Here is a 121,667-nt window from a genome sequence, read left to right on the forward strand (position 1 = left end):
AAACCAATTGCCACAAGATTAGCAGACATTCGTGTTCATCACAGATATGAATGAAGCAGAAATGTGGATCATGGAAATCATGGAAGGGACCTATTAGATTTAGTTCACCACCCCACCCCAACACTATTTTGCAGATGTGTCCCAGAGTCCAACTATATTTCATAGAACATAGGTAAACATAATTACAATAATTTTCACTTGATTTTTATTGTTCAGAAGAGATTAAAATCAGCAGTGATTTTGCTTAAAAAAAAAAATCTCAACACATTTGGGTGATTTGCACTCAGTTCTTAATGAGTCACTGTGGTCCAATGCTCAAGGTTCGCCCCCGAGGGTCATGCAAGGATTTCAGTCAAGACTTGAATCAAGACTTCTAACCTACCCCGAAAAGGGGAAGGCAGTTCTAGTCCTTTTCCAGTCTTCCTGACCCTTTGGAATACAGAAGCGTGCTAAACAAAACAAGCCAAAAAAAAAAAAAAAATATACCAACCAAACCAAAAAACCCCCGAAACAAAACAATACAATCCTAGGTGTTACACAAGAGGCACTGATCCTGGCTTTATTCACTCAAAGTTACATCCAACATTTGTTACAGCTCTTTCTTCAAATTCCAAAATGCTTTTAGAATCTCAAACCTGAATTCGAACTGTTGATTTCAAATTGCAATCAAGAACTCCAAATAAAAAAATGATTTGCTAGTATAATTGGAAACTGTTAGTGCAGATACAAAAAAAGTAAAATCCAAATAGAAACTTGTTGAGTTCAAAAATCAGTATAGTCAGCAGCTGTCATATTAGGCTACCGAGGGTCTAGACACTGTGGGTACATGCCCAACGAACCATCCACCCACTCTTAGCCAAGCTTCCTTCCCTCTTGGCTTATACTTTAAAATGAAGGGTCACAGTGATTTAAAAATAACATAGCTAAGTCATTTGAGAGCCAACCCAGCCTTATACAGAACACATGCTCAGTAACTTACTTAGATGGGTTTCCAAAACCCTTGGTCATGAAAAGTAGAGTGTGCCCTTCTAAATTAGCTTGTGTCAGACCGATATAAATATGGCCAATGAGAACAGATACACATGTTACATTTTAATTATTCCTTTTGGTTCCTAGAGGTAGAATAATTACTTCATAATCAAATCCACTGGAGGTGGCATGGCACATTCATTTTCTACTGCTAGAAACCTGGAATACTAGTTACTGGCTTGCTGGCAACAGTCTCTCTCCTTTGAAGGGCACTCTACTTTCAAAATATACAAAAACAATTGTTCACATTGGGATGTTTTGGAACACAGGCTATAAGCTGAAGGGAAAAAATGCTTTCTCAACATCACCATCCAGATACTGTTCAATCACTTTTATATTGACCTAGTGTCCCATGGATGCCAGGTTGAGTTTAGAGTTAAAGTAATAGCAAAAAGTTCAATATTGCTAAGACAACCCCAAGTTGCAGGGAAGAGAGAGCTCTAAATAGTCAGGGTATTAACCAGCTTATCCTTCCATTTTCCACATGATCATAGTTAGAGGACACATGCATGAGGTGGAAGTGAGGTAGAAAGTAAACAATTCTCACATCTTAAAAAATATAGTTCAAACTAACATGATCATCCCACAAAAATTGGGAATGTCTTGCTAAGTAAATAGCTTCTCCTGGATTTACCACTCTTCCTATCCCTTTAATGTACTTCTTTGCCCATATGAATCAGTGCTTCTTATTATGTTTCATGAGGAGCTGAGAAGCTATATCTCCAAAGTATACACTAAAAAGCTCCAGTCCTCAACACTAGGAATGGACAGATATTCAGAGTCTGCACATAATCACAGTAAAACTGTTTTCATTGCATTTGTCAGTTATGGGTTGGGTTTTTTTTTTGTTTTTGTTTATATATGTTTATAAAAAGGAAACTGAAGGACAAGCCGGCATGAAAGAGTCACTGTTAGAATAACTTTAATTTATCTTGCATTTTACAGAAGTCTAGGAACGGTTTTTAAAAAGCACCTCCTCCTTTCCCCATCATGTTTCTCTGACAGTTGTTAAAATATCAATGAGCATCAAACAGCTTGAGGATCTGCATCTTGCAAGGATTTCACAGACCAACCAACCCAATGCCAAATGAGAACTTGGCAGCTTTTATATCTTGCTTTTAATACAATGGTAAATCCATTCTGATTGTAAACCTGTCCAGCCACATCTCCAAAACACTTTGCAAAATCCAGTGTCGATTAGCAAATTAGTTAGCTTTGGCACGGAGCTGTGCTCGCTTGCCTGTGACGGCCTGGAACCCAGTTTTGATGCTGGCAACGGAGCAGCGAGAATGGCAGGTCTCACACTGTAAGAAATAGAGTCGTGTGTCCTTCTGCAGGATTGTGTCTGGTGACCGACATGTATGGCAGGTGACATACTCCTCTGTGAAAAAACAACACAGTGTCAATAGTGTACTGCTCAAAAGAGACATAAAGAAAGTGACTTGAGCTTTGAGTCAATCACAGGTACGTTTGGGCAAATTTATAAACTACTAATACAAAGGCACAAAACAGCCAAGCCTGTTGGTCTAGCACCAGAAAACACAATCTGTCTCTTCTAAAGCTTTGGGCATCTGAGCACCAAAAAAAGCTGTTGTTGAGAAAAGGTCAGACCTCTCCAAAACGTATAATGGTCATGTTCCCCAGAGATAACCTCTCCAAGTGCCAATTACCATCTGTAAAGAGTTCATACTGTTTGTGTCCAGGTGAAGGGACAATCATCTGACACTTTATCTAACTTGGTAAAAATGACAAGCCACCATATGCTTTATTATGTAAAAGTGAGTCTTTAGTAAGACAGTTAAATCAGCCACATGTTACTCTGTTCAGTTGACCTCTGGAATCAAATACTAGCTTTTGATTGTCAGCTACCATTTTTATACATGAGAATGAAGGCAGAGTTAAATGATTGCCTGTGATCTCATATCTAATATGTTTATGGGCAATATTTGAACTCCTATTTTCCTTATTTCAAACCTACACTCTATATCTTTCCATAAGGCCAACTGGAGCAGCAATCCTTTAAATACTTCTATTTCCCATGGTCCCAAATTTTAAGTCCATTCCTACTCTGTTTTATGATGAGTTACAGTATAAAATCAAATGCTGTACTTACTGATATATCTTCTCAAAACGTTTTCTATCTGTTTCTGTTGGAATCTTCCTTTGATTACAAGTTGGTTATTACCATCTATGGAACCACTATTGAAGAAAAAAAAAATCCATTATGAAAAACATTAATAAAGACAAATCACAATGCCTAGCACATCAAAGTTAACTGATGTCTAGAATAAAAGGTTTTCTAAGATCATACTGTTTCATTCGTGTTAGGAGGGAAGTAACTCTGGTAGAACAGAGAGAACAACTAGGCTAGAAAACTAAGATTTAGCATTCAACATTACTCTTTCCTGTGACCTCAGGCAAATTACTTAAACCAATTTCCTCATCAGCAAAATCAGGATGGTAATATTTGCACTGCCTACTTCAAAGAGTCAGAAATAAGCTATGAGTTATATACATATATGTATAAAAGTCGTATTGCAAACTATGAAGTCAGTTAATCTTATTTCAAACAATTTTTTGGTAACAGGGAACTTTATTGGTTTCAAGTTCAAAATAAATAACCTTTGGGGAAAATAGTATGTTATTTTAAGAGAATGAAAGGAAGGCCTCCACTGCATTAAGTTGATCCTTCTTGGAGGTTCAATGGAAAGGCTCATGAACACCACTGTACAGGAGAATAAAAACAAAACTGCAGACTACTCTGCCCTTAGGTGATCAAATCAGATTATCCACTGATTTGCCAAAGAAGACATCTTAACTTTACTGTCCACATACATTTAGTGAGTCTTTAATGTTTATGGGGAACAGTGCTAGATACTATGGAAGGCAAAATAATGCCTAACACTAGACACTGCTGCAGCAGAAATTGCCTCTCATGCCGAGACACTGTTGGTTAACGGTGACTTCATTCTGAATGCAACCCAACTCCCCAGACTTCACAGAGATGGGGCACGATGGGTACAGAAGACTACATAGAATAAGATTCACTTGGTGGTTAGTTTTGATGATCTTTCACCCCTTTCCCTTCCCTGCCCCCCCCCGCTTAAATGTTTTTGTTAAAAGTTATGGCTGTCTGGAAGGAGAAAAAAAAATAAGTGATATTAAAAGAAGAAAATGTTTTTTTTTAAAAAAAATCTGTAGAAGCCTCCCTAAGTTAACTTCTATAATATACTAATTGGCTATTTTATTAGGTAGAAATTTAAAAGTAGCTGAAGGGGCTTGGAGGAAGGAACATGCTATATTTAACTATTTGTCCCAAAAGGATAAACCCAATGTGGTTAAACTCTAATGCGAGGCACTTGGGAATGCACCAAGATCACTTTAAACCTTTTGTTTGAAAGCCTGGGCTCTCTTTAAATGAGGTACTTTTTTCAGAGTAAACTAGTTTCATATTTAATGAAGTCATATTGTTCTTAACATTTTTTTCTCTGGTAATATTTTACCAGTGTTTCCAAAATGTATTTCAAGTTTTTAAAGTTAAGTTCTAACTAAACTTTTTCAATTGTCCATAAATGCAAACGAATAAAACAAAATGTTCATTTACCTTGTACCCAATTCAGCCAATAAAAATGCCAGGAGATGTTTGGGTTGACGATGTAATCTAAAAAGAAAATACCATATTCAACATTCAATAACTTATCCATACGTCTCCCCGCAAAAATTCTAACTATAAAAAATGCAAAATACTATATATATGTAGATAGATAGTTTTAATATTCTGGTTTTATTAATTAGACCCTAATTATTGTTAGGAAGCAACACTTCTAACTAGTCTAAAAACAAAAAGACAAAACTTTTTAGAAACGTTTAAATTGTTCAGTTGGTGACTACAGATAGAGTCACAAGAAAAAATATATATGTAAGAACTCACTTGGAGATGGAAATGTGGGTGAAGAAACCAGAGAAACAAAAACACTAATATTTGCTGACTACTGATCAAAATGGAGAATAGTCTTATAGTTCAACATTCATAAAGAAATAATTGAGCTTAGATGACAAAAGTTACTAAATACCTTTTTTTTAAAGGTCCATGACAGAAAAAATTGGCCCGATTTATGGAATGAGATGCTGCATGACACTGTCTAGCTGTCCAACTCTACTATTTATAGAAGGAATGTTTTTTCAGAAAAACATTTCCAACCTTACTAAGCTATGCCAAATTCAATAGTATTACGAGTGAAGGATGTGTTTTAACAAACTATATTCAAATTCAAACTCAGAAGTTTCTCAAGCAGTACTTACAGTTTACAGATATCTGTGAAGTTGACAAAAGAAGTTTTCTTGGTTCCTACTCTAACAACTTGTGGAGGTTTCATGACAAATTTCCTTTTTTCTCCAGCAACCATATCTGGATTCTTTTCCCGCATTATATTGAATACTCGATTCAGCAACTACAAAGGTAACAGGCAATTAGTGTACCCATTTAGTAAGACAAGTTCTTATTCTTTAGTTTCACAGATTAGAGGTAACATTTAACAGTTGCCCACTGTGTATGGAGTACTGGGTGTTGAATGTCACAAGATTCATTTGGGGGTATAAAAATTGACAAAATCTTCAATCAGAAGGGTCCAAGTGTTAATATAAATCCTAGTGGGAACTAATCTTCAGGTCCTCTTAACAAACTCCTAATAACAACATGTCAATGAGAACATGAGCTGACTCAACTCAGTATGGATCAGATCAGATTTTCTCAAGGTGCTGGCAATGAAAAAAAACACTGGAATTTTATAGAATTTATAATGTAAGTAAAGAGACTACAGTAAGTGTTGGCAGGGGAAAGGCTGAACATGACTGCCTGATGAAGCAGCATTTGAGTACCGTTTATATAGCTGAATAACAGATGTTCAGGTATTTTTAAAACAAAAAGAAATATTTTACCTCATCATAAGTATAATCTCTTTCTGAGCCTGCCCATGCGGGGCCAGTCTGATTGCTGAAGGAGATTCCATCATCCTTTTTGCTGTCTTCATCTTCTAAAGCTAGAGATAAAACCAAAATAGATTCCCAAGAGAATTAAAGGTTCTTATACCCATTATAATTTAATTCACACATTAAGGCAGCTTAAAGCACATAGACTGCTTGAAATAACTTCCACATAACTGTTTAAAAAAAAAATCTGAACTGTATCTAATCAATACTTAGAACAATCCTTAAGATAATATCATTGTAGGAATACCATATGTAATAATGAGCCAGTCATTAATATGCTAATATAAAACCTATCCTATAATGTCGTTTAGTTCATTTGCAACAAAGTATTTCTAGAACAAAAGATATGTCTATAATGCTATTCCACCTAACTTCAAGTTTTCCTAAAATCAGTTCTGGATCACATGACTGTGTTCTGGGATGACAGAGTTTTGAAACTTCAAACTAGGTATCTTATCTGAGGTCACACATGATTAGTGAAGACTAATGACATAAGGACACAAATGCTCCCTTAGCTAGACCAGATGTGGATAGAAAGCCTTGAGGGTATGAAATGTCTGTCAACAGAATTAGGGCAGTAGATGGTCAATATAGATTTTATCCTATTAAATACCCCTTAGAATAGAAGGAAATGATAAGGAAGAGACAGAGGCAGGAGGGAGTGTCATAAGAGTATCTGAAAAATGGCAATAAAGGCAGATGAAGGAATCATTTTTATGAACGAAACCAAATTAATAAAGTTTTGGACACAAAACACTTTTTCACACAAAACTAAAGAATATCAAGAAAAATAACTCAGTAACTGACAGGCTAATTGATCTACCTATCAACCAGAAATTCCAAATTGATTTCTAATTAATGAAAGGACAAAATTCTGGGGATACTGTTAGAGAAGTACAAGCTACTTTTTACTAAAAAATGTGATCAAAAGCTTTAACTCTGTTTATAACAACTTAACTCTAAGTCCTGTTCTCAATCAAATCCAAAACAAAAAAACAAACCAACCAGAGGGTGAACATGACATAAAGGTATCTGTTTCAAAAACTATACCAAGGATAAACTTGTTGGTTAACTAGAAATTAGTCTCAAAAGCCTTATTAATTTTATTGACAATATTCTGATACCCATTCAACTTCATGATAAAGGCAGTTCTTACTTGCCATACACAGTCCATCCACCAGGGAATTGAAATAAAACAAACTTACATAAAGTGAGAACTGTCTCTACTAAAAAATTTCACATTAAATAGTTTAAATGAAAAATCCATCTCTTTTTTTCAATTTCTTATTTGCACACATAGGTTAAACTTGAGAATTTATTTCCTTTCATTCTTATTGAGGGCACAGGAAAGTTGACTGAAAGACAATGGAGGATCAAACAGACTGAGGATTCTTGCATTATATAATGCTGCCTCTTTATGGCATCCAAAGTAAGGCAAATCCTCCCATTCTCTGAAGCAGGAGCTAACTTTACAAAAGATTAAAGAAAAATTTCTAATTTATCAGGCCATAAAGTTCTTCAGGCATACCCAAGAATCCAGGCAATTTAGTTAGCAAAAAACAAACAAAAAAAACCCGGATGTACTTTTCTCGTATTTAAATATACTTCTGAAGTATGTTGTCAAATGGTGTGTGTGTGTGTGTGTGTGTGTGTGTGTGTATACACACATGTAGGAGTCCACAAATTGCACATGAGCTCTCAGAAAAAGACAAAATATTGAAACTTAATACCTTATTTAATTTCACATAAAAATAAATCTTTTACGTTCTTCTATGGAACATTGGCCATTTAAGAAATAAGCAACTTGCTATTTAAAATTCATATTTGATTATGGTAAATGAATGATAATACAGTGTGTAGAAAAAACTCTAATAGGAATATTAAGACAAAGCTGAATTGATTTTTTTCATTGTTTGGCCAAGGCCCTCATCAATAATGCAAATTAATAGTGATAATAAATTTGCAGGAAAGTATTCATACTATTTGATTTGAAGTAAAAAAACTATACTTCTTTACTTTCTAATTTGGAATGACCCTATGATAATTCAGATTTAGCCAGTAATTCCCAAATCTCACTTTAGAGAAAACCAGCAATTCATTCCCCTATCATATCAAGTCAAATCTGTCTTTCTTTCTCGTTCCTTTGCTTTCCTTTGTCCAGCTTATGGTAGAAGGACCAATGAACAAAGAACTGCTTTAAGAGGAAATGATAGATGGAAGTCAATAGTCAAAGAAGTTGCACTCTAAACAAACAGGTTTTAAACACTTACCTTCATCTTTCTCTAGGATTTCATCCTCATCTGGGAACTTTACATTCTTCTTTTTCTTCTTTTTATTGCCAAGCATGATATCAAGGTCATCTTCTGGTTCTGCTGGTTCTTGTACATCACTTTCAATCTTTAGATCCTTAAAAAAAAAAAAAAATTGAGGCCCATTTACAATATTTAATTTTAAAAAATCATTCTAAAAGATTACACTAGATCACCTTTTTATCTGGCTTGCATGTTTTGAAGGAAAAAGAGCCAATGTCAAAAATAAGTACATATATACATGATTATTAATTACTTCTTCTCAGTCTTAGCCTAGTTAAAATATTACCTCCTTCCACAAAGCCTTTTCCCCAAATTAGAAATAATCTCTCCCTTCTCAAAAAAAGCATTTTGTTTGTACTTTTTGCTTCACTTTAAAATTTTACTTTGCATTATATAGCTGTACATGTCTTATCTTACTACTTATACAGTATAGTGAAACTAGTAATCTTGATTCATTCAGGAATACTCCACAGAACTTACTGGGACAAAGCACCAAAATAGTCACATATTTGTTGAAGATGTGAATTTTAGAAAATAGACCACAGTCAGAACACCCTATGGTCCAGTAGCCAAATCATAACTTATGGATCATAAATTAAATTTTCAGCCTACAGTCATTTTGCTTCATTCTTCTTTCCATGTCCAGTTTTCCCAAAACTTAACTTGGAGAGATGTAACAATTATATTGGTTGGCTTTTCTTACTCCTCAATTTTTTGTTAACAATTCTTTGTTAGAAGAGATGACTTTTTGGGAGGAGGTAAGGGAAAGATAGAGAGGGAAATGCAGATGATACAAAAACAAGACAGTAATATCAGTAGCTACCTGAGTAGAAAGGTATGATGAAAGAAGAATAAGGCAATTTTAAAAAATGAATTAAGATCAGAACAGAGTCAGTTTATTCTTTTAATGCCTTCTGGAAACATGAAAATAACTCTCTTAAAGTTGTTTTCCCACACATAAAACAAGCTTAATACTGAGTGATTAGTCATGAGACCACAAAACATGATGGAACTCAATCTTGTCATAACTTCTGCTCACTAGTTTTCCTGGATTACTTTCCATTCTAGCTCCCTGTTCCTACCAATCCCAGAAGCCTAAGACTAATAAAGCACTTGTGGTAACCTTGGCAACTTTAATTTCAGAGGTGTACTTATCTATTAAAGATAAGAATGTCAATGAAAAGATACACACACACAATTTATGTATACACATATATGTATATGTATGTGTATATCATGTATTCATAGTAGAACATGTCTGGAAGCTACTTAACACCATACATCACTATCAGGATCAAGTTTGGTCATCCCTGATTTATCTGTTCATGCCATTGGCTAAATACCATAGTATAAACATAGTCCCAGATAGAACCTGACCTTCAGAGAAGACACTGGTCATTCATGTTAAACTTAGCAAAGAACAGTGTGATCTTTTATTCCTATACTAGTTTTAAGTTTCAAGAACAAAAAACTTTGATTCATTTGTTCTACATTGAAGGTATTAGCTTTCAAACTATGGCCAATCTATGGCCATAGAGTAGAAGTGAAGAGAGGACAAGGATCAATGGGAAATAAGAGGAGGAAGATAGGAGAAAAGCCAGAGGAGGGTTAGTAGTCATAGAAGAAATCTACCAGCCATTATTTAAATCTCTACAAAAACTTTTCCAAGTCTAAAAAATTCAGCTAGAGAGAAAATATAACTCTCAGTCTCTTAATAGAGGTCTAAGCCAAAGTCTCTAGAGTCTCAATATAAAATCAACTTAGAAGCTCAAGTCCAATTTAGGTCAAAAATATATGGTAAGGAGCAACAGCCTAAGGCCTTAACCCACATACTTTAGCCTAGTTTTTGCTTAAAAGATATTAAAACCAGTCTCAAAAATTGCTGGATCACCAGAATCAAGTCTGGTCATTCATGTAACTTCCTAGTAGTCCAAGTACAAAAAGCTAGTGCCTGGATGGCCTAAGCAGTGACTAACAAGTATGTCCAACAAACTAAGCTTAACTGAATCAATGCTATATCCTTATTGAGTATCCTTTCCCTGTTTTGACTATAAATAAACCTATTTGTATTAACACTTACATGTTTTACAATTGTCTCATTTTGATCCAGTCTTATAACTACAACACTGTGATACTTGTAACAACACCTTCTTAAGCTAGATACAACTAGCCTACCATGTAAAAAAAAAAATTTCCAAACATTTACCCTCAGCGGAAACAGTTAAAAATGGATATTGATAGCAGATACAAACAAACTGTAATTTTACATACTGTCTTAAGCTATAGAAGATTATTGTTTTCAGATATTATGCAATAAGCTTAAACTCTTTCACCCATTTATCCAATATTTAAATATTATTACTATGACTATAGGCTGTGAGTACATCGCTCTTTCTTACTATACTATATTTATACTTACTATAAATGTATTTCTCCCTAATTTCCCTGTAATAACAATATAATGATAAAACAGCACTTTCCCATACTTAGTGAATTAATAATAATAACATGAATACAGGCAAAAATACATTATATCAAATCTCTCTAAGTAAGACAACTTTTTGGAATATATAAAAACCAACAGTTGTGTTTTTGGTGATGGTACAAAACAAATATTAGCTACACACTGCCAGGAAAAAAGAAAATGGAAAGAGATGTAAAATGAGCTGTATATAGTTTCCAAAGTTTGATGATCATTTTATGAGCTGAGACATTTTCCCTGTTTGGTTGTAGGTGCTTTCTGGAGATGGAAAGAGATTATAAACCACCTTATGAAAGTTAAGCAATATAAGTTATTTTGTGAGTTAACAAGTTAATTCAGTTCACTAATTCTGCAAAATCAACCAAGGGCTTTTAAATTTGTCTTTCTGTAATGTGGGTGACACAGAGTTAGACCATTCTACAGTTTGTAAGCCCAAGCTCCTCACCAAAACTCTACTGTTCATCAACACAAGACCATTTCTGAGAACTGGATAAATTTTATTAATATTTATCATCACAGCTATTCAAATAGATTCATCTTATTTAAAACAATTATTATACAGAAATACTTTAGCAAAAGTTAAGTAAATAGAAGTATGACAGTATAAAACAATGCCTGCAAATCTGTTATATTGAAGTAGACATCATGATAAATCCCACTAACATGAAATTCTACCTATATTCTTCAAACCCTTTTTCACACACCCTATATTCACAACTCCTTTAAGATGCCTATTTCGATACATTGCTAATAAGCTCTCCAAAAGGATAGTTACTATTAGAAAGTAGGAGATACAAATTTCCATTTTTTTCTTTACCTATCAATAAAGGACGTTATTTGTAGAAAGGAATATTAGCAACTTGACTTCCAGAGAGCAAATTTTATTTTCAACATATCACATGAGATATATGAATACTAACCTTTACACCTTCTTCAGCTTCATCAATATCAAATATCTTTTTTGTTTTTTTCTTCTTTTTCTTTTGATTGAAAAAGTTTAAGTCATCCAGGTCATCAGAAGCATCTGAAAAGGACAGCACAGGGAATTACCAATCAATGAATAAGCAACAGTCAATGTTACTATTTTATCCAAGCACTAAGTAGCTAATAAGCTCCCTCTTGAAATCTGGGAATGGTTATGCCAAGGTCCAGTTAGAATAATTAACATCACAGTTCAATTAAGTCAACCAAAAAGGATGGGATAAATATTATTCCTAGCAAATTTCTGCTTTGCAGTGAACTGCACAGGAACAAAGAGATTCCCCTTTCTAAAACCAATCTATCAAAATCTTTTAGTCAAAGCTTTTAGTCAAGTCAAACCTTTTCTCTCCGATATGTTAAAAAGAAAAAGCAACTATTTCCAATCTGTCTTTCAGGACTGATCAAATGTTATTCCCACATTCAAACATTAGGCCCATCCAAACTGGCCTATTTGTTGTTTTGCAATATTCTGTCTCCAAGACTTAATTTTCACAAGAAATACATTCTCTCTACAAATACATCTAGATATCCCAATCTTCCAGGATAAGTTCAAGTACCACCTCCTATGAGGTGATTAAATTGTTAGTTCTTCCTAGATCTTTTTTACCCAAATTTAACTTGTACATATTTTGCATTTACTTATCTATATATTTCCCACCAGCACAATGTAAATTACTTAAAAAACAGGACTGTGTTATTTTTACCTATATATTTTTGGTGCTCTGCACATAATAAGCATTTAATAAATACTCAGTGAAATGAATTGAATTTTTCCACTTTTTTTCTGTTCACTACAATTGCTACTATAAAAAGAAGAGGCTGCCTAAATAATCTATCAACTGAAAAACCAAGAGTTAACTATAGTTTCCATGTGATTCCATACAGTTTCATCAACTGTATGGCACACCAATTAATTGCTTATTAACATAATTTAGCTTGAATAAGAACATAATAAATCTGGCAAGTGCAAATGAGAACAAACTCTTAATGACTATTTCTGTAGGAACATTACCCAATCAAATTGAGAAATGCCAAAACATGACACCCACAAAATCCAAATATTTAAAAAAATCAATGACCATTAAATTTTAAAGTTTTACAATGATTTTTTTCATGAAATTCTTTTACCTTTCTTTCTACCATCCTCTTCATCAGCTTCTACATCTCTGTCCTCTGCTGGTTCTGGTTCAGTTTCTTTTGTTTCTGAGGGTTGTGCTTCTTCTGTCTGTGTATCTCCTTCTTCATCCAGCATAAAAGGCTTCTTCTTCTTCTTCTTCTTCTTGCTCATAGTAGGATCGAAAATCATCTGTTTGCAAAAGGGAAAAAAAAAATCATAACTTTGGGTTCATTTTATGACAAAAAGATATCAAACTCCAGTGATAACAATAGTTTGCTATAATAACATCTTTAAAGTACAAGAGAAATTGCAAGAATACATCTGAAATTTGAGAAACCCTAAACATATGGTAAGCAATATGGTATAGTGGAAAGAACCCTGAATTTAAAACTCAAAATAAGTCCTGAGTTCTAGTCTTAGCTCTCACTTAGGTATTTCCTCCTCTCTGGCTTTTATCAGTTTCCTGGAGGTGATTGGGCTAGGTAAATCTTTGAAATTCTGTGATTATTTTATTTCTGAAGGTTATTTAATCATATCCCATCATCTTATATAAGGGTAAAAAAAAAAAAAATCAACTACCAAATAAAGTCCTATTCTGATACTTCAATGTGGAATGGAGGTAACCTATTCTCTTACAGATTCTGCCAAACTGACATTAGCGTCAACTCTTTATTCCAGATCAGCCAGCTATGATTGGTAAAGCTCACCATGATACTGACCACCAGTTGATTTTTTTGGAGGGTAGGGAGTGGGACAGGATTGGCAGGAGACAAAGCAATTCAAACCATTAGTTAAGGTGTTGAAAGGTTGAAATCTATAGGAAATACACTTATCTATGAAGCCAAGGATCATTTGGAATAGGATTAAACGATAGTTAAAACAATAGAAATAGAGTGATTTCCTTTTATGAAATCAACTCTAAAAATTAACTTGTTTCTAAATTTGAGCACTAAGTTCACAATGTTTTGATCTTTACAATTAAGGTCAGACTGTATTCCTTCTTGACTTTCTAAGTCTTAGAACTACTTTTTACCAAAGGCGTTGAGTGATATTATGAAATGACTGTTGAACAAGGGGATAATGCTGAAAGAGTCTGCTTTCTTGAAGATTTCTTTTTCAGTATTAGAAACTCTGAGAGTTTATTTTCCCAAGCCAGGAGAATAATTCTTTCTTCTGGCCTTAAGAGATTTTTTACCTTTCATTTTCAACTCAAAGGCTATACACTTCCCTGTTCACCTTTTGTTAAGCCTTATTTAAAGCACTGGATTTTCATTAAATTAGTATACATCATCTCCTTCACCCCCCCCAAGAAGTAGTCTAAAATTCTAAAAAACTTTTCAATGTGAAATTAACTTTTAATACATTTAATTTTTTAAAAATACAGCACTTCAGTTAGGGTAGGCAAATCATGAGATTAAACAGTGAAATTACCAACTCCAAAAGGGTTAGGAATTACTATCCTGATGCTACCTAGTCAACCAAGAAGCACAGTAACAGAACTGCACACAACGCAACAAACAACTACGTAAATAGATAAATGTGTAAAATTCTGTGAAATGATATATACTTCATTGAAAAAAGCAATTAATATTTTCACATACATTAACTCATTTGAGCTTAAAACAATTCTGAGATAGATAATGGGTGTTATCAGGTACAGATTTGTCCCAAGTTTTATAACATAGTACGTACTTGGATACTATTGAGACTCCAAACTCCTGATTCCACTATACCATCCTTGCCTTACTGTGGTTAACTATACTAATCTATAACCAATAGAGAGCAGTAAGAGAAACCAATCATGCACAGAAAGTACTTCTATAATCTCTTCAAGAGATTACAAGAGACTAAAGATTTTCATAATAAACCTAGTTTATCTAGAAATTAACATAAAAATCTCCTTCCTATATATTTGATACTTAGTAAAATTTGAACCAAGATGGGACCATTACAAGCCTGATGATTTTTATCCAAAAAGAATTTGAAGTACCATGTATTAGAAAAGTTGTTGAAAGATAATTCTTATTTTGTCAGAAATTACTTTAAAACAAACCTGAAACATTAATACAACTGGCCATCTCCTATAACAAGGAGTTTATTTGTCCAAAAAAATTAAAATTTTCTCAACTTGTTATTTTAGCTGATATAAGAAATTTCCCATGAACATTTTCTCCTGACAAATGCATACCAGTGGTAGCTCTGCAACCTGGGTTCAAATCAAGCTTCAAATATATAGTGGCTATATGACAACAAACAAGTCAAAACAAGAATTTAATTGTATAAAACAAATATTTCTGAATGGCATTCTTCATTCGAATGATAACCATTAGCCAATTTAAAGTAGCATTCGAGTAAACCCAGGCAAATAAATTGTTCTCATCAGTCTGCTCTTTAAAAAAGTAGTCTTGATCTAGCAAAGAGTAATATATAAGAGGCAAAATTTTCTGGAATGACTTTTGATAAATATTATTGTATCTCTGAAGTATAAAACTCTCTAGAATATTACTAGCCTTTTAATCATTACATAAGACATTAAAGATGTTAGGAATCCAAAACTACTCAAATTCTCAATTTTACACACTGGGGGAAAAATACTGTTCATTTTACAGGAAAATAGGATAGCTGGAGTTTAACAAAAAGGGGACTAAATTATTACACTTGATCTTAGCCAAAAGGCAGAGAAGCGATTGGGGGACTAAATTATTAAGAAGTAATCTAATCATTTGCATATATCCCTGCTATGCAACTTTCAGGGATAAATCTAGAGCAATCTTCAGCAAGCTTAGCAAATACTTATTGAACAGTATATGTATAAATTTAAAGTTTTTCAAACAGCTCAGATATAATTAAAATGATGAACTGTTCCTGTAAAATTCTAGGTCAAATTCAGGAAGTTTTAAATTCATTAAGTTTTTCACTCAGTTTCTTAACCATTAAGAGTAGTTACTGTATAAAAATTTTTTAAATGAGGTTCACTTTTATTTAAAACTATTTTATGTTAATTTTGTTTCTATTTAGTTTTACTCTTCCTAAACAGGGAACTCAAAATTTAATTTGCCTACACGGTTTAAGTCTAATGTCACGATTAATAACATGATGACTGACTCAAACAGAATTTCAAAAGTCTTCTCCAAGTTTCATTTTACTACATTTTTATTTTGTCTTCAAAGAAATAATCTGGATTTAAGAAGCTAATATTTGTGGAATATTAATATGAATGTTAATTTGTCCTACATAAAAATAAAAAACAGGAATAAAGCAATTTTAACTTTATTAGGAAATAAAGCTAACACGGGAAGAGACAGTTCAAAGCCCACTACCACATTACCTTCCCCAAAAGACAATACTGTACTTCTTAAAAAAAAAAAACAAACACCAATCTATTCTGTGGTTAAGCATCATAGGTATTGAAACTATGTTGTGTTGTTTTAAGAACTAATACACAGAAGACATGGTACTCATTTAAAACCTTTTTTACAAGGTATCCATGTCAGAGATCAACATTGGAGAATGCCTTTGTTGTGATTGAAGACCAAAGCATTATACTTTGTGAATGAGGTCCAAGTTACAGAAAAAACTAGTCTAAAAACTGATTATTTTTTCAAATAAAAGCATACTGGTTAACTTCTGACAACTCTGGAACTTCTGATACATTTAGACCCCACATAAAATTCTAGATAAGGCAAGAAAAAAGGCCTTCTGAAGTTCCAGCGATAGGACTCTAAATAACTATGTATATGTAGTATATTCATTAATTTAAATATTGATTTTAAAAAATTTTTATTTGAAGTAGTTAAGATCTTTTTCCTTAAAACAATAAAAAACCCCACCAAAAAATCCTCCCTGTTATCTCTTAAATTCTAATCTCCTAAACTATACCATTCCCACCTAAATTTTATGTCTACTTTCTTCTCTATGGATTTCCTTGCTGATTTGGGGAGTGGAGTAATAGAATTGAAACTGTTAGTCAATTGGTATAAGGAATTCCAAGGTAATCAACTCTCTCTTCTAATGCAAACCAGCACTTGCACTCCAACTTATAGTTTTAGAGAGTGCTTGGGACAGTGAGAGGTTGAGTGACTTGCCAGGGTCACAAAGTCAGTACAGTCAAGAGCCTTAAACCCATGTCCTTCCTTAGACTGGGGGCCAGATGTCTTCTATTCAAATTATTCTCTGGACCCTTTCCATGCTTCAATCAAGACAGAAATAATCACTTTGGGAACTCTTCTTGTGCTTTCTTATGCTCTTCCTTAATTTTGAAATGTCCCTACCTTCCCCTCTCTATCCTATAAGACCCAAGTCACATGCCACCTCCCAAGGAAGCTAGTTTGCCAGTACTTCTTTTTGAAATGTTACAATCTCTTATCTGTGGCAATTATTAGTGTGCATGTCTCATTTCTTTTACTAGTTTACTGTCTTGTTCACTTTAACATTTTTGGATCATTAATTGTCTTTAATGGTAAAATGAAAAGAGACTGAGAAAAATTCAGAGCTACCAGGAAGCAGTAGTACAATTAACTTGCTGACCTACTCAAAAACACTACTCTTCATTTCCCAGAAAAACATGGTAGTTGTGACAACAAAAGATCTGTAAACCTGTAATAACTAATTTTAATATTTGCATGCCCCAAATATCATTGGGATTTCCACTAAAAAAGTATTCAATAAACTTTTTGCAAAATAGTGAAAAATCAGCTGAAAACAAAACAGCATTACTACTCTTTCCCTTTCAAGAGCTGACAAATAGAACGCAAGTGTCTACCTGGTTCTTCATAAGATGAAATTCTTCTCTACCTAAGAATATATCCATAATGTTATTTTTAATTTTACACTAGTTTTAGCCTTTGCTTAAAGTACTTTTAAAAACTATTAAAATTCCAGGAAATGTGTGTTCTCAAATTTCGCGCAATTTCTTCCTAAATCAGATTAAATTCCTCGAGGGCTGGATCTCTATTGTTTTTCATCTACTTACCTAGCACATAAGTCACTGCTGAACACCTAGTAGATGCTTTAAAATGAATTTCATTGATAACAAGTCATATGGCAGTGTGTTATGGATAAATATGTTATGGATAATTCACTTTACTGTAAAAGTGCAAAAACCACATATTTAAGAAAAAAAATTTTAAGTCATCTACTTAACTTTGGACCGATCATCTGAGAAGGCTCGGGAGTGCAGAGAGAAGCCCTCCTGGTAAGTTTCAGGACTCGTTCCTCTCCTTAGGGCTGGTACTACTTTCTCTGGCATCTCAACCCTCACACTCCCAGGCCTCTCATAACCACGCACCCCGCCCAGCCCCTCCCAGGGACAGCGGGGGCAAGTCTGGGGCTGGGTAATGGACAGACTTGAGACCACCCGGACAAGTTCCCTCCCTTCCGGTCTGTTTCCCAAGGGCCATGCCGGACCTGCCCTCCTGCCCCCACTCCCACCCCCACCCCCACCCCTCTACTGAGGCCTCGCTTTCCCCCACGACCCTTTCTTTAGCTCTAGCTCCAAGCAACCCCCTAAAGCTGCGTGACCCCGGCCCCGATCTCCCCCCGACCCAGATGTGGGGGGCGGGTCAGAGTCCAGGGTTCTAACCAGAGGAACAAGGAAACAGAGGGCAATTGGGCGGCTGCGATGCCGGGCAGGGATCCCCCGAACCTAGGCCCGGTCCCCACCCCCGGCTGGCCCCACGTTCGCTCTCACATGGCGGCCGCGGGTAGGCCGCAAGCCCAGCCTGGCCGGCCCCTCACACTGAGACGGCCTCTTCCCACCCTCCGACGCCGGGATCGAGCGCTCACCTCGTCCCCGGACATGGTTGCGGCTCGAGAAGATTCGGTGCAGACGAAGTCAGAGGGCCCAGTCGCCGTTTCAGGTCCCGGTCCGGTAGCGCAGCTCCTACTACCGCCGCTCCCAGCACCGCACTCGCCTCTTGCATCAGCGAAAGGGGGTGGGAGTTTCCCCTTCGACCTCCCGGCGCCCGACTTGCGCCTGCGCTGAATCCGCCCCCTTCTACACGCGCGCGAGAAGCAGGATCCTACCGCCGCTCTTCTTCAGTCTTCCTGCTGCACGACGCCCTGTCTGTCATGCTGGGAGTTGTAGTTTGGACCAGGAAAAGGCCGTTGGAGAGAGGCGGGGAAAGGAAGCGGTCTGCTTGCGCATGCGTTCTAAGGATCCATGGAAACGTCCAAGTGGTACTTCTAGAAGGGTTGGGATGGAAAGTTCTATGCGGCTGGGGTAAGGGGATTGTTGAAACAGAACGGGGAAGTGAATGCCTCAGGGAGGTTACCTAGTCTCATCTGGAATGCTGGCCTGAGATCTGTCCCTCCTTAAAACTAAAGTTTCCTTCCTGGAAAGTGTCCCGGCAGCGTCCCCTCCCCACGAGTCTTTCACACGTGTTTGTAGGGAAGTTTGAGCCGACCCTAAGCACTGTCACGCGGGGATCCAAGTAGGAGCTCACGTTAGAAGTCATCTAGCTCAACTAGTGCCCAGAGAGGCTCCGAGATGGGAAGCTCCCTGCCCGAGGGCGCACGGCGAGACCGAGATGACCGCCAAAGTTGAGATGACCATCGGAGTCTTCTTACCATAGCAAGCTTTTAGTTTAGGGATTCTTAACTCTGTGTGTGCACTATGTATGCAGAACTATTTACAGAATAAAGTTTTTAAATCATTGAAAGAAATGCTAAACTTCAGTTAGAAGTTAATGGAAATAAAGATGTATTCCCATTCCCCCCAATACACCTATCCAAGTTCCTGACCCTCTGAATTCTATAAGGTCGACCCCAGGTGAAGGAAGTCACATTTTCCATGTCCCGCCCCGCCAAAAAAAAAAAAAAAAAACTGCCACATTTTACCCAAAATATTGGATTGTAGAGCAACGATTGGAAGAAGCCTGTGTAGTATATACAAATGTGGGCTCCAACTGAGGAAGACCTGGCTTTCAAACCAGCCTCAAAATTTAGTAACCGTGATTCTCTTCTCCCAATCTCAGTTGCTTCACCCAAGCGATGAAGTTCCCTGAGCAGGTTTTGAAGTCTGGAAAGTCGGGAGGAGACCTGGGAGGAGAATGAAGGTAAGCCGGACTGGGCTTCTCCATAAAATGGAGGCTCCAAGAGGAATTCACATACAGGAGAAATGGGATAGTTCAGCACGGGGCTATTCCAGGGTGCGACTACCTTAGGGATGATAGGATGTTCCAGAGTAAGGAAACCCCAGACCCTGAAGGAATTTCCAGGAAAGAAAAGCTGCTGAGGCGTAAAGTTTTAAAGACCCCAAAAATCATCCTCAGTTCACATTTTTATAAAGCGTTAACTCTTAAGACAAAGTTCTTAACTCACAACTCAGAAAGTTAGTCCAAATATTGTCTACATTTTGCATGCCAGAAAACTAAGTCTCAAAAAGTCAAATGAAACACCACCTGGCAGCCCTGCTTAAGTTCCCAGGCTCTAGGAAATAGGGGGACTCCTTGGAGCAGCAATGATTTTGAGTCTGGTGCAGGAGGGGGAGACCTAGTTGAGATCCCAGGATTGTTGATGCCGTCTAGATTGTCTTTGCTCCTACAAGATTCAGCATGATCAATCAGCAAAAGTCAATGTTAAGATACCTAATGGGATCCCTTCTTTATCACCCAAGGTGTTTATTAACTACCCACTGTAGGTGATAAGATATTAAATTTTCCACAGAAGTCTTCTTCTGATACCTTGTTATAGCTTGAAGATGACAGTCTCTGAAAGACAATGCCATCTAAGAGCAAGCTTTGACAGGTTCCCCTGGAAAGCTTTTGAGTGCACCTTGGGCATGGATCTTCCAGAGACCAATCTAAGCCTTCTCAGAAAGACTCATCTTCAGAAGATTGGCAGTGATTTTGTTAAAGTTCTTATCCTCAGGATCTGAATGAGGATAGATAGTAGCTAAAGATATGGTGATTCAGCTCTCCTGGTACCCCTTGTCTCTCCCTCAGGATGTCTTATTACTTCAGCGGGACTGGCAGAATTAAATACTTTAGCCCTTTGGTGTTCATAAGCTTACAAGAGAGAATATTTGAAAATGACTCAAATGACTCTATCTTGGCTTAAATCCAACTGGGCCTTTACAGACTTCTTTGTATCTTATTAATTCACTCAATTCCAGTCTAAATCTAAACCCCGCTATCACCGTACACACACTCCTACCTCATCCCTGGTTTATACTTATACTGGAGTGTAAGTTCTAGAAATTCTTTTAATAGCTTTTGGGAACTCTTCTGAGAGCCCCCAATGTAGATTTACTCAGGACACATGCAGAGTCATGAACAATCACCCTTTCTTCATAAACCAGAATTCATCTTCATGGTGCCAATTCTAAATAGATTTTCTTCTCCAGGGCAAGAACTGCATTTCTACTTGCTTCTGGTACTGTATTTCTTTGTACTCATTCAAGTCATCAGATTTTCACTTATAGAATTTATGCTATTATGTTGCTTGGTAGTTTTTCTTTCTTTTTTTTCTTTTCCCCTCTTAGTGACTCTATTTGAGGTTTTCTTGGCAGAGATACTGGAGTGGTTTGCCATTTCCTTCTCCTGCTCATTTTACACATGAGAAAATTGAGGTCCTCTACCATTATACTGGGGCTTCTTAAACTTTTCACTCATGATCACTTTTTGCCTGAGATACCTTTACACAAATCTGGGTATATGGGTTTGTAAAATAAGTATACAAATCAAACATTTGCTGATAGCAAATCATAATTTCATGATCCCTACATTCAGTTATATGACCTTATATGGAGTTATGCCCCATAGTTTAAGAAACTTTGCACTAGCAAGGAACTGGAAACTGAGTGAATGTCTATCAGTTGGGGAATGGCTGAATAAGTTATGGTATATGAATGGGAAGTAATATTATTGTTCTATAAGAAACAATCAGCAGAATGGTTTCAGAGAGTCTTGGAGAGCCTTACATGAACTGATGCTAAATGAAGTAAATAGAACCAAGAGAACATCATACACAGCAATAACAAGATTATTTGATGAGTAACTGATGGATTTGGCTCTTTTCAACAATGAAGTAATTCAGGCCAATTCCAATGGACTTATAGTGGAGAGAACCATCTTTATCAGAGAGAGGACTGCAGGAACTGATGTGGATCACAGCATAGTATTTTCACCTTTTTGTTGTTGTTATTTGCTTGCTTGTTTTTTTTCTTTCTTATTATTTTTCCTCCTTTTGATCTGATTTTTCTTGTGCAGTATGATAAATATGAAAATATGTTCTGAAGAATTTCATATATTTAGTCTATATTAGATTACTTGCTATCTAGGGAAGGGGAGATGGAGGGAAAAAAATCTGGAAAACAAGGTTTTGCAAGACTGAATGTTGAAAACTATCTTTGCATGTATTTTGAAAAATAAAAAGCTAATATTATTATAAAAATTTTTTAAAAAACTTTATACTACACTACTAGCTTCTCTAAAGGGAGACAAACAGAAAAGAAACAACATAAGATGGGGAAGAGAAAGCTGTCAGTAATTTCTTGAAAGAAAGGGAGAAGGAAGTAGAAGGCAGGCTTTTTGATGTTGAGTTTTAAGAGCTTGGAAGCCATCTAGTACAGCCCTCTCATCTTATAGATGAGATTGTCATCCAAGGACTCACCTAAGACACACAAGTGGTAGGTGGCAAAGCTGGCTAATGACACCAAGATCCCAAAATCTTAACATTTTGTACCATGTTGTTTTTCTATTGTATTGATGACAAGAAGAGGGGAAAAAGATATAAATGAAAAGAAGGAAACCCTTCTTAAATTCCTCCTTTAGACATTCCAATCAGACCTTCACTGAGATACATCAGAATGTTTCTGGTCACTCTTCTGGAAATGCTGTTCTCTCTACATAGAAAGGTCTCTGGATAGGTCAATTTTCTAGCTCTAGTGCCTTTTATTACAATGTGAATAGGACTTACTTTGAAGTTGTAAGATCTGAGTTCTAATCCCAACTATGTAATTTATTACCTATATATCTCTGAGCGAGTTACTTCACCTCTGTGGTCCTCATTTTCTTCATCTATAAAATGAGTGAGTCGAACTGCAGCAAAGCTTCTTAAACTGACTCCATGTGGGATTATGTAACTGAGTATAAGGGTCACAGAATTATTTTGTTGCTAGCAAGTGTTTGAATTGTATACCTTTTTAATATAACTACATATCTGGGGTTGTGTAAAAATTTCTCAGGTGAAAAGGAATCACAAATGGAAAAAGTTTAAGAAACCCTCCAGTTTAACTGGAGGACCTCTTAAGGCCTAGATATTTTGATCTGGTACTAAGTGTCTCTATCTAGGACTCCTTGGCTAAGGCAACGAGAATGTATGAATCCCACACTATGCATAATCATTCATCATAGTAACTCATTTTAGAGGAAATCTCAAGTTTCAATGAAAATTTCAAAACTCAAAGAATGATGATGTTGAGGTAGGCTGTACTTTCCCATGTATCTCAGAAAATGGAAGCCCATTTAGACTAAACTAATAATAGTCTCGACCCAAATAGTCACCTGTGTTTTTTATAACCCCTTTCATCTAAGAATCTCTCCACATCTCATAAAGATTAATTAGTGTTCTCCTCATACTAGTAAAGGAAGTCATTGTCATTTTCCTGTTTTATAGGCTTACATGTTGTGTTGTGATACAACAACAACAAAGTAATGTTCCAAAAATCTTAGTTCAGTTCTCAGTTTTAATAACTAAAGAAGAATGTGTGACATTTACATAAAAAACCTATCATTTAAAAGTGTATTCATTTAAATTTTTTGCATTTATTTAATTTTATAAATTGTGACTGATAAATTTAAAATTTTAATTTTAATAAGATGAACCACCTTGTGCATTGCCCTGTGTGACAATTTCTGGATGATACTTTCTCAGGCCAGGGTCCTTTTGCTTGGTCACCTCAGTTACCTGATCTATATCCACACTTTTTCTTGTGTGATCATATCACATTGTCTTGTATGCATCAAAATCTCTCTTTGAATGATCTTAAGGTTAGCATTACAGATGCTATCCTTTCAATCACTTGAGTAACAACTGATGAAAGTTTTTGCAAGGTTCATCTAGAGTGATGGATAGCTAAAGAGTGTGGTTATATTAAATTTTAATAATTAACATTTCACATGTCATTTTTGTATATTTGTAGCTCTTATGTTTTTGAGTTTACTAAAAATAAAAACTGTACTAAAATTTCTGGGACACACTGTATAGTGAGAAATTCAGAAAATGAACTCCTAGAACCTTGTAATAATGAGGTAAAACTTAGAAAGGCAGTAAATTGAAGACACACTATGAAGTGCCCAAGGAATTTGGATTTAATCCTTCCCTAATGGGGAACCATGGTAGGTTTTTGAGGAGAGTAATAATGTGATCAGGATAGTATATTAGAAGAGTAATCTGATATGAATTATGATATTGCAGAGGGGAAAGTCTCAGAGTTCATCTAGCCCAAATCCTAGCTAAAAAGACATCCTTTATACAGTATAGCTATCAGATCATTATTGGCTTTAGCTAGAAATCCCTTTCACTCTCTTAAGGCAGTTCAACCAACTAGTAGAAACTTGGCTGCAATGTCTTTCCTTATATTGACCTGAAAGCTGTCACTCTGTCATTATCCCTTTTCCTTTGATCCTGATTTCTCCCCACTGAGGTCATCCAAAACAAGCCTAAACTAGTATCCAAAGGCCTTCCTGTCACAGACTGGGATTTTCTTTCAGATTCTCAGGTCCTACTGTCATGAATTGGAGGTGAGAGATAATGTGAGGGAGTAGAGGCAGACTAAAGCCTCAGGAGGTCATCTGTTACATCTGTAATTTCAGAATCTTCACACTTCTAAGGCAATCTAGGATTCCAGTGTCTCTGATCTTCTTTACACTTCATATAGATTTACTTCTGTCACCATAAATGGTCCTTAAAGATAATGTGTGGCTACAATATGACCGGCTCCATTAAGAAATTAGTTCAGTGAGGCTGGGTATGCTGGCCTCGCCCTTCTAGTCTGAGTTGTGAGGTATCAATTAGCCTTTTAATTTTTTTTAAAGGTAAACTATAGAACAAACTTGTATGAGAGCTACTGAAGAACCAAGGGGATGATTATGGCACTTTGATGCCTCTGGCGCTGACTCAATATGGAAACTAGCTGTGTAGAAGGAAGAAGTAGATCCCAAACTCAGGTAGAATTCCATTCCCGTGAGCTGTTTGATGTTGACATATTCTCTGAGGACCAAGGAGCGCCCACTTCATATCACTTTCTGATTAATGAATATTTTTTGTTGTTCATTCATTCTTGTGACCCTATATATAGTTTTCTTGGCAAAGATAGCAGAGTGGTTTGCCATTTCCTTCACCAGCTTATTTACAGATGAGGAAGCTGAGTTAAGTGACTTACTCAGCAAATGTCTGAAGTCAGATTTGAACTCAGGACAATGAGTTTTCTGACTCCAGGCCCCACTCTATTTACTGTGCTACTCAGCTGAGATTTAATAAATCTTTTTTTCTGGAGGATCCCAGAAAGAAAAGAGGTAGCCCTTACTGTGGCAATCTTCAAGAAAAATAAAACCTAAATGATTAAGGTCTGCCTACCTCACCCCAAGAGAAAGAGAATAGGCACATAGACTACTTTATTAAGAAATACCAGAACTAGAACAGGTGCCTTAGACTTTAGAATATCAAGAACAAATGGGGATTTGTAGTCAGAGGACCTGGCTTATTCCCATTCTGACTTTTATTATCTGTGTGATTCTGGTCAGGTTGCAAACAAAAATCAAAAACCTTTTTCAGTTCCCCTTTCCTCATTTGTAAATGGAGATAATAATGCTTTTATTATGATTTTGAATAATCTTGCTAACTTTGGTTTTTATCTATGTAAAATTAAAGCAGAGGTATAGGAATCATGAAGCCACAGCAAAGTAGCATCTATAGGCTCAGGCTCTATAACAAACTTTGCTGTTGTTGTTTGTCCTTTATTCTTGAAGAGGACTATGACATCAGGGAGGTGATGCCATGACAGGTAGATGAATCAGATTTAAATGAGGGAGAGATGTTCAAGGTCCCCTGCATCACTTTCCCCTTCAGAGCTATCTGGGTCTAGTGGCCAGATATAGATCAAAATGACTGGAAATGGCCCTGGATGAAATGGGAGATCTTGGCCTTTTTAAGCTAAGGCCTTCAATAGCACTCAGTTTGATTGAGGCTGCACCCATTCAGTGATTAAGGCTAGGTAGCAATTGAGGCAAAGAATCTCCTCTTTAGCCTCGTTTCCCCAAAATCTAAGTAGACATATGAATAAATCTGGGAGGGGAAGACCTTCAGGATTTACCACTACTAGTTCTATACTCCAAAGAGATTAAAGAAGGAAGAAAAGGATCTGTGTGGACAATATTTTCTGCAATATTTTTTTATAAAAAAAAGCAAATGTCCATAAATTGGGAGATGACTAAACAGATAAATGAATGGAATGGAATAGAATTATGTGGTTAAAAAATGAAGGTGATAGTTTCAGAGAAACCTGAGAGGACCTATTGGACTGATGCAGAGTAAAGTAGACCAAACCAGGAGAACAATTTATATAGTAATAATAACATTATAGGCAAATAACTTAAAAATTTTTGAAAACCAGGCTCAATGCAAACCAATCATGATTCTAAAGCACTTATAGTGAAACCTGATACCCACCGCTAGATAGAAGTGATGGATTTAGAGTACAGATTGAGACAATTTTTAAGACATGATTAATGTGGGAACTTTTTTTTTTTTTGGTTGACTATGAACATTTGTTAGAAGGGTTTTGTTTTTCTTTCCATTTTCATTGGGGGGAGATTTGGGGGAAATAAAATATATTTCTGTTAACTGAAAATTTTTTAATTTTAAAAATTTGTATTCTTCCAAGGCACATTATCAGGTATCATCTTATTCTCCTTCTTGAGGAGTTTCCTGATTCCTTAAGTTGATAGTGTTATCTCCTCTCAAAATTACTTTGTATAAAATTGTTATTATTTTGTTTTTTCTTATCTACTGGATGTCCCCAAAGTTCTAAAACAAACCTAAGGCTTTTGGGATACGCATGTACACGTTGTATCCTCTCTGGCAAATATAAACTCCTTGTGGTCAGAACTGTTACTGTTTTGGCTTTTGGCTTGTATCCCCACCAAAGTGATTTGCATATAGTTGGTATTTAATTGGTGTTTGCTGAATTCCATCCTGCCAACTGCATAGTAATGGTGGAATCCAAATCTCCAGCATCAAAATAATACCCCTCAAACCAGCCATCTCAGTTTTCAGTTGTTGAGATTTTTATTCATAATTCAGGCTCTGGTCACTTCATAGTTCTGCGGGGCTGTTAACATTTTGTGAAATTTCAATGTTTCACTTTGGCAACATATAATCTGCTAAGTATTTTTTATAAAATATTATTGCCTAAATTTATTTTCTGTCACTCTTGCATTTCTAAAGTTACAAAAAGACCAAAGATTCATTGCTCAATGGGTTTCTGTATTCTCCCAGGAGCTTCTCACTTTCAGGAAACCAATCTTTCACTTTAAGAATATTGGTATTACTGCGACATATTTAACTTATATAGGACTGCTTGCCATCTGGGGGAGGGGGTGAAGGGAGGGAGGGGAAAAGTCGGAATAGAAGTGAGTGCAAGGGATAATGTTGTAAAAAAAAAAAAGAAGAAGAAGAAGAAGAAAAGAAGAAGAAGAAGAAGAAGAAGAAGAAGAAGAAGAAGAAGAAGAAGAAAAGAGAAGAAGAAGAAGAAGAAGAAGAAGAAGAAGAAGAAGAAGAAGAAGAAGAAGAAGAAGAAGAAGAAGAAGAAGAAGAAGAAGAAGAAGAAGAAGAAGAAGAAGAAGAAGAAGAAGAGAAGAAGAGAAGAAGAGAAGAAGAAGAAGAAGAAGAAGAAGAAGAGAAGAAGAAGAAGAAGAAGAAGAAAGAAAAGAAGAAGAAGAAGAAGAAGAAGAAGAAGAAAAGAAGAAGAAGAAGAAGAAGAAGAAGAAAAGAAAAGAAGAAGAAGAAGAAAAGAAGAAAAGAAGAAGAAGAGAAGAAGAAGAAGAAGAAGAAGAAGAAGAAGAAGAAGAAGAAGAAGAAGAAGAAGAAGAAGAAGAAGAAGAAAAGAAGAAGAAGAAGAAGAAGAAGAAGAAGAAAAGAAGAAGAAGAAGAAGAAGAAGAAGAAGAAGAAGAAGAAGAAGAAGAAGAAGAAGAAGAAGAAGAAGAAGAAGAAGAAGAAGAAGAAGAAGAAGAAGAAAAGAAGAAGAAGAAGAAGAAGAAGAAGAGAAGAAGAAGAAAAGAAAGAAGAAGAAGAAGAAGAAGAAGAAGAAGAAGAAGAAGAAGAAGAAGAATAAGAAGAAGAAGAAGAAGAAGAAGAAAAGAAGAAAAGAAGAAGAAGAAGAAGAAGAAGAAGAAGAAGAAGAAGAGAAGAAGAAGAAGAAGAAGAAGAAGAAGAAGAAGAAGAAGAAGAAGAAGAAGAAGAAGAAGAAGAAGAAGAAGAAGAAGAAGAAGAAGAAGAAGAAGAAGAAGAAGAAGAGAAGAAGAAGAAGAAGAAGAAAAGAAAGAAGAAGAAGAAGAAGAAGAAGAAGAAGAAGAAAAGAAGAAGAAGAAGAAGAAGAAGAAGAAGAAGAAGAAGAAGAAGAAGAAGAAGAAGAAGAAGAAGAAGAAGAAGAAGAAGAAGAAGAAGAAGAAGAAGAAGAAGAAGAAGAAGAAGAAGAAGAAGAAGAAGAAGAAAAGAAGAAGAAAAGAAGAAGAGAAGAAGAAGAAGAAGAAGAAGAAGAAGAAGAAGAAGAAGAGAAGAAGAAGAAGAAGAAGAAGAAGAAGAAGAAGAAGAAAAGAAAAGAAGAAGAAGAAGAAGAAGAAAAGAGAAGAAGAAGAAGAAGAAGAAGAAGAAGAAGAAGAAGAAGAAGAAGAAGAAGAAGAAGAAGAAGAAACTACCCAGGCATGGGCTCTGTCAATAAAAAGTTATAATTAAAAAAAAAAAAAGAATATTGGTATTAAAAGGATTGGACATCATCACCAGGAGACATCTGAGGTCACACAGTTCTGTATAATTTCCCAAGAATTAGTTGAGTGTCACCAAAAGGGCAGTGGGGAGACCTGATTAGGGCATTCCACATTACCAACCAAGATCTATTGAAGAGAAAAAGCATATAGGAAGTCTCATAGATCTAAAAGAGACTTCAGAGTCCATCCTCTAAGGCCAAACCCTCTCATTTTTCAAATGGGAAAACTGAGGCCCAGGAAGTTTAAGTGACTTGCCCAAGTAGTAAACAATAGAGATTCAAACCCAGTCTTTTGACTCCAGAATAATTTCCTTTCCATTATACTATACTGTATAACCTAAAAAGAAGGTAAGTTAGTCACTTAGGAAGAGTGAGGGATAACTTTTAGATCACATCATGTTGTATGATTGAGATCCTTTGGAGAGCCCCTTCTTGGAGGTTATATGGGAGGACACCATTTAGATTACAGAGCCATGAAGTATATTAATCATTCATTCTAATGCCCTAGGTCATATTGACAACACTCCTTGCAAATCACTCTCACCAGTAATCTAATCTAGTGGGGAGATAGCATACAAAGAAAATAGTTCAGGAGCAGAGAACCAGTGTTGTTTCTTCCCAGTGGATTATAAGATCTTTGAAAGTAGGATCTCTGCCATTTTTTTTTTCATTTCTATTTCTCCATCCTAACACATGGCCTTCATGTTGTAGGCATTTAATAAATATTTGGTGAATTGCCTTGACACAGACCTTCATCCTTCTATTTGGACATGATCTTTCCTCATCTAATCTCATAAAATTTGGTACTCCTTTTAGGTATGTTAGTGTATTTTCATGTGTATACTACTAATATTTGTGTACATCACTTACCTCCTTTAGTAGACTGTAAAATGCTTGAATACAAAGGCTATCTTATGTCTTCTTTATCTTCATATGGCAGTACTTTAGACATGTGTAATAAATGTTGTTATTTGTCCTTCATTCTCAAAGAGGATCATGACATGCAAGTGAGTTGGATTTAAGTGAGGGAGGGTTTTGCACCTGTAGGCATTTATTAACAACAAATATAGATTATATGAATAAATAAATGAATGCTTATTTATACATGTTTCTTTTAATTGGAGCAAAGCTTTTCATTCCACAGTATGAAGTGAGAAGTAAAATGCAAATAATCTTTGGGGAGATAATGTGTTTTATATGAATTATATATCCATCTTCTCCATAGCTGCCAAAGTGATATTCCTTGGGGTACAAACCTAAATATTTTGTGTACAGTCATTGAGGGAATTTGTTTTGCTTGATTAAGCATATCTCTTTCTTACACAAAATTTGTGGATTTATTTTTTTTAATAATAGGATCAGGAGGAAAAGAAAATAAATTTCTATTATTTTTTTAATACAAGAGGTGCTACAGATGTGAAATATTATTTTCAAAGGTCATGTATTAATTTTATATAACTGTTTTACTTTGTTGCAAGAGGCCTGTCATAATCTATTAATGCTTGTAATATAAAAAAAAAATCAATGAAACTGAAAGTGTAAAAATGAAAGGAAAAAAAAAACCACTGGCAGGTAGTAATGCAAGACAATTCTCTCTGACCTGTGAAGAAGACTCAACTATTCAAGAAGTAAAGTATCATCAGCTTTTTTGGTAGCTCCTGATGTTCAAGTTGCTGTTCTGACTCAGGGTCAGCTCTTTACATGATGAGACTGACTCACAGTAAATTACAAAGATTTGGTATCTCCCACCACATGAATTCAGAGGGTTAGAAGAGGGAAGGAAGGAAGGGAGGGAGGAAAGGAAGGAAGGAAGAAAGTAAGGAAGGAAAGGGAGGGAGGGAGGAGAGGAAGGAAGGAAGGAAGGAAGGAAGGAAGGAAGGAAGGAAGGAAGGAAGGAAGGAAGGAAGGAAGGAAGGAAGGAAGGAAGGAAGAAGGAAGAAGGAAGGGGAGGGAGGAAGGAAGGAAGGAGGAAGGAAGGAAGGAAGGAAGGAAAGGGAGGAAGGAAGGAAGGAAAGGGAGGGAGGAAGGAAGAAAGGAAGGGAGGAAGGGAGGGAGGGAGGAAGGAAGAAAGGAAGGAAGGAAAGGGAGGGAGGGAGGGAGGAAGGAAGGAAGGAAAAGGAGGGAGGAAGGAAGAAGGAAGGAAGGAAGAAAGGAAGGGAGGAAGGAAGAAAGAAAGGAAGGGAGGAAGGGAGGGAAGGAAGGAAAGGGAGGGAGGGAGGGAGGAAGGAAGGGAAGAAGGGAGGAAGGAAGGAAGAAGGAAGGGGAGGGAGGAAGGTTGGTTGGCTGGTTCAGGATGTTGACAGCATGTGCTACTCACCTGAATATAAAATAATTATGGGGAGCCCTATAGGCAATCATATGCTTGGCTGTAGATCCACAATGAATTCAGACAAGGGAAGTTCTCTCATTCAACTAAGTGGGTCCTCAAAGAATATCCTTGTTGAATAACTTCTTCCAGCTTCATCTAAGTAAATCTCCTTTAGTTAAATGACCAAGTCTTTTAAATCTCCCTTTGTTTTCTCTATAGGTGTCTCATTTTGACAGTCAGACAAATTACCAGAGGACTTGCCTGACTTTTATCCAACATAGAACAATTGATATGACTACATCATTCCCAAGGACAAGGCATGGTATATAAATTGCCAGGCTGGAGATGGGAAGACCTAAGTTCGAATTTGACCCCGAACACTAATTGTGTGACTCTGGACAGGGCATTTAAATTTTTTGCCCAGTAAGAGGAACTGGAGAAAACTATACCAAACTACTCTAGTATCTCTATCAAGAAAACCCCAAAAAGAATCACAAAAAGTCCGAAACAACTGAAAAATAACTAAAATGTCAATTCCCTGCTCAAACTCCTATCATCTCTAGGATTAAATTGATTTTACAGCCCTTTACCACCTGACCACAACTAGTCTTTCTGGGCTTATTATATGTGTAGCCTATGTAAATTTAAAGGACCCTCATTTCAATCCCTACTCTTTTAAATAAGTTGACTTCTAAAGGTAGGCTGGTTCCATCTTTCCCTCAGGGTTCCAGGAGTACCCATGAGGGATCAGAGGGTGATTTTCTAATGCCTTTAGCTTAAACTCTCATCAGTGTGTAATTTCAAATTACAAGTGTAATTGCAGCAAGATGATACAGTCAATAGAGCACTAGCCCTGAATTCAGGAAGACTTGAGTTCAAATCTGACCTCAGATAATTAATATTTACTAGCTGTGTGACCTTGCTAATCACTTAACCCCAACTGCCTCAAAGAGAGGGGCGGGGGTTGGTTTCATTTCTGATCCTTATAAACTACCTTTCATCTCCCACCTTTGAATCTTTGCACACTGCTGTCCCCATTGCCTAATATGCACCCTTTCTTCACCTCTGTTCTTAGAATCCTAAGTTTCCTTCACTGCCTTTAAAATTTAGCTCAAATGTGACCACCTGAGATTTTTCCTAATCCTAACCACCTGTGCAAGTTATTTATGGGTGTACATGTTATTTCCCCCTACAGAATGCAAAGTCCTTAGGGTATAAACTGTTTCATTTTTTTTTTTTTTCTTTTTAACTCCAGTGTGTAGCACAGTGTCTGGCACAGATTAAGCATTGAAATGCTTAACAACCAGTTTTGACAAACCATTGTTTGACTAAATGATATATCAGGGCAGGGGGAAAGTGCGGGTAAAAGCATATAGTTGAGTCCTGAAGGGTTTAGGAGGAGGTTATGGGCAAAGAATGAAGAAAAGGAAGATTGAAGTTGCTTGACTCTCATGGTGTAATAAAGGTTTTCTCACCCTTTTTGTATTACAAACCAGTGAAGTATTTTATTCCTTTACAAAGGACTGCTCTCTCCAGCCTCAGTTCTGAGGCTCTAGGCATCTCTTTATGGAGAAAGCAGAAGGAAAGGTATAGGATTCAGAAGAAGAAGGAGAAGGTGCTATTTTAAAAAGCTATATATGTAACAATGTTCTGAACTTGCTCTTCCAGAATGAGGAATTTTGGCTGTATCTCCTCTTTAAGGTTCTAGGAGTTCCCTTAGGAACTAATAGGGTAATTTCCTCTAATGCTATTCATTTCTAAGCCCCATTTTGGTGTCCCATTACTTTTATAGTAATAATAATAGTAATAAACCCTCATTTAAACAATAATCATGGAGCAGCTAGGTGGCACGATGGATAGAGCACCAGCCCTGAAGTCAGGGGGACCTGAGTTCAAATGTGGCCTCAGATACTTAATACTTAATACTTCCTAGTTGTATGACCCTGGGCAAGTCACTTAAACACAATTGCCAATAATCATGGATTCAACTTTATAAGAGAATTTACTCAGGAAATATAGCAAGGTAGAATGACAGGGAAAGATAATGTGGAATGTTGGAGGGGATGTGGGAAAACAGGGACACTAATACATTGTGAATATATCCAACCATTCTGGAGAACAATTTGGAACTAGGCTCAAAAAGTTATCAAACTGTGCATACCTTTTGATCCAGCAGTGTTACTATTGGGCTTATATCCAAAAGAGATCTTAAAGAAGGGAAAGGGACCTGTATGTACAAGAATATTTGTGGCAGCCCTCTTTGTAGTGGTCAGAAACTGGAAACTGAGTAGATGCCCATCAATTGGAGAATGGCTGAATAAATTGTGGTATATGAATATTATGGATTATTGTTCTTTAAGAAATGACCAGCAGGATGATTTCAGAAAGGCCTGGAGAGACTCACACGAACTGATGCTGAGTGAAATGAGCAGGACCAGGAGATCATTATATACTTCAACAACAATACTATATGATGATCAATGCTGATGAACTTGGCCATCTTCAGCAATGAGATGAACCAAATCAGTTCCAATGGAGCAGTAATGAACTGAACCAGCTACACCCAGCGAAAGAACTCTGAGAGATGACTAAGAACCACTACATTGAATTCCTAATCCCTATATTTTTGCCTGCCTGCATTTTTTATTTATTTTTAAAATTTTCTTCACAGGCTAATTGTACAATATTTCAGAGTCCAATTCTTTTTGTACAGCAAAATAACGGTTTGGACATGTATACTTATTTTGTATTTAATGTATACTTTAACATATTTAACATGTATTGGCCATCCTGCCATCTAGGGGAGGGGGTAGGGTAAGGAAGGGAAGAATTGGAACAAAAGATTTGGCAATTGTCAATGCTGTAAAATTACCCATGGATATAACTTGTAAATAAAAAGCTATTAAAAATTAAAAAAAAAAAGAAAATATAGCAAGGACAAAAGTACAAATATTTCCCCTCCAGATTATAGACACACTCCCCTATAACTTCTCCGAACCTAGAGAAAGTGGGCTCAGACTTAATGGAGTTTCTAGATAGCATTTGCCCCTACCCAAGTTCACTTTCAGATGCAGCATGTCCAGTGATTGGATGAGTCTGCATGTCTCCTAGACTGAACCAGAAAGATTACACAAAACCTTGCTCCTTACCATCTGGCTTCTAGCAAATCCTGGCATGAACTCCATCTCTTGGATTTCTGATGGTTTACTCTCCTGAGGCCACAAAGTCAATTCTGACCTCTTCGATCTAAACACAAGTAACCCTGATCATATGCAAGTACATAAAGAGCATGGGAAAATAAAATTTTATGGGAAGCAGAAGGGTTTAGATATCAAGAAACAACAGAAGGTGAAGATAAGAATATCTGCATTGTGAAGGCTTGGACTGTAATTTGTGACTCAAACTCAATTTCTGCAGACTTCAGCAGAGGATATGACATGCTTGCTTCAAGTAAACAGTGTCAGGAAGCTGGTACTCCCAAAGTATAGGGCAGACTTTTTCTTAGCACATTGATAACAAGATCTATCAGCTAGAAATTCTTGTCACATTTATAAACCCAAGTTGCATGGAATAGAGATTAATTGTGTCAGATGCAATCTTTTTTTCTGCATGTCTTTTTATAAGGAAATGTTCATGTTCACTGATATTCATTATAACAATAAAAAGTTTTGTTTAAAAAGATAAGTCTTGCTTTTGAAATTCCAAGGCTAACTAGTAGTTAAAACTCACAGTTTCTTTCTTTTTTTTTTTTTTAGAAATAATTGTATATTTTTAAATATTTTCATTGTAAATGCCTTATTAGTTTACTTAGTAAGCTATGTTAATAAAACATTAATTTCCCTTCTTTTTATAATAATAACTTTTTATTTTTCAAAATACATGCAAAGTATTTTAACATGTTTAACATATATTGAGTTGCTTGCAATTGGAGAGAGGGCAGGGGGAAGAAAGAGAAAATCTGAAACACAAGGCTATGCAAGGATCAATGTTGTCAAATTATCCATGCATGTTTTGAAAATAAAAATGCTTTATAAAAAATTAAAAAACAAAAACAAAATACAAGCAAAGAGAGTTTTCAACACTTACTCTTGCAAAACCTTGTGTTCCAAATTTTTCTCCCTCTCTCTCCACTTCCCCTGTCCCCTAGAAACAAGTAATTCAATGTAGATTAAACATGTAAGATTGTTTTAAACATATTTCCACACTTATCATGCTGCCCAAGAAAAATCAGATCAAAAGCGGAAAAAAAAAAAAGAAAGGAAAAAACAAACAAGCAAACAACAACAACAAAAAGGTGAAAATGTTGTGATTCACATTCAGCCCCCATTGTCCCTTGTTTGGGTGCAGATGGCTCTCCATCACAAGTCTATTAGAATTGGCCTGAATCACCATGTTGAAAATGTCCATTAGAATTGATCATTGCCCTGGCATGGGTTCTATCAATAAAAAGTTATTAAAAAAAAAAAAGAATTGATCATTGTATAATCTTGTTGCCATGTATAATGATCTCCTGGTTCTGCTCACTTCATTTAGCATCACTTCATGTAAGTCTTTTCAGGCCTTTCTGAAATCACCCTGCTGATCATTTTTTAATAGAACAATAACATTCCATTGCATTCATTTACCATAACTTATTCAACCATTCCTCAACTTATGAACATCCACTCAGTTTTCAGTTCTTTGACACTACAAAAAGAGCTGCTACAAACATTTTTGCACATGTGAGTTCTTTTCCCTTTTTTTACAATCTTCTTGGGATATAGACCTAGTAGACATACTGCTGGATCAAAGGGTATGAACAGTTTGATAGCTTTTTGGGCCTAGTTTAAGATCATTATATTTCTGAGAATAGCTAAGTCTATCAAAGTTGATCATTGTACAATGTTGCTTTTACTGTTATAGTGTTCTGGTTCTGCTCCCTTCACTCAGCATCAGTTCATGAAATGCAAAACGGATAACTTTGATTACATTAAATTAAAAATATTCTGGCAAAAAAAAAAAAAACTTACCCTGCTTTATAAAGGTAATTTATTCCTTAAAAATTCCTCATAGAGATAATTTTATTTGACTTAGCATTAATCAATATCCAAACTATTTCTGCTTTAAAGAGAAATGTTTAAAATGACATAATTTCTGCATGTTCTCTAAAACTACTCTGTCCTCAAGATCATTTTAGATAACACTTTTTGGGATCCTAAACAAGAAAAATATCATAACGTTAAAATATCATACCATTATAAAATGCTCCTTCATTTCTGAACCAATCTCTTTAAGAACAAAATGAAAAGAATCCTTTTTCAGAGGAGAAGGATCAATAGAGCTATGGAATAGATTAAGAGATAATTGACTTAGAGAGATCACTTGTCCTTTTATTTCAGGAGTGAGAATTTTATAATCTAAAAGACAAAAGTTATTTTTTCATTCAATGATTAGCCCTTTCCTAAATCCCTTCCCTTCATCTTGGCCTAACCAATTTTCAAATAGGGAAGTTTGAAAAAAGTTTGGAGCAGAGAAATATTATTTATTAATATTTCTAGAGAAACAAAAAAAAATTTAATTATGGTTCCATACTATGTAGGTTATTATGTCCATAATAACTATCAAAATGTACTTTATAAGGAGGTTTGAAGAAAATTTTGCTAGTCCCTCTACAAAGAAGACTAGGATTCTTGTCTGGAGGGAAGCAGTAAAAGAGGCTATGAGGTTGGCTGCTCTTTTCTCCTCTGACAGAGGAGAGTATCTTAAATTATATCTATCTGTTCCTCTAAAAAATTTCTGATTTAGAAACTACTTCCTTGGCCATAGTCTTTTAAAAGATTGAGGTAACTCAAGCTTACACATAACCTCAGGGCTCGACTCCTTGCCACTGTGTGCTAATTTTTAAAAAAAGACTATCAAAAATCATGATTAGCGATAAAATAATTTAACCAAGAAAATAGTGACCAAATTAGACTATACAAGAATATACATAAGAGTAAATGAGTATTTTAAATGAGAATAGGGTAAAATATTGCTTAAATAAGAAACAAGTTCAAATTTTATCCAAGAGGAAATTCCTAAAAGTATAGAGAAAAGTTGGAACTGAGAGACACTTTGAAGAGCCAGCTGCCTCTTCATGTTTGCCACTTCTGTCTCGCTGTATCTCTTACAATGTTTGCCACCAAGAGAGTCTGGAATCATATGTATCCTCTCTTCAATGGAGGAATGAATATTAATTCTCTTCTCCAAAGCACTAAAATTAAACTTACCCTAAGCATTCTTGCCACCAGTCCAGAAACACAGGACAGAGCAGAACCTCCTTTGTCCAGATTTAGCTGGAAGTCAGGTTACATAGAGTATCTTACCTAAGTATCTGATCTAAGAGCAGATCAAAAAAAGATAATTTAAGAATTATTGGACTACCTGAAAGCTATAACTATAATGTGTTCTAAATATCATATTTCAAGAAACAATGAAAGAAATGAAAGAAGGCTGTCTATATCCCTTAGAACCATATGACAAAATCCACTAACTACTTCTTGAAAGAAACCCCAAAGAGAAAACTTTCAGGAACATCATAGCCAAAATCTAGAGTTTCCAGATCAAAGAAGACAAATTTCAAATATTCTGGGAGTAGGGGGTGGGGAATAGTTCAAATACTGAGAAACCATAGTCAGGATCATACAACATTTAATAACTATTACTATAAAGTAGTAGATGATTTTGAAGACAATATTCCAAAAGCCAAGAAATAATAGGCTTACAAACATTCCCTTTCTTCCACCACACCCCAAAAAAGAACTGAGCAAAATCCTGTAAAGAAGAAAATGGATTTTTAGTAAAAAAAATAAATAACTTCTAAGCATTCCTAATGAAAAGAGCAGAGTTAAGTAGAAATTCTGAAATTTAAACTTAGGAGTCAAATGATACATAAAAAGATAAATATGAATGAGCAATCTTAAGGGAATGATAGGAATGCTGATTATATTCTAACGGGGCAAATGATACAAAGTGTCCTCTTGTAATTCTTAATGGAAAATACATTTTACTGAATGGTTCCACAGGTAATGAATTACAATAGTTAACATATATGGACTGAATAACATGATATCTAAATATTTAAAGTAAAAGTCAAATGCATTACAAGAGGAAATAAAATTGTAGAACTATAATAGGGAAGGACATCAATGTATTCCTTTATAACCAAGAAAAATCTAACAAAATTTAAGCAAGAAAGAGATTCAAAATCTTCCTAGAATTTTACAAAACTTAGATATATGATGGGTCTCTGGCCATTATGAAATGGGAATAGCAAAATTTCAGAAAATTAGAAATAATAAATATATTTTTATACATTATAATGAGACCAAGATGTTATTAAATAAGGAGCTGTTGAAGAAATGATCAAAAAATAATTGAGAACTAACTAACTTACTTCTAAAGAATGGGAGGGTCAAAGAAAAATCACAGAAATAATAGATAATTAAATTAGTGATAATTACAACAGTTAGACATCATGGCAACATTTTTAGAATGTAACTAAAGCATTCTTTAGAGGAAAATTTATATCTCTAAGTAAACACTTTCATTAATAAGAGAGAAATAAACTAATGAATTTACCATGTAACATTAAAAAACCCTAGAAAACAAAATTTAAAACACTAAATTTTTTATAACTATTACTAAAGAGGAGTCAATGATTTTGAATACAGTATTCCAAAAGCCAAGAAATATAGGCTTACAAACATTTCCTTTCCTTCAAAAAACCCCTGTCCTTCCCCCCAAAAAAGAACTGAGTAAACTCATGGAAGGAGGAAAATATATCTTTAATAAAAATAACTTCTAAGCACTCTTAATGAAAAGACCAGAGCTAAGTATCAATTCTGAAATACAAATATAGGAATCAAGTAATACATAGAAAGATAAATATGAATAAACAATCTTTAGGGAATTACAGGAATAATGATTTTATTCTAATGGGGCAGATGATACAAACTGTCCTCTTATAATGTGTTCTTTCCCCCCCAGTTTTTTAGAAATATTTTTATTTAAAGTGTTGCTCCAAATTCTATCCATCATGCCTTCTTTTCCCCTTTCCCTAAGACAGTAAACAGATATAAGTTATACATATGCAATTATGTAAAACATTTTCATGGTGATCATTTTGTACAAGAAGACTTGAATAAAAGAAAAAATGAAAGAAAACAGTGAAAAATAGCATGCTTCTGTCTGTATTCAATTAATATCAATTCCTTCTCTGGAGGTAGAATAGCATTTTTCATCATGAGTCTTTTGGGATCATCGTGCATCTTTGTATTGCTGAGAATGGCTAAGCCATTCACAATTCTTCATTGAACAATGCCATTATTGTGTACAAAGTTCTCCTAGTTCTTACTTAACTCTGCATTACTTCATGTAGGTCTGCCCAGGTTTTTCTGGAACCATCCTGCTTATCATTTCATTTTATTTTGTTTTATTTTTTCAAAGTTTTATGCATAGATCATTTTCAACATTCATTCTTGCAAAAACCTTGTGTTCCAGATTTTTTTTCTTTCTCCCTTTCCCTCATCCCCTCCCTTTGATGGCAAGTAATCCAATATATGTTAAACATGTGCAATTCTTCTATACATATTTTCACAATGATCATGCTATACGAGAAAAGTTAGATCAAAAAGGGAAAAAATGAGAAAGAAAACAAAAAGCACTGTTTGTCATTTCTTATAGTACAATAATTACAATTACATACTATACTATATATTGCATACTATAGCTTGTTTAGCCATTCCGCAACTGATAAGCATCTCTTTAATTTCCAATCTTATCCACCACAAAAAGGCCTGCTATAAGTATTTTTGTATAAATAGATCCTTCCCCCCTTTTTTGGATGTCTTTGGGGTAGTATAGATTTAGCAGTGGTATTGCTTGATCAAAGGGTATACACAGTTTGATAGTCCTTTGGCTATAATTCCAAATTGCTCTTCAAGATGATTTGATCAGTTCACAATCCCAACAACAGTGTACTAGTGTCCCAGTTTTCCCCCAACCTCTCCAACATCCAACATTTTCCTTTTTTGTCATGTCATTAACCACTCTGTTGGTGTGAGGTGGTACCTCAGAGTTGTTTAAATTCTGCATTTCTCTGATCAATAATTAAAGTGTTTTTTCATATGACTATGGATAGTTTGATGAGTCTGCATCTTAGCTAATGGGGATAAATTAGAGGCCTTTCCAATAAGCTCAGAAGAAAATCAAGGATGTCCATTAAAACCACTGCTACTTGATATACTGCTAAGAGTGCTATCTATAGCAGTAAAACAAGAAAAAAAGAAAATGATGGGATAAGCTTAGGCAAAGCAGGAAAAAAAAATTATTGTTTTTTGCAGATGATATAAGTTTATCTAGAATTTTTGAAAACCATGTAAAAATTAATTGAAGCTACAATTTCATTCAATTTTTATAAAATAAAATAAAGCCACATAAAGCATCAGCATTTCTATATATTGTCAACAAAACCCAACAGGAAGAAAAGGAAAAATTCCTTTTAAAAATAATTGCCATTGTGTAGTTGTTTCAGTTGTGTCTGATTATTTGTGATGTCATTTTGGGGATTATCTTGGCTAAGATACTGCTTTGCCATTTTCTTTTCCAGTTCATTTTGCAGACGAGGTAATTGAAGCAAATAGGGTTAAATGATTTGTACAGAGTCACATAGCTAAGTGTCTGAAGCTAGAGATGAGTCTTCCTGAATCTAGACCCATCACTCTATCACTGAACTACCTAGCTGCTTAAAATGCCCTAAAATAACTACAAAATGCATAGAATTTTTGATTATTTGCCTATTAAGACACACATAGGAATGATAGGAATAGAATTACAAAACACTTTATGGAAATACAGACCTAAATAATTGGAGAAGTACTAATTGCTCATGGGAAGGCTAAGCCAATATTAAAAAGATGGCAATATTTAACTTACTTGATATGTGTTATACAATACCATTACAAAAGAATTATTTTAAAGTAATAAATATGAAAAAACTGAAGTTCATCTGGAGGGGCAAAATGTAAAAAATTTTACAAGAAAATTTTAAATGTAAAGCAATACCAGATTTAAAAAAAAAAACTATGCTACATAGCTCTCTTTGTGGTGGCAAAAAATTGGAAAATGAGTAGATATCCATCATTTGGGGAATGGCTGAATAAGTTATGGAATATTATTGTTCTATAAAAAATGATGAACACACTGATTTTAGAAAAAGCCTGGAAAGACTTATGTGAACTGAAACTGTGAAATTGTAGAAAACTAGTGTCTTGATATTGGTAGAGTTGTAATTTGGTTAAGACCTTTTGAAAAATGATTTGTAGCTCTATGATACAGATTTGTAGAAAAAGGAAAAGGAAAAATATTTATAGCATCTCTTTTTTGTGATGGCAGAGCACTCAAAGCTAAGAGGGTACTTATCAATAGCTGAATAAACTATGGAATAGGAATGTAATAGAATTCTAGTGTGTTGTAAAAAATGATGACAGGGATAATTTTAAAGAATCCTGAAAAGACTTGTATGACCTAATAAAAAATGAGGGGAGCAGAACCTGGAGAATAATTTATGTAATAATAAAATAACACATTTTAAATTTTTTATTTTAATGGTATATTTTTTATTTACAAGTAAAGTTGGTTTTCACCATTTTTTTTAACAATTTGAGTTAACAATTTTTTTTCTTTCTCCCTTACCTCTCCTGTCCCAAAGAGAGCAAGCAATCTGATAAAAATTGATTGTACATGTAAAATCTGTATCATGTTTCCATATGAGTCATGTTGGAAAAGAAAAATCAGAACAAAAGGGAAAAACCATGAGAAAGGAAAAAACAAAACAATAATATCATCAAAAAGGTGAAAATATATTCTTTGATTCACATTCAGTCTCCATAATTCCTTCTCTCATTCTCTTAGTAGCTGTGTGAAACGGGGCAAATCATTTAACTCTATGTGCCTTAGTTTCCTAATCTGTAAAATGAACTAGAGAAGGAAATAAAAGCCACTCCAGTACTTTGCCAAGAAAATCCCAAATGGGGTCACAGAGTCAGACAGGATTGAAAATGACTCAATGATAAAAAGAATTTTGATCAACACAATGACCAGCACAATCCCCATGTTTTCTGCTCATGACAGAGCAAGTTTCTCTGACAGAGAGGTGATGGACTCAAAGTGCATAATGAGACACATGCACTGTGTTCCAAAAGTCTTAGTGCTATTTAAAACTTTTAATAGCTCTGAGCTTCATTAGCACTATATTTTTGGATATGGCTATTACCTTAAGAATTTGCTTTGATTGATTATACATATTACATTTTATAAGAGGTAAGCATCTTACCAAGAACTCTATAGACCTGCTGATGAAGCCAGGGAAAGATTTTCATTCAGGTCTTGCAAGACCTGGTGTCCAGAAACAACCACATCTTAGAAACAGCCTTTTTATACCCTGTTTCCCCACCCCCCACTTAAGTCTCTCCCCGATTCCTCATTGGCTGGTGTGTTTCTTAGTCTAATTTATGGCTTCCCTCTATAAATTTTGTTTCCTTTGTTCCAGTTTGTTCAGCCTAATCTTTAGGTTTCAGTTTTATTTCTCTGATTTGTTGTATTTCTCTGTACTTCTCTAGTTTAGGTTTCGTAACTGTGGAAATTAAATCTACATCCAATTCTCACATATATTTATTCTAAGAGTTTTCTTTTTCATTGTGAAATGACATGGGACAAAAAGAAAAAAAAATAAATTTTTGTTAAATGAATTTTTTTTTAAATGAACCAGTCCTTGCTCTCAAGGTACACACATTCTACCATTGTACCCAACACATAAGTAAGTACAGAAGTAGTGTCCAAAATGAAGGAGGCAGTGATGTCAATGTCTTCTGCCTTTGCTAGTCCGTATTTGGTACATTGTTTGGGGGGTTACATTTTAGAAAGGACAATGGCAAACTAGAGCTTGTCTAGAGAAGGGCAGTCAGGATCAGGAAGTTATAGGAAACTATGTCATATAAGGGTCAAAGAAGGAATTAGATTCACTTTGAATAGAGATAACTGAGGGTGGCTTGGGGAAAACAGGGTCAGGACTAGTAACTATCTTTAAGTACTTGAAAGATTATTATGTGGAAGATTTTGTCCCCAGAAGGACTGGGATGAAAACTACAAGAGACAGGTAATTAAAGCTGCCTCTGGAGCTAAACAGTTTCTGTCCTTAAAGGTTTTAAAGCAGAAGTTGGTTGACCACTTAGGAATATTTTAAAGCTGATTCCCATTCAGGTCCCAATTGAACTGGAGACCTCTGAGACTTCTTATAGTTCTAAGATTCTGTAATTCTGTGACCCTCTGATCACTTTTTGAAGGTCAGACCTTTCTTTAACAGGCCTCTAATATAGATTGGCTTAACTGACTTCAATTTGTACAGTGGGACTACTATCTGGAGAGAGCAGGGTTTGGGATCATCCGGAGAGATGAATGATCTCTCTCCTAAATGTTTCAATGGGATATTATTGGCAAGGGCTTCCAGTGACCTTTTCTCAAGACCTTATATGCCTCTAGCTATATACATTCAAAGGCCAATTTGAAACATCAGTGAGCTTGGGCTTTAATGAATCACTACAAGAATCCCAGGTCCTTGTATAGAGTAGGGAGAAAGAACTGCCTCTCTTCCAGGACTTTGCATTGACAATCTCGGGGTAATAAGACTCATTTTTTTTTTTTTTTGGTTTTATGGTTTGTTTGGTCTTTGGTGTGTGTGTGTGGGGGGAGGGGTGAGAGGAAGATACATAGCCTTTTTTGAAGGCAACGGCACATAAAATTCCATGGCTTCTCCACCAATCAAAGTTATGCAAAGGCCAGTTTGCATTTGTACTCACATGTGTATGTGTTTATTTGTAGAATCTTTTCTCTATCCTTACTGTATAATAGAATTACTTTATGTTATTAAATTTTGTGATCCTGAGTCTTTGCATTAGGAATTGATAGCCATTATTGGGGAACAGCCAGATACTGTAGTTGTGCCTGGGTGGGAACTATAAGCCAGAGAAGTGAGAGATCCCTGATATCAACCCCATCTGTAATGCCAAAGAGAAATTAATATGCCCACATCATTTTAGTGGGCAGAGTTGAACATGGACATCAGGTGTCCTGGCACATATTTCTCTTGTTTATCTAAAAATTTATACCTTTCACTTTGTCTTATCTCTGTACAAGTCTTTGGAAAGAAAGGCATAACAAAAAGATAGGGTTCCTTAGAATAATTGTCAAATTGTAGTCTGAAAAGTGGGCTGGCAAAAGATATTTTCCCCCATTCAGATCCTGCTTAATCCTGGAGGATTCCACTGACATTTGGCTTTGTTTAGTTCTCACCCACACTCTCTTTTTTCAGAAAAGAACTTTATGGGGTTCCCATGGCTTCTTGAACATCAAATAACCCTTAAAAGCTACAATGTGATGGATCGAGTGTGAGTGAATCACACAAGGATTAAATTTCCCTTGAAACACACATGGCTTTAATAATTAGCAGAAAAAGGCCTTGGCAGCACAAAACTCTGGCTTCAGAAAAATGTCAGAGCCATTATGAAAAAAGCTAAATGTAGTAGCTCAGTCCTTTCTGTGAGGATGTATCCCCAAGAAAAGTTTGTATTCCAGTCAAGTTAGAAATGTCCAAAAGATAGTTATTGATATAAGAATGAAGTACAGGGAGGGGAAATATTAGCTATGTAGAGTTGGGGTGAACTGTATAGAAATGATTATTAAACTCATGGGATATGATAAGATTACAGAGAGACAGAGAAAGATAGAGAAGAGGAAAGAAAGAAAGTGAGAGAAAGAGAGAGACAAAGACAGTGGTATAGAGACAGAGAGAACAAGATAGAGACAAAGAGATTAGGAGGTAGGAGAGGGAATACACAGAGATGGAAAGAGAAATACAGAGAAAAGAGAAAAAAGAGACAGAGAAAGAGAGGGGGAAAGAGAAGAGAGGAGAGGAAAAAAAGAAAAGAGGGAAAGGGAAGAAAAAGGAAAGAAAGGAAAAGGTAGAGCAGGGAAGGAAAGGGAAGAGAAAGGAGATGAGAAGGGAGAAGAGAAAAGGGAAGAGAAGAGGAGAAGAGAAGAAATGAAAGGAGAGGAGAGGAAAGGAGAAGAAAGAAGAGGAGAGGAAAGGAGAGGAGAGAAGAAATCTTAGAACTTTTGTAATCACTAGCATATAGAAAGCATGATTTGGATGATGGGTAACACAAAAATCTAGAGAGGAGATATGTAAAGGAAGAATGCACCAGATAGGATAAGAAGGATTTAGGACTTAAGTAAAGACTATCAGATCCAATGATCAGGAGAAAAAATAAATGTGATTTGATTTCAATAAATTCTAGAATTTTGTTCAAATGATTCATATTGAGACAAAAGAGGAGCTTGGAGGATGGGTAATGACAACAGAATAAAAGGGACAAAGTTACAAGATGGAAAATAAAGACAAAACTAGACAAAAGACTAGAAAAAGGCAAACACAAAAGCTTTCCCTAAATATCTCTTATTTCAATCTGCATTCCAGTCCCATCTCTCTAAGTATAGGGACCTCCAGGGCAAGAAGCAGGGCTGGGTCTTTTCACTGTCATTTATGACTGGGTCTGGTCAATGTCAGCCCTTTGTGAACAATGATACTTCTGCTAGGAGATTCCAGGAAACTTTGGCTCCATTATTACTCCATACCAAAGGCAGAAATCCTGGGAACATCAGACCCCTCTTATCCAGGATAAGCATAGACTACCCATATCATTTATCCCAAGTAACTCCTGCTTCTGAAAAATCCCCTAAGTCCTAAGGAGATGGGCAGGTTGGGGAGAGAAGGAAAGCCTGGCATATTTTCACTTGAGGCTGAAACAAATTTAGTCTTCAATGGGCCTCTATGGCAGTCCTCCCAAAGTCTCTTCTAGGAACCAGAGGAACTAAGCCAGAATAAGCTCCATATTGTGACTGGGAAGCCCAAAGTTCACCAGACCAGATATCTGCAGCAACTCTCTGGAACTGGGGTACAAGCATGCACTGGAAGGTGACTGCCTGACAATACCCTGTCTCTGGTTTCTCACCACTTCCTGGCTGATCATCACTTCATGTGATCTGGGTCAAGTGAGAAGATCACCATTAATTGGAATGTGTCTCCATCATGAAGACCAGAGCAGGAACCACATCTGGCCCTGATCAGGCTGGGACATTCAGGGAAGGAATCTGAGGCTGGAGCCAAGATGCCTGTTCATTTTCAATGTATCCTTTTCAAAGATGGATTCATTTAAAGCCAAGTGAAACATTTTCTTTGAGCATAATAATCATTGTATCTCATGTTCACATTATATTTTATGGTTAGCAAGTATAAAGGAGTTAGTTTCTTACCAGTCTGCCAAATAAGGAAAGCCAGAATGTAATCACAGAAAGTAAAGAATAGATAATGAGGTATTAAATTGACCATATGGGCCTCATACACAATAATTTTAGGAGTGCAGTTTTGTAAAGTACCCCTAGAAGCCAAAGTAGCAGTTGTCCTCTGGAGACCCATCCCATGAATGCCAGTGCAAGTTCAGGATCAATGTTACACAAAGCTCTTCCTAGTAATCCTGTGTGATAAGAGTAAAATTATTCTTATTCCCATTTTACAGATGAGAAAACTGAGCCTCTGAGAAGTTAAGTGACTTGCTGTTTGGGGCTTAGCCTGACTTAGGGAAGTTACTTGATAACCTAGATCCAATATTTGAAAAAAAATGAGTTGTTCATAAGTCATTCAGCAGTTAATAAATGGAGATTTATTAGCCATAGCAGGAGAGTACCCTAAAATTATTCAGCAGGCTAAAACTCCCTTGCCTAAATTGACCTCATGGTCTGCCAAAAATCAGCTAGCTTCTGGAGTTTTTCGTGTTTGTTTTGTTTTCAATCAACTAAATGTGATGTCTCATCCTAAACCTTTAGTCCCCTTAAGCAGCCACCTCTTGAGAATGGTCTCAGGGCCTTTAAAGGATAAACTTTGGGTAGTTGTTCAGTAGTATCTGATTCTTTGCAATCCTCTGAGGGATTTCCTTGGCCAAGATATTGTAATAATTTGCATTTCTTTCTCCAGATCATTTCACAGATGAGGAAATTGAGGCAAACAGGGTTAAGTAACTTGTCCAGAGTCATAAAACTAGAAGGTGTTTGAGATTCTTCTTGACTGACCCTAGGTCTTACACTCTATCCAGTGTACCACCTAGATCCTCAAGGTAAATGTTGCAAAATTGTAATGAATGAGCATAACTCCAAAGAGAAATGATAAAGCATAATACTTGCTCCCCACCTCCACCATCTCCAAGTCCTTTGCAAAGTATGGGGATCCAAAGATATGAATCATTGCATGCAGACTTTTTTGTGTATCAGTCAATTTTGCTCATTTTTTTGTCTGCCTCTTTTTTCTCTAAAAATATTATTTATTTTTAAAATGCTTGTCATGTGGGATAGCTCTCCAGAAGGTCATAGCAGGATGAATATTGGGAGAAATTCTGGTGATGTAAAAAAAAAATTATCAAGAATATTTTTAAAAATAGCTAATTACCAATCATTCTATATAGTAATTGATTATTTGTTGGGACACTAAAAATGTCATAGTATACATGTACCATAGAGAAGGAGAGAAGGAAGAAAGAATAAAACTACCCTAAGTTGCATGAGGGGCAGGGGTTAATTGCTTTTACTGTAATAGTCCACAGTCAAACATACAACTATGAAGAAAATTTAAGTTTTCTGATTACAAGTCCAGTAACTGATGTTCCTGACCCTATCTTTGTCTGTGTCCCCGAAATATCTAGTACCATGCCTTGCCTATTGTGGGCTTCAGATACTATTTTAAAGGTACCTCTCAAATTCTTTTGGACTTGTGCCCTGGTCCACGGAAACTACAGACACTTAACTGATTTTTAACTTCCCTGGAAATACTCAGGCTAACAAGGATGTTAAACATATGAAAGTTTTTATTTACAAAACAAATTACAGAAGAGACATATACCTGAGTTTATGAACACTCAAGAGAATTCTTCATCCACATCTCCAAAAGGTTTTATACAATCCTTTCCAATTAATGTGTGCCTCACACATTCCTTTCTTATCCAGACCTGCCTTGTCCATAGTACTCACAGTACTAGGGAAGGGAAAGATTTCATCCCTCCACATTTGTGATTCTCTTTCTTGGGGCTGAGTGACTGGAAACAAAATATTCAACACATGCCTCTCTTCAGGTCCATGGATATATCCTGGCATCTGTTTCACACTATCTCTGTTTCAAGAGTGCATATATAATTCAGTTTTTTTCTAGTTTCACATGCAGCTTAGGATCTTTACCTCCATCATTTTTTGCCTGCCCTTCAGCAGCCACCTCTTGAGAATGGTCTCAGGGCCTTTAAAGGATAAACTTTGGGTAGTTGTTCAGTAGTATCTGATTCTTTGCAATCCTCTGAGGGATTTCCTTGGCCAAGATATTGTAATAATTTGCATTTCTTTCTCCAGATCATTTCACAGATGAGGAAATTGAGGCAAACAGGGTTAAGTAACTTGTCCAGAGTCATAAAACTAGAAGGTGTTTGAGATTCTTCTTGACTGACCCTAGGTCTTACACTCTATGCAGTGTACCACCTAGATCCTCAAGGTAAATGTTGCAAAATTGTAATGAATGAGCATAGCTCCAAAGAGAAATGATAAAGCATAATACTTGCTCCCCACCTCCACCATCTCCAAGTCCTTTGCAAAGTATGGGGATCCAAAGATATGAATCATTGCATGCAGACTTTTTTGTGTATCAGTCAATTTTGCTCATTTTTTTGTCTGCCTCTTTTTTCTCTAAAAATATTATTTATTTTTAAAATGCTTGTCATGTGGGATAGCTCTCCAGAAGGTCATAGCAGGATGAATATTGGGAGAAATTCTGGTGATGTAAAAAAAAAATTATCAAGAATATTTTTAAAAATAGCTAATTACCAATCATTCTATATAGTAATTGATTATTTGTTGGGACACTAAAAATGTCATAGTATACATGTACCATAGAGAAGGAGAGAAGGAAGAAAGAATAAAACTACCCTAAGTTGCATGAGGGGCAGGGGTTAATTGCTTTTACTGTAATAGTCCACAGTCAAACATACAACTATGAAGAAAATTTAAGTTTTCTGATTACAAGTCCAGTAACTGATGTTCCTGACCCTATCTTTGTCTGTGTCCCCGAAATATCTAGTACCATGCCTTGCCTATTGTGGGCTTCAGATACTATTTTAAAGGTACCTCTCAAATTCTTTTGGACTTGTGCCCTGGTCCACGGAAACTACAGACACTTAACTGATTTTTAACTTCCCTGGAAATACTCAGGCTAACAAGGATGTTAAACATATGAAAGTTTTTATTTACAAAACAAATTACAGAAGAGACATATACCTGAGTTTATGAACACTCAAGAGAATTCTTCATCCACATCTCCAAAAGGTTTTATACAATCCTTTCCAATTAATGTGTGCCTCACACATTCCTTTCTTATCCAGACCTGCCTTGTCCATAGTACTCACAGTACTAGGGAAGGGAAAGATTTCATCCCTCCACATTTGTGATTCTCTTTCTTGGGGCTGAGTGACTGGAAACAAAATATTCAACACATGCCTCTCTTCAGGTCCATGGATATATCCTGGCATCTGTTTCACACTATCTCTGTTTCAAGAGTGCATATATAATTCAGTTTTTTTCTAGTTTCACATGCAGCTTAGGATCTTTACCTCCATCATTTTTTGCCTGCCCTTCACTGAGTCTCTCCTCTTTGGCCCATATGCTCAGGTTGCTAGCCTGGGAGTCCTATTGTATAAGAATATTCTTCCATTTCTCTCTATTAATATTCCTGATCATTCTGTGAAACTTGGAGCTAGATCACAGGACTTAGAACTGGAAGTTCAACTCCTTTATTTTTCAGGAGCAAACTATGGATCAGAGAGGCTGAGGGTATTATTCAAGTTTCCATAGTCAGGACATAGAAGAGCTGCTGATGTCCAGGTCATTCTCCTCTGACTCCAAATTCAGTGCTTTTCTCTGTATGCATACTGATTCGTGTTACTCCAAGAAAACACAGAGATAAGAATGTTTAAAAACTGGCACAGACATACCTTATTTTGTTATGTTTTGCAAATAGTGAATTATTTTTAAAGCAAATTAGTTTGTGGCAACCCTACATCAAGCCTGTCTGTGAGCACCATTTTTCCAACATCATGTGCTTACATTATATCACTAGATCACATTTTGACAATTCTCACATTATTTCAAATTTTTTCATTATTCTTATCTCTGTTATGGTGAACAGTGATTCGTGATCTTTGACGTTCCTATTGTAATTGTTTTGGGATGCTACAAACTACACCCATATAACATTTCAATAAATCAATAAATGTTGCATATATTCTGACTGAAATGAAGAACCCTTTCATCTCATTTCTCTCCCTCTCCTCAGGTCTCCCTATTCAAGATACAACAATATTGAAATTAAGCCAATGAATAACCCTACACTGGCCTCCAAGGGCTCAAGTAAAAGAATGAGTCAGCTTTTCTATTATAAGAAATTGCTCCACACTTTAGCTGTAGCTCAACCTTCAGCAACCACTACCTAATCAGTTAATAATCATCAACACTGAAGCAAGATCTTCCACCAGCAAAAAGATTACTACTTGCTAAAAGCTCAGATGATAATATTTTACTAATAAAGTTGCTACCTTGCTGTTTATCCTTCTTTCCTGAAGAGAACCAGTGACATCACAAGGCTTAGACTAACATTTCACCCTATATTCCAAATGCCCTCTACATGGATATGTGGCCTTAATATAAAAGATAATACTATTAAAAAATTAAAAGAAAAACAAAGCATGGATCTCTCATTGCTATAAGTAAGAGATGAAAAACCATGCAAGAGATAGAGCCTATTTAAAAAGATAAAATGGATAACCTAAATTACTTCAAACTGAATGCACAAATTAATATATTAATATATCTAAGATAGGAAAGGACTACTTGAATGGTAGAAAAACTTTGTATCAAATTTCTCTGATAAAGGCTTGGTATACAAGATATACAAACAATTGACATATATACATATATAATAAATAAGCATTCCTAATAAAAAAACAAGTGAAAGGATATGAAGAACAGTTCTCAAAAGAACTGAAAAGTATTCAAAACTACATGAAAGAATGCTCCAAATCACTAGTAATAATAGAAATTTAAAACAACTTTCACCTTATACCCACAAATTGGGAAAAATGACAAAAAAATGGCAATTGTCATTGTTGGAGGAGGTATGGAAAGATAAACATACAGATACATTATTGATAGAACTATAAAATAGTATAGCCATTTTGGAATTATGCAAACAAAGTGACTAAAATGTTCATATTCTTTAAAACAGATTGCTAAGAAAGCCATCAATATGCATTGTTGGTGGAATTATGAATGCAATTCTGGAGAGCAATTTGGAACTATGCTCAAAAAGTTATCAAACTGTGCATACCCTTTGATCCAGCAGTGTTACTACTGAACTTATATTCCAAAGAGATCTTAAAGAAGGGAAAGGGATTAATATGGGCAAAAATGTTTGTGGCAGCTCTCCTTGTAGTGGCAAGAAGCTGGAAACTGAATGTATGCCTGTCAGTTGGAGAATGGCTGAATAAGTTGGGGTATATGAATGTTATGGAATATTATTGTTCTGTAAGAAATGACCAGCAGGATGATTTCAGAAGGGCCTGGAGAAACTTACATGAACTGATGCTGAGTGAAATGAGCAGGACCAGATCATTATATACTTCAACAACAGTACTATATGATGATCAATTCTGATAGACATGGCTCTTTTCAACAATGAGATGAACCAAATCAGTTCCATTTGTTCAATAATGAATAAAACCAGCTACACCCAAAGAGAAAACTGTGGGAACTGAGTGTGGATCACAACATAGCATTTCCATTCCTTCTGTTATTGTTTGCTTGCATTTTTTATTTCCTTCTCAGGTTATTTTTACTTTATTTCTAAGTCCGATTTTTCTTGTGCAGCAAAATAACTATATGGATATGTATCCTTGTATTGTATTTAACATATACTTTAACATATTTAACATGTATTGGTCTACCTGCCATCTAGGGGAGGGGGTGGGGGGAAGGAGGGGAAAAGTTGGAACAGAAGGTTTTGCAAGGGTCAATGCTGAAAAATTACCCATGCATATATCTTGTAAATAAAATACTATAATAAAAAATAATAATAAAAAGAAAGCCATCAATACGAAAAATATCTTCATATCTCCCAAAATATATATATTTATTGTGATAACTAAGAATTAGAAACAAAGCAGGTGCCCATCAACTAAAATTGAAAAACAAATTTTAGTACATGAATGCAACAGAATACGACTGCCTTGTAAGAAATGATGTGTGATAACTACAGAAAAGCATGGAAAAATCTATATAAATTGATTCAAAGTGAAGTAAGCAGATCCAAGAAAACAATACACAGTGACAACAATTTAAATGGAAAAAACAATGACATCCTAAAAAATTAAAAGTAAAAGTAACAAAATTATAAAGCTCAAATGGGACTCAAATGAAGAGGTATAAGATGATATCCTCAAACAACTGCTTTAAGGAGGTGAGAGGTCCACAAGTGTTACTCATTACATATGTTTTCATATTTTCTTCATGATTAGTTATGTGGATTTTTTTCCTTTCTAAAAATAAAATACGATTTATTTTATGAGATAGGTCTCAGGAAAGGGGAGAGGGAGATGAAGGAATACATGAGATGCCATAGTAATGTAAGAAACAGAAGGTATCAATAAAAAAATTTAAGTTATTCTTGAAACTCTAAGGAAACAAGGAATTGTAAGAGGTAGAGATAGAGAGGGAGTGGATTCCAGGCATTGGAAGGTAAGGGAGTAGGAGAATGGGGAAAATGATAGCCAGAACACAGGTACAGAGATGGAAGCTAAAGTGTTTTGTATGAGAAATAGAAGGCAAGCCAATTTGGCTGCATCATAAACTATGGGAAGCAGAACAATCAGTCAATTAACATGCATTTATTAAGTGCTTGCTAAGAACCTAATAAATGGGTATGAATAGTTCATACCTAAGTGGGTTGTTAAATTTTCAGTGTGAATATTTATACCTTTGAAATCAGCAAGCACTACAAATTAGGGTTTGATTTATTGTTTTCTTGATTGGCTAGACTTAAGAAAATGATAGAGAAAATAGTAATAATGCAGATTAAACTTTAAAAAGTTTGTCTTGAGAACATTTCTTCTTAGAGAGCCAGTTGCAACACGTTTCTGCTATCGTGTTAGGCATTATGATATAATGCATAATCTGGTACCAGATTAAGAAAGGTTTTACATGCCCCAAAGAGGGATTTTATAGATTATATAAAATCCATATTTGATTCTTTTTGGAGTTTTCTGAGTGGCATAGTGATACGACTAGACTATGCTTAAGGAAAATCACATTAACACTATCAAAATATTAGGAGACATTTTATTTTCCATAGCTCCAATCCTTCTTAGTAGGGGCAGGAAATACCCTTAACTTGAGTAATTATGTCTTCACAGCAAGCAAATTGTGCCCTGAGCTTAGCATAACAACAATTCTTTGTGCTGAGCTTCTGGATGATCTCACCCTCTGACTAAATCATATAATTTTTGTATTGAACTTCCCTATTTCCCAGGGACCTAAGGGCTGGTACCACAGAAGACACATTGCACAGAAAGCAATCAATCATATCTCATGACACTCTGAACAATTCCTGTGCTTGTAACTGCTAAGGAAACAGAACTAGAAATTGCACTCCTGTTCCTACTACACGAATCTGATTCTGTATCCAGCTGAATGATCACAAGGCTCAATAACCCTTAAGATATGAGATAATATTCTAGGGGAAACAACAAACTGGGGGAAAAAATTTTACATCCAAGACTTCTGACAAAGGTCTCATTTCTAAAATAAGTAATTGACTCAAATTTGTAAGAATTCAAACCATTCTCCAATGGATAAATGATCAAAGGATACAAACAATTTTCAGATGAAGAAATTAAAAGCATTTATAGTCATATAAAAATGCTCTAAATCATTATTGATCAGAGAAATGCAAATTAAGACAATTCTGAGGTACTACTACATACCTCTCAGTTTGGCTAAGATGACAGGAAAAGATAATGATGAATGTTGGAGAGGATGTAGGAAAACTGAAACATCAATACATTGTTGGTGGAGTTGTGAACTGATCCAACCATTCTGGAGAACGATTTGTAACTATGCTCAAAGCACTATCAAACTCTGCATATCCTTTGACCCAGCAGTGTCTCTACTGGGCCTGTATCCCAAAAAGATCATAAAAAAGGGAAAAGGACCCACATGTGCAAACATGTTTGTAAGCAGCCTTTTTAATAGTGTTAAGTAACTAGAAATGAATGGCTGCCTATCAATTGAAGAATGGCTGGATGTTAAGATACATGAATGTTATGGAATATTATTTTTCTATAAAAACAATTAGCAGGCTCATTTCAGAGAGACTTACACAAACTGATGCTAAGTGAAATAAGTAGAACCAGGAGAACATTACACAGTGACAGCAAAATTATATGATCAATTCTGATGGACATGACTTTTTTCAAAAGTGAAGTAATTCAGGCCATTTCCAATGGTCTTGTAATGGAGAGAGCCATCTATACCCAGAGAGAGAAGTATGGGGACTGAGTGTGAATCACAACATGGTATTTTCATCTTTTTTATTGTTGTTTGCTTGTATTTTGTTTTCTTTCTCATTATTTCCTTTTTGATCTGATTTTTCTTGTGCAGCATGATAATTGTGGAAATATGTATAGAAAAATTGTCCATGTTTAACATATATTGGACTATTTGCTGTCTAGGGGAAGGCGTGGAGAGAAGGGAAGAGAAAAAAAAATTGGAACTCCAGATTTTGCAAAGGTGAATGTTGAAAATAATCTATACATATGTTTAAAGAGCTTAACTTATTAAAAAAAAAAAAAGATGAGATAATCACAAAGCTCAATGATTCTAATAATATAGAGACTGTTCCTACAGGACCCAAGAACACCTGTTTTGTCTCAAGAAATTGCAGCTATCAAAACTGTTTACTCAAGACCTAAGAATGACTGGGTTGTCATCCTGCCTTTTTGTGGTTTTCATATTTAAAAGCCCTGCCCCTGCCACAAACCTCAATCTCCTTCTCAGTAGGACTTTGATTTGCAAACTTATTTTCCTCATTCTGAAATGAAATTTCTTTTTGATTCCTTACTCTCCTATTTCTAGCCTGCTTTGTTTGGCTCTGACCACCCATAAGTTAGAGGCCAGTTCGAATCTGGTTGACAAATCTATGCTTAAGGTAAAGTGAAGAGGGGACACTTGAGTCAAGAAGGTCAATTAAGAATTTATTTCAGTTGTCCCCTATGACAGATTATGAGCCTAAATTAATGCAATAGCCACACAGCAGTGAGAAAAGGTAACATTCCAAAAGAAGATGACAATAAAATAGAAGAATAGTAGCCAGTGTCCCTGGGACAGAGATTGGAATTATAAAGTCCTTCCCAGGAATAGAAGTGTTGATTTTATTAGTTTTCAGAGCTAGATTTAAAAAAAAAAAGAGGGGAACAGAAAGAGGTATCCATGAGCATTATGGTGTGAAGATTCCTAGGGAATTGTGCTGAGGTAGGGTTAGGTCAAGCTAGTTATGAAGAATGCCATGGGCTGAGGGGTGAGGAGAAGTTGGAGTGTTTGGGTAGGATGTGGAAGCCAGAGAGCAAGAATATGATAAAAAGATGCCAGGGATAACAGAAAGAAATATTCTATAGGCACAAAAATCTGCATAGCAGCATTTTTTGTGATAGCAAAGAAAATGGTAACAAAGCAGAAATCCATTGACTAAGGAATTACTAAATAAAATGTGGTACATGAATGTAATGAATTATTATTGCCCAGTAAAAAATGATGAATATGAAGGAGTCAGAGAAAAATAAGAAGACATTTAAGCTGATTATAGGATCATAGCTTTAGAGTTGAAAGCTACCTTAAAGTTCAAGGAAACAACTAAAGTAATATGAAATAATCAGAAACAAGGAAACACTATATATGATGACTACAACAATGTAAATGGAAGGTACCAAAAAAAAAAAAAATTGAAACTGATACTATGCATTACAATGACCAAGCTTAGCCTCAGAAAAGAGATGAAAAAATACACCTCCTTCCATTCTCTGCAGAATTAAGAGACTATGGTCAAGGAACATGGACTATACAGTCAGATGTGATTGATCTGTGGGTTAATTTGGCTCCCCTGATGGAGGGGATGGGCTAAGCTGCAGATTGACATGTATTTTTGGATTGGACAATGCAGGGATTTATTTTCCTTTTCTATTAATGTTCAGAATATATCATAGGGAGAAAAATAACGTTAAAATTAACTTATTCACATTATGATTTTTCTCCACAAATACACATATATCCTATCTCCCTATTGGGTTCTTATTTGAAGGCTTGGGTCCTATCTTTCTTCCTCCAGTATAATTTCTACCTTTGATAATGGGATAGAGAAGTAAGCTATTGAAAAACATCCTCTTCATTACTATTTTATAGACTAGTAATTATATGCGTGCATTCTCATTATTTACTTAAACTTGAAAGAGTTCACACATACCTTAGACCTTTAAAGTCTTTTCACAATCTATTTCCTTGTTTTACAACATTATTTTATTTTACAACATTCATTCTGACTTCCATCTCCTTTGCCAACTAGAATTCTCCTTTCTAGCTCTCCTGGTCACTGAGGAAAAGGTGAAATAAGGACTAGAAGTGAAAACTCCCTATTGAATAAAAATGTTGGGAAAACTAGAAAGCAGTCTGGCAGAAATTAGTATTAAACCATGATCTTCTTCCAAACTCCATAATATATTCTGTGTGGAATCATGACCTTAATATAAAAGATCATATTATTTTAAAAATTAGAAGAGAAACAGATCATGTGCCTCTCACAGTCATGGATAAGAGATGTATTTTTAATTAAACAAAGGATAGAGACAATTATAAAAGAGAGATAACTGATTACTTGGAACCAAAAACCTTCTGCACAGGCAATATTAATAAATTTAGGATAAGAAGCAAAGTGATTGAATGTGGGGAAAATCTTTGCCTCAGATTTCTATGATAAGTATTTAGTAACTAAGATATGTAACATATAATTAGCTGTAGTGTTCTGGTTAGCTTTCTGGAGGCCTTTGGACCAGCCTTAGTTTCAGTAGAATAATCACCACAAGAATAGTCAGGAATTAAGTCCAAAGTCTTTATTATCTCCTTCACAGTCTGTCTCCTTCGCCTGGAACCCAGCCAGCTTTCTGGAGGTTCTCCAGAATAGGTCTTGGTTTCAGTGGAGAAGTGAAGGAGACAGTACAGCCACCTCGAGGATCTTTATCTTTGAGTCTGTCTCCCTCCCAGATTTCTTAGCTCTCATATACTCTATTGATAAGTATATCATCATAGGGGTCAATCTTATAGAATAGGTGTCAACTTATGGAATTATACTAAGTACATATAAACTAGAGAATCTTAATTTCACTGAGTTAACACCTTGTTGTAAGATTAAATCAATCATACTGAACTAGAGAATTAATTACCTTGCTAAACTCGATAACCATCATCTTATCAATTCTATTGAGTTAACACCTTGTCTCACGTATAATTCTCCAGAGATCTAGCTCCTTACAATTAGCAATTATACCTATATGACTAATAGTCATTCCCCAATTTAAAAAATGGCCAAAAAACATGAACAAACAGTTCTCAAAAAATCCTGCAAATTATTCACAACCAAATGAGGAGGGAAAGTGCATTCAAGAAATGGAGGCCAAATTTATCCAAAGATCCATAAGTGGAATATGGAATATCTCATGGGAGAAAGAGTAAGATGACTAGTTGGGTTATGGGACTGCAGAGAATATGAAAAGGAAAACACTTAGAATAATCCAATAAAGATAAATTTAAGACAGGTAGAGAAGGATTTTAAATGCCCCAAAGAGACATTTGTATTTGATCCTAGAAGAAATATCAAACCACTGGTGCTTACTAAATAGAGGAGCAACTAGTCAGACCTGTGTTGTTTTTTTAAAATTTTTATTGCAAAATCATCAATCATTAACAATCACAAACTTCTCAAGATACAAAGCAAAGCATGAGAGAAGAGCATATAAGACAATGTAAATGTCTATCACATACAGTGGGTATTCTTTGTTTTTATTCAATATGTATGTATATGTATACACACACATACAGGATGCTTATGTGTATATATGCATGTATATGTATATATGATATATAGATATATGCATGTGTATATATGTGAATTGCAGTACAGTTTCTGTGTATATGTGCACATACACATACATGTATTATGCATTTACACAGGTGTCTATTGTGTATATGTATGCATTATATGTAGTACGGCTATTTGTCCATATGTGTGGATGTGTATGGATAAATAAATAAATATATATATATATATGCATGTACACTTAATAAAATAGTAAAACAAATTCCTCTTTTTGCTCACTTCATTTAATGTTCAAATGTTCTGGGATGAACATTTTCCCTCCTGTTTTCCCCCATTTCTTAATTAGCATTCAAGTACTTTTTTTTAAAGGCGATAATGGCTTTAAAAATTTAGGTAACAGAAATCTCTCATCCAAGAAAATCTAGTTGTATAACAGTTCTCTCAGGAGATTTGAATTAAGAGTTTATTTATTCTTTTGTTTCCGGGATAGATTTCTGTGTTTAGAGTGTAAGTCTGGACTCCCACACACACTGAGAGAAAAGGAGAGGGCTGACATCTATGTTCAGGGTCTATTTAATCTTGTGTTTTGCAATTTGTGTTTTGCACTCCTCTACTGACACCTTATCTGTTGGGAGTTGCTCTTTCTTGTGAGATGATACTTTTCTTGCTTTTTTTTTATCTCAAGACTCTCTGATTTTTAATTTGGGTAAGGGTCACTGTCCCACACAGCAGCAAGATAGAATATTGAAGAACAACCATAATTATGGGACATGATGTATATGATGAGTCCACAAAGGATACAGAAGGAAAAATAATAAAGAGCAATCTTGTGAAAACCCTAAAGGAAACAAAAGTGTAAAATGTTTCAGAGAGATCAAGAAGAATACGGATAGAAAAAAGTGTATCTAATTGTTGAGGTTGTGGGGTGTAGTCAGACTTTCCTTGTACTAAGCCAACAAAATGATGAGGTTGCCAACCAAAATAATGAGGTATAGAATGATACCCCCAAAGTATGTTGGGGTTATGGGTTGACGTGGTAGGTTGTCTCAAAAGAATTTGTAGGCTTAGACATCCTCCAAATCAAGGAACAAAGATTTTATTATGCTGCTGCGAACTAAATCCATAAGACTTTTTAGCAAGGAAAAGAGATTCCCTAGCAGAACTCACAATTAATCAAGAGAAAAATGCTATTAAGGTGAAAGATACCATGAGGTAGATTATACCATTAACTGGCAGACTAAATTCCAAGGGAAGGTAGCTATTGTGATACTTAGTAAATGGACTAATCACAAAAAGGAGTTAGCAGGGAAGTGGGATTATGCCATTGAGTGGTGGGCTAAACCTAAAAGGAATTTAGCATTCTAAAAAGAATTAGCTAGGTAATTATATTAGAGGAGATCTTTTATAGGGGGTTTGGCATCATAATTGGCTTTCTCATTGGATACAGTAACTTGTGGAATTATGAATTCAGCTAAGAATTCTACCAGCGATCTCCACTTGGGGTAGGGCTGTAATAAAGATAAAGAACAAAAAGCCTCATCAAAATCAAAAAGGTTTACTTATAATTCTATCAGTGCTAGCATTTGTATATTGTAATTCAGGCTCTCTCTGTCATTGCCCATCTAGCTACTCAGGTTCCCATCACAACTTCATAATTACAAGTTCACTGATAACTTTAGAAAAAGCAGTTTCAATTGAGTGAGGAACTTGGAAGCCAAATCATGAAAGGCTGAGGAAGAAGTTAGTGAAGTGAAAATGTGGTTACTGAGTGTTGCTAGCTTTTCCTAGGAGGTTTGCTAAGAAAAGAGAAGGGAAATACAGAATGAGAATTGGAAGAATGGGAAAGTTTAATGAGAAGATTTTTTTGTTGTTGTTTTCAAAGATGTGGGAAAGCTGGGCATGTCTGTAGATGGTAGTGTGTGGGGCAAAGACCACCAGCTCAAATAAATCAGAGATTTCTCAAGGTAAAAGCAGAAAGAAATTTTATTACAATCTCGACAGAAAGGGCATCTTCCTGTTATATCTTGGTCTAGACTAACACTCCCTATAGGCTGGACCTTTGCTCTGATTAATGAGGACAAATGATCTCATATTCAAAGTCATAAATGAGGAAAAACTTCTAACCAACCACATCTTTAGGATTACTAAATTAACTTGTATGGGAGTTTAATGCCAGGTGGCCCTAACTTAATCTCGCAAAGAAAATTGCTATATGATCCCATTCTTTGCAACACTCTGATCTCTGGAGAAAGAGACTTGGGCCTGGGGCACAGCTAACCTTCTACCTTCAATCAATTCTTAGAACACTGTCTCTATTTTGTGAAATAGCTTTCACAGTTCACTTCATTCATTTGGAAAGAAACTAGTAGATTGGGAGAGAAAGAGATTTTATACAGGAAAAGGGGGAGATTATAGAAAGTGTGGAACTCAATTAAAGATGGTTAAAGAAATAATTAAAGATCTCAGTTAAAGAGTTAAGATTAAGAACAATAATATAACCCTCGTGCCTCCATGGTCCTCATTGTCTTAATTTCTTGTCTTAGTTATCTTAGTTTCAGCATCAACAGAAACATATATCCTATATGCCTCAATTACATTTTGATTACTACCCAGTAGGGAATTCAAAATAAGAAATTGTTCTTTCTCTTTTTCATCAATAGTAGCCACCTTTGGCAAGTTTCCCACATTGGAGAACATCGTTTCTTTGGCAGATGACTTTTCAGGAATGCAAGAACAATCCTTTCCTAAGGAATCATGTTTTGAAGCAAATAGGAAATGGGGGCAAGACTGCTAGTATAGAAAGGCAAAATGTGAACTGAAATTCCTCTGTACAAAAGGAATTTTGAAGGGTCATCAGCCTAACATGTAGGAAATAACTTTGAATATGGGAATTTTCAATATTAACAAAAGGAGGCAGATGGATAAGATTAATTTAGAGGGTTTAGGGAACCCACTATAAATTGATTTTTGTCTTTTATATTATTCCTTCCAGAGTGTTGTATCACTCTTAGAGTCCCATTGCTTGAGACCAGACTCATATGACGTATGATAACAAGATTCAACCAAAGATGACATTTATAAATTCAGTCATTGACATCACCTATATTCTTGCTCAGTTGTGTTCCTCTGCACTCTCCCCTTTCTCACTGTCTCTTTGTTTTTTTAAAATAATAGCTTTTTATTTTCAAAATATATTTTTTTCAACATTCACCTTTGCAAAATCCTTGTGTTCCAAATTTTTCTCCTTCCCTTCCCTCCATCTCCTCTCTAGACAGGAAGTAATCCAATACATGTTAAATATGTGCAATTCTTCTACATATATTTCCATATTTATTATTCTGTACAAGAAAAATTAGATCAAAAAGGAAAAAAATTAGAAAACAAAAAGCAAACAACAATAAAGAGGTGAAAATACTGTGTTGTGATCCATATTCAGTCTCCATCTTCCATTCTTTGGATGCAAATGGCTCTCTCCATCACAAGTCCATTGGAATTGGCCTGAATCCTCTCATTGTTGAAGAGATCCACGTGCATCAGAATTGATCATCATTGTGTACAATGTTCTTTTGGTTCTACTCACTTCACTTAGCATCAGTTTATGCAAGTCTCTCCAGGCCTTTCTGAAATTAGCCTGATGATCATTTCCTATAGAATAATAAAATTTCATAACATTCATATACCATATAACTTATTCAGCCATTTTCCAACTGATGGGCATCCTCTCAGTTTCTAGTTTCTTGCCACTTCAAAAAGAGCTGCTACAAACATTCTTGCACATGTGGGTCCTTTTCCCTTTTTTATGATCTCTTTGGGATACAGATCTAGTAGTAACACTGCTGAATCAAAGGGTATGCATAGTTTGATAACCCTTTGAGTATAGTTCCAAATTGCTCTCCAGAATGCTTGGATCATAACACAACTCCACCAACAATGTATTAGTGTCCCAGTTTTCCTACATCCCCTCCAACATTTATCATTATTTTTTCTTGTCATCTTAGCCAATCTGAGAGGCCTCACTATCTCTTTAAATCACCTTTTAAGGATCACCTACAATTCTGTCACTTTGCATGATACCGTAAAGGGAGTGACAACCTATAAATCAAGAAACTTCGAATCTATTACTGATTTTGTCATTTACTTTTCTTTTGTGGCCCACAATAAAATAAGGTTACCTCTTCTATGATTGTGAGGGTAAGGTTTCTTCTGTTTTTTCCATGTTTGTATAGAAAATGTGAAGCCAAAAAATGTGAAGACTTTCCCCAGTGGAATAGATGGATAAGAACAATATGTTCCAATGGCCATGAAGGCAGCTGAAGCAGTGGAATGCTTGGAGTTTGGTCAAATATCAAAGACGCCAAGATCCTCTACTGTATCCCAAGCCAGTTGTTTTGGCTTCTATCCTATCACTGGACTTTAATGGAAGAGATAATGAGAATGATGACTTTGTGCATCTCTGCTTCACTTATATATATAATTATATATATATTATACATATAATTCACACATGTCAAGACACCACCTGTGACATCACTGATCTTTTTCAAAAATGAAGAACCAACAATAATATGTTTGCATAGTTAATGTCAGTATTCAGGGCACTCTCTCCCAGAGCCAAGCCAGCCACATCTACCCCTCAGAACTCAAAGGTTCCTTGAAGGAATTGGGGTGTTTATTCTCTAATACCATCAATTTCAGCTCCAACTGATTGTCTTCTCCCTACTGTGACTAGCCTAGTTCCATTGACCATTAAATATGATATTTTCTTTAAAGATAACCAAGGACAAGTGTACAAACATCTCCCTTTAACAGTTTGGAGGCTTATTTTTTCTCCTCTTTTCTTCTTCTTGATTTCCAGGGAGAATGAGTTCAAACTTATCGCATTTCTTCCATAGTATTGGTCCTACCAAATTTACATCTATATATGCATGATGACTCTGTCTCAGCTATCAGTGGCCTGGATCTCAGAGGTCACTTCTAGGGCATCTATTTTCTGTGCTGGCTGCAAAACTCAGGGCGACTTTGGGATATGGAAATATATATATAATCTATACTCAAAAGACTATTGTCTCTAATCTTTTTTTAAATAGTATTTTATTTTTCCATGCAAAGGAGTTTCCAATATTCACCTCTGCAAAACCTTGCATTCCAAATTTTTCTCCTCTCTTCCCTCTTCCCCTTCTCCAAGTCAGTAAGCAATCCAAGATAGGTTAAACATATTTCTATATTCAGCATTCTGTTCAAGAAGAATCAGATCAAAGGGGGAAAAATACAAGAAAGAAAAAAAATTTATATATAATATAATAATAGAAAAAAAAGCAAGCAATCAACAATAACAACGAATGTGAAAATACTGTTGTAATCCACATTCAGTTTCTATAGTTCTCTCTCTGGATGTCACAAGTCTATCTAATCTCTTTCTCTAATAGCTAAATTGCACAGTGAGTGGAACTTAGGCCTGGAATCAAGAAGACATGAGTTCAAATTTAGCCTCAGATAGTTACCAGCTGTATGAACCTGGGCAAGTCATTTAGTTCAGTTTGCCTCAGTTTCCTCTTTTGTAAGATGAGCTAGAGAAGGAAATAGCAAACTACTCCAGATCTTTGACAGAATCCCACATGGTGTCACAGAGAGTTGGACACAACTGAAATGCTTAACAACACCAGAAATAAAGGAACAAACACTGAGACAAGCAAACAACCCAGCTGTATTCACAAGCCATATGTTAGCATCAGTTGGGAGAGATTCTCCCTCCCAACATTGTCTCTTACCACACACTGTCAGCGAAAGAATTCAACCAAAGCATGTGCCAAACAGCAGAGAGGCTTTCTCATTGTTCGTGCCTTTTGAAGATACTTCTAGAGCTAGACAGTCAATCAAAAAGGCCTTTCCTAGCTAAGTGGTTAGAAGACTGGAACCAGTTATGTATGTAATGTCTATTCATGCTCAAGTCTCTCTAAGTCACTTTCATTGTACATCATCAGGCCTCTTCCAAAGACAAACCCCACAGGCTCTTCCACCTGGGGTGGGGTCCACACCAGAGGTGGTCTGCACATGTGACAGACCTACCATTATACTTGTCATTAGCCTATAGGTCTAGAAATAAAAAAAGAATTGTGAAGTAGAAAAAGAACCAGAGCTGTAATTAGGGGAAGATGATTTCATTCTAGTACACTGAAATTTAGTGGGGTAGATATAGTAAAAGAAAAACATCTTCATTTAGCAATGAGATAGCAGCAATTAGTTAAATTAGGTGTTAAGGAAATAGCCAATGACAGGAATTGCTGGCAGTCCTACTTATCAATTACAGAAACATTTTAAAACCAGTTTATCATATGCTTAGCATAAACCCAGAGTTCTTAATTAACTCTTAGTTATGGACAGAGATTTTTTCTAAAGCTTACAGAGTTTCTAATTAAATTAGAGAAAAGATGGAAAACCAATACAGAGGAAAAAAATCCACTGATGAAAATAACTCCTTTAAAAGTAGAATGGATAAATGGAAAAGGAGGTACAAAGGCTCACTGAAGAAAATAATTCCTTAAAAATTAAAATTGAACAAATGGAAACTAATGACTTTATAAAAAACCAAAAAATAACAATCAAACAAAATTAAAAGAATGAAAAAAAAGTAGACAATGTAAAATATCTCATTAGAAAAACAATTGATCTGGAAAATAAATCCAGGAGAGAGCATTGAAAAATTGTACAACTTAAAGGCCACAATCAACAAAAGAGCCTTGACATCACCTTTCAGGATATTATCAAGGAAATCTGCCCTGATATTCTAGAACCAGAGGGTAAAATTGAAATGGAAAGAATCCACTGATCACTTTTTTAAAGAGATCCCCAAATGAAAATTCCTAGAGATATTATGGCCAAATTCCAGAGCTCTCAAGTCAAGAAAAAAATATTGGAAGCAACCAGAAAGAAATAATTTAAATATCTTGAAGTCACAGTCAGGATAACACAAGATTTAGCAGCTTCTACATTAAAGGATTAAAAGGCTTAGAATATGATATTCTGAAGGACAGGAGAGATATTCTGAAGGACAAAAAAGACAGCAAGAATGACCTTTCCAGCAAAACTGAGTATAGTCTTTAAAGGAGAAAAAATGGATATTCAATGAAATAAAACACTTTCAACTATTCTTGATGAAAAGACCAGAACCGGATAGAAAATTTGACTTTCAAATATAAGAAGCATAAAAAGATAAATGGGAAAAAGAAATCATAAAGGATTTAATAATTAACCTTATTTAATAATATATAATTTAATATTATATATTTATTATATATAATATTATAATTTAATAATAACCTTAATAAGGTTACTCTATTGACATTCTTACATGAAAAGATGATACTTGTAAGTCATAAGAACTTTCTCACTATTAGGACAATTAAAGGGATATATTTAGACAGAAGGCACAGGTGTTTGTTTAATGTGAAGAGATGATATCTAAATAAAATAAAATTGAGGAGTGAGAGATGAATGTACTGGAAGAAAGATAGAATGAGATAAATTATCTCATATAAAAGAGGCAAGATAAAGCTTTTACAGTGGGAGGGAAGATGGGGGAAGTAAGGGGTGATCAGTGAACCTTATTCTCATATAAAGAAGAAAAATCATACATACTCAATTGGGCATAGAAATGTCTCTTACCCTACAGGAAAAAATTTTGAAACAAGTTTCTCTGATAAAAGCCTCATTTCTCAATCATATATAGAACTGAGTCAAATTTATAATAGCCATTCCCCAACTGATAAATGATCAAAAGATACAAACAGTTTTCAGATAAGTAATCACTATCTGTAGCCATATGGAAAAATCACTCACTATTGATTGGATAAATGCAAATTAAAACAATTCTGAGCTATTACCTCATAACTCTTAGATTGATAAACAAGACAGAACAGGAAAATGACAAAAGTTGGAGGGGGTGTGGGGAAAATGAGACATTAATGCATTCTTGGTGGAATTATAAACTAATTTAACCATTCTGTAGAGCATCATTCATACCCTTTGAACTAGCAATACCACTACTATGTCTATATCTCAAAAAAGATAATATATAAAAGAGATATAATATACAAAATAATATAAAAAAGAGATAATAAATAAAAAGGAAAAGGATTTATATGTACAAAAATATTTATAGCAACTCTTTTCTGGAGGCAAAGAAGTGAAAACTGAGAGGAATGTCCATCGTTTGGGGAACAGCTAATTGTTCTATGTGATTATAAGGGAATACTATTGTACTATAAGAAATGATTAGAAGATGCTTTCAGAAAAACCTAGAAAGACTTCAATGAGCTGATGCAAAGTGAAACATTTTATGTACAAAGTAACAGCAATATTATAAGGTGATCAACTGTGAATGATGTAACAATTTTCAACAATACAATATTCTAAAACAACTCTGAAGGACTTATGATGAAAAATGTTATACATACTCAGAAAAAGAACTGATATCTCTGAATATAGATTGAAACATACTTTTTTACTCTTTCTTTTTCTTGAGGGATTTTTTGATCTGTTTTTTTTTTTTCACAATGTGACCTTAATGGAAATTTTTTGCATAACTACACATATATAATCTATATTGAATTGCTTGTTTTCTCAATGAGTGGGAAGGAGAAAGAGAAAAGGAAGAGAATCTGGAACTTAAAAACAAGTGCTAAAATTGTTTTTACATATAACTGGGGAAAAGTAAATACTAAATAAACATCTCAAAAATGTTCTAAGTAAAGTAAAAGAAATTATGAATAGATTTGTAAAAAATAATGAAGAGTGAAATAAGCAGAACATTGTACAATAAAAACAATATTGTTTTAAGAACAACATCTGATGGTAAGTGAAATGAGCAGAACCAGGAGATCATTATACACTTCAACAACAATACTGTATGATGATGTATTCTGATGGAAGTGGATTTTTTCAACAAAGAAAAGATCTAATTCAGTTCCAATTGATCAATGACGGATAGAATCAGCTACACCCAGAGAAGGAACTCTGGGAAATGAATGTGGACTACTTGCATTTTTGTTTTTCTTCTCAGATTATTTTTACCTTCTGAATCCAATTCCTCCTGTGCAACAAAAGAACTGTACGGATCTGCACACATATATTGTATCTAAGATATAATTTAACATGTTTAACATGTATGAGACTGCTTACCATCTAGGGGAGGGGGTGGAGGGAGGGAAGGGAAAAGTTGGAACAGAAATGGGAAAAATTACCCATGCATATGTTCTGTCAATAAAAAGCTATACTAAAAAGAACAACATCTGAAAAAAACAAAAATGAAGTTTAATAGTTTTGCAATACAAGTTTGTGATTTATGCTTACTATAAGTGAAATCAGGATTATTTAAAAAATTTTCAGGTTCAGTATTTTTGAAGAAAGAAAAACATATCTAGTATGTTTAGGATGTAATAATCAAGTTAAACTGTTAAACAATTTCAGCTTTTCTCAAGGTAGTTAGGTTGTAGGAGTGTTCTTAAGCAATAAGCAATCATCTTAAATATTGCTCTTATACCACATTATTTGGAACATTGTTTGAGATGCATGTTGGGAAACATACTTTTTTATAAAACATCTACAAAGGTAGCAATTTCCTTTAGCCAGTCTCCAGTCTGAGTTTCCCCTTTTTCTCTGTTCTGCTTTGTATTCTCTCCAGCACTAGCCTTCTGGTATGCTAAAGTCTCCAGTACCGGGCCTACATTCCAAGAAACTCAGCACCAATATAAATATTGTTAGTTATTGCTCTGACTTTTCCTCTTTCCTGGGTCATTGTCCCCTAAGTGTATGCCAATAATATCTATAATAGCTAACATTTTGCATAGCAATTTAAGATTTGCAAGGTCCTTTACATCTATTATTTCATTTGATTTTCAAAACAACCGGGTGAATTAGAAGCTAACATTATGCCCATTTTATAGATGAGGAAATTGAGGCAAAGAGAGATTAAGTGACTTACCTGGAAGGAATCATACAGCTGGTAAGTGTGTGAGAAAAGATTTGAATTCAAATCTTGGACCAGTTAGGAGGCACAGTGAATAGAGTGCTAGGCTGTCTCGATTTCCTCAACTGTAAAATAGGGATAATAATAGTGCCTCGCCCAGGCTTATTTTGAAGGTCAAATGAAATAATATTTACAAATGCTTAATACAATGTCTTTGATTATAAAATGATTTCTTATTCTCTTCCCCCTTCCTGGCCCTAAATCTAGCATTCTATTCATTATACCAGATGCCAAAATGGAACCAGCTCCTCTTTTTTTTTTCTCTACACTGTTTCCCTTGGTGATCTCATCCATTCTTCTAGTTCTTTTTATTATCTCTATACTTGTGCTTCTGAAATTTATATTGCCTCTGCACTGTATTCCAGCTCCACATATCCAAACATATAAAATTCAACACATCAAAAATTGAATTCATCTTTCTCCTTACTCCCAAATTCCCTATATTCTTGCTCCATCATTTCCCCAGTCATCCAGAATATCTTTGCCTCTTTCTTCTTCTTGGACATCACTTGGCAAATCCTCTTATTTCTAACTTCTAACTTCATACTATTTATTACAGCCATCTCATCCTTTCCACTTCCTCTCTAGATCAGGTTCTCATTATCTCTCACCTCTTGGTGCTGTTCCGTCATATCTGACTTTTCATGACCTCATTTGGGATTTTCTTGCCAAGAACATTGCTTTAAATATTACTATTTCCTTCTCCAGCTCATTTTATAGAGGAGGAAACTGAGATAAACAGGATGAAGTAACTCATCCAGGATCACTCAATTAGTAAGTATTTCTGAATAGATTTGAACTCAAGTCCTCCTGACTCCAAAAACCCACTGCTCTATTCACTGCACTACCTGCCCTCTCACCTAGACAACTGGAATAAGCTTCTCCCTGATTTACTGACTCCAGTCTCTATCTTCATCAATTCATCATTTAAATGGTAACTCAGAGTTGTCTTAATTTGCATTTCTTAAATCAATAGTGATTTAGAGCATTTTTCATATGACTAGAAATGGCTTTAATTTCATCGTCTGAAAAATTCTCTGTTCATATCCTTTGACTATTTATCAATTGATAATTGATTTATATTCGTATATTTGAGCCAATTCCCTATATATTTTAGAAATGAGGCTTTTATCAGAGGCACTGAATATAATCACTTTTCCCCTAGATTTAAAGCAGAATATTATTCATTGCTAAATGGGGGGAATTGTAAACTACTCCAAATCCAGAAAAAGTAGATATTATTGCATGGTGGAGTTGTAAAGGAAGGTTACATGAAAAAAAAAAACTTTCCCTTGAGCCAATTTATGAAAGTTAGATCAGATTCCCATAAGTGGAGAGGATCAGGAAAGAAACTTTAAGTAGGAATCATAGTGTGAGTAAAAGTATGGGAGTAGGAAACAACCAACGGTGTCAAGAGTTATAAACAGCTACCCTGATTGGAACAAAGAAGCTCTGGGAGATGGGTTGAGCACAAAGTAGGTCTCTGATATCAGGCTAAAGAATTTGAAGAAGGCATAAATATTTATTAAGAGCCTACTATGTGCCAAGTATATTTAAGAGGCTTATAGTAAAGGAATTAAGAATTCTTTCAAGCTCTTTTTATGTGTTGTCTTCCTCCATTAGGATGTCACTTCTTTGAAATGTAGAGATGTCTTGCTTGTATAATGGGGATCTGACACAAGGGCAGACTCCATCAGCTTCCTTAGCTGATGCAATCTCTGCAATTGTAACTTGTTTTTGATCCTTCTGATCACCTACCTGCACTTCTATAGTAAGTTTAAAAGTATAGTAAGTTTGTAAGTAATCAGTAGAAAGTAACAGCAGAAGGAAATAAGATTGCAAAGAGAAGCCTACAGTCTATGCCAAAAATCAAAGGAACACAATTTGCAAACTGTATCCTGTATTAACTAAAAATCACATCCTGATAGTATATGCTAAATCAGCAGAAACCATTTAGGCTTTATTGTTAGTATTGTCTGGTTCTATAATATATAAGGCCCAGCTAAACTCCAGATTTCCCCAGTAAGACCACTAGAATCCCAAATGGTACTAACAACTTTGAAATGATTTGGATATATTAATTTTAAAGTTTTGCTGACTATTATGAAATCATGTGAATATGTTAATAAACTAATTCCAAGGTGACATGAAATAGAAATAATTTGTGTTCCCCTCCTCCAAAAAACCCTATAAAGATGAAATCTCAAACTCTTCTTCCTGAAGTACTCCTCCATTTCCGAAGTTGTCTGTGCTGCAGAGTCTTCCCAATGCTAATCTTTGTTTTTTTAGGGGACTTTTTCCTTCACTGCCTGCCTTACTCCACCACCCCAGTACAGTAAAGTTGTCCTTTTTCTCTGTACTTTCTGTGCCATTTCCCTCTATGTCCTCTGTCCTTTGAAGCCTTCTTTCCCACAGCCAAAATGGTCTTTCCCAGAGTACCCAAAGAATTGGGTATACTTGCCCCATTTCAGAATTCCACAAGTTAATTAGCAATTCACTCATAATGACCTATAAGCAAAGTTTAGAGTGAGATTTAAGAGCATTTAAGGACATTCTGTAACTGATGCCATGTAGCCAGGAGGAACCTTTCCCCATTAACTGTAAGATTGGAGCCTCCTCAAAAAGGTCTATCAGCATCAGTCAATGGCTTCTTTGCTTCAGGACCCCAATTCATCAGAAAGACATTTCCTCAGTCATGTCTCATATAGATATGAATTTAGCAAGATCAATATTATGTATGAAGTTGTCTAAATTATGAGCCTAATCTCCCTTCTCCCCACAAAGAAATACAAGGGGGAAAGGGACTTTTTTTTGATATATCATTAAAGTTAATGTACCTTTGTAAAAGCCAAATGATTAAATCGAAGTAGTAGTGCATATTATTAACTCCTAATAATAGGATAGGGTAACTAGGTGTTCCAGTGAATAAAGTGCAAGGCTTAAAATTAGGAAGACCTGAGTTTAAATATGGTTTCAGACATTTTACTGTGTGATCCTAGGCAAGTTACTTTACTCAGTTTGCCCCAGTTTCTTCAACAGTAAAATGAACTGGAGAAGAAAATGGCAACCCCCTCCAGTAGCTTTGCCAAGAAAATCCCAAAAAAGATCACAAAGAGTAGCACATGACTAAAAACTATTAAACAACAATGACAGGGAGAGAGACACAGTCCAGGGGATTGAGCCAATGTTGGTAGAGACCATATCCTTTCAGGGATATGCCTCTGGAACCCTGAGAGGAAATGCAGCAGGTCTGGTTCTCAGAAAGAGCCAGAGAATACAGCTACACTTGCTTGTATTTTTAACGCAGCACTTAGACAATATTTAGCACCTGCTTAACATTCTATTCTGCATGTGAGCACATTTTTCCATATATTTGCTAATAGGCTGATTTCTGCATATGAACCAAGCCCATAAATAGACACATTCTAAGAGTTATGTGTTAATTTTTTCATACTCATTATCCTTATCATTAGCCTTACAATTGTCCTTGAATCCATTCTTGTCTCTTTCCTATCCAATTCATCCTCCAAAAAGAGGTTGTTGTATGCAGACCAGCCTAGATTTAGGTTTGGGACTAGACTGAAATTGTGGAGAACATGGAGACATGTCCTGGCTTTGAGAGAAAACATTCATAGTACCCGGGAGGGACCCCTGGAGAGAATGACAACTCTGGGAAGTATTAGGATATGCAGAGGATCCTGATCTTCAGTTTATAGTTTGCCTCCATAGAGAGTTGGGAAATTTCCCCTTAGTAAAGTCTATGTACTTTCTTTCTCAGTTGAGCTGAGATTTCTCACTATCAGTGGGAAAGCTCATTAATTCTGTGCACTGTTTTATATATCCTAATCTGTATAACTTCTTTGGTTTTTGTTTGCTATGTATATATATTTTTTTATTATAGCTTTTTATTGACATAACATATGCATGGGTTATTTTTCAACATTGTCCTTTGCACTCATTTATGTTCCAACTTTTACCTTCCTTCCCTCCACCCACTCCCCAAATGGCAGGCAGTCTCATACATGTTAAACATGTTAAAGTTTATCTTAAATACAATATATGTGTACAGATCCATACAGTTCTCTTGTTGTACAAGAAAAAATGGATTCAGAAGGTAAAAATAATCTGGAAAGAAAAACAAAAATGCAAGTAGTCCACATTCATTTCCCAGTGTCCCTTCTCTGGGTGTAGCTGATTCTGTTCATCCTTGATCAATTGGAACTGAATTGGATCTTCTCATTGCCGAAGAGATCCACTTCCATCAGAAATCATCCTCATATAGTATTGTTGTTGCCATGTATAACGAGCTCCTGGTTTTGCTCATTTCATTTTGCATCAGTTCATGTAGATCTCCCCAAGCCTCTCTGTATTCATCCTGTTGGTCATTTCTTACAGAACAATAATATTCCATAACATTCATATACCATAATTTACCCAGCCATTCTCCAATTGATGGACATCCATTCAATTTCCAGTTTCTTGCCACTACGAAAAGGGTTACCACAAACATTTTTGCACATGTGGGTCCCTTTCCATTCTTTAATATCTCTTTGGGACATAAACCCAGTAGTAACACTGCTGGATCAAAGGGTGTGCACAGTTTGATAACTTTTTGGGCCTAATTCCAGATTGCTCTCCAGAATGGTTGGATCCATTCACAACCCTGGTTGTGACTTTTGTTGTTAATTTTCTAAGTCATTAAAATAGTTTCTTGGAAGTCTGGTATTTTGCTATATATTTTAATAAATTGGGTTTGCTCACATTTGTGTAAGTCTTTTGTGTAGCTGACATTGGATGAGAAAGGAGTCAAGCCAAGGATATAAGCAATAAGAATTTATTAAATATTTATTATGTGCTAGGCACTATGCTAAGTCCTGGGAATACAAATATAATCTGAAAAGAAAACAGTCCCTGCCATCAAAAAACTTACAATCTAATGGGGGAGGGGAAGACAGAAAATGGGGGAAGGGAAAAGGAAATAGAGAACGTGCTTCTGCAGGAACTCTTTGGCAAAATACAGAAAAACCAACTAAAATCTCACTTAATCCTTACCACAATCTTATGAAACAGCTAATGAGTATTGTTGCATTTTACAGATGAGAAAACTGACATTCAGAAATGGGAAGTGGTTCATCCAATAGCATATAACAATTCTTAGCAAAACCCTACTAGTGCTCAGATCTTCCCATTCTGAGAACAAGACTGTTTTATGGCACCAGGAAGACTTGAAAGGGATGTGAGTGAGGGTGGGGTAAGGAAAGGAAGTAAAAAAAACAGCTTCATCCATACTCTCAAGTTTATCACTACTTTCTGCTTTATTAGAAAATAAGGGAGGGAAGGGAATAACAGTTTATAATTGTCTGGAGTTTAAAGACTTGTGAAGCAGGTAGGTGGCACAGTGGAAACAGCATCAGGTCTGGAGTGAGGAAGAATTGTGTTCAAATCCAGCCTTAGAAACTCATTAACAAGTAAGTGATTTGGGCAAATGACTTAATCTCTTTCTGCTTGCTTCATTTTTTTTCAACAGTAAAATGGGAATAAAAATAGTACCTATTTCTCAGGGTTGTGTAAGGATTAAATGAGATAATATTGGGGGATTTTTTGGCAGTTTTTTTTATTATAGCTTTTTATTTACAAGATATATGCATGGGTAATTTTTCAGCATTGATAATTGCAAAATATTTTGTTCCAATTTTTCCCCTCCTTCCCCCATCCCCTTCCCCAAATGGCAGGTATACCAATACATGTTAAATATGTTTAAAGTATAAATTAAATACAATATATGTATACATGTCCAAACAGTCAATTTGCTGTACAAAAAGAATCCAACTTTGAAATAATGTACAATTAACCTGTGAAGGAAATCAAAAATGCAGGTGGACAAAAATAGAGGGATTGGAAATACTATGTAGTGGTTCATAGTCATCTCCCAGAGTTCTTTCACTGGATGGAGCTGATTCAATTCATTACTGCTCTATTGGAACTGATTTGGTTCATCACATTTTTGAAGAGGGTCATGTCCATCAGACTTGATCATCATATAGTATTGTTGTTGAAGTATATGATGATCTTCTGGTCCTGCTCAATTCATTCAGCATCAGTTCATGCAAGTGAGATAATATTTGTAAAACATATAGCACTGATCATAATCCATAGTAAGCACTACATAAATGCTAGTTTTATTAAACTTTATTTTTTTAAAAAAAGTTTAAGATATCTCTTCATACCTGTCAAATTGGTTAATATGACAGAAAAGGAAAGTGACAAATTCTGGAAGGAATGTGAAAAAGTTGGGATACTAATGCGCCGTTTGTAGAGTTGTGAATTGATCCAAACCTTCCGGAGAATAATGCGTTCTCTTTGTCCTCATTATCAATATTAATTTTGTCTCAAAGAAATAAAAGAACAAGGAAAAGATTATATATGTATAAAATTATGTATAGCAGTTTTTTTGTAATGGAAAAGAATTAGAAATTGAGGGATGCTCATCATTTGGGGTGGCTAAACAACTTGGCGCATATGATTATGATGAATATTATTGTGCTATATAACTAATGATGAGGGGGAATGTATCAGAAAAACCTGGAAAAACTTAATATGGACTGATACAAAGTGAAGTGAGCAAAACCAATTATTGTACAATATTGTAACAATGATCAACTGTGAAAGATCTGATCAATCTTTTTTTTTTTTGCTCTGAGGCAATTGGGGTTAAGTGATTTGCCCCGGGTCATACAGCTAATTAGTTTAACACTTAATGTGTCTGAGATCAAATTTGAACTCAGGCCTTTCTGACTTCAGGGCCAGTGCTCTATCCACTGAACCACCTACCTGCCCCCTGCTAAATCTTTGATCAAGACAATGATACAAGACAATTCCAAAGGACCCATGATGAAAAATGTTATCTACCTCCTGAGAAAATGCAGATTGAAGCATATTGATTTTGTACATTATTTTTCAGGGATGGCAAGGAGAGGAGGTTGTTTCTTTTGCAACATTGCCAACATGGAAATATGTTTTATATGGCTTCATATGTACAATCTATATCAAATTGCTTGCCTTCTCAAAAAGTGGGGAATAGCATCAGGGAAGGAGAGAATTTGGAACTCAAATTTGTTTGAATAAATGTTAAAATTTATGTGTAATTGGGAAAATTTTAACAAAATAATATATACTAAGTATTCTTTGCTTAAAAAAATAAAGGTTTCATAGATTGATCAATCAATACTTATTAAATAGGTGCTATTTCTCAGCCATTTTGCTGATGGTCAATATAAAGAAAGACAAAAACACTCCCTGACCTCAATAAACCTAACAACATCAGCATACAATTGAATATATAAAGAAAAATAAACAAACAAAAAATCTTCATGAAAGAGCACCATGAAGCTTTGAACTTCAGTCACATGGTTTGTTTAAAAATATAGGTATATACATATTACATACATATGATATATGTAATATATGTTATATATATATATTAAATTTAACATGATCATAAAGCTGTTTTTTGTTTTTGTCTGCTGAACTTCTTTTCATTTTCTTCTGTGAGTTTTATTGGTGCTTTTTTTTTTTTTGCATCAATTACTTCCCCTATCCCTCATGTCTCCCCAATCTTCCTACTATAGAATCTCCTTCTTGTACAAAACATTTTCCCCAGAAAAATCCTGTGAGGGAGGCTGGATTAGAATTAATATTTACATTTTGCAGATTGAGAAATTGAGGATTAAAGGGGGAAGTGACAGACCTAAGTTTACATAGGTAGTAAATGTCAGGTGCAAAAGTAAAGCAAGAATCTTTACTGGGGTGAGGAGAGGAGGAAGAAGGCAGAATAGAGGAAATTGAAGGCTGACAAAGAAGTTGATTATCTGATATCTGGACAATTCATCAGATATATTTCAAATTATCAAATGACAGATGTTTAGAAATGCCATTCCTTGCATCTGGGGTATAGAAAGCCCACTCAACAATTATACATCAGCCCTGATTTCACTAATCATTTAGAGCTCTCCAGAAATAACAGACGGAATTAAAGATCTTAGTGGAAAATGAATGCATTTGGATGTCACTTGAAAAAAAAGAGCCCCTTCTGAGGCTCTTCCACACTGATTCTCCAGAAGCTCATGAACAAAGTCCTCAGTAATGCATCTCATTCCTGATAATGAGCACGTCTCCTTGTCTGATTTCTAGTGCCCCATCCCACTCTTCTCCATCCCTTTCATACCTTCCTCAGTTGGCAGGACCAGTCAAGAACTGAATGGGCGAGAATTGAAGAGTCAGCAAGTGTTATGCCTGCTTGGATAACCAAATTCTTTGGACCTTTAAGATCAGGCTCTTTATCCAAACCATGTCTGTCTTCCCCAGCTTGAGGAGGTAAATAGGTGAGAGAAGTTTGTCCCTTTTCTCTCTTTTCACTTGGGAGAATCTCATAGTTTCAATTATGATTTTTGTGCTTACAGCTCTTCATCCAGCACTAACCTCCATATTCCTATCTCCAACTGCTTATTGGGCCTCTAGGACTGGATGGCCTGTAAATATCTTAAACTCAGCATTTCCAAAACTAAATTCATTATCTTTCTCCCAAAATCCTTCTCTTTCCCTAATTTCCTCTTACTGTAGGTCGTACCAGCATTATCTACAGTTACCAGGGGTGGAAAGCTAAACATCACTCTTAACTCTTCAGTCTCACTCCCCTCTCATATCCAACTAGTTATCAAGTCCTGTTGTTTCTATCTCTGTAACATCTCTTATATTTATCCTCATTTCTGCTCTGATGCAGGCTTTTATCACCTCACACCCGGACTATTGCAATAGTCAGCTTTTTGACCTTCCTATTTCAAGTTTCCCTGCTCTAGCCCATTTTCCATTCAACTGTCAAATTAATCTTTCTATAGGACAGGTCTTACTGTATCACCCTCATAGTCAATGAAATCCAGTAGCTCCATTTCACCTCAAAGATCAAACATAAAATTTTCTGTTGATAACAACCCCCATCTTCACGCTTCTTATTCCATTTTCTAAGTGAAACCTTTCTCGATTAACCTTATTTCCAAAGTCTCTGCTCTATTGATTATCTCTATTTTATTTTGTATATATTTTATTTGTATTCAGAAATACAGTTATGCTCCCCCATTAGTTTATGAACTCCTTGAGATTAGGAATTGTTCTTTGCCTTTCTTGATATCTCTACCACTTAACCTAGTGCCTGGAACATAATAAGTGTTTGGCAAGTGCTGACCTTCCAAAATTGATTTTATCGAATATCTCTTCCTACATACTTCATGATAATAATGTGACACAAATTCAGTTGGAATATTGAATTAGATTTTTTTATTGTCTTTTCTACTATAGCCCACTGCCTCCCAGGAATGATCATGGGAAATAATAATAAGGTCATCTTCATGAGAGTGGCAGCTTCTTGTAAGGGACCCGTAGAAAATAAAGTTGATAGGTAGTGGAAAGTCTTGAATGCCAAAAAGTTATATTTGTATTGAGGCAGTAGAGCAGGATATATTGAGAGATTCTAACTTGCTAGTATAGCACTCTTCAGTTATAACCTAAGCATCCTGCTCTCATGGGTTAGATCTCCTGGAGAGGTAGCAACTCCAGTTTTAAGATACTCTGTGGCTCCAGATATGTATTGTGCCATTGGAAAGAGTAGAAACACATGAAGAATATATTAGAAGTATATACATGACACAATTCCAATCTTCAGCTTTCTAAAACCCCAATGTGTTTTACACATTATTATATCTTCATGCTGATTCTGTTGAATATATTATCTCTGCCAAGCAGGTCACTCAGTTAGGTCCCTCAATCTCTATAGCTCATCTCCTAGCAGGCAAACCTGACTTATAAAACTTCTGTGATATGGTCCCTTGGCAACCTTGAGTCCTGAATGGCCTTACTCTCTGTAGTGTTTGATCCCTTTGAGGTAGAACATTGCTGCAAGGCCAACGTCTTTGGGTAGCGTTGGCGAGAGGGGAAACAAATGCCCATTTTGAAGAGAGATTCCTTCTCAAGGATAGAGATCTCTAAGAGCCTTTCCAAATCTGCTTCTCTTCTTCCCTCACAGAACTCACACTCAAAGATGTATTCAGACTCCACTGGTCTGGCTTTTTAAAGAGCCATCAGGGAGTAAGAATGAGTGAAGAACTTCCTCTTATCTCATAAAAGGAGAAGAAAGTAATCTCATTATACTTTCTTTAAGATCTTGACACTTCATGGTCTTTTGTTACCTGCACCTCATACTATATTTTTTTCCTTGTTTACCTTTTATTTTTTAAAATATTTTATTTTTTTCCAATTATTTCATCAAATGAGTGTGGGGAGAAAGCAACTGATAAGGCAGGGATCTCCCAGCCAACTCCCAGAAATTATCTGGAGCTATATTTTATAGGAGAAGGAAGCTGAAGTCTAAATTCAAATTATTTTGCCAGGCTCTTCTGGAGCGTAATTAGCAGACATGGGACTTGAATCCAGGACCTCTAATTTTAAATACAGTATTCTTTCCATCATACCATACTGCCTCTAAAAATTAGTTATAACAAGAGGCAACTGATTTCAAACTGAAAGCCAAACTCCTGACATATTTACAATAAAATAAAGCTTCAGGCAGATCTGAAAAGCAGTAATTGAAATATTTTCCTCCTTTGTTTGCTAGAATATGCTTTAAGAGACAATTTAGCGTGGAATGAACCTCATTGTTTAATTGGCAGATCCTAAGCCAGAGATTTTGTTTTGTTTTGTTTTGTTTTTTTAAGCTTTTGTTTCCTGTATATTGCACAATCCAGTGGAGACAAATTATCTTCATCCCAATTAGAATCAAAGAAAATGGACTTGGCAGCTGTTTCTCCTTAAAGCTGGCTCTTTGGAGACATCCTGACTGTTCCTGAATCTACAGGGAAGTGGGGGATGGTGGGGGGGGGGGGGAATCCTAAGGCATCAAAGCTAAGAAGGACCTTAGGAATCAAATCTAACTCCCTAATTTTGAAGAGAAGGAAACTAAGACCCAAGGACAGAGAGATATTTTCTTTTGTTTGTTTGATTTTTTATTTTTAAAAATTTAATAGTATTTTATTTTTTCAAATACATTCAAAGATATCTTTCAATACTCACCTTTGCAAAACCTTGTGTTCCATATTTTTCTCCCTCTCCCCCATCCCAAGGCAACAAGCAGTACAACACAACACAATACAACACAACCTATTTAACAACAGGTTAAACATGTGCAATTCTTCTAATCATATTTTCATATTGATCATGCTATACAAAAAAAATCAAATCAAAAGGGAAAAAACAGAGGAAAGAAAAAAAACTAAGCAAACAAACAACAACAAAAGGTGAAAATACCATAATTTGATTCACATTCGGTCTCCATAATTCTTTCTCTGGATGTTGGCACTTTCATCACAAGTCTATTGGAATTGCTTTGAATCACCTCATTGTGGAAAAGAGGCAAGCCCATCACAGCTGATCATCATATAATCTTGTTACTGTATACAATGTTTTCTTGATTCTGCTCACTTCATTTAGCATCAGTTCTTGTCTTTCCTGAAATCAGCCTCTTCATCATTTCTTTTTTATTATAGCTTTTTATTTTTCAAAATGGATGCAAAGATAGTTTTCAACATTCATCCTTGCAAAACCCTGTGTTCATCTTTCTCCCTCTTTTCCTTCCCACACCCCCTTCTCCTAGGCAGTAAGTAATCTAATATAGTTTAAACATGTGCAGTTCTTCTAAACATATTTCCACATTTATCATGCTGCACAAGAAAAATCAGATCAAAAAGGAAAAAAAAATGAAAGAGGAAAAAAACAAGCAAACAACAAAAAAGGTGAAAATACTATGTTTTGAACCACATTTCGATCCCACTGTCCTCTTGGGATGCAGATGGCTCTCTCAAGCCTATTCATAAGTTTATTGGAATTGGCCTGAATCACTTCATTGTTGAAAAGCTGTTCATCACGTTATGGAATATTATTGTTCTGTAAGGAATGACCAGCAGGATGAATACAGAGAGGACTGGCGAGACTTACATGAACTGATGCTAAGTGAAATGAATAGAACAAGGGGATCATTATATACCTCAAGAACGATACTGTTTGAGGATGTATTCTGATGGAAGTGGATCTCTTCGATAAAGAGAGCTAATTCAGTTTCAATTGATAAAGCATGGACAGAAGCAGCTACACCCAAAGAAAGAATACTGGGAAATGAACATAAACTGCTTGCATTTTTGTTTTTCTTCTGGGTTATTTATACCTTCGGAATCCAATTCTCCCTGTGCAACAAGAAAACTGTTCGGTTCTGCACACATTTTTGTATCTAGGATATACTGTAACCTATTTAACATGTAAAGGACTGCTTGCCATCTGGGGTAGGGAGCGGAGGGAGGGAGGGGAAAAATCGGAACAGAAGTGAGTGCAAGGGATAATGCTGTAAAAAATTACCCAGGCATGGGTTCTGTCAATAAAAAGTTATTTAAAAAAAAAAAAAAGAAAAGAAAAGCTGTTCATCATTTCTTATAGAACAATAATATTCAATAACATTTATATACCATAACTTATTCAGACATTCCCCAACTGATGGGCATCCACTCAATTTCCAGTTCCTTGCCACTGCAAAATAGGCTGTGACAAACATTTTTTGCACATGTGGGTCCTTTTTCCTGAGAAATGCTTCCTTAAGGTTAAATGGTCACCTCAGTGGCAGAGAGAATTTGAATCCAAATCTCCTGACCACTAGTCCAAGCTTCTTTCCACTCACCACACTTGCCTTCTCTAAATCTGTCTTATTTTCTCTCAAACTCAATGGGATTGGCTTCTCTCCTCTCTCTCCTCACACCATCCTCTACCTCCTCTAGTCTTCCAGTCACAGCTAACTTTGGGAGTCAGGAGCGCCATCTAAATGTTTGGAGGTATTTTTGTTTGTTTTATTCTGTTTTGTTTTGGCGGTTCTTCGCTATATACATTAACTCCAGAGCAGATTTGTTGCAGGGAAGATAGAACTGTCTGAATATTGCATAAAGAGCTAGCTTTATCCATAAATAAAGCAGACAGTCACCCTGAGGCACGATTTGAGAAGATGCCAAATGACCTCCCTCCAACACATACAAAAGCATTCCCCTTGAATTTCCCATTATATTCAACAGAAATTTGCCAAGCACCTGCCATGAACAGAAAACTATGCTCAATTCTGGACATACAAAAAAGTAAATGACATAGTCTTCGCTCATAAGGGTGTTATAGTCTAGTTCAGGGTACAGATATTCAAATAGTATCATAGGGTATCAGAACAGAATCTTTATTAAAAATAAGCTTTTGGAAAAGGCAGTGTGGTGGGGATAGAGTTACTAGACATAGAGTTATAAAGATGTGGATTTAAATCCTGCCTCAGAGATATACTAGATATGTGATTCTGGGCAGGTTGCTTAAATTTTGTCAGCTACCTCTATAAAAGTGAAAATATTGTTCTTTTGGTCTGTTTCTTCTTTCATAATTGTGACTAATATTGCACATGTATATTCTTTATCAAATTTTAGGGAAAGAAGGAAGGGAGATGATGTATATAAAATACTTTGTGAAACTTAAAGTATATTGGAAAGATGAGCACATGTCATTACAGACAGTGAATCTTAATTCATATGTCATTACAGATTTCTGGAAACAGATTCCCCAAATCTCCATGTGAGTTCAAGGTAGGTAGCACCTCATAGTGTAAACTTCCCAGACTAGAATCCCTTTGGCCAATTCTTATGCATAGCACAAATAGAAAACAAATAAATATAAATATATACAAAATGCAGGGTAACTTCAAAGGCAGCACAGTAGCAATTGAGATCAAGAAAAACTACATTCAGAAGATGATACTTGATTTGCATCTTGAGGAAAAGAGGGACTTTATGAAGCAAAGCTAAGGAGTGAGTACATTCCAGGCAGGTGGATAAGCCAGTGCAGAAGGGATGAGAGGGGGATTTTCAGTAAGATTGGAAAGACAGGTTAGGGCCAAGTTATATAAGACTTTAATACCTCAACAGAAGAATTTATTTTTATCCTCCAGGCAATAGGGAGCTACAGGTGTTGACTGAGTAAGGGAGTCATGTAGTCAGAGAAACATCATAACTCTAGAGGTAACCAGAACCTCATAAACCATCTATTCCAACCCCTCATTTTACAAATAAAGAAACCAAGATCGGAACAGAAGTGAATGCAAGGGATAATGCTGTAAAAAATTACCCTGACATGCGTTCTATCAATAAAAAGTTATTAAAAAAAAAAAAAGAAAAAAGAAACCAAGAAAGGTAAACGACTTGCCTAAAAATAACATGCATCAGGACAGAGTTTAGCATTCATGGTCTCTAGAGCCATCCAATTCTTTCCTTTATGCAGCCTCCCTAAAATCATCATTAATCCAACTCTTAAAAAAAAAACATAACTGGAGTCCAGAAAGCAAAAGTGATGTGGGATCATAAGATCATTGACTTAGAGCTACATGTTTCTTAGAAGCCATTAAGTCTACCCCCCTCATTAGACAGTTGAGGAAACTAAAGCACAGAGAGCTTAAAGGACTTTTCCAGGATCAATCAGCTAAAAAGTAGCTGAGATGGGATCTGAAACTAGGTTTTTCTAACTCCAAGTTCAGTGACTTCACAAAAAAGTCACTGGATAAGATGGTGCCTCTTATCCAGGTATAAGTAGCAGAAGGGAAATACAAGATCAAGTTTTCTGGCTTGACGAAGCAGTAGGATACTAGAAGTATCCAAAAATTCAATGTACTATAAGCCAACTATGAAGTCAGCTATTTGGTACCTGAATTGAAAAAAAGAGTCAGTAATAAATAAGGATGTCTAAAATTCTGGTATTTAGAGTATTTTACAAAGATATTTATTATAAAGAAGGACTTAATTGAAATTGAGGATGGATTAAAGGATAATTCAAAGAATGGGAAATTTTGTCCATCTTGAAAGAATGAATTCTCTTGGAGAAACAGCTAAATGTTAACCCAACTAGGACAATCATGGAGGGATAGCATAAGGAGCCTTTAACCAATATTTTGGATTTATAAGTCGCCAAAAAACAAGAAACATCTCACATTCATACTTTATTCTATATTCCTCATTGCCCTGGGAGAAAGCCAGAAATTCCAAAGGGCAAGTCATTAAAGGATAGCAAACAATTGAGAGGTTGTAAACTGAAGAATAGGTCTAGATTGGTGAAGAGAATTGCCTAATAAGGGACAGAGCCAGGTTTTTTCCCCCAAGAACAACAATAAATTATGAAATAATGTACTGTAATAGATGAAGTTGTTAACTAGAGATCTTTACTTTGAGTTCTAGTTTTGGTTCAAACTGGCTCTTTTTTCTACCAGTTCCAAAATAGAATTGGCCACCATCTTTTGCAGGCTTGAAATCTCCTTCAAAAACAAGATTTGGCTCCAGTTTGGTTTGAAATCACACAGATTCTCAGGTAACGATTGGGTTGTGCTTATTTTTGTAATATTTGACAATTCTTCCAAGTCAGAATACACCCAGTCTAGTTTGTTCAGCACACTTTTGTCAAATTTTGCCTGTATCTTGTGATATTGGCAAAGCTCTTAAAGCTCAGAATAATTAATACAGGATCAAAACACAGTAAAGGGATCAGCGCAGTGTTTCTTTATACTACTGAAGAAATCCAGAGCACACTGATTGACAAATCTTCCTTTGCTTAAATATCACCTTGGATCCTTCTCTTCCCAGTGGCAAAGTGTAAATTCTTTTTGACTTTATCACACTGTGTGCCTTAATGATGGGCTGCAGTTTTTAGCTTAACGGAACAGACATTCACCTCCTGCACACTGAGGTCCTCCAAGGTAGGCAGCCCCACCACACCTGACATGGAGGGGATAGAAGAGCCCAGGGCCCAAACTATCTGCCCTGGCTGGGGAACCCGGGAGGTCTGCTTCTGTTCAGGCAGTCGTTGACAGGAAGTCCTCCTTATTTAACAGATGAGGCTTTTTGGACCCAAAGGAATTAAATGGCATGTCTAAGATGCCACAGTGTGGTGAGAGTAAAGGTTTCCCAGGGCCATACTCTGATTTCCAAGAGGCTCTGTCTGTACTGGACAGGCTTCCTAGTCATCAGAGCATAAGAAGGCCAGCCTACATCATGGGGGCTGGGCTCTTCAGGCTCAGGGGATATTTAAAGACCACACCTTGACCCGCCAACCAGATGTGTTTCATGTGGCGATGAAGCGGTTTGTCTACCTTAGCTTCGTATTGGAGTATCCTCGTTGAATATCTTTTCTAAGCTATGGCTAAGTAAGCCTTCTTTTATTAACTGTTGAATGAGCGAGGAATACCAACATCAAACCTGAACTAACAAGATAACAACCTCCGCTTGTACATTAGTTATAGGTAGAAGAGATAGCACTCAAGCCCAAGCCATTAACTTCAACCTAGAAGTCTTTTATTAAACCACATCGCCTCTCCCAGTCTTAGAGCTAGTGGCAAGGAACTGACAGGATTCTAGTCCTGCCCCTGAGTCACTGCATGATGTTGATCAAGGCATTTCTTTTAGTTTCTTCATCTTTAAAATAAGGCATTTAGACAACTCAGTGTCCCTCAGTTTGTTGCCCAAAAATTCCTGTGGAGCCCTAGAGTTGTTCTCAGGGGTCTGCAAATCCATAAACAAGCAAACATAATTTCTATAAACTACAGGGCAGTTAGATGGCACATTGGATAGAGGTGCAGCCCCAAGTCAGGAGGACCTGAATTCAAATCCAGCTTGGGACACATAATACTTACTAGCTGTGTCACTTAACCCCAATTGCCTCACAAAAACAAAAACATCTAATTTTTATAAACTGAATAAATAATATGTCATGTAGTATAAAACTATCTTACTAATGTGTGTGTATAGATATTCTTGTGGTGAATAAAATACAGATTATTTGAAAATGTTACTAAATTGTTATCATTATGTATTTTCTGATTTAAATGATTTTGGCAATATCCCAAGATCAATGGCTATTAGATATTGCAACAACTATCATGGGTGAGAGAGGGAAGCAGAAATGTTGTGACATTTAATAGAAGTCTTCAAACTTAAAAAAAAGGTTGAGAATATTATATAATGGTTATATTATATAAATGGTTTGCAAAATCACATCATTTGTGGCCTGGAGAGACTTATATGAACTGATGCCGAGTGAAATGAGCAGAACCAGGAGAACATTATATACTTCAACAACAATACTGTATGATGATCAATTCTGATGGACCTGGCCATCCTCAGCAATGAGATGAAGCAAATCAGTTCCAATAGAGCAGTAATGAACTGAACCAACTACACCCAGTGAAAGAACTCTGGGAGATGACCAAGAACCATTACATTGAATTCCCAATCCCTCTATTTTTGCCTGCCTGCATTTTATGATTTCCTTCACGGGCTAATTGTACAATATTTCAGACTCCAATTCTTTTAGTACAGCAAAATAACAGTTTGGACCTGTATACTTATTTTGTATTTAATTTATACTTTAATATATTTAAACATGTATTGGTCATTCTGCCATCTAGGAGAGGGGATGGGGGGAAGAAAGGGAAAAATTGGAACAAAAGGTTGGCAAATGTCAAATTACCCATGCATATAACTTGTAAATAAAAAGCTATTTAAAAAATTTTTTTAAATCACATCATTTGTGAAAATAGCTTGAGTACATATCTCACAAGGTTTTTATGAGGCTCAAATGAGATAAATTTGGAAACCTGAAATCTCTCTATAAATATCTGTTAGTTTGGTTGTGCCTGTTGTTAGGGCTGTAATTAAGGAGAGGTGTATTGCACTTCATTCTGGGGTGACCAAATTTAGACTACACTGACACTCTTCTCATGAGCTGTTAAAAAATAAATAAGCTTTGTATCCAGGTAGCACGAATAATTAATTATAATGGAAAGCTGAAAAAACTGGAAACAAAATAAGTTCCCATCTATTGGTTAAACAAATTATGATACTTGAATATAGTGAATTTATTGTACTATAATAAGTTACAAATATGAAGAATATAGATAAACATGGGAAGACTTATATGAATCGATACAAAATGAAGTAAGCAGAAACAGAAAAACAATGTAAATGACTACAATTATGAAAACAAAAAGAATAACCAAAAAAAGAGACTTCATACTAAGTAATTATAATGACAAACTTTGTCCCTAGAGAAGAGTTGAGAAAATTTATTTTCCTCCCTTCCTTGTAAAAGTGGAAGACAATATGAAATACGCACATATGCCGTCAGATCTATTAGTTGTTCTGTTGCTTGGTTTTATCTAATTTTTTTCTTTTGTTTTTATTCTTTGTTATAAGGGATGGCTTGATGGGTAGGAAAAGGGGGAAAGAGAAAGGAGAGGGATGGTTTGGTAAATAGGAAAGGGAGGATTCAAAAATGAAGGGAATGAATGACTAATGTGGAAATATGTTTTGCATGACTTCATATATATAATGATTATCCTATTTCTTGCCTTCTCAGTGGGTGGCAGAAGGGTTAGAGGAAGGGAAAGAATTTGGAACTGAAAATTAAAAAAAAATTAAATAATGAGGATGGAACAATGAAAGATGTCAAGAAAACAAAATTAGGATATGTCAATAAAAAAATAAAATAGAAAGCTGTTTGATCTTGTCCTTCTTCCAGCAACCATATGCCAAGTGAATGTTTTCCTACCCTAGCCCTATGTACCCTCCTTCAACATTTCCCTACTCCAACATTCTGCAATAGCTTCATGGTTTTCTGGGCTTTTCCCTTGAAATGGAGCCTACTGAACAGAGGTCCTCAATTGAATTTGTCTTAAATAGTTAATTTAGCAAAATATTTATGCTGCTTTTCTTAGGCAAGTTAGTGGTACATGCCCCTCAACAATCTCTGGTTACACTTTTGATAGTGATGATTTTAGCAGGGGTGACCCCTTGGAGTTGGGCTCAATTTCCAGCTTTATGAATTTGGATATGCTCATTGACTTCTTGCTGAGGGATGTCCTGTGTATTTTACTGAGATGAAGAAGCAATCCTCTATCTCCATAATTGGGATGTGTCAAATAGGACTGGCCACTCAATGTCAATGGAGATGAACTTAAAATAGTTGGTTTTTAAATTTTATTTTATTTTATTTTCTGAATTTTCTACCTTCTATCTTTCTCTTCTCCTACCCATTGAGAAAGCAAAAAAAAAAAAAATCTATTAAAATGCATATGAAGAAACAAAACAAATTCTTGCATCAATCTTGCCCCCCCCCAAAAAAGTTATGCTTCATATTGTACTGAACTCATCCCCTCTCTTTCTGTAGGAATAAAGCATGCTTCATCATGAATGTTCTGGAGTGTTCCTATTTCATACCCATTTCATACCCATGTTAGTTCCATTGTACTGACCAGCATTCCTATATCTTTCAAAGTTGTTTATCTTAACAACATTATTGTCATAACATAAATTGTTTACCTTGTCCTGAAACCTTCATTTTCCATACATACAAGTTCATACAAGTCTTCCCAGGATCTTTCTTCTTTGTTTGTTTTTATTAGTAAGTATATAATAATAAGTACTTAATTTAGATGTGAATTGGATAGAATTGAACTGGCTCAGGAGATGATAAAGCTGATGATGCAGGTGCTATAGTTATCTAGTACTGTTTACTAGTTTTTCTTTTGAAATTTTTATTTAGTATTTTATTTTCCCCCAGTACATGTAAAAACAATTTTTAACATTTATTTTTAAAACTTGAGTTCCAAATTATCTCCCTTCCTTCCTCCTTACCCCTACACTCATTGAGAAGGCAACCAATTCAATATAGGTTATACATGTGTACTCATATAAAACATTTATATAATAATCATATTATAAAATAAAATATAGATCAAAAAGAAAAAAAGCTTCAAGAAAAATAAAGTTTTAAAAGTTTGCTTCCATCTGTATTCAGAAACTATTAGTTTTTTTATAAGGGGATAACTATCATTTTTTCCTCTAGGTCCTTCAAAGTTTTCTTGGGTCATTGTATTGCTGAGAATAGCTGTTATTCATAGCCAATTGTCTTAAAATACTGCTGATACTTTGCACACAGTATATTTCATTTTGCATCAGCTCATGAAACTCTTTCCAGGTTTTTCTGAGAGAATCTGCTCATCGTTTCTTTTTTTTTCTTTTTTTCTTATTATAGTAATTTATTTTTCTAAATTCATGCAAAGATAGTTTGCAAAACCATATGTTTCAAATTTCTCTTCCTTTCTCCTCTATACCTGCTTTCCAAGACAGCAAGCAATCTGATATAGGTTAAACATGTGTTATGCTTCTAAACATATTTCCATATTTTTCATGCTGTGCAAGAAAAATCAGATCAAAAGTGAAAAAAAGAACACGAGAAAGAAAGAAAAAACACAAGCAAACAAACAACAATGGAAAAGTACTATGCTATGATCCACAATCTCCAGGATGGCATTTTCTATCCCAAGTCTATTGGAGTTGCCTTCAGTTACCTCATTGTTGAAAAGAGCCAAGTCCAGAAAAGTTAATCATCACATAATCTTATTACCGTGTATAATGTTCTCTTCATTCTGCTCACTTCACTTAGTATCAATTTATTTAAGTCTTTCCAGGCTTTTCTGAAATCTGCCTGCTCATCATTTCTTTTATCACAATAGTAATCCATCAAAATCACATACCACCATTTGTTCATCCATTCCCTAATTGATGGGATCTTCTCAATTTCCAATTCTTTGCCCTCAGAAAAGAGCTATTATCAATATTTTTACACACATATATTCTTTTCCTTTTTTTTTTTTATCTCGTTTGGGATACAGACCTAGTAGTGATATTGCTAAGTCAAAGGGTATGCATGGTTTTATAGCTCTTTGGGCAGAGTTCCAATTCTACAGAATGATTGAATCAATTAACAACTCCAACAAGAGTGTATTAATGCTTCATTTTTACCAATCTAATAGATATGAAGTAATAGCTCAGAATTGTTTTAATATGCATTCCTCCAGTCAATAGTGAGTTCAAGCATTTTTTCCTATGGCTATAGATAGCTATGATTACTTCATCTGAAAACTTTTGTTGTTGTTTTGATCACTTGTCAACCAGAGAATGGTTCTTATTTTTATGAATCAGACTCAGTTTTCTCTATGTTTGAGAAATAAGGCTTTTATCAGGGAAACTTGTTTCAAAATTTTTTTCACAATTACTTTTGCTAACTTTATTCCCCTCCATCCTATTTTCTTTTTTCTTTTCTTTTTTTTTTTTTTTTTGCTTATTCTATCCTTTCACTCTGTCCCTCCTCAAAAGTGTTTCGCTTCGGATTACTGCTTCCCCTAATCTGCCCTTCATTCTATCACATCCTCCATCCCAGCTCCTTCCCCTGTTACTTTCCTATAGGGTAAAATAGATTTCCATAGCCAATTCGGTGTGTATATTATTCCATATTTGTACCATTTATGATGAGAGTTAAGTTTATTGATTCTCCCTTACCTCTTATCTCTTCCCCTCCACTGTAAAACTTTTCCCCTGCCTCTTTTATATGAAATAATTTAGCTCATTCTACCTCTCCCTTTCCCTTTCTCCCGGTACATAACTCTCACCCCTCAATTTTATTTTTTTGAGATATTATACCTTTATATTCAAAGTCACACCTTTGCCCTTTATATTTATTCCTTCTAACTGTCCTAATAATAAGAAAGTTCTTATGAGTTACAAGTATTATCTTCCCATGTAGGAATGTAAAAGTTAAATCTTATTAAATCCTTTATGATTTTCTTTTATTGTATACCTTTTTATGTTTCTCTTGAATCTTATATTTGAAAGTCAAATTTTCCATTCAGCTCTGGTCTTTTTATCAAGAATTTTAGCTTAAAAGTCCCCTATTTCATTGAATATTCATTCCCCTTCCTGAATCTGTATATTCAATATTTCTGGGAAAGTCATTCTTGGTTGTAATCCAACCTCTCTGCCCTACATAATATCACATCCCAAGCCCTCTGATCCTTTAATGTAAAAGCTGCTAAATCTTGTGTTATCCTGACTGTGGTGCCAAGATATTTGATTTGCTTTTTTCTGGATGCTTCCAATATTTTCTCCTTGACTTAGGTGCTCTACAATTTGGCTATAATGTTCCTGAGAATTTTCATTAAGGGATTTCTTTTAGGAAGAGATTGTGGATTTTTTCCATTTCTATTTTATCCTCTGGTTCTAGGACATCAGGGTACTTTTCCTTGACAATTTCTTGAAAGATGATTTCTAGGCTCTTTTGTTGATCGTGGCTTTCAGATAGGCTAATAATTTTTAAATGATCTCTCCTAGGTCTATTTTCCAGTTATTCTAGTTGTCTTTCCAATGAAATATTTCACATTTTCTTCTATTTTTCATTCTTTTGATTTCATTTGATTGTTTCATGATTTCTCATAAAGCTTCAATTTGAAACTTCTAATTTTTAAGGAATAACTTCTTCAGTGAGCTCTTGTACCTCTTTTTCCATTTGGCCTATTCTACTTTTTTTGCTGAGGCAATTGGGGTTACATGACTTGCCCAGGTCACACATCTAGGAACTGTTACATGTCTGAGTCCAGATTTAAACTCAAATCCTCCTGACTTCAGGGTTATTTGCTCTATCCACTGCCCCAACTAGCTGCCCCTCCAATTCTACTTTTTAAGGAGGTTTTTTTTTTCAATGAATTTTATACCTCTCTTTCCATTGGCCAATTTTTTTCTTTTTAAGGCATTCTTCTACACATTGGCTATTTGTATCTCCTTTTTAAAAGTGTTTTCTTCAGTATTTTTTAATGCCTGCTTTACCAAGCTGTTGACTCATTTTTCATGATTTTCTTGCATTACTCTCATTTCTCTTCCCAATTTTTCCTCTACTTCTATTGCTTGATTTTCAAAATTCTTTTTGAGCTCTTCTATGGCCTGACAACAATTCATATTTTTCTTGATGGCTTTGGATGTTGGAGCTTTGACTTTGTTATCTTCTTCTGGGTATGTTTTGATCTTTCTTGTCACCACCACATCACCAACTTTCTAGGGTCAGAGCTTTTTTCTGTTTTCTTATTTTCCCAGATTTTTACTTGACTTTTAACTTTTTTGTTAAAGTAGAACTCTGTTTCTTTCTTTTTTTTATTATAGCTTTTAATTTACAAAATATATGCATGGGTAATTTTTCAGCATTGACAATTTTTTTTAATTTAATTTTTTAAAATTTTATTTAATAATAACTTTATATTGACAGAATCCATGCCAGGGTAATTTTTTTTTTTACAATATTATCCCTTGTACTCGTTTCTGTTCCGATTTTTCCCCTCCCTCCTTCCACCCCCTTCCCTAGATGGCAAGCAGTCCTATATATGTTAGATATGTTGCAGTATATCCTAGATACAATATGTGTTTGCAGAACTGAACAGTTCTCTTGTTGCATAGAGAGAATTGGATTCAGAAGGTAAAAATAACCTGGGAAGAAAAACAAAGAGGCAAATAGTTCACATTCATTTCCCAGTGTTCTTTCTTTGGGTGTAGCTGAGAACTCTGTTTCTAACATGGAAGCTGCACTGTCCCAAGTTTCAGAGATTTTGTAGAGTTGTTTTCAGAAATTTTTATAGAGATCTGTAAATGTTCAGTTCTTATACAGTGATATGATCTAAATAGAGTTGTGTTTATTACTTTTCTGGCCAGGACTCTGATCTATAAGTGACAACAAGCACTCTTTTTTGCCCTGGAATTGTAAGGAGAGTTCCCTCTCCATTGTGAGCACAAACTCTGGTGTGCCAGTGCTTCTCCTTGCCCTGGGACTGATACTCAGGACTGTGACCCAGATTCAAGAATAGGTAGAGCAACAGAGATCTGCTTCAGTGCTAGCAAACAGACTATTCTTATCTCCTTCTGACCAGTTGTTTGATCCCCTTATCACTTTTGGACTGGAAGCACCTTCTCTCTCTGCTGATTCAGTGGCTCCCAAGGCCTGTTCTAGTTTGCTGGAGCAGTGCTGGACTGTGCTCCACTCTCACCCTGAGGTGACAGGTCTTTCTTGCCAACTTTCTAAATTGTGTTGGGCATCTTGTCCATCTCTTTTTTCTGGGTTTTACTATGCTAGAATTTGTTTAGAGTCATTACTTAAAGGTATTTGGAGGGGTTTGGGGGAGAGCTCAGATGAGTCCCTCTCTTTGCTCTACTTTGTTGGCTCTGTCTCCCTATCATCTTGAGAACATCAAGATGTTCTCATGCAGCAAAATCTGCTTTCCCAGGGTTTTCTAAAAATTTTTGGGAGAGTAGAATGTTGGTGATAGATTATTTAGTTTTCTGTTCTATTTATGTGTTAATGTGCACTTATGAGTCTGTGTTTTAAAATTTTCTTTTCTGGTAGAGGCCATAAACAATTTGTCCTATATTGGATTCAATTGGAAGGAAGAAAATATTTATCAGATACCTGCCATGTGTCAGGCACTGGGCTAAGTGGGTTACAAATATTACCTCATTTGATCTTCACAACAACCATAACAACAATGCCATTATCATCATCCCATTTTACAGTCAAAAAAACTGACTCAAATAGAGTTCAAGTTAGTTTCTAGCTAGTAAGTTTCTGAGGGTAAATTTGAATTCAGGTCATTAGTTTCTCATACATGGGGCATATTTTCCAGAAGGAAGCCTATTAAACTTTTGGGAACACCCTAAACATGAGACATAACTAAGTTTTCTTTAAGTTCAGATATTTTTTACTTCATTCAGTGACTCTTTTGCTTATGACATCTGGTGATGCTATAGGAACCTTCTGCTTGGGTCATGAAGTCTGAGAAATGGACACTGGACCTTAAACTCTGTTTTTGTTTTGTTTGTTGAAATGACTGGGTGTTGTTCTAGATTGTGTCTGAAGCCTTTATAATCTTGTGAGTTTGAAAGGTCTAGAAGATGCATTGATATCCCAGTATTCTGAGTTACAAAGGGCACTTCAGTGACCCACAATTCTAAATAAGGTTTTGTAACTAGTCCAGCAGTAAATAACAGCAGCAGATACTCTGAAGATCAGGGAGCAACCTTCTGGACTCAGGAAGCAGTTCTCATTCTAGAGATGAACTCATGATATAAAATGCTATCTACCTCCAGATTAAGAACTGATGAATTCAAAGGTCAATTTTTTCTTTGTTATTTTTTTTCTGTTTTGAAAATGGTTAATGAGGAAATATGTTTTGCATGATGTATATGTATAATGGGTATCATATTTCTTGCAATCTCAGTGGGTAAAAGAGGAGACAAAGGGAGAGAAAGAATGTGGAACTAAAAATAAAAATTAAATTTAAATTTTAAAAAAATCTGTGGTTTAATCCCTCCCTCCTAAACAGCTTAAACTAGTTGGGTTATTTTTGTTTTGTTTTGTTTTTTGTTTGTTTTTTAAGAATTATTGAGACATTCCTCTAGACTTGGCTGACTCATGAGACTGAGGGCTAATTGACTTCCTTTCCTCATCAGCTAAGTACAAAGCAATCATAAAAGGATGGAATGAGGCTGGCTTTCAGATGTTTGTTTGAGATGGGAACCTCCCTCAGCTAAAATAACTCAGGATGTCCTCAGGGCCTATTCTTATTGAATATCCTTCTTCTATGGCTAAACATACTCTCTTTCTTAAACTGTTGAAGTAACCTACAAGTGCCTCATTCTGTTCCATTATGAAACCAAGGAAATCAGACCCAACCTAGAACAACATCCAATCAATCATTTCATAAGCATTTATTAAATACATCCTTTGTGCTAGGTTTAGCCTTGATGCTATTGACAGGGGAAAAAAAAAACTATTCCTGCCCTCAGGGAACTCCCCTTCTATTGGTGAAGACAGTTTGTACTCATATTAAGTAGATACAAGATAAATACAGGTAATTTTCAAGGGGAAGCAACAGTACCTGAGATGATCAGGAAAATTTTAATATTGAAGTTGAGGTTGGAAGGAAAGGAGGGATTCTAAAAAGCAGATATAAAAAGGTAGCATATCCCAAGGACCAAGAACAGTAGCCTGTGCAAAAAGCCACAAGTGAGAGATGAAATATCATGTGGGAAGAAAATGCAGGCCAATTCAACTACATCACTGGGTCATGAGGAGCACATATATAAATAATAAGGCTGGAAAATTAAGTCAGTTTGTGATGAATTTTAAATGCTGAACAAAAACTTTTTTATTTGATCCCAGAGGTAAGAGGGAGTTTCTGCAATCTATCAATCAAAGAAATGGCACCGAGAAACCTATGCTCTAGGAATATCCCTTTGGCAGTTATGCACAGGATGGACTGGAGGGGCAGCCGGAAGACCAAGAGGCCATTGCAAGAGCCTAAACCAAAGGGCATGAGGACTTTTAAGGCAGTGGCTAGACAAGTAGAGAAAAGAATGGAATATTCTTAGAGATCAGGAGACAGAATTGACAAGCCTTGGCTACTGATTATTCTTGATTCTGAGTTGCCTGGAAGAATGGTGGTGTCTCCCAAAACCCCACAATTGTGGAGTGGAAGAAAAGGGGAGGGCTTGAGAGAAAAGACAAAATCTATTTTGGACTTATTTATTTGGAGATGACTTTGGGACATACTGCTACTACCAATATTTGTTAATTGCTAAATAATAATTATTATCATAACTAAGGCCCATTCCAGGTATAACATGCCATGCTAAAAGATGAAGATCAGAAAAAATTCATATCTTCTGGACATTTGCCTCAGATATCTCTTAGGACTTATCTAGTATGCTGAGAAAGTTTAACACAAAGCTTCTACTATGTTAGCAGGAAGTAAGCTTCCTAAAGCTGGACTATTCCTGTTTCTTTGCAGTAAAAGAGGTTAGGGGGCAAACACTAGATGGAAACTGAGCTCAAGGAGGTCAGCTGGATCCTGGCCACATCAGGACCAGGCTACAGCAGAGAAATGTTTTGAATTATCAAGCAACTCCAAAGACATAGAAAGTAGGAGACCTCCACATGGCAAGCTCCAGGGAGATTCCAACTGTGGCTGAAATTTATTTGCAGGGAATTCCTCTAGCCTTGACATTCAACTTGGTCTGGTTTTTAGCACCTTAACCTCAGGCTTCTGGCCTAATGGAAATCAGATGGCTCAGCTGCCTCTGGCTCAGGTCTAAGGAGCCCCTTGCAGAGCTTGCTGAGTGAGACCCAGGGGACAAGGAGCCAGGCAAAGGGGCCAGTGAGCAGGGGAAGATAATTCCTCACCCCTCTCAACAGCTGGGTGGCCTCACATCTTGAGGTCATCAAAAAACCAGCGGCTGCATAAAAGACAGCCGGAAACCAGACATGGCCTAATCAAGCTGTGGAGTCCTTGGGCTAAGGACTGCACTCTGTGTGGTTCCCTGTTCCACTCCTCCCCTCGGTAAGTCCAAAGGGAACTTGGCTTTGGGGTTGGCTGAACAATGTTGGCTACCTGGAGGATTAGCACAGGTTCTAAGAGAGCAGCACTGAGTGTCAGAGCAGTAGTCAATTGTAAGCCATCTTCAGGAATAGTCCATAAGAAGGATCCCAAAGAACAGATGGCCACAAACCATCATAAACTTTGGAGTCCTTCTCCTCCCCATTCTAACTGCACATCACTGCCCCCAGCCCGGCAGACTTGTCTTTATGAATATACTCCCTAGATTGAAGTCCAGGATGATTGATTATGACTAACTAATGGCTAGAAGGGCAGGCAGCCAACCAAAGATTAAAACAACTCTGTGTTCCCCAGATTGGAGAGGCTTCCAGAGAGCGTAAGAGTGATGAGCGGGGAATTGTGCACTGACTCTTCATCAGAATTTCATATTAGGGATGTTCTCAGCATCCTGCCCTTCTTCCCGGCAGGTCAGTCTACATCCTTCCACATCTTGTCAACCTGGGAGGGCCAGGACAAAGCCCCACTGGCTCCCATGCTTTGTGGAAATTCTACTAAGCGGGGCTAATACTTATCTTCTATTTCCTAGTGACCTCTAGTATCCTTCCCCAAGGGAGAAAGCCAATTCTTTAAAATCGAACACCATCAAATTATCTGGGCTCTGGCTGCTTCATGACTTTTCCTCTCTGATGTCACATAACAGTTTGCCTGATAGCTCTAGTACACTTATCATGCGCTACTACTATTGTTGACAATAACTGATCTAAAGATAATACAATCAGAACTCCAAGTTATGTCAAGACCCTGAGGCTGAATTTTCCTTATAAAACAACTTGTGGCCCATGGCTTTGCTGCTACCTCCCCTTGGGTCAGCCCGCCATGACACTCTGTTTCCTGGTGACTTTTCCCTTCCTTTTCCCCCCTGCCACATAGTATCTCCCATAACTCCACTCTGCTTCCCAACCCCACTTCTCCTCCTCATAGCTAACTCTTTTATGAGTTAAGTCCCTTTCAGGATTTAGCCTGCCAGCTAAGGACATGCCCCAACCTCATGGGATGTTTCCTTTCTACTGGGTAATTGTGAGTTGCACTGAGTTACTTGTCTTTCATGTGCTCTCCCACTCTATTTCATATCTACCATTTCTGGTGTCTATTGTTTCCCTTCATTTTGTCTGTAACCTGTTCTAAATAAAAATACTTTTGTCAAAGAGAATAGCCATTGTGAATTTTTCACATGACTGAACCCTGTCATTTGGTGACAAACCCCACACTATAAATCCCATTATTTGGTGCTCAAAACCCTTGGCCTTCTTTTTGACAAAAGGTAAGCGACGTGCTCCCCAATATTTTTTCCTGATCCTCAACTAAGGCAGGGAGTGACTAGAAGCCCAGCAAATACCTGGTGCTTCCAAACTCACTGGCCTTGTCCTTTGCCTAAATGTAAAGGGTCCCCTCTCACTTTACATCCCATTTCTCCACATAGCAGAGTTTTGGGGGGAGGCCCAGTTTGTTTTTCTCTTCCAAGGCTCATTAATCACTTAGCAAAAGGTGGGGAGCTAGTGGTCAAAGTTATTTAGGGGATGCCCTGAATCAAGTTGTCTTATTTCTGGTGAGGACCCCACTTTTCTGGGACACTGGATCTGTGGGCATCAACTATAAGTATGGGATAGGAATGGGAGAGGCCATTAGAGTATAGGATTGTGTTTTGGGGTTATTAGGGTTATTTGTGTCTTCAATATTGAAAAGGGAACTAGTGTAAATATCTGGCCATCTAAGATTTAAAAGCATACTTCTTTCTGTATTGTTCCTGTCTCTGTGTTTCCATTTCTGCCTAGTTACGTCATTTGCTTTATCTTTGCAATTCAAACTAACTAGAATTTTTCCTAAGTTAAGCTTCTCTCCTTGGAGGAGGGAGTTGAAGTCCAAGACTGTCCTGATTAGATCATCACCTTGATTAAAATTTTCTTCTTCTTGTGGTTATGTATATCCAGCCTCTCCAATGTACAATAGGCTTCCCTCAGTTTCTCTCTAGAGAGGACCTCCTGTGTCCTTAATTTCCTGAGTTCTAAAATCCTCTTCTCAGGAGGTATGGCTTATCGGCCTAGCCATCATGTACCCTCTTTCCCTTCAATCCTAATTGCAGAAGGATTGAATTGAATAGACAGACTTGAAAGAGCAGTTTTCTGCCACCTTAAATTTTAGAGCTATGTATATTTAAATTGGAATTCTGATTCTGAAATTGTATGAAATCATTATTATTAACTGGTACATGTTAAATTGTGAATTGTTTATTCTGGGCATAAGATCTTAGAAATTTGTTCAAATATTGCAGTGTTACTACTAGAAATTTAAATCTAAATTTGATTTAATTCTAAGCTAAAAACCTGGGTACTCCAGTGGTGAAGTAATGATACAAAGTTCTCTCTGACAACTTACTCAAAGAGGTTATATATTTGTATTTTCTAATTAGATGAAATTTCTTTAAGATGTTATGTTGCTTTCTAATTTGTATATTGTACAATTTGTAAAAATATTATGAGCTATATTTAAAAATTCCATGAGCCCTGCTGGACATGTGCCTACTTTGTATTATGAAGTTTTCACTCAAAATTATTTAGTTATTACTTATGTTCTGAATTTTAGAATTGTCTTGTTTCTTTAACAAAAAAAACTATTAGCTTTATCTTCTCAATAGATATTAACTATGTTCATGGGTTCTTTCTGAGGTTTAGTACTGGGATAAATTATTATTGAGTTATTTGAAATTGATTTTAAAACCTAAAACTGGTTTCTATTGTGTCTAGGATAGAACGATACAGTGAAGACTTTATCTAGATGAGCAATTCTTTCTTGCAGCTAACAAGGTCATAAGCCTTAGGAAATGAGCTTGGTTTGGACTGTAAAATTCTCATACAAGAAAAAAATATATAGATGTAATCTGAAATTTAGGATTATAAACTATATTAATTGGTATAATTATATATGAAGGTGTAGTCCACCCTTCTCTCACTGGATGTGGCTGCTACCCTGGCCTGAGCCCTTTCCCCATTTCACTGATTATTAGGGGATATGGAGAGAATCCCATTGTGGCCAGTCCTTTTTTGGGCCCTGGCCTGCTGGTTAAACATTTTCCTAATGGGACAGCTGTTCATTCCTCAATCCATTATGTGGAAGTTAGTACTAACCTTCTACAAAGCTACCCCTCTGGGGAAAAGGGTGCTTGGCACCCTTTTAAAATCCCTCTTCAGCCTATGTTTACAAGGCGTTAATGCCTGAATATTTTTAATTTTTTCAAGTCTGTAGTGATTAAGAGCAAAATCATTTCTGAATGCTAAAGATCACTTAGATAAGATGCTATATCAAGGTTCTACTGACTAGTAAGGCAAGGAATTTCTAAGAGAAATTTGTTAGATTTCTGGTTGACTGCAAATTCTCTGAAAATGTTTTTTTCACTGAAACCCATTCAGCAAATTATTTAGCATTTACTTAGTGTATGGTGGTCTTGTTGTTTAACCAATGTGATCTATATATTTCTTAAAATGACTAAAGCAGAATTTTCTTTTGTCTGGGCCCTCTGCACAGTGCTAAGGAAATGAAATCCTTGGTTTTCAAATTCATCTGTATGTGAAAAGAAAGCATGCCATGAGAATGTCTAGTTGAGGCCTTCTTTTAATCCTGATAGGGGATTTGGCTATTTGAGAGAGAATTTTTTTGGGGGAGAGGAGGACTACAACTAATATTCTGAAGTTTGAATCCAGATATGGATGAGGATCCATATATCAGAAAACCCGCCATTCCAAAGAAATGTCACAGAACTTCAGAAGGTGAAGGTTTGTTTATCTGGTAAAAGGAGTTTGAAGGATGGCTTTTTGAGCTCTGCTTGAGATCAGACCCTTCTAACTTGATTCCCAAAATCCTATTCTTTTCTATAGGAATGATTCCCACCTATTTCTGAGTCTGGCAAGGGGCTGGAATTCAACTCTGGGCTTCATAACTGAAGGCAAACAGCTAAGGAAGCTTTGTCCTGTCCCTGTCTTTTTTTTTTTTTCTTATAACACATCTCTATGTGTTCTATATGTGTTCAGAGCAAGTGCATTTCAAGCTTTAAAAGCTGACCATGATTGTAATGTCCGGACTGGCTCTCTGGAGGATCACTGGACGAGCCTTAGGTGGGGGAGTGATGAAGGCAGGAGAGCCACCAGGAGGATCTCTGTTTCTGTCTCTGTTTTCTATGTCTCCTCTGTGTCTGAGTCTGAGTCTCCTCTGTGTCCATGTCTGAGTCTGAGTCTGAGTCTGAGTCCAAGCTTGAGCTCTTATCCCCAGTCCTCTCAGCCCTTAAATACCTCAGTGATTACCATCACACTAAATACATGCCAAATAGAGTGATTATATCATTATATCACACTAAGTATATGTGAACTAGAGAACCACTATCTCATCAATCACACTGAGTAAACTCCCTGCTGTAAGTATCCTTGCTTCAAGTGTACCTTTCCCAGAGTTCCCCCACTATCTGCAGTCCTCTACAATGACCATTAAAGGCTATGAGCAAGATGCAAGTATCAAATCTATCTGTTTTCTATCTGAAAATGTGTAGTTATTAGGTGAATATTTGGCAGTCATCAATCTATTACTAGACATATATTTTATTAACATTTAGCTTTGTGAGACCCAGCTGCTATTCTCATGCAATGTGACTCAGAGCAGAGAATTTTAGTGCAGTTTTAAAAAATGTAACTTTAGAGGTTTTGTTACACCCATGTAAAAAGCTAATTCTATTTAAATTAATAGGGAATAACATTGCTTTGTCCTGTGTGTCAGTGGCACTAGCATGGTTTTTTTTATAACTTAGTTGATATGCACAGACCAAGTCATAGGAAATTGGTTAGTTGATACAGCCACAAAAAAGTCTGTTATGATTTTTCCAGTTCTCCAAGCAATGGACTTTTGATTAAAGTCCCATTCCAAGCTGGGAGATCTGGAAACCCCACCCTTACTGAATCCAAATAGAAAGCCAGGTTATCAAGTCAAACCCCCAAGTTATATTTCTCGGCTGATGTTGTATCTCCTCATAAGCCTGTTTCTACTCCTGATGCAGAGGAAATTCCTCAGGAGGAACAGCTAGGCCAGCACAAGAATAGCAAAGTCTCTCCTAAAAGAGATCACACTTTGTTTTGATCTATCTGGCTCTTTACAGAATGACTAGCCTTCAGATCACCCAAACTGTGGCTAAGGCACTTAAAATTGATTATTATTTCCACTCTGTCTGGCAGAGGCTATCCTTAGAAAAAGTGGAGAAGATTCTATTCCCTTTAAACACACCTTCCAGGGATGAGAGCTCTCTCTGAGTGCTCTCCTAGGCTCTCTTAGTTATCCTCCTTATCCATTGCCAAAGTCCTTTTGGGCACATGTGTCCTTGGCCACCCAAGTGACCCCTTTGCTGTTTGCAATGCTATTAACCTCTACTTCTCAGGTTTGTTTTAGGCTTTGGTCACCTTCAAATGACCAGCACTTGACAGCTGTATTGACCAACTTCAGGGATCTGATTCAGAATTCACTGGTTAACTCACTTCAATCACTTTCAGGCACACTCCTCCAAATCAGCTCTCTCATTCCTAGCCGGAAGTAGTTTCAGAAGATGAGATCTCAATGCTGTAAAATTACCCATGCATATAACTTGTAAATAAAAAGCTATTAAAAAAAAGAAGAAGAAGAAGAAGAAGAGATCATTATCCAATATCTCAAAGGACTTGGGCCCCTTTTGTTTGGAGGGAAACTGGCTGTTAGGGTGAGCAGACCCTTGCAAAATACCATCCAGTATCTGAGTGAGCCGCCAGTGAGATGCTAACTGACTTTGCATTGATCTCTGCTATTGTGCCTTGGTAACTAACTTTGTACCTCTGTGATATCACTAACTTTGGCTTCAGTTTATTTCTGTAACACTCCACCCCATAGAACATTATATTTCACGCCCAGTTTCTGAACACTAGTTAACAAGTGTCCCAGGATCAGAGACCCTTCTGTTAGGGACCTCCAACCCATTTTTCAAAAGATTTCTTTAATAACTTAAGAGTGGGGAAATGATGAGGTCTCCAGTGTTAGGTGTGGTTAGCAGAGGAATTGACAAAAATTAATCTCTTAGGCTAGCAGGAAGAAGGCTCTGATGATGGAGATCAGGTAGACTCATTACCTTCTAAAAGTAATCCAGTCAAAAATCTACATGAATTTTCCCTATAAAACAATTTATGGCTCATGGCTTTGCTGCTGTCTTCCTTTGGGTCAGTCCGCCATGACATTCTGCCTAGTCTTTTCCCCTTCCCTTTCCCCCTGCCACGTAGTATCTCTCATAACTGCCCTATGCTTCCCAACCCCACTTCTCTTCTTTATAGCTAACTCTTTTAGGGTACTGAGTCACTTTCAGGATTTAGCCTGCCAGCTAAGGACATGCCCCAACCTCATGGGATGTTTCCTTTCTCCTGGGTAATTGTAAGTTCCTCTGAGGAACTTGTCTTTCATATGCTCTCCTACTCTGTTTCATATCTATCATTCCTGGTATCTATTGTATCCCTTCATTTTGTCTGTAACTTGTTCTAAATAAATCTACCTTTTGCCAAAGAGAATGGTTATTGAGAATTCTTCACATGACTGAACCCCAACTTTTGGTACCTCCCATCAGTTGGTGGCAAACCCCACACTTGGATCACATCAGTAATCATGACGGTAAATGACATTTCTATATTGCCTTAAGATTCACAAAGTGCTTTTTATATGTTATATTGCTGTAAGTCACTTCACCTCAGTTTCCTCATCTGTAAAAGAAGCTGGAGAAGGAAGTGGCAAACCATTTCATTATCTGCCCCATTTTCTCTATGGGGTCATGAAAAGTGACTGAAAATCAATTGAACAACAATCGTTAATGAACAAGGTTAACTACATAATCTAGCTGGAAGTGTTTATATGTGTTATCTCCTTGGAAAGTCACAACTGCCCTGTGAAGCTTCCCATTTTGTGAATGAGAAACAGATGCAAAGAGGCTAAAAAAATTTCATCCATGATCACACAACTGGTAAGTATTGGAGGCAAAATTTGTACCCCCTTCCCAACTCCCAAGTCTAGCATTCTCTACCCCACTATGTGCCTTTCTATATTATTGGATTTTGCAGTTATCTACCTAGTGAACAAATCAAACATTTATTAAGTACTTATTATATGCCAGGTATTGTGCTAAGCATTGAAAATGCAAATACAAGCAGAAAGAAAGAGATTTTCTTGTTCTTCTATTCTAATGGGAATAAATAATATATAAAAGAAAGCAGAAAGAGGAAGCAAGTTTCTAGGGCAGAAAAGTTCCTGAAGTATTGTAGAAAAAGTCATGGAAAGTCAGGCTAGCAGCCCAGAGCCTGAGTCTTGTCTTAAATGGAGGTTCTGAGAGAAATCAGTCAATCAATGAAAGAGGTCACAGGGAGCAGAGGGTATTTAATGTCCATGAAGTCTAGGGTGGCGTGAACTTCTAGATGAGATGTCTCCTCCTCCAGCTACATAATGTAGTAAACCTTGTTCATCAACAACTGTTGTTGAGTCATTTTTTAGTCATGTCTGACTTTTCATAACTCTATATGGGGTTTACTGACAGAGATACTGGAGTGGTTTGCTATTTCCTTCTCCAGCTTCATTTACAGATAAGGAAACTGAGGCAGACAAGGCTGCTCAGGGTCACACAGCTAATAAGCTTCTGAGGCCAGATTTGATTTCAGGAGGATGAGCTTCCTGGCTTCAAGCTCAGTACTCTGTTCTCTGAACCACCTGATTCTTCATGGATTTCATAGGCTCACAGATTTAAAGTTAAAATAGTTTATGTAGCCCATCTAGTCAGACCCTCTCTTTTTAAATTGAGAACAATGGCACTTATTGAAATGAAATGATCCATTTGAGATCATATGGCAAGTAAATAGCATAGATTTGAACTTTGGTCTTCTAATTCCAAATTTAGCATTATTTATATATGTGTGTATATATACATACACATACAAACACATATTATATATATATATATATATATATATACGTGTGTGTGTATACACACATATAGTCTCATGAATTAGTCTAATGAATTACTGAGAGTTATTGTCCTAGTCTCACTCCTTTGTTATACAACTCTTTAGGTTACCAGGCTTGTCAGATCTATGTGGGCAGTTTTCTCCCACCTCCTCTCTCTTCAGTTTAAAATCCTTTGATTAGAGTCACAATTTGTCATTATATAAGTTTGTTTAATCTTTGTTAGGTATATGCTAAGTGGACTAAGTCCATCATTCCCATATTTTAAGCCATGGTATAGAACTCTATATCAGATTCAGATATTATTCTTTTAACTGTTCCCTTCCCAAATCAGCCTTTAAATCCTGAATCTCCCACCTTCAATTGATTTAAATCCCTAAGATTTTTGAGTAGTTTTGGATTTTGTTTTGTTTTGTTTTTTTTGCTTAGAACTTCTTAATTCTTAGCAATGTTACCTGGATTCCTTCTGGTGATGTCATTTGTCCTCATATGAATCATCAGAAGGAGATGATGATTATCATTAATATAAGTTCTCAGAAGACTTTACATTATATTCTAGATGCACACCCTAAGAAGGTTTCTGATGTCTCTATTGTTTATATGTCATGTTGTCTAATAGCTACCCTGCCAACAGATTCACCAATTGCTAGTGTTCCTCTCTTTTTTCCTTTCCCTATCACTAGAAAGCTTCTCACCTGATGAGAATCCACATTACATATGCTGGAGTTCAAAAATCAGCTCCTTCTAGAAATAGCCTGGCTCTTGGGCCTACAGAAATTGATTCATATATGATTTTATAGCCTCAAATGCTCAGAGGTCCTTCTCTACTTCCAGGATTTTGTCAGACTTTTTCATCCTTCATTTTTTTAATACAGACAATAATTACCCTCTATATCTTTAAACTTTAGGCCTGGAATTCTCCTTTGTAGCATCATGGATAGAATGCCAGGCCTAAAATCAGAAAGACTTTCTGAGTTCAAATCTGTCTTCAAATACTTAGTAGGTGTGTGATCCATAGCAAGTCAGTCTCAGTTTCCTCATCTGTAAAATAAGCTGGAGAAAGAAATGACAAGCCACTCAAGTATCTTTGCCAGGAAAACTCCAAATGGGGTCATGGAGAGGCAGACACAACTAAAAACCAACTACAATCTGTTTATAAATTTTCTTTTTTATTTTCTCCTTGAGGGATTCCCTTCATTATTTAAAAGAACACTTAATTGAATGAATAAAAAAGACTTCATTAAGTATTTGCTATATGCCAGTAAATTTTCTAAGCTCTGGGAATACAAATACAAATACAAAAGCAAGACAGTTCCTGCTCTTAGGGAATTCATATTCTTTTAAATTTTTAAATTAATTTTATTAGTATCTTTTAGTTTTTCATTATCTATATTCCCCTGTCTGTCCCCACTTCCCAGAGAACTATCCTTTAAAACAAATTTTTTTTGGTTTCTTTAACAATTTTTAAAACTAATAGCTTTTTATTTTCTAAATATATACAGAGATAGTTTTCAACATTCTCTCTCCCAAAAACCTTGTGTTCCAAATTTTTTCTCCCTTTGTTCCACCCCTACCCCCTTCCCTAGATGGCAAGTAATCCAATATATGTTAAATATGTATAAATTCTTCTATACATATTTCCATATTTGTCATGCTGCACAAAAAAATCAGATAAAAAAAGGAAAAAAATGAGAAAGAAAACAAAAGCAAGCAAACTACAACAAAAATGGTGAAAATACTATGTTGTGATCCATACTTGGTCCTCAAAGCCTTATCTTTGGGTGCAGATGTCTTTCTCCATCACAACTCTATTGGAACTGGCCTAAATCACCTCATTGTTGAAAAGAGCCAAGTCCATCTGAATTGATCATCACAGAATGTTGTTGTATAACAAATATTTTTTAAAATAATTAAAGAAAAATAATCAATAAAATCAATTAATACTTTTTAAAATCTGATATTATATGTTGTAATGTTCTGGTTAGCTTTCTGGATGTCTCTGGACTAGCCTTGGTTTCAACAGAATAATCATCTTGAGAATAGTCAGGAGTAAAGTCCAAATTTTTTATTATTTCCTTCATAGTCTGTCTCCTTCACCTGGGGCCTTGCTAGCTTTCTGGAGGCCCTCCGAAATGGGTCTTGGTTTCAGTGGAGGAAATGCAGGAGAGCCACCACAAAGGTATCTATCTTGAAGTCTGTCTCTGGCTGAGTTTGTCCCCAGTTTACATACTTCATTACAATTACATCATTTCAGTATACTGAATATAAACCAATCATTATATCACAAGGGAACCCTTATTTGTTGTAAGATCATCATGTCCTCAATACAAGTTCTCAATCATACTGAACTAGAGAACTTACATGCTAAACTAGATAACCATTGTCTTATCAATTCCACTGAGTTAACACCTTGTTGTAGGATTACATCAATCATACTGAACTAGAGAACTCACATGCTAAAGTAGATAACCATTGTCTTATCAGTTCCATTGAGTTAACACTTTGTTGTAAGAATCCTTGTTTCAAATACATTTCTCCAGAATTCTGGCCCATTACAACATATAGTGTTTCATTCTTATGTATCCCCACCTCTAATAAAAGGAGGAATTTTCTTATATCTCTTTATTAGAACTAAATATGTTTTTTATTATTTCAAAATATTATTTCAATTATTTTATGATATTCTTTCCATTTATGTTGTAGTCATTATATATATTATTTTCCTGTTTCTATTTATTTCACTTTGCATTAATTATCTTTCTATGCTTCTGATAGTATGTTCCTCATTTTTATACCATAGTAATTTTCCATTATATCCATAAATCACTTTTTTTTTAAGCCATTGCCCAATTGTTTGATATTTACTTTGTTTCCAATTTTTTCTACCACAATAAGAGTTATTATTTTGGGAGAATGTGGGAGGTTTTTTTCTCTCTCTCTCTCTCTCTCTCTCTCTCTTTCTTTTTGGCCTTTCTTGGTATATGTACCCAATAGTGGAATCTCTGGGTCAAAGGATATAGACATTGACTTTATTTGCAATTGCTTTATAGAATAGTTATATCAATTCTCATTTCCTGAAATAATGCAATAGTGTGCCTGTTTATAACCTTTCTAAAAGAGATTATTTCTATCTTTTGCCATAAAGATATGGTATGGATATGGATATGGATATGGATAAAACTTGGGGGTTTTTAATATATATTTTATTTGTTTTATTAAATATTTCATAATTACATGCAAAACATTTATTATTATGCTCACATTTATTTTTTAAATCTTTGAGTTTCAAGTTCTATCCCTCACTCCTGCTCCTCTCTTATGCCCCAAAAAGCCATTTGATACCAACTATACATGATGTGTGAAGTGATACAAAACACATTTCCATATTACCAATATTGCAAAAGAAAAAACATTCACAAAAATAAGAAGAATAAAGTGGGAGGAAAAAGTATATTCCATCAGCATTCAGAGTTCATCATTTCTCTTTCTGGAAATGAATAAGATTTTTAACCATGGATCCTTTGAAATTATTTTTGATCATTGTATTGCTGAGAATAGCAAAGTCACAATCATCCTTACAATATTGCTGTTTCTGTGGACTATGTTCTCTTGGTTCTGCTCACTTCACTTTGCATGAATTCTCATGATGGTTGTTTTTTTTCATTTCTCTTATTATTAGTGATTTGGAATGCTCTTTAATATGGCCATTAATACTTTGCTATTCTTCTTTTGAAAACTATTTGTTACTATTTTTTGACCACTTCTTATTTGGGAATGGCTTTTGGTCATATATTTCAATGTTATCTGCATTTTTAGCTGTCTTATCCTTTTTTCAAGATATTTGATGCAAAGATTTTCTCTCTCAACTGCTTCCCTTCTTATCCTAGACTTGTCAATTTTGTTAGTGCAAAATTTTTCAATCTCATGTAATCACAATTATCAACTTTATTTTTGAAAAATGTATTTCTTTTCTATTTTTTAATTAGAATATCCTTAAAATTCAGGTCAGATATATATTTTGAATTTATTGCAGATTTTGTTAATAAAAACCTAATTAATGCTAGACTGCTTTCTAGCAATCAAATAGGGAATTATTTTGCCGATGAAGCAAGTACTCTCTAGGGTTCGTTATTTCGGAGTAAGGTCAGTTTCCCTCAGGATTCCAAGGGTACTTGAGGGATTGAGATGTCTTTCTCTAATGCTATCAGCTAGAACCCTCATTCTAGATATGCTCCCTCATACTGTTAGCTCGTGATTAGTATCCCGGTTCCATTTAACCAATTAACTTCAATTAACTGTTACAAAAAGATATTTAATTCAAAGATACAGCAAGAACAGAAGTACAAATATTTCCACTCAACATTTGGGGAGCTCGCTGTCTTCTACCCTACTCTGGTCTCTGAGGAGAGTGGGTTCAAAGGGAGACCAAAGCTATATGATAACTGCAGTTACTGCGTTAATAGCCTTGCTCTCACCATTGAAATATAGCCTCCTTGCATTAGGAATCCTTGTCTCAGATACTCCTGGCCTTTCTCATTGAGAAAGATGTAGAGCCAGCTGCAAAACCTGGCAGGGGCTCAACTCCTAGACTCCCAGATTCCAAGTTTCCTAAACTCTATAAGGCTCATTTTCTTGATCTTTCAAAACTCATCAGCTCTCAGCCAACCACTTCTTTCACCTAAAATGAAAAAACAAACATCAAGGCAAGAAGCCTCTACTCGTGAACCATATGTTTGCTTCAGATGGGGATAAGGCCCAAAGCCACAGCTTTGTCTCTCCCCAAATGCTGTCTGAGAGAAAGAAGTCAGCGGAAGAGAAGCAAAAGAAGGAGGCCTCTTTTGCCAGGCCTTTAGAGTGAACCTCCAGTCAATCAACAAAGCTCCTCTTCGCATTATTAGCAAACTGAAGCATTTTCATTACATCATCAAGGCTCTCCCTGAGCTTCTTCCACATGGGAAATTGCATCATAGTCACTCTGTGCATGTTCCTAGGGACTGGACTCATTAGTTAGTTATAGGTAATTTATTTTGCGGGGATTTGTCAGATTTTGGATTAAGAAATAACCTTTCTTTTCATTTTAGAAGGGGAGAGAATACAGGTAGAGGAGTTGGTGGGATCAAAAAAATATTGTTTTGCTCTAAAATGTCACAAAAATTATAGGTAAAAAATAGAACAATTGATTGTCATGCCCTTTCTAGAAGTAATGGTAATAGTGATCACATTATAATTCTTATGGTGAAGGATGAAAGGGAAAAGTGGTACAGGTATGGGGTGGCAGGATAGAAAATGGCCAGGGTAAAGAAGTATGGTCAGATTTGGATCTAACTAGATACAGGTGCTTTCACTTGAGAGTAGAAACAGTTTCCTCTAGTCTTTTTCACATTCCCTTTTAGGTTAGAAACCAGCTTAATTCTGCACATATGCAAACAACATTGGCAAAAACACAAACAACATCCCCTGTAAATTACACGCAAAAAAAATTTTTTTTGCTCTCCATATATGCTTAAGGCAAGTTCCAAAGTCTTTTCTCTTTTTAGAAGTTCTCTTGTGAATGGTGCTGTGTGAATGGAGAAAAGTGTCCTTGGATATCTAGGACTATAGAACTCAGCAAATACAACCTAACCACAACTCCATTTCAGGTTCTCTTTGGCTCTCGCACAAAGTCCCATTGCAAGAACTGAAGTATTAGATATAAGCAAAAGTGTGGGGGTTGAGAAAGGTAGATTGTTCAACTATAATGAAGAAATTGTTTAGGTTGAAAGACTTTCAAGCTTGGAAAAAAATAATACAAGTAGAACTCAGAAAAAAAAAAAAGAATTGACTGGACACACAAAAACTCCAAAACTAAATGGAAGAAATGAAAGAACAGATGAAATGAGATTTGAAAAATAAAATTTAAAGTACCTGGAAAGAGAAGTCACTTAGAGCAAAAAATAGACAATCTTATATTAGTCTACATTTTTAGAAAGTAGTATAGAAGAAGCAAACAGAAAATGAAGAAATAAGCACTATGTGAACAAAATCAAAAAATTGCAAAAAATATTGAATAAGTGAAATATCTACTATCAAAACCAACTGATCTGGGAAACAGTACAAAGAGGGAAATTTAAGAATTACTGTATGTCCTGAAAACTATTACCAGCCCCCAACTTCCAACTCCCTAAAACCTCTATGTATACCATATTTCAAGATATGAAAAAAAGAAAATTGTCTAGAACCTTAAAAGTCACAGAGAAAAATAAAAATAGAAAAACCCTATAGTTTCTAAAAGAAACCCCAAATTTAATATGCTCAGGAATATTATAGCCAAAATTCAGAATTTTCATGTCAAAGAAAAAAAGTTCTTCAAGTAGCTAGGAAGAAAGAGATTAAATACAAAGAAACCACAATCAGGATCATAGAAGATCTAATAGACACTAATATAAAGAAAAACAAATCCTGTAATATCATATACAAAAAAGAAAAAAAAAAAAGAAAAGAACAAACTTACAGGCAAAAATAGCTTATCCTGGGAAACTGATTATACAATTCTATGAAAGGAAAAAAATGGAATCTTACTAAAATATATGATTTTCAAGCATTCCTGCAGACAAAAGCAGAGTTGGGTAAAAAATCTTTAAGAAAAAATGTGGGAGACAGGAGAAATCTAAAAAGATAACCATATTTGAACAATTAGAAGGAACAAAATAATGATCAAATCTTTATAACAATGGGAGGGAGGAACATTGTTCCTTAAAAATCCATTGTCTTCAAGAACCAAAGATAGAACAAAGAAAAGCAAACTCAGGGAATCAGCAAATTCAGTGATATTTTGTTTGATTTAAGAAAAAAGGGATGAAAAGGAATGGACTATGAAAGAAATGGAGAAAGAGGAAAACTTATTATTTCTCATAATGGGCATATACCAGAATAAGTGAGTGAATAAAAGAATAAAATGACAAAGCAAAAAGTATTTACTATATACCAGGCACTGGGCTAATTGCTGGGGATACAAATATAAGCAAGCAAAACAGTCCCTGCCCTCAAGGAAATTATATATTAATTAAGGAATAAAATATAAATAAGGAGCCGTTCCAAGAAGAGGAGGTCAATAAAAAGTTCATAATGAAGTCAATATAAAACAGAAGGAAAATTGTTAATGATTTCACTAATGAATACTAATGCCAAAAATGACAAAGAAACTGTAGTAACATACTTTAAAAAAATTATTCTTTATAATCAGCTCAGATTTGTACCAGAAATGCAGGATTGGTTCAACAGTAGAAAAACTATAAACATAATATATATATATATATTATATAATATATAATATAAGTAATAAAAAACCAACAAAAATCATAGTATGTCAATAGCTGCATAAAAAGCTTTTTATAAAAAAATTCAATTATGTTATTGTTGGATTGTTGTTTTTCCTTTTTAACATACTACTATACACAAGATTAAATGTATCTGTCCTTAAAATGGTAAACAGTATATATTGTAAAAACAAACAAACAAACTGGCTTTATTTGTAATAGAGAATAAAAGAGGCTTTTCCAATGAGCTCAGGGATAAGGAAGGATAGCTATTGTTACCATTACTTTATGTGTTTCTGGAAATTCTAAGAGAAAGGAAGGAAGGATGGAAGGAAAAAAGGAGGGAAGGAAAGGACAAGAAAGAATCAAGGGAGAGAGAAAGAAAAAGAAGAAAGGAAGAAGAAAGAAAAAAGATACCTAATAAATAAATAAAAGAGAAAACTAAGTTTTTATTACTTGCAAAAGATATAATGATTTACTTAGAAAATCCTAGAGATTCAACTAAAAATTAATTTAAATACATACATACACACACATATATATAATTATATAAAAATAGATTCAAAATAAACTTGTTAGTATAGGGAAGGCCCTAGCAACTGAGGACACCAGAGGAACACTTCTGCAGAAGTTGACATTTGAACTGAGTCTTGAAGGAAATGGGAGATTGTAAGACATAAAGGTGAGGATAGAATGAACATCAACAATCTATGTAGAGACAGGAGCATAGGAGATGGAATGTCATGTGTGAGAAGCAACAAAAAGGCCAGTTTGGCTGAACCATATGGTTTGTGGAGCTTTCATTTGGGGGGAAGGAGGAGTTTATATTTGATACTAGATTTCCCCTGGGGTTTATTGAGCAGGGAATTCTATAATCAAAGCTTTGCTTATGGAAAATCACTTTGGTAGCTAAGTGTAGGATGGATTGGAATGAGGAGAGGCTTGAAGAAAAACTAGTGAGGAGACTTTTATAATAATCTGGTAGACAGTGATATGGACCTGAATTAGGGTAGTGGCTAAATGAGTATAGAAAAGCAGCACATGCAAGGGACATTATAGAGATAGAATTTTGGCAATTGATTGGATATGTAGGGTGAAAGTGAGGAGCTGAGGATGACTCAAGTTTGCTCACTGGGGTGACTGGCAAAATGTTGGTGCCCATTATGGAAATATGAAAAGAAGTGTTGAGGGAAATATGAGTTCTACTTTGGACATGATGAGTCCTAGTTGTAGAGCTACAGCACAAATGAAAGCATTTTGATTAAACTCTAACTAAAATCCAAAAAAAGCTGCTTTCTGCTTTGCTGATCCAGGGCCAGGGGAGAAATTGGGCTAGCTCATCCTTCTCTCCCACCCCCAACAGGAAATCTTCCCATTTGTTGTTTTTTATCTTGATCACAATGTGGGAGAAAATAAAGTAACAGTATTGTGAAGATAAACAGCCTTAATAGATTTTAGAATTGATAAACACAATAATCAACTCTAATTCCAGAGGACTAATAATGAAGCACACTGGTTGGTTAGTGTTATTCTTTTGTTCTTGAAAAGAACTAAAATGACATCACTCTGTTGGGATCAAGATACAGTGTGTCCACTATGGCTGATCAAACCAATATGAACTTGGAAGGCTCTCCCACAAGTTGGGTACAAAGAGTTGATATGAACATTTGGAGTGGAGATGTCTCTAAATTTGACTCTCTCACATTTCTTTTGAGCTACTGCAATTCTGCTTTGCTCATAGAGCAATACTTTCTTTAACGTAAACATGCCATAAATGGTCCTGGGCCAATGTCAGGAGACAGGCAGAATGGACCCAAGATTCAGAGTGAGATGTAAAATTTTTTGGACATGGCCAATATTGGAATTTGCTGTATTTGACTGCCTGAATATTTAGTAACTATATGACCATGGACAAGTTACTTTCCCCTATTTGCTTCAATTTCCTCATCTGTAAAATGAGTTAGAAAAGGAAATGGCAAACTACTCCAATATCTTTGCTAAGAAAACTAACTCCAAACAGAGTCAGGAAGAATTAGAAATGACTGAAAATGGCTGAACAATAAAAATTGCTATAAAGGAGTTTCAATTTTTTTTTCTTTTTCTTTTCAGAGGGGAGGGAGATAGAGCAAATAATTTTTTGTTAAAAAATAAAAATTTTTAAAAATCTCATTGAATTTGCTGAGAAACTGTTGACTCTTTGAATTGAAGAATATAGGAGCTAGGAAAGACCTTTGAGATTGAATTCAGATGAAGAAACAGAAGCCCAGAGAGAGAAGGCCTCCAAAATATTTTAAAGGTCACATGATAAATTGGTAGCATAGCAAGGATAGAATTAAGAACTCCCAGTTCTTATCTCAGTTCTCTTTTCTCTCTGCTATGTTGTTAACTTGTCCTTGACCCTCAAATGGAACTTATTTATATACTTACTTTCCTTTTTTATCCCTCATATCCAATCAATTATCAATTCTACCTCCACAGTATTAATCATATTCATCCCATTCTCTCTACTCACATGGCAACCTCAATAGGTTGGGTTCACCATAAGTTGGACTTAGGGGAGATTATCTTCTCCCCTAAACCTTTGCAAAAGCCTCCTGATTGATTCCTGTCTTAAAAATCTTCCTTCTCCAATTCTTCTTCCACAAAACTGCCAAAATAATTTTCCTAAAATATGAATCCTATCACATCATTCAGTCACTTGAGTCATGATTCTATTTGGGGTTTTCTCAGTAAAGATACTTGTAGGGTGGTTCACCATTTCCTTCTCGAACTCATTTTACAGATGAGGAAACTGATGCAAACAGGGTTAAATTGACTTGTTCAGTGTACACAAATAGTGTCTGAGACTGGATTTGAACTCTGGAAGATGTCTTGACACTCTGCACTGTGATGCCACCTAATGGTCCCATCTTTTTTATACATTATTCTTTTTTTTTTTTTTTTTTAATACATTATTCTTAGTAACATTCTCTGGTACAGCCAAATAATCCTTGATATTTCTGATCTGCAGAATTCCATCTCCCATCCCTGTTTCTTTTCACAGGCTATCTTCCATGTTTTGAGCCACACTACATCTTTGCTGCCAAGGGCAACCATAAACATAGAATGTCAGAGCTGGGAAAGCTCTTGGAGTCCAGAACTAATTTTCTCTAGGAAAAAAATATTTAATTTTTTTTTAAAAAAAGGTTACACCCACAGTATTCTAAGAGTCATATAAACAAAGAACAATTTGGAGCTGAGAAAATGAATATCAAAGGTATAAAGGTTGGAAAGAAGCTCCAGACTTGGATTCATAAGACCTGAATTTGAATCCAGCCTTAGACATTTACTAGTTCGATTCCTTCAACTGTGAAATGGGAATAAAAATATCTCCTACTTCCCTGGGCTGTTGTAAGGATCAAATGAGGCAACAATAGTATTAAAGAAAACAACTGAGATCAAATAATCTTTTTCCTATGAATGTCAGAAATAAGCTTGTAGTATTTAATAACTTCTGCTTCCATGTAGTGGATCAAAGAAAAAAAATTATTTATATTTAAAGTTATAAGCTGTTTTATGATAAATTTCACTCCTTTTAAATATTTTTAATACAAGATCTTATATACCCTGGCTTACTTTCCCAGAGTCAGGGATGTCACATTTCCCAATTTCTTCCATCATCATCTGGAATCCTCACCAGCTGAGCTCTCCCTTTCCTTAGAAACTTATGAATAGGCTCCTTCTCTCTCCAAATTCCACTTAACCACTTCAGTTAGACTTTCCAAAGGGATATTTACTTCAAAGAGAGAGCAAGAACAAAGTACATTTTCCCCAGTATCTCCCCTACACCACCTCAGTCTCTGGGGGAGAATAGATTCAATATGGTTCAACTCTAACATAGCATTGGTACCATAAAGTGTCTTCCCAGAGGTGGACTTTAATAGGAAGGTGATTTTAATAGGAAATTTCTTTTCTGCCCAGGGTCTAGACTCTAGAAGATCACTCTTTATTCCTCAAGACATCAATGCTTTTCTTGTTGTCAATAACATTTTTGAGTTAATAAATTCAGTAATAGGACTGATAGATTAAAGAATATGAGAGATTTGGTGACATTTCTTGAATAATTCCAAATTCTAATTCCTTAACTTTACCCTGACAGAAATGACAATTAATAGAGGACAATATAAATAAAAGCTAGAATTCAAACTCGGGTTTTCTGATTCTTAAGACCAGTATTCAATGCTGTTATCCCAAAAGCCTCCTTGACTCACTCACATCCCAACAAAAACATGACTTTTTCAGGTGACATTCTATCTCACCTGTCCTGTACCACTTCTTAGTAAGCCTTAGTGAGCTAGCCTGAGCTAGCTTTTCCCAGCCTTGGAGAATGGGCTTTCTCTCCGAAGTACCATTTCAAAAAGACTCTGGGGATTTCCTGGTATCTCCTGGGGAGACTGATAGTGAGAATCAGAATCATAAGGATGATTTATTTTGCAGTGAATTCCAGAACAGAAAAGAATACTAGTCCTAGATAAGCTTCAGAAGGAACTACAGTTCAGATAAAATTTGGCCTCTGAGGACCCTTTCAGTTATGGAATTGTATAATCTTGGGTTCTCATTTTCCTCTGGATTCTTTGATACTTCAAGGAACTACGTCACAGAATTTTTTTCAGCCCGAGTTATTTTCATCAGTCTAGAAGCTTTATTTAATCCCATACCAAGGACAGAGCATGCACTGTAGGATTTGGGCACAAGGGGGCAATGTAAAACTGCTGAGCAGCTACTTCAATTCTCAGGCTCAGAATCTCAGCCTCAGAAGGGACCTCAGTAGTCAATGGAATCGAATTCAAATTGTAATTGGGCCATTAAATCATCTATACAGATCCCTGTTGGCCAGATATTGACCTAGAAAACCACACATATATGTGTATATGACTATATAAGGTAAAACTCTATATATGATTCTATATAAAATACACCTACATATACACACAAATGTATATGCATATGTGTGTGTGTATATATATATATATACACATATATGTAGATATATATATTAACACATGAAAAGCAAATAGGAACTACATTTTCATCTGTAGTATGAATTTGATCAAATTTAACCCTTTTAATGTACCCAATAAGTAGCTTTCCAGCTTTTAGGAGATAAAATATATAAAATAAAAAACATCCCCAAATCTCAAGGAACTTAAAATGTAATGGGATATTATATGCTCCCAAATAACTGTTATAAATCAGAATGTGATAGGTACAAAAGAGGACCAGACAAAATACTCAGAAATAAGAAGAGCAAATCATTCAATCTCTCTGAGGTTGTTCTCCCTCCTCTATAAAAGAGGGAAAATAAAATCCATGGCATCTATGTTACAGACATCTTGTGAAAATCCATTTTAATAATATAGTGCATCAAAGTGCACTATAAATCTTAAAAGTGTTAGTACAATACAAATGTGAGTAAGCATCCCAAAGCTATCAGAGTTAGCTTCCAGAATCCTGAGATTTAATGTTTCTTCTAAATGTTGCTTTTGGAAGTTTTAGCCTGAGCAGATTTTTATCAGCTTTTTGAACCCACTTCTAAATATAGGATCTAAGAAACGGAACTTCCTTCAGGTTCTAGTCACCTCTCATCTCGATTATTTTAAGAGCCTCCTAATAAGGAGCTTCTATTACTTCTAATATCAAGTACAAATTCCTTAATTTAAAGCCCTTTACAACCTAGATTTAATCTACCTTTTCAGCTTTATTATGTAGACATAATTCTTCATATCCATATGATTCAGACAATCCATACTTCTTATTCCTCTGATCCAGAACTCTTATCTTCTGCCTCCCTGCTTAAGCTTTGGTTCCTCACTATGTCCAGAATTTCTTCATCTCTGTCTTGAAGAATCTCTAATTTTGTTCAAGGCTCAACTCAAGTTCTGCTTTCTACGTGAAGTCTTTTCCCCATAGTTGCTAATGTTTTTTCTCTTCCCCAAAACTATATTATTGCAAATGTTTGCACCTTATAAGCACTTGTTGTCTAACCCCAGTGAAATGTAATCCTAAGGCAGAGACTTTCACTTTTGTCTTTGTATCCCCAGACTAATCTCTTTCATCATGTTTTTCTCTACTTCATGATTCCTCCCTTTCAATTCATTGCATACACATGCACATGTGCATAGATATATACATACATGGATGTTGCCATTTGGAAACAGTTGATGAAATCCAAGATCCTTCCCTGGACAAACCTCTGCCACAAGACCAGCCAGAGATATCATGGATATAATATAAATATAATATAAATAATATAAAATTATTGTGAAATCTCCAAAAATTGTACTCAGTAAACCTCCCTCCTCACTATGGAAATCCACTCTTCCTTTAGTTTCTCCCCTTCCTTTCTGGCCACTAATGTTCCTCAAATGCTTTCTTTCTCAAAAGCCTACTTGAATCACCCACATCCCAACAAAAACATGCCTTCTTCAGGTGATATTCTATTTCTGGGCTTTGTTTCTCCCTATATCAATTCTCACCTATCCTGGTACTACTTCTCAGTGAGCTTTCTCAGCTGGTGGATCCTAGTTCTTCCAAGCCTTGGAGAATGGGTCTCCTCTTGAAATTACCATTTCAAAAAGGATCTATGGATTTCCTAGTATCTCTTGGGGAGACTGTTAGTGGGAAACAGAACTATAAAGATGATTTATTTTAAAGTGAACTACAGGCCAGAAAAGAATACCAGTCCAAGATAAGCTTATCATCCCCTTTCCATGCCCATCCTCAGATCCAGACTGACATCAGGCAACTGACCTTAAGGAAATGTAGGGCCAGAAAAGCTTGAGGACAAAGAAGATGGACAGCCCTTTTGTTCACTTTCACCTTTCTGGCTCTGTGAAACAGGAGAGAAAATCAAGAGAAAAATTCCTCTTGATATTCTCTAAGATTGATGCTATTTTATACCATTAAGTCCCAAGAAGGAAATTTTGACTAAGTACACTGATCTAGGAATTGGGAGACTTGGATTTAGGGGTGTGCAGGAACTGGTTAAATTTGTAGTGTGAACATTTATCGCTCAGAAATCTGCAAACCAAATAAATCAGGACTTGGTTTATTATGTTGATTGTCTAAATTTAATAAGGCAGATTACACGTTATGTGCCTTGCATTTCTGGGGAATAAACGTTATGTGCCTTGCATTTCTGGGGAACCAGCTACTAAATATTCTCACACCTGCCTGGGTTCTATTTTTTGGCTATAAACTTATTATTTGAGTGGTTGTAGGAAAGGGAACCAGGAGATCATTGTAATAGCAACAACAAGATTATGTGATGGTCAATTGTGATGGACTTGGCTTTTTTCAATAATGAGGCGATTCAGGTCAGTTCCAATAGACTTGTGATGGAGAGAGCCATCCACATCCAGAGAGAGAACTAATGGGGGACTGAGTGTGGATCACAATATGCTATTTTCATCTTTATTGTTGTTTGCTTACTTTTTTCTCTTTCTCATTTTTTCCTTTTTGATCTGATTTTTCTTGTGCAGTGATAAATGTAGAAATATGTTTAGAAGAATTGCACTTATTTAACTTATATTGGATTGCTTGCTGTCTAGGGGTGAGGAGGGAGGTAGAAAAATATGAAACACAAGGTTTTGCAAGGGTGAATGCTGAAAACTATCTTTGTATTTTGAAAAAAATAAAAAATAAAAACTATCATCAAAAAATTATTATCAAGAAACTATTATCACTCCTAGAATTAGAGCTACTTGGTCTCTAGAAAGATTTTGGTACTTGTTAGCTACCCATCCTGGACTCCCTGTATCAGATGTCCAGAGCTCTCATGTCAGGATCTGGGCAGGACAAGAGCTCTCTTCAGGAGAGCACTGATTAAGAGACTAATTTGTCAGATTTCCTTTTTTCCTTCTTGATCGTGAGACAGAAGGAAAAAATCTCCCCTTGTAGTTCCTTTCCAGAAGGTTTTGGATGTGAGATCATGATTTCTTCCCTTTCCAACCTCTTACAGCAAAAGAACTAGGAAATGGATAGGTCGGGCGAATATAATAAAAATTACAATACTACCTAAACTAATCTATTTATTTAGTGTTTCATATTTAAAGAAGGGAAAGGGACTTGTATGTGCAAAAATGTTTGTGGCAGCCCTTTTCGTAGTAGCTAGAAACTGGAAACTGAGTGAATGCCCATCAACTGGAGAATGGCTGAATAAATTATGGTATATGAATGTTATGGAATATTATTGTTCTATAAGAAATGATCAGCAGGATGATTTCAGAGAGGCTTGAAGAGACCTACATGAACTGATGCTAAGTGAAATGAGCAGAATTGATATGATGATCAATTCTGATGGATGTGGCTCTCTTCAAAAATGAGAGGATCCAAATCAGTTCCAATTGATCTGTAATGAACAGAACTAGCTACACCCAGAGAAAGAACATTGGGAAATGAATACAGACTACAACATAATATTTCCACTCTTTCTGTTATTGGGACTACCTGTCATCTAGGGGAGGAGGTGGAGGGAAGGAGGGGAAATATTGAAACAGAAGTTTTTGCAAGGGTCAATGTTGAAAAATTACCCATACATGTGTTTTGTATATAAAAAGCCATAAAAAAAAAAAAAAAAGAAAGAAAGAACTGAGAGAAATGTTGAAAGGGCCAGAAGATAGAAGGAAGAATCTTCCTGTCAGAGTGTTTCCTAGAGAAAGTTGAAGGTTTCAGGGGAAGCCAAAATGTCTAGAAGAAGGTCTTTCAGGCATAAATGAAGAATGTCATACCTTAGGGAATTCAGAGACTTTGATTAACTTAACCAGTATGAAAAGGATAAGAAAGAAGGAATTCAACCCACTGCATTAAACTACTTCATTACCTTAATTCCTCAGCCATTCATTTTGCATAAGACCCAACTGCAGTATGGGAAATTACCATAAGGGAGCATAGGATTTCTTAACCAGAAAACTTATTTCTGAACCAGGAATAATTATTTAACAAAATGCTTTTGCTTCCTTCCTGGGAAATATGTATGTATATTAAGAAGAAGGCTCATGAAATTATCAATACAGAATTGAGGTAATTTGATCCAATTTCTTCATTTTACAGGTGAAAAAATATAGAAGACTGGAAAGTGGGAAGAAAGGCTAGAGGATGGGAAAGAAAATGAGGATTTCTGTGGACTAGGAAACTATTCACTCTTGTTTGCAGGACTATTAGAAGCAGACACCTTTCTTCCCAGCAGGCACTAATTTGATTGCACTAAATAGAATGGAAGCTGACCTGGTATCTGGATGTTGAAGCAAGTGGGTGGCATTGTGGACAGAGATTTGGAGATCTGAATTCAAATCTAATATTTTCTATGTGATCTTGTGTAAGTCACTTTAATCTCTGCCTCAGTTTCCTAAATTATAAAATGAGGCAGGTAACACAGTGGTATGGGGCCTGGAGTCAGGCATCTTCCTGAAATAAAATGTAGTCTCAGACACTTACTAGCTGTATGACTCTGGGCAAGTCAAATAGCACTGTTTGTTTCAGTTCCTCATTTGTAAAATGCAGGAGCTGGATTGTGGGTATGTACATATAAGTATCATGCCTCCTATCTAAAATCCCTTTAGCTCTAACTTTTATCACCCTCTGAAGAAATGAAGATAGGAGAGAGGAAAACAGCTTTTCCAAAATCACATGTGGTTTGGTGCTTTCCCCACATTCCATGGAAGAACCAGTGTACTGAAAAACTGTTGAACTTGGTTTTGGGAGAACAAGGTCTGACTCTTGGATTTGACTTTGTGATCCTGGCTGAGCCTTTCTAACCAACTAATCCTTCCTGGGAAAATAATACTAATTATCTCAAAGCTTTGTGGTAAAGAAAGTACTTTGTGACCTTTAAAATACCTTAAAAATAGGCATCAGTGTCCTTATTATTTCTAGGTTTTCCATGGGATGGCACTAAGGTAGCTTGGAGATATGGGAATAATCTCTGGTCAGGACACACAGGCTGCCTTGCCCAGAGATGGGCAGAATCTCATTGTAAATATGAGGCTGCTTTATCTTTTCTTCCAGGAGGTGACCTTCTGGTTTGGATGAGACAGTCTTGAACTCCCTGGTTTAGTGGAAAGAGCACAGGATTGCAAACAAAGCACTTGAGTCTGAATCTCAGCTCTTCCATATACAATCTGTGTGAGTTTAGGCAAGTCGTTTAATCTCCTCCAGCCTCTACTTCTTCATCTGTAAAATTAAGCGAAGGACTAGATGACTTCTGATGGCCCTTGAGATCTGTGAGCTCCCAATCCATTCTCTGAATCCAAAGGAGGATTCTCCTTGCAGCTAGAGCTATTTGCTGATCCTGCCAGACTAAAGAAGCTGTTTTGAGAATGCAATGGGTAGTACTACCAAGT

General features: G+C 35.7%; 1 protein-coding gene and 1 pseudogene across 1 annotated transcript; both read right to left on the reverse strand.

Moving 5' to 3' along the window:
* Nucleotides 1-531: 531 nt before the first annotated feature.
* On the reverse strand, nt 532-18,823 carry EIF2S2 (eukaryotic translation initiation factor 2 subunit beta). The gene is made up of 9 exons (XM_051979146.1): nt 18,695-18,823; nt 12,922-13,099; nt 11,733-11,836; nt 8,289-8,424; nt 5,968-6,068; nt 5,332-5,480; nt 4,634-4,690; nt 3,143-3,228; nt 532-2,410 (listed from the first exon to the last, which is right to left on the reverse strand). Exons 1-9 carry the CDS (start codon nt 18,707-18,709, stop codon nt 2,235-2,237), a joined length of 1,002 nt encoding a protein of 333 aa, XP_051835106.1. The 5' UTR covers nt 18,710-18,823; the 3' UTR covers nt 532-2,234.
* Nucleotides 18,824-18,930: 107 nt separating this feature from the next.
* Nucleotides 18,931-84,456, reverse strand: LOC127546762 (NADH dehydrogenase [ubiquinone] 1 alpha subcomplex subunit 8-like; annotated as a pseudogene).
* Nucleotides 84,457-121,667: the final 37,211 nt, after the last annotated feature.

Source organism: Antechinus flavipes, chromosome 2 (genome assembly GCF_016432865.1).
Source record: "Antechinus flavipes isolate AdamAnt ecotype Samford, QLD, Australia chromosome 2, AdamAnt_v2, whole genome shotgun sequence".
Lineage (NCBI taxonomy): Eukaryota > Metazoa > Chordata > Mammalia > Dasyuromorphia > Dasyuridae > Antechinus > Antechinus flavipes.

Coding starts and splice junctions, on each gene's coding strand:
- EIF2S2 (XM_051979146.1), bottom strand. Junction 6,069..8,288: donor AATCCTAGAGAAAGATGAAG/GTAAGTGTTTAA, acceptor TTTTATCTCTAG/CTTTAGAAGATGAAGACAGC. Junction 4,691..5,331: donor TTCACAGATATCTGTAAACT/GTAAGTACTGCT, acceptor TTTTCTTTTTAG/ATTACATCGTCAACCCAAAC.